The 144,179-nt window shown below is 37.7% G+C and overlaps 2 protein-coding genes, 1 non-coding gene and 2 pseudogenes across 3 annotated transcripts; 1 reads left to right on the top strand and 4 right to left on the bottom strand.

Annotated features, from left to right (window-relative positions):
- Nucleotides 1-37,674: 37,674 nt before the first annotated feature.
- Nucleotides 37,675-38,244, top strand: LOC121240828. The gene has a single exon (XM_041138355.1). It carries the CDS (start codon nt 37,675-37,677, stop codon nt 38,242-38,244), a length of 570 nt encoding a protein of 189 aa, XP_040994289.1.
- Nucleotides 38,245-39,210: 966 nt separating this feature from the next.
- Nucleotides 39,211-62,257, bottom strand: LOC121240829 (annotated as a pseudogene).
- Nucleotides 62,258-64,076: 1,819 nt separating this feature from the next.
- LOC121241753 lies at nt 64,077-64,183 on the bottom strand. The gene has a single exon (XR_005935781.1). It is a non-coding gene; the product is annotated as a small nucleolar RNA R71 (small nucleolar RNA).
- A 19,987-nt stretch (nt 64,184-84,170) lies between these two features.
- LOC121241149 (secoisolariciresinol dehydrogenase-like) lies at nt 84,171-85,487 on the bottom strand. Its single transcript, XM_041138793.1, has 3 exons — nt 85,397-85,487; nt 85,220-85,361; nt 84,171-85,106 (listed from the first exon to the last, which is right to left on the bottom strand). The coding sequence occupies exons 2-3, from the start codon at nt 85,261-85,263 to the stop codon at nt 84,308-84,310; spliced, it is 843 nt and encodes a 280-aa protein (XP_040994727.1). The 5' UTR covers nt 85,264-85,361; nt 85,397-85,487; the 3' UTR covers nt 84,171-84,307.
- Nucleotides 85,488-96,819: 11,332 nt separating this feature from the next.
- On the bottom strand, nt 96,820-108,155 carry LOC121240830 (annotated as a pseudogene).
- Between the last annotated feature and the right edge of the window lie 36,024 nt (nt 108,156-144,179).

Consider the following 144,179-nt stretch of genomic DNA (forward strand, 5'->3'; position numbering starts at 1 on the left):
AACGGTGTTTGGAACTTCCACACAAGTTAATGATGCATACATGGTAGTAAATGCATGAATGCATAATCAAAGTCATAAGCAAGCATAAAATAACTTGATATGCAACATGGCATAAACTGACATGGCTTGAATCTTGACCTGAATAACATGAACGTGAGCTTGAAGCATGACTGAGCATGAACTTGAACATAGCATGAACGTGAACTTGAAATATGGCATGAACGTGAACTTGAAACGTAGCATGAACGTGTACTTGAACATAGCATGAACGTGAACTTAAAACATAGCATGAACAGGAACTTGAAAGATATCATGAATGTGAACTTGAAATATATTATGAACGTAAACTTGAACATAGAATAAACGTAAACTTGAACATAACATGAATGTGAACTTGAAATATATCATGAACATGAACTTGAAACATATCGTGAATGTGAACTTGAAATGCATTATTGTCTCATGGATTTACCACGATGCTATTGTCTCTTGGGATTATCATAATGATATTCTTGTCTTATAGAGTTACCATAATAATATTCTTATCTCATGGGGTTACCATAATAACATTCTTGTCTCATGGGATTACCAAAATAGAGTAATCTTGTATATCAAATGTAATAATTAAAAGTGACCATATGGGTGCTACATGCATCCCCTTGAGCCAGTGTTCATGCCAATTACAGCATCACAACACAAGTATCTGCACCAACTATTGAGTGCGTTAATATATGTGCCACAATTGCTGTGGACACACATGTACACACCACAATTGTTGTGGTCACACATATTGTATATGACATAGTTGTTGTAGACACACATATTGTATATGCCAAATTGATGTGGCCACATGTATTGTACGTATCCCATATCAAGTATTTGTACTTACACGAGTACGTATAAGGTGGAATGAAATATGGCTCCCTCAGTGTCAGTGTCTGGTGCGCTTTGGTGACCAGTTACTTAGGCCCCATTTGCAACCTGTTGACTGTACTTTTTCATTTTTAGGAAATTTCACACTAATTTAGACACTCCAACGTGAACAAAAGAGTTCTACTAGGATGTTACCTCATCCTAGCACTTAGCGTCACGTTAAACGTAAACAGACTTGACATAACTTAAAAGGTTGATCCCAAGATACACAAATTTTTGTACTCAAGATGAAACGTAATCTGAAACAAAAAGACAGAAGCCTTGATGTAACGTAACATGACATAAATGTGAGACAAAAGACATGCATACAATGAGCTAGAAAACATTTTGTAGCATGTAATAGACAGCATTTCATAACATAGCATTATATGTAACAAACAACATTTCGTAATATGGCTTAACATGTAACGTACAATATTTTGCAATATGGCATAACATGTAATATACAATATTTTGTAACATGACGTACATGTAACAGATAGTATTATGTAACATGATATACTTATAACAGATAGAAATACGTGACATAATAAATTGTATAACAAATAATCATGAAGTGAAATGGCATAATATGGCATATATGTTAACATACATATGCAGACTGTAGTTCCATTATGCATCACACATACGAAGTAATCTGATAACAAGTTAAGAGCTAACTTACAGTGATCGTCATGTTTTACAAGGTAATGCACTAAATATAAAAAATTATAAGTAGGAGTATTAAATGTTCCAAATTTAATCACTAATAAATAAAAACATAAAAAAATGCTAACTTATAGTAAAATTACTATTTTACCCTCTACATATGGAAAAATGACTATTTTTTACCCCTAATTTAAGAATTTCACATTTTAACTCCAAAAGTCACCAAGGAATGTAAATTTTGTCATAAACTCAAATATCAACTTAGTAAAATTTAAAAGCAAACAAAACTACGAGAAACACCATAGGGCCAAAACTATAAAATGTCATTTCTCTTTGATTTTTATTGCAATTTTATTCAACTCCAAAACTCATGATTAAACCAAAATATTGAAGCAAAGATCCTCTTTAGTAAAAGTATCCAAACTTTTTAGCTAAAATACAACTCTTGAATCTCAAGGTTTGACCTATTTCAAGGCATTTCCAAAAAATCTAAAAATTGAAAACTTTCTTCTAACTTGTTCATAACAAAAATCTAAGAACTAACATGCTTTAAATCAACACATAAAAGTCACCAAAATTACAAAATAGCACATGAAGCACTCGGCTTCTACCCTAAGCCAAAAACAGAATTTCTTTCCCAACTAGCTTTGATCAAATACTTGATCTAAGGCATTCTATGTGAGGTCTTCAAAAAAAATATCAAATAGTTTAAAAAAGTGTCCTGAAGTATATCTAAGCATTAAACTTAAAATCACATGGATAAAAATAACTCAAAATCTAGATCTAACTAAAAAATCAAACTTTTGACCCAACCGCATAATCTCTTGCATAAAAATTCACATATTTGAAATCAGCATCAAAAAGCTTCAAACTAACATCCTAACATGTATATAAATGGCCTAGAATCATCAAATAAAAATGTCAAAACCATTGGATTATGATTAAACTACAAAAAGCTCATACTTTTTGAAAACAAAAACTATTTTTCCTTTTCTAGTTTCTATGTTTTTATATCTGAGAAATTATTTCTCCAAAATCTTTAATCATGCAACTAATATCAACAAAAAATTCATATATACATGTTAACAACACTCCATAAAAATTTTGGACCAATAATCGTCCATTAGCTTGGTCAAAAATTCCAAAACTCAACACACCATCCAGATTGTCATCTAGATTGATATTTCCATGGTTAAAATAATTTTTGACTAATCAAACGACCATAAAATCAAACAGACAAGATACCCATGGAAATTAGACTTAAGTAAAAACAATGTTCATGAAGGAATCATTGTGAGATGAGACATACAAGGGTTCCATAAATTGCACGCAAAAAGCCATTGAAGTTTGCCTGAGAGATCTCCTAAGGATTTCTTTGCAAGAATGTGAGTGAAAAGTGATGAAGTGAATGAAGTAAAGACTTGCACACCTCTTACACATTCTGAAGAGTGAAAGTAGGTCTTGAGTGACATTTAATGACTATGAGTTTTGTAACACCTGAGCCTAGCGCAAAGCCTATTTTTGAGTTAAGTATATGAAAAGCCCAGTTGAAAATTTTCAAATATCATTTTATGGGCCCAAATTGGATTTTAACTGTTATCAATTTTTTTCTAATGGACTTGTCATTGTAGTTAAATTTTTGAAATGGACTCTACCTGATCACCATATGGCCCATGCCCCTTTTTATTAAACTGGAGACCCAATCGCAGTTTGTTTTTAAAAAACTCCCCACCTTTATACGTCTATTTCCATTAGTCATAAGCTTACACGTCTCTAATTATGTATTTATCCACTCCATGCACACGAACATCTCCCTCATTTCTCAAGAGTTTTTCCATCACCTATAAATATATACATACGTACTTGCAGGTGATAGTTTACCAAGCCTATAGCTACCGCAAACCTCCCACAGCAGTATCCACCGACGCACAGAAGCAGCACCATCCTCAAACCATCGTTTACCACAAGCTGCCACCAACCACAACCTCTATTTAGTCACCGTTGCTGTCTCTGCACCTCCACACCCATGGCGTTACACCTTGCCTGTAGCCGAGTTGCACGACCTCGCCATCACAAAAACTCAAGCCCGTGTGCTCTTAGCCAAACGAAATTTGCCCAGCCTTCATCTCCCTAAGCCACCAGACCCACGAAATTGAACTCTCTCGGCCTACTTGCAGCCCACAACTTTCATTTTGTCCAGTAGCCTGGCCACCCCGAAGCAAAACAAATGCAAATCTCCACGGAAGCAACATGACCCGCAAACAAACCACCGAAAGAAGCCAAAACTACTCTGTTTCTGCACCAAGAAATAGAGTACTTCCATAGCTAGACCCTCTTTCCCAAGCACTCGTTTAGCCATCATTCTCGACGAAAAAAGCCACAACCTAGTCTTACTACACCCTGCACCACCTTGCTACACTTCTGCCGCCTCAAGCCACCATGTTAGGGACCCCGGTCTTGTCCCTAAATACTAAGTCCACGAACTCGCCTTGGTGAGGATGATGATCAAGTGACCTTGCCCTCTTGCTTGGTCTTTGAACAATAATGGCAATGAAGGGATCCTAGGTTGAAGAAGATTTAGTGTTTGAGTGATGGAATGATGATGATAATGATGGAATGAGTGTTCTAAATGATAATTATGAGTGTTTGATGCAATGTGGATGGCTTGAAAGTTGCACTTGATGTTGGGGCCTCTTGGATGATAATTAGGATTTGAATGGAGTAGTGTAGCTAAGGTTTTGTGTGGTGGCTAAGGAGGATTTTGAGATTGGAAGAGATGGACTAGGGTTGGAGTCTAGGAGGAGTTGCTAGGGTTTGAGGATGATGTGGATGAATGGGACTAGGGTTGGCCGACTTTGGGTTTGGTTCATCCTTAATGTTAGGGTGGTTTGGTTTTGGAAGATGATATTGGTTGACTAGATGGATTGGAAGAAGTTGAGAGATTTAAGGGATTGGATTATGGAGATAAGATAGAGTTTGAATAAGTCTAGGATTGTTCCTTAAGTTTAGGAATTTGAATTTGGTAAGAGTGGTTCCTTGAGTTTAGGGATTTGAATTGGAATTTGAATTTGAATGTGAGAAAGTCAAGACTCCTAAAATGAATGAGTTTCTTTACAGGCCTTGAGGTGGGCGGCTAGGGTTTGATGGAGGGAAAGCTTATGATGGCCGAATATGATAAGTAAAGGAATGAAAAGATGAGGGCAATTAAGGTTCCTAAATTATAGGACCACTAATATGAGAAGTGAAGTGGGTGGCTAGGGCAATTCCAATAAGGCAAATGATTGCCGAATTTGAATGTGACTAATAAGGAAAGTGGGTTATGGCTAGGGCAAAGTGTATGGTGTAAATGATTTATGGAAAATGGACAAACACTTGGGTTGGTCAAAAATTAGGTTCGGATGGATTGGAAGAGCAACAATGAAAAGAACACCAAGAACTCAATGAAGAACACCCAAGAACAAAAGTAATAATACTTAAGAACTTGAATGAACCAAATGATAATAATTCAACAATTCCTCCACAGATTTCACAAGAGTTGAATAAACCTCATATATTGAATAAAAATAAAATCACACCTATCTACGGATTTCAAGGTGATGATGAAACAATAATCAAAAGATAAATAGATAGAACAACACATATTCAAAGAATTGCAAGGTGAGGATCATCTCATTGGGGTTTACGAATGTCACCCAAGTAGCCCAAGTGCAAAAGTACCGAAGTGTTCACAAGAACAAGCCTAACCGTCCACAATGCGAAAAAGTGTCAAATGATCAAAAGTTCTTAACTCAATGTCTAAGAGTCATATTTATAGAGATTACACAGGGGAAACCCCCAATAAGTCCCTTGGAATATTATTAAATAAAATAAATAATAAATAAATAAAAATGATAAAATGATAAAGCCTTGCATGGCCAATGTGGCCTGTGACATGTTTTGGCCCTTGATGGCCTAGGCTCGCCCATGGCATGTGCTATGGGCATGGTTGGCACGACTGGCAAGTATGTGGCTGACATGGCTAGTAGCTTGGCCATGGGCCACAAAACATGGGATCCTACCACACCACCCTCCCTCTTGGTAACATATCTCTACCTCACGCTGTGGCCCTCTCGATCTCTTTCTCTCTATCTCTCGCTCGTCTCTTTTTCTCTTAGTATGACGCCACCGGGACAGCATACTTCTTCCTTGCACCGCACGCAGCTTCTCCCTTCTCGGTGAGTATCCAACGCCCCTGCCTCATCAACTGTTACACTACATAACACATAAAACGTTTTTCTTATAACTAGGTGTTATAGAGTCTACGTAAATTTAGTTTTACTTATTATTTTGATATGAAATTACAATTTTGCCCTTATTATTGGATGGTTTTAGTTTGGAATTATGTTTATATTAAATCTACTTTTACTTGGTCTTTGTGGGAAGTATAAGAAATTGTACAAAAAAATAAAAAGGATTTTTAAATTGTACTATTGGTAGCAAATTATTTTTATAGTAAGTGTGTAATTTTGTTTTCAACATTTTAAATATGATTAAAGCTATTTTTTTATTTAACACAAATTTTACTAGTAGTTATCTTAAGTGTTGATTGATATCAAGGAAATTTAGAGAATGAGGATATTTTAGAATTAAGAGATATTTTAAGGTTATGGGAATTTTAAGGTATTGAAGAATTAAAATAGATATTTTAGAAGTCTAGGCTTAAATGGTTTAAATTTGTGATTGATTAAAAATTTACAGAATTACATAATTATTTTATAGGTGATGATTTATAGTTGACTCGACATTTTTGAAGAAAATTCTGAAAAGCTAAGAAGTCCAGATAAACAGAGTTCTTATACTAGACTTTGCATAAAATAAAATGACCTGAGATCAATTTTAAAAATATGCATGTTTTGTTATGAAAATAAATTTGAAAAGACCTCAATTATTTGTTCTACATTACTCATGAAATTCTGTATAAGAATAATATTTTTTTCTGGCATGACTGGTATAGACATGAGCTTATCTTTGGCATTTTATTATTGAAATGATAAAAATGAGCGAATAGGAAAATTTGATAAATTCGCATGTGAAGTGAAGATGTTCTGAATCTATTTTGGAAAATGTGAAATGATCTGAATTTTAGTACTCTGTTTTGATATGATGTGGCATCTGAAAAACCTTTGGTATGACTTTCTGATTATGTTCTGACTCTGATTTTGATTCTGTTCTAACTCTGATTTTGATATGGTGATTCTGATTTTGTTTTGCTCTGATATGTGACCCTGTCACGAGATATAATAATGACCTCTAACCCTGCCATGGGATATAATAGTGACATTTAGCCTTGTCGAGATAATAATGACCTCTAGCCGTGTCACGGGATATAGTGATCTATGACCTTATCACGGATTATAATAGTGACCTCTTGTAACGCTCGTCCTTATGGTGGGACTTTTTATAAAATGATTTTAGAAAGGACGACAAGAATTACCGTTCATTTTAAAACTTTTTGCTTCCATACCCAAGGTGCAAGACTATACGTTATAAAATAAAATGTGCTTTTAGAATAAAAGAGGTTTACGGCAGAAAACATTAATCTTAAGATAAAAATACCTTACATACTGTTAAAAACTCTCATGCCTAGACTTCTATTCTCTTCCCTTTTGGCTATGTCCATCCTGACGCGTACTACTCATTCAGTTCCTAGGGGGAGGGGCAAACATAAAAACTAAAATAAGTCGATGACTCATAAATATTACTTCATACAGTTAAAATGTATAACACAAGCCCAGCAACGAGCCGTTTTCTAAAATTTTTGGTTTTTAGATTTATACATAGAAAGAGCCCAATTAATTTTCGAGTATTATTTTTTTGAGTCGGGTGAAAAACCTTTTTAAAGGCTGAAGAATTTATGGAACAAGTATATTTATAATTTTAAGATGAGTCACCATCATAAGTATATTTTTTTTTTCTTTTTTTTTCACTACGAAACATGGCCAAATATTTGAAATGGCCCGGTGTTTTTATCATACCCAAGCCCTTGATAACCAAGAATAGGCCCCACGTCAAGCACGGCTCCATGCCAATTGCCATGCACGTCTCCTCCTCTAGGGTTTTCTTTTTATGTTCAATCACCAATATATATATACATACCTCCTGAAAAACATCAAGCCGCATCATTATAGCTCAATTTCTTCACATCGTCTGAAAATCAGCCCAACACCTCCACCCATGCACGTACGTTTGCGACTGCTTACACTGCACTAGACTGACTCACTCAAAAATGAGTAGCACAAAGGCTATCCCAAGTGCAGGAGGATGTCACGTAATAATTAGTAATAAATTCCTAGATCATCTCCTCAGGGAAAGTTATTTAAAAATAAGCTCATTTAAAATGGTGAAAATATTCACAAAGTGAAAATAAAAATGATGGTATGTGCAATGGATGGAAGAGTGCAACAAGAATGAAAAGGGCACTAGTCATGGACTAGATTCATATTTTTTGATTTTTGAGTGTCGAAATAAAATGTAAAAAAAAACTAACAAATTAAAATGAACAATAAAGAAAATCAACTAAACTAAAAAATCTTAATTAATCTGAAAATTAAACAATAAAAAAAAAATTATTTAAGTCCTAATTAAGCTCTAATCTAAGAATTAAACTAAATTAGAAAGTAATTGACAAAATATGAATTGAAAATTGAAAAGCCCCAAAATCAAGATTATAAGGTTCATCATTGTATTCAAATCACAAATTCTCAAAATTAATCCTTAGCAATTATGATTACTGTTAAATGAAATCTTAAAAAAGTGAGAAAAATAAATAACATGAAGTAAATAAAATGCCTAAAAGTCTAAGCCAAATATCTCAAAAATATTTCATAAAATTAAAACTGAAATTAAATAAAAAGTAGGGAATGAAAAGATCAAGCCAAATAAATGGAGATGGAGGTGATAGGCAATAGAGGAGACGGTTGAAGCGGCAATTGGACCTTGGAAGAGTTCTTCGACTGTGCAGCCTGTTCTCCAAAAGTCCCCAATTTTGTGCTAATGATATGCTTAAATAGGGTAGGAAAGAAACCCTAATGTTTTTATATTCCCGCACACAAAATCGCTTTAATTTTACTACTCAACTTCGCAGCCACATACGTGCATCATAATTTCGAATTTGGAAATTCTTATTAGCAACAACTTTGTAACCCTTTAAGATATCTTTCTAACGCATCAAGAATCGTATCAATCCAATATTTGAGTAGAAAGTTATGATTAAAATACTAAAGTGTGTTCATTCTGTCTCCTAAGGCATTTTGGACTCTGATCCGAATTACTCTCAAACCCCATCATTATCCTTATTTGAAGAGTCCTACACTCGGTGAAAGTTCTTAGGTTGTTCCAACGTCTTGCCCACTTGAAAGTCTTTTGAATTTGAAAGTAGAAATAAAATAAAGTAAGAATAATAGAATATCAAAAAATATGTTGTGCATGTGAATGAACATTGTCCAATTAAATCACAAGTTATAAAATTAAGCATAAATCATGCTATTAACCAATTTAAATTACAACTCGGATCTATTCATGTTAACCATTTTTTCATCTAAAACCAATAATATGTAATGAAATAAATAAAATATATTGGTTCTAAATGTATAAAATATGCAACAATTCAGCTCAATCACACCCCCCAACTAGCGTTTTGCTAATCCTTAAGCAAAATAATGAAAATTAATTGAGATGAATATTGCATAAAGATAAAAAAATCAAACAGAAATAATCAAACACAATTTTAAATTCTCACAAAAGTGACACGTTACTACTTAACCCCCAAGAGTTATACCCACCATGACTCTCAACAATCTTTCACATAAAATTGAGGCAAATGTCCCAGAACTCAAATGTGTGTGTGGAGCTAAATTGGTTGTGTTCCTCATTACCAGCCATGATTTGCCGAAGGATTTTTCAACCTTAAGATTAATCATTGCTGATTCTAACTACCTCAAAGCCCAAGGGACAAACAGTTTTCACGCCAGCTCTGTTTTTAAAGATTGAACATTCAACCCCCAAAGTCTTGGATAACTGTTTCTAGCCTTTTACTTAGGAAAGCTCACTAAGTCGCATTTATCCTTTTTTGTTTTATTCTTTATTTTTTATTCTTTTCAAATCTATGTTTTTTTCTTTTTTGGAAAGCATGGCTCGGTAGTCCTGCAACTTACTTCTCTTGTGTTAAATCAGTGAACAGTAAATAAGGAATACTACAAGTATGTGCAAAATATCCTTCAAAATTTTTCCTTCGTTCTACAAAAATCTTATCAAGTCTCATCTCAATAAGTATAGCATCTCGGTGTTTCAAGCTACACATCAACAAAATATGATGTATCAAAATCATGCTCTATGCTTAAGCTTGAAAATAAATCTTCACAAAATGATTCCGCTCAACTACTCCACCAAGATGCTCAGATTTCACAAAATACTAGAAATAGTGTCAATCATATGTGTATCAATGCATATCACATTAATACAATTTTTTTATTTAAATATATCTGTGCACACACCCTACCCCCAACTAGTGAGAGACATGGTCCTCAATGAATCAAACGAAAGAAAACAAAGTGCACAAAAATAAACAAGCAAAACAAAAAAAATCGACATGAAATATAAAATCAAAGCAAAACAAATAAAAATAAACAAAATGCAAGTAAAGAAAGCTGTAAAGGGGGAAAAATCAAAACACTTCCCTGGAACCTTGCACAAGCAAGATCTCTTCGTGTGGATCAATGACCTTCAAAAATGGCTTTAGACGTTGTCCGTTGACAATGAAGCTATTTTCATTGTTCGGATTGACAATGTCTACTGTCCCGTGAGGATGAACCTTCTTTACAATATACGGCCCCTTCCATTGAGATTTCGACTTCCTGCAAAAAAGATGCAGTCCTAAATTGTAGAGGAGCACTTTTTGACCAGGAACAAGATGTTTGTCATGCAAGGCCTTCATTCACTCCTTTTCCAATAGGGAATTGTCGTAGGCCTCTCTCTTTATTTCATCAAGTTCTGAAATCACATCAACAGCATGCACCTTTGACTTGTCGCAATCACCAAGCATCTTGCAAGTATTGAACACATTAATTTCCAATGTCATATTCCCGAATATGAGTTTCAGCACTCCACTTCGACAATTTATCAGTGCATTGGAGGTAGCAAAGAATGGGCGCCCAAAGATGACAGGTGCCTAGTAAGTAGTAGGAGCTAGCTACTGCATATCAAGAACTACAAAATCCACTAGATAGTAAAATTTGTCCACCTGGACCAATGCATTTTCAACAATACCCCTCGGCACCTTGACTGATCTGTCAGCTAACTGTAGCTTGATGGAGGTATTTTTTAGCTCACCTAATCCCAACTGCTCATACACTGAAACGGTAGCAAGTTCACACTACTCCCCAAATCAAGTAGAGCTCTCCTAATGCGTGACTCACCAATCATAATGGAAATATGGGGAGAGCCTGGATCTCCAAACTTCTGAGGAGTCTCGCTCAATATCAATGCACTGACTTGCTCTATTAGGAATGCTTTCTTCTTTACATTCAGCTTCTTTTTCACTGTGCACAAGTCCTTTAGAAATTTTGCATCTAAATGAACTTATTGTATGGCATTCATGAGTGGAATATTAATCTTTACTTGCTTGAAAATCTCCTGAATCTCAGTGTGGTATTTGTTCTTTTGGCCAACTGCCAATCTCTGAGGATAGGGAACCACAGGTTGGTACCCCCTACTAGTTTCAGCATTTGCACTCACAGGCTTCTTCAGCTCTAGTCTCACTACCTCTGGTTCTTTTTTAGCTTCACCAGTCTCTATTGCATCTTCAAGTGTAGGAGCAACTACCTGTCTGTCCATAGTCATCTCTGGTTGGGGAACTTCCTTTTCACTTCTCAAAGTAAGAACGGCCTTTAAAAACCTCCCCTGAGATATTATGCATGTCACAACCCCACCCCGTGAAGTGGGGGATTGGGACATACGTGCCCGTCCTTTTTCATTTTCTTTTTCGAATAACATGCGATCGGCATGGACATGAAACACGTGCACTCTAAATTTTTTATTTAATAAAAAGGAACACTTAATGGACATTTTATTCGAACATTCATCCATAAGAGACTCTCAAAATCCATCTCAATATAAAACGTCTATACATATCATAACCCATCATCCATAACATAGCTGTCCTCGTTAGGGAAGGTCCTAAGTGTCTGCCTCTCCCTCTACAGTAATGTCTTGCTCCCTAACCTTTTCATCATTACTTGGACATTTAAAACATTTAAAACAAAATGAGTCAAATACTCAGTAAGTAATACACCATGCAGTGAACATACTAGGTATCTATTCTTTTCTTTTGAAAACATGCATACGTAAACATTTTTGCTAATTCTTGACAATGCTTTCATGCATAACAGTTTAAGGAATAAGCCATACTTTCATGCATAAACATTGCTTAGCTTTCATGCATAGACATTGCTTAGCTTTCATACATAAACATTTCTTAGAAATAACTTTACTTTATGTTTCACTTTCTTTGGCCGGTACACACTATTACGCCTCGTGTGTTGGGGTTAGCGATCTTCCTTTAGACTTGGATTCCTCCCGTGGCCACAGGTTGGGAATCCCTTTTTAGTCAGGGGCAGCACTGGGTGCACTACCAATACTACTTACTCGGCATTGCAATCTGCCCATTCATTCGTACCCTTTTCATTCATTATATGGCCGTTACGTATTTTCATATATTAAGTATTCATTCATTCAAGTCAGTCCTTTCAGTCCATTACATTTACAGTTCATTCATGGAAAACGTCATTTAAAAGCATGAACTTAACATCATCTTTTGATTTAACTGTGCGTTCATGAAAAAACATCATTTTAAAAGCATGAACTTAAACATCATTTTTCATGGCAACCATAAAGCGTCAGCTCATAGGAATAATTTAACATCAATTCATAGGGACATCATAAAACGTTTCTTTTGCATCATTTAAAGCATCAGTTCTTAGGGATATTTTAAAACACTTTCTTCACGTCCTTTAAAGTATCAGTTCATAGGGCATTTTAAAACACTTTCTTCGCATCATTTAAAAGCATAAGTTCATAGGAGCATTTTAAAACGCATTTAAAGCATCACTTGAAGCATAAGGCATGAGACAATCGTTTCATTTCCTTTACAACCAAAATATTTTCATCATCTTTCTTACTTCGATGCACATGCATTTTTATGAAAAATATACATTTTCATGCTATACTACATATAGGAATAATCAATAATTTTATTGTGAGAGCAAGTATGGAAACCGCATGACTTAAAACTTACGTGCATGCATTACCTTATACACATACACACAATTATAATCAATAGGGTGCTTAACAGGGGCTAGCAAGAAAGGACTTGTATATACTATATTCATTTACTCTTTTCTTTAGAAGAACATTTGCAATAAGAGAGAGAGACATTCTTTCATAAAGAGAACTTGGTGTAAGAAGCATGGTCATAGCTACTTACCTCGATGCTTTACTAGAAGATTCATTGAATCTTGAAAATAAACTCCTACTCAATAAAATGGGGTAAACATATTAATATTCATTCCACTTTAAGCTTACTATCCGACACCCTACGCGTTCACTTAAACTTCCAAGTTAGAAATAAAGCATTTCCCTTAACTCATTTAGCTACATACATGGCACTAGGTCAACTCTTAGTATCCTCCTTCCAATATTTAAAGAACCCATGAAAGCATGAAGCTTACTTCTTGTCCCTCTTTAAAGGCTATTATTTCCTATACAAGGGATAGGTAGGGATCATAAGTTAAAATGTATAGGATGGTAGGGATTTATTTAGGAAAAAGGTAGGCAACCAAGAGGTGATATAATCTGGAATTTTCATAAAGAAGGGCATTTTGACAGTTTTGTATCATCATGTAGAAGGTAAATCCAACAAGAGGCAATGCTCATAAAGGAGTTGACTTTTGTCACTTATTCTTCAATGGTTTCTCATACTAAAGTTTATCTTTGATTAAACAAAATGGGTGAAGTTGAGCAAGAGTAAAGTGGACTGGTTTAGGCTCCCAATCAAAACATATTTTCAGAATTTCTGTAGTACATGGAAAGCTACCAATCTCAGTACATTCATGGTCTTAAACATCCCTCTCTTAACCAAATCTCAGTCATAAAATTAAATAACACAAGTGTGATAGAAAACTTAATGAAAAGCCTCATATATTCTCTGAAATCATAGCATAGATAAAAAGATACAACTCTTGACAAATTAAAATTTCTATGTAAGCTTACTAGTTAAATTCTAGAAATTCTTAGTGGCTTACTTAAGCCATAAACACGAGGAAGAAGTGTTTAAAAATTATAAACCTTGACTTCTTTAATTTAACACATAAAAGCATAACTAAAAACATGGCTTAACTCAAGGTAACACAAGAAAATGATTACAAGATTTGCCTTGCAAACACATGGCTGGGACAACCAAAACAGAACATACACACGGTTTCTTCATATACATATATATACAACAGATTAAATAGTCATCACTTGTGACATACAAACATAAACCAGAAAATATGCCATCTTAATGATCAGAGACACAAGGTAAAATCATCTCAAGACATTCGGTCTGCCCAGAAATAGGGCATTTCGGTAACTACTCCACTAGAACAACCACTACAGAAAGCAACAAGAAACTGGTCTAGAACTCTCACAATTAGTCGGCTAACACATAAATCGAACCCTCAAGTACAAGGCACAACATGCTTAGAAAAACCCAAATTACAAGAAAATCTCGTGGAAGGAAGATTACCTAGTTGGGTCCCCTTTCAAGCCACAGAAATACACAGTAGATGAGAAAAAGAAGGAAATCCGAAAGATCCAAGGCTGGAACACAACAGAAAATCCTTAAAAACAAACCCTAGGTTAACCCATAAATCTAAGATTTCAACTAGAGATTAGAGCCATAGAACTCACTTACAAGGTCGATTTTCCTTAGAGATTTTCGGTTAGAAATCTTAAGTTTAGGAAGTGGAAGAATCGGCTTGAGGAGAAGAAGAGGTCGCGCAGCTGGGAAGAAACCAAAGGGTTCTTCGTGTGAATGAAGACTTGAGAAGTTTTCTCTTCTTCGTGTGCCTTGGGACCGACGGGTGAAGAGGAATGAGGAAGGAGTCTACTTGTCTTGCCTTGGATGCCATCGGTGGGTGTAAGGGAGAAAGGAGAGGATTCTGTTTTCTTATCCCTTGGAGCCGATGTGCAGGAGAAGGAAGAAGATTCCAAATAGCTTGTTGAGGAAGCCGACGAGTGAGAGAAAAGGGATTTAATTTCCTTCTTGAGGAAGCTTCGGGTAGAGGGAGAAAAGTCAGTAAATTTAAATCCACTTGTCCCATGAGCCAAGAAATGAATGAATAAAATTAAAAAGTTTGAAAGAAATATTACAAGGTCATAAAAATCACACGCTTGAATTATTTTAATAAATTATATTATAAAATAAAACATACTCATCTTAAAATAAAATAATTGGAAGTAATAAAAATATCTTTATCTCAAAATATTTAACTTAAAGAATTAATAAAAAATGACGCAAGGACCTTCGTAGTAGGACTTCGGTATTACAACGCACTTGTTGTTGTTGTTGTTGTTGTCTGTATATTTGAGGATTAGGCTGAAGCTGTGCTAGGAATTTCCCTTTCTCTAGATTGCTCAATGCCATGCTTATCTTATTGATGGTGCCCCACAAGTCATTATAGCCTGAGTGTTCTGATTGTTCGTAGTGGCCTGAATTTGCATGAATTGCTGAAGTGTATTGGCCATTTGTGTCATACTGTCATCTAAAGACTTTTTCGCAGATGATTGAGGCTGAGAACTCTGTTCAGTTACATGAGGCTGAAATCCTAGAGGTGCTATAAAAGGATAGCTCCAAGAACTCCGGTATGGCTGATACTGGTGCTGAGGAGCAGCCTGATGAAATGGCTGCTGAGGAGGTGGTGGAGATCGGCTAGGTTGATCATTCCTCCATGAGAAATTTGGATGATTCCTCCACCCCGGATTATATGTTTTGGAGAAAGGCTGATTTTGTGCTTTATTTACCCAGTTCTCTGATTGCATCTGCTCAGAGCCACTCTCCTGAAATACTGGCATAATCGGGCAATCTTGGGTCTTGTGGTTTGAATCAGCACATATAGAGCGTGTCTGTACTGTTTTCACATCCTTCACATTTTCCATCTCCATGACCTCTAATCTTCTAGTCAATGCATCTATTCGGGCTTGAATGTTACTATCCTCCTTAAGCTCATATCTGCCCCCACCAGAAATATCCTTCAGTGGCTGTGTTGTCAATGAAACTCGATCAGTCTGAGTGTTCCATTGTTGTGCGCTCTCAGTAAGATATAGTCAAAAAATGGCAATGCTTGATCTGGTTCCTTGCTAAAGAATTCTCCATTGCACATAGTCTGAACAAACTGCTTACGTTATGGAGTGAGACCGGTGTAAAAGTAATTCACTAGCCTCCAGGATTTAAAACCATGAAGTGGACAGATGTTCAACAAATCCTTAAACCTTTCCTAGCTGGCCTGGAAAGTCTCATCTGATTTCTGATTAAACTGGCTGGTCTGCTCTTATAAATACTGAGTTCCCTGAAAAGGAAATTTTTTTTGCAAGAACTCACGTTGCATATTAGACCAACTAGAGATAGAATTAGGCCTAAAAGAATTAAACCAAATCTTCGCTTTATCCTTTAAAGAGAAAGGAAATAAATGACGTCTAATAAATTCATCAATAGTGGCTTTATTGATAAAAGTATTGCAAGCCAATTCAAAATCCATCACATGGAACTGAGGTATCACTAACATCATGCCATGCTTAATAGAAAAATTAGGTGCATCATTAGGTAAAATAATGCATGATGGTGTAGTAGTGCGAGTGGGCTGCAAATAATCCCTAAGAGTGCGTGGTGCAGGTGCAGCCATGGTTTGTTCAATTTCAATGTCCTCGTCTGTAGAAAAAACAAAAGAGCTATCTATCTCTAGGCTGTGTATACTACTCTCAGTGCTCGATGTAACTCTAACCAACCTATTTGAATTGTCCCTCATCCATAACATGAAACATCAGTCCAAATAGCATAAGTAAGGTTCAAGTGACTGAGTAGTAGATGACCAGTGAAATGTGTAATCAAAGATAATATATTGAAAGAAACATTAGAGATAAAAATAAAAATAAAGATAACGAGTTTAAATTTACGTCAAGCAACTATTACCCGGCAACGGTGCCAAAAACTTGACTCACTCAAAAATGAGTAGCACAAAGGCTATCCCAAGTGCAGAAGGATGTCGCGTAATAATTAGGAATAAATTCCTAGATCGTCTCCTCAGGGAAAGTTACTTAAAATCAAACTCGTTTAAAATGGTGAAAATATTCACAAAGAGAAAATAAAAATGATGGTATGTGCAATGGATGGAAGAGTGCAACAAGAATGGAAAGGGCTTAGTCATGGACTAGATTCATATTTTTGAATTTTTGAGTGTCGAAATGAAATGTAAAAAAAAAAAAAAAAACTAACAAATATAGAAAATCAACTAAACTAAACAATCTTAATTAATCTAAAAATTAAACAATAAAACATAAATTATTTAAGTCCTAATTAAGCTTTAATCGATCTAATATGCAACGAAACTAAGAGATTAATAAAAATAATCTAAGAATTAAACTAGATTAGAAAGTAATTGACAAAATACGAACTGAAAATTGAAAAGTCCCAAAATCAAGATTCTAGGGTTCATCCTTGTATTCAAATCACAAATTCTCAAAATTAATCCTTAGCAATTGTAATTACTGTTAAATGAAATCTAAAAGAAGCGAGAAAAATAAATAACACGAAGTAAATAAATAGCAAATAAAACGCCCAAAAGTCTAAGCCAAATATCTCAAAAAGATTCTATAAACTTTAAACTGAAATTAAATAAAAAGTAGGGAATGAAAAGAGCAAGCCAAATAAATAGTTATGGAGGTGGTAGGCAATGGAGAAGGCAGCTGGAGTGGCAATTGGACCCTGGAAGAGTTCTTCAAATGTGCGGCCTGCTCTCCAAAAGTCTCCAATTTCGTGCTAATGATATGCTGAAATAAGGTAGGAAAGAAATCCTAATATCTTTATATTCCCGCACACAAAATCGCTTAAATTTTAGGACTCAACTTGACAGCCACATACGCACTTGAGAATTTGGAATTTGGAATTCCTTATTCGAGACAACTTTGTAGCCCTTTAAGATAGCTTTCCAACACATCAAGAATCATATCAATCTGATATTTGAGCGGAAAGTTATGATTAAAATAATAAAGTGAGTACATTCTGTCTCCTAACGCATTTTGGACTCTGATCTGAATTACTCTCAAACCTCATCATTATCCTTATTTGAAGAGTCCTACACTCTTTGAAAGTTCTTAAATTGTTCCAACGTCTTGCCCACTTGAAAGTCCTTTGAATTTGAAATCAGAAATAAATTAATAGAATTAGAAATAAAATAAAATAAGAACAATAGAATATGAAAATATGTTGTGCATGTGAATGAACATTGTCCAATTAAATCACAAGTTATAAAATTTAGCATAAATTATGTTATTAACCAATTTAAATCACAATTCGGATTTATTCATCTTAACTATTTTTTCATCTAAAACCAATAATAATGTAATGAAATAAATAAAATATATTGGTTCTAAATGTATAAAATATGTAATAATTCAGCTCAATCACAGACCACCACTTTTGAAACACTGCGGCTCAGCCTCCGTCAAACCCTCCACCAAGTTGCAGCCGCTACTACCCTCTTCAACCACCACTGCACTGCCGCAAACGAGCCAGCCCAAGAAACAATTTGGCATCACTTTTCGTGGCGTTGTTGCATCAGATAAGCCAACTCCCGTGCATCCTCTCCATACGGAACCACCCTACCCAACCCGAGTACAACCATGCTATAGCCCAAGTGCACATCCAGGAAGCAACCACCGCGAGCCATTATGGCATGTCAACAAACACCCCTGTTTTAGCTCCCCGAAACAGAGCAAGTTCTTGCTCATGCCATCCATCGAGCTCCCCTCCGTTGGCCTCTCACTGGGTGTTGCACCTCACTGTCACCTCTGAGCTCCACTGTCGAGACCTCCCAGAAACTGTCGCCAAGGACTTTCCGGCACCCCCAGTCCGTAGCAGCCACTCACGGTGAGCCATCGCCAAAGCTTAAACTGCCTTTCCATTCCTATATCTCGTTGTGCGCATCTCTCTCTCTCTTTGTTTCTCTCACTTATCTCTCTCTCTCTTAGTGCCCCACCGCCGTGACCACTATCATCCACTGCCCAGCCCATTGCTCTGCCGCATGTTTCACTTCTCTTCACGGTGAACCTCCATCGCGTACATAGCCTCTGTTTTCATTCAAAGAATGTGGTTTTTACGTGAGTGTAATTGCATGCTTCTAAGCCATATTTTACACTAATATCATTAATTACTTTTCTTTTTATCCCTTTGAACTGCAAGTTGCGTTAATTTGTGTTAAAATTTTTAATATGTGTTAATAAACTTATTTTTAATTATGATTACAGAAATCATTTAAGTAATTTATCATGTTATTAAGTAAAGTTTTGTTTTAAAAATAAGCGATAATGGTGTAATGTTATTTTTACACTTTAGATATGATTTAGTCTATTAAAAAAATATATAGTTATGGTTTATTTTTAAAATATTTTGGGATAATTATATTATCTAGTATTAAAATTTATAGTTTGTTTTCAATAGTAAATAAGTTAGGTTTTAATATTTTAGTCGGAAAAATTAAGTGAATATTGATGAATTTGGGAGGTGATGGTATTTTTTAAGATTAAGAGGACTTTTAGGAAAAACAAGTTATTTTAGTATTTTACGCTTAAGAATCAAAATACTTACTCGATTGAAATTTATGGGAGTTACATGACAATTTTATAGGTGACGATTGATTTTCACCTATAACTGCTGTGGAGAATTTCTGATAAGCTAAGAAGTTCAGGTAAGTGGGGTTCCTATACTATATTTTGCAAAAAAAATAAAATAGGCTGAGGTTGATTTTTGAGAAGTATGCATATTTTTTTATGAAAGGAAATTTGAACTACCTCAGTTATTTGTTCTGCATTAGTCATGAGATTCTGTTTAAGAATAAAGTATTTTTCTTGCATGACTGGTGTAGATATGAACTTATTTTTGACATTCTATTTCTGAACTGTGCAAAAGAGAGCGAATATGTAATTTTGTGCATAAATTATGATTTTGTGATCTGATTATGTCTTGTCTGAAGATGTTTTGTACTCTAATATGATATAATATGATTTCTGAAAACCTCTGGCATAACATTTTGTTTCTATTTTTATTCCATTCTGACCTTATCATGGGTGTAAAGTTGTGGCCTCTGTTTGGGTTGGTACCAACTTTTCTGTTTTTGGTGCACCCACTTTGGAAGCAAAGTGGTTTTCTACATGGTCTTTCTTGTGTGCATACTCGAGGCTTCGAGGTACCAACTTTTCTGTTTTTGGTGCACCCACTTTGGAAGCAAAGTGGTTTTCTACATGGTCTTTCTTGTGTGCATACTCGAGGCTTCGAGAATAATATGGGGATGATTCACATTCTGTTTATACTCGGTTGGCTGTTGGGATTTGCACAACCCTACCACAGGAATTAAACATAGTATCTGTTTTGATATAATAAGATAAGATATAATGTTTCAGTTTATGCTATGTTAATGGGATTTTGATTATGAATATTTTTGAACTTTCGCTCTGATATTTTGATAACATAATCTGACTCTGCATTCTGAAAATGAAAAGGTGTTTTATTCTGCATTTCAAACTTTGTAAATGCTTATTGTTTACACACTAATATATGTTCTCTGCTTACGGAGTTGTTGATAACTCACCCCTTAGCTTCAAATATTTTTCAGATTATTTTGATGGTTCAATTGGAGAACAAGAGCAGGAAGTTTTAACAAGGCGTGATGATCATATAAGAATAAATGCCCAATGGTACAAGTATTTATTTGAGAGTTATAGTTAGTAAATTGGTTATGTTCAGATATTTTGATGTGTTTGGTTAAGGATATTTTCGAGTGTTTGGGGAGTTACTAATTTATTTTATTGAGAATTTCTTTTTTGTTTTGGTGAAGGAATATGGATGTTTAGGATGAGGAAATGAATTAATATTTTATTGAGTTTTCTAGGTTTTATAGTTGTGGTATTGGAATTGATATTAAGTATTAAGAGCTAACTCTCCGGACCTCCTAGATCGGGGCATTACATAAAATATAATAACATAAGTTTTCATTTATGCATTCATCATTCCATACATACTATACGTACATGCATACTTGCATTAGCTTGAAAACATTACTGGACAGGGTTTTTCTTTAAAATTGGACTTTCTCTTAGTAAAACGTTTCTCCCATCAGTGCTTTCATTTATTAAAGAATGCGATACATTCATAGATTCTTTTTTATCACTTTCATTGGCCGGTACACATTGTTACGCCCTGTGTGTTGAGATTAGCGGTCTTCCTTTAGACCTGGACTCCACTCGTGGCCACGGGTTGAGAATCCCTTTTCAATCAGGGGCAGCACTGGGTGCACTACCAATACTGCTTACCCGACATTGCAATTTGCCCATTCATTCGGTACCATTTTCATTCATTCATATGGTCGTTACATATTTTCATGCATTAAACATTCATTTCAGTCTTTTCTTTCAGTTCTTTTCAGCTCTATCTTTTCAGTTCATTCATGAAAAAACGTCATTTAAGAGCATGGGTTTAAACATCAACTTTCATGGCATCATTTAAAACATCAGTCCATGGCATCCTTAAAACATCAGTTCAAAAGGACGTTTAAAACATTTTCTTCGCGTCGTTTAATGCATAATTAAAGCTCAAGACACAAGCCTCAACATTGGTTTTCTTAGAAAATACACACAATAGATACAACGTATAGTCATCCATTCAAATGGTACAATTAAATACTTTTGGGTGCATAAAAAGGGGCTGCCAAAGAGGGTCGTACATACGTATACCTTTGAACACTTGGCATGCTTTCGTAAAGCATCTTTCGTGTCGTTTCGTAAACAATCTTAAAGAAAAAGCATTTTGTTTTTATTTTGTATATTTTAGAAAACTCTAGAAGAGTATGAATGTAATACTGACCTGGACTCCATACTACTTTTATATCTGTAGTCCATTCATGTGCGTGTCAGATGGCAACCTACATGCATATACATAACCTTGACGTCATTCTTTATCTAATGCATAAGCAACTAAATTTAGAAGACATAAACTACAACTCACCTAGAACACTCTCCTTCTATTTTGTGCTCTTACGTGCCTTTTATTATGTTAAAACCTTCGAGGATCCACTTACAGTCACTACCTCTTCCAAACTCAAAGTCTTACCTCGAGTGTCCATCTACTAAAGTGAACCCATGATTCACCTTAGGATTAAGACACTAAGACTTTCATCTTACTCTTCCTATTGACCGTATTCCCAAACATGATTCCTACCAACGGAGTCACGCATCCCAATCCTAGAAAATACACCCGTCACTACCTTCATGCACCTTAGCTCACACTAATCCTCATTCCCATCTATACACGCCCCATGGCTCTAAGCTAACTCTAAGGCTTTAGTATCGTGTGCCTGTGCTTAGGACAGATTACTCATTACATATCGTGAATCTGTCCAGCACATGTGTCTCACTAGATTACACATGTACCTTACCCCTTCATCACCTAAGACCAACATATAACACATTGATCACATGCTCGTAGGGATGAGCGTCATACTCCGATACCAACCTTCTCTTAACCCGGCTAGCATGACTTTTCATCCTACCCGTCTCTTTTGACAATTCATCCCGAACACTTAACACGACAAGACTCCATTCACAACTACGCCTTCGTCACGTCATATAGCTTGAGACTACTCCCAAGCTACACCGTGACCTTGTCACGTCATCTGAAATCCTACTATGTCATTTCTACGCTACTCTGAACTCATCACGAGTACGGTCCCTCATGTACTCCTGTCACATCGTGACATCTCGTCACGTTCCTGCCACACCATTCCTACACTAACTCCTCACCCATCACAAGCATGATTACGAGTAACCATGTCACTTCGTCACATTCTCCAATCATGCTTCTACTGCATACTCTTATACTTGTTCTATCATTTCACACATGCTCCCAGCCATAATTCAATTATGGTGACACTTGTCACCTCCAACTACAAGCCACCTCACAGCTACTTCGGGAAACTGTTCCACAGTTCTCGACATTACTCATCGCTTTACGCCCATCAACCATACACCCATCCTTATCTCTACGACACGCCACACGGTGTGTCACTTCATCTCATGGAGTACGCTCCACGTGTACTCCCTCCGAACACACTACGACCCATCACCACTACAGCATACCCGCCATATGGTGCATCACTCCACCACATGGAGTACACACCACCTGTACTCCCTTCACACACGCTATACCTCACAGAGTACCCTCCACTTGTACCCTTCTCTATCCACACAATGCCACGTCACCATTATAGCACATACTCCACAACCACACTTCACAGCACGGTCCACAACACTACACAGCATACTTCCTAACTACATCCAACACTTCACGTACACAACACATCACATCACCACACTACACAACAAACTCCACAAATACTAATAGCATAGTCCACAATCTAACCGACCAACAAATAACATTAATAACAAGGGATAGAGAGTTATGCCATCGACGGGATTACCTATGCGTTGTTCGCTGACTGTCATGTTAATGTCATCGGAAGGGTCGTATGTGGCCGCTAAGGTCGTGCACAGTGGCAGTTAGCCACGTACAGTGGTTGTTTTGGCCATTGGAGGTGGCTAGAGGTGCGGGTCTAAGCGTAGGACGGTCGGGTAGTGGTCCTGGAGTGGTGGTCTCGGGGTGGTGCCGATGTGGCACACATCAGAGACACGATAGCTCGTGGAGGAGTTTAGGTCATGGGTCTCAAGGCTTGGAAAATAGAGGGGGAGCTTGGCTGGTCGTGACTAGCCATGAAGGAGCTCAAGAGGTTCCTAGTGGAGTTATGGTGGCGAGGTGGAGGCAGTACGGCTGCGGATCTAAGCCGTGAGGTGGAGGGAGAGTCTGTGAGAGAGTGAGAGAGAGTGGGGGAGCTAGGTGGCTCGGTTGGACATGGGGGTGGCTAGGGGAGGTTGTTGGTGGGAGGGGAAGCCTTTGGTGGTGGTGTATTGGCTGTGGGGAGACGGAGCTCAGCTGTGAGTATGGAGAACCCGTGCATTGGAGGAGCTTCGTGCAGCTGAGGAAGAGGCTACCGACGTCAGGTCAAAGGGAGGAGGAAGGGGGAGCTTCTGGTGGTGCTCGGTGGTCGTGGGTGGCCCCGTATGGAGGTGTCAGGCGCTGTGCACAGTGAGGCCGTGCGTGGGTTTCTACGGGCATGCTTGGGGGAGGACGACTGCAAGGTAGAAGCTGGCTTCGGTGGTGGAAGCTCACTGGCGTGGGAGGATGCCGATGGTGCTGGTGCTGGCGGTGAGGCCAGGCGGCATCCGGTTGGGCTGAGGAGAGAATTGGTGAGAAGGAGAGAGGCGTGCGGCATATGCAGGTGGAGAGGGAGAGGGAGGAGAGAGAGAGGGAAGGGAAAAGTGAGGGAGAAAGAGAGAGGGGTCTAGGTTTTAATCCTAATCCTTTTATCTTGGGGACCTCAAAAGAATCTAACGGTGGGCTTTAAATACTGATTTGAAAATGTGTAAACATTAACATAATTAAAAGCACTGAAATGAATTAAGGTAGAATATTATTTAAACTAAACATTAGTTTATAAAATAATATTCCTTCATCATTAATAAAATGATGAAGTCTTATTTAATATCTTTCAAAAAATAAAACCATTTAATTAATTAGAGTTTTCAACATAATTTAAATCTCATAATATTTTATATAACTGAAATCATTTTAATAAATGATATTAAAATGATTTCTTACAATTATAATATTTTTGGAGCTCTTAAAAAATATTATAATTGTTTTATTTAAAATCAAGTTTAATTCGATAACACATTAAATACCTCATATAAATATTTTCAGTGCATTTAAAGCACTAGGCGTACTTTAGAAATCACATATTATCTTTAGAAATACGCCATCGAGGTTTAGCACACATAACTTGGCTCGCAGTCGCTAGAGAGAGAAGGGCAGAGTATTACGTAATTTCCATCCTCAGAAGGAAGGAGTAGGGTGTTACACCTCTAGTCCTTCTATGGGATATAATAGTAGTCTCTGCTTTGAGTGCAATCTCTTTGATAACGTGGTGATTTATGTTCTGCTTAGCTTTCCGCAGAATGCACAACTCTACCACGGGGGTTAAACTTGACATATGTTCTGATATGATGCTCTGATATGATATGATAAGATGAAGATGTTCAGTCATGTTGTGCCAAATGAGTCTTTGAATATGAAAAATTTGTTTCTGAATATGAACTGTTTGAAATGTCGCTCTGCTTTTCTGATAATATGTGTTTTTGAGATTTGCATTGTAACGCCCAGATCCCAAATGCCCAGAGAGATAGCTTTTAATACTTAATATCAACTTCAATAACATAACTATAAAATCCAGAAAACTCCATAAAATGTTAATTCATTTAATTAATCCAAATATCTAAGTTCCTCTATGGGGACAACAAAGAAATTCTCAATAACATAAATTAGAAATTCTCCAAAAACTTGAAAATATCCTTAACTCAACAAATCAAAATATCCGAAAAATAAATCAGTTTACGAACTACGACTCTCAAATAAGCACTTGTACCCTCAGACATTTATTCCGTTACAATCATCACATCTTGCTAAAACTTCATACTCTTGTTCTCCAGGTAAACTATCAAATTTATCTGAAAAATATATGGAGATAAGGCGTGAGTTATCAACAGCTCAATAAGCAGATGATATATACCAATGTGTAAATATGAGCATTTACAGAGTTTAGAATGCAGAACAAAATATTTTTTTTCAGAATGCAGCGTCAGAACATGTTATCAAAAATATCAGAGCGAAAATTTGAAAATATTCATAACCAAAATCCCTTTGGTATAGCATAAACTAGAACATCACATCTTATCTTATCATATCAGAAAAAATACCATGTTTAACCCCTGTGGTTGGGTTGTGCAAACCCCAGTAGCTAATCGAGCAGAAACAGAATGTGAATCTTCCCCTTATTCATTCTCGGAGTCCCAAGTGCGCACATAGGAAAAACAATGCAAAAAATCATTTTGCTTCTAAAGTGGGTGTACCAGAAATAGAAAAGTTGGTACCAACCCGAACAGAGGCCACAATTTTACACCCATAGTGAGGTCAAAACGGAACATCAACTGAAACAGAAACAGAATGTCATGCCAAAGGTTTTTAGAAATCACATCATATGATATCAGAGTACAGAAAATCTTCAGAACAGAACAAAATCATATCATAAAACATAATTTATGCACAAAATTTTATATTCGCTCTCTTTTCAAAGCTCAAAAACAGAATGTAAAAAATTAGCTCATGTCTACACCAGCCATGACAGAAAATACTTTATTCTTAAACAAAATCTCATAAGTAATGCAGAACAAATAACTGAGGTAGTTCAAATTTATTTTCATAAACAAATATATATATTTTCCAAAAATCAACCTCAACTCATTTTATTTTAATAAAAATTCTAGCATAAGAACCCCACTTACCAAGACTTCTTAGTTTTCTCGAAATTTTCCTAAAAAATGTCGAACAATAATTAAGCGTCATCTATAAATAATCACGTAATTCTCATAAATTTTCAATTAATCACATATTTCGATATTTGATCCTAAGCTTCTAAAATAACCTATTTAATTCCTCAAAACCTAAAATTTCATAACCTCAAATTATGAATCATCACTTTCTAAAATCATCAATATTGATTTAATAACTTTGACCAAAACATTTAAAAATCTGACCTATTTATTATTGAAAACAAATTATAAAGTTTAATACGATATAATATAATTATCCCAAAATACTTTAGAATAAACCATAACTATTTTTTTAATAGACTAAATCATATCTAAAGTGTAAAAATAATATTACACCAATATTGTTTACTTTTAAAATAAATCGTTACTTAATAACATGTTAAAATAATTTTTTGTAATCATAATTAAATAAGAGTTTACTTATACATAATAAAATTTTTAAAACACCTTAGCATAACTTGCAGTTCAAAGGGTAGAAAAATAATTAATAATATTAGTGTAAAATATAGATTAGAACCATGTAATACACTTAGGTAAAGTTGTAAACCAAATTCTTTGAATAACGCAGTAGCTACGTACGCGATGGAGGTTCACCGTGAAGAGTGGAGCTGTGACGGTGCTGGGTGGATGCGCTTGTGGTTGGGTGGCTGAGTATAGAGGGGTAGAGCAATGAGAAAGAGACCCTTTGATGAGAGGTAGAGAAACAGGTTGCGAGTGAGAGAGAGATGGAGAGAGAGATAACGGGAACTCATCGTGAATATAGGAGTTGCGTGCGGTGTGGAGATGAAGGTAGCTATCCCGACGGTGGAGCACTGAGAGAAAAAGTGACGAGTGAGAGAGAGAGAGATATGAGAGCACCGAGAAGGAGACGGAGGGATTTTTACCAAGAGAGTTACGCGCGACGATGACCTGGGTGGCTATCGACGATGGCATGGCTAGGCGTGGCTGAGATGCTGGACAATGGGTTCCCTTTTTGCACTACGGAGGAGACATCCGAAAGGGTTGGTCAAAGCGCAAAAATTGACGTGCTTGGAGGAGCAACCAATTGCTCTGTTTGAGATGCGAAAACAGGGGTGTTTCGATGATGCGTGTGACAAAGCTTCTACGTTGGGCGGCTAAGTGTGGGGTACATTGGTGCAGGGCAGAGCAGTGGAGGTTCAAAGAGTGGCTTGGTGGCTTTCAACATGCATGGGAGAGCCCGGCATGCTTGTCAACGTCGCTAGATGCTGTGCATGGAGCTAGACAGTTTCAAATGGTGGCTAAACAGGGGTGTTGCATTGGTCATGCATGAAGGAGTTCTCTGTAGTGGCTATCTTTCGATGTTGGTGATTTGCAGTGGAGGGGGTCTGGCTAAGGAGGGCAGCAACTGAGTTCGGTAGTCTCTTTGTGCATGAGATGATAAGTGCATATATATATCAAAGGGCAGTATGAAAACCCTAGAGAAATGAGGGAGACGTGCGTGCAGATGGAAATAGAGTCGTGTGTGTGCATGGTGTGGATCAAAATACACTAGAGACATGTAAAGGTGGGGAGAGTTTTTTTTTTTTTAAACTGCGATTGGATCTCTAGTTTAATAAAAACAAGCGCAGGCCATACGATGATCGGGTAGAGTTCATTTAAAAAAAGAATTAATTATAGAGACAAGTCCATTGAAAAAAAAAATTAATAACCGATAAAACCAAAATGGGCCAATAAAATAGTATTTGAAGAAAAAAAATTCAACTGGGCTTTTCATACAATTAACTCAAAAAAATATAAAAACAAGCTTGGCGCTTCGCTTGGGTGTTACATGCATATTGAAACTGAAATGTTTTGTTTCTGCATTCTGAACTCTATGAAAATGCTCATGTTTACATACTAACATATGTTCTCTACTTACTAAATTGTTGATAACTCACCCCCTATCTTCATAACATTTTTCAGATATTTTATGGTTCATCTTGAGAACAAGAGTAGAAAGTATTGGAAAAGTCTAATGATCATATATGAATGAGTGCTAAGGTTACAAGTATTTTGGAGGATCATATTTAGTGGTTTTATCTCTAGTGGTTATTTTGGTACATCAAGTTATGAATAATTTGAGTCATTGTGGAGATGTTATTTTATTTTATTGAGGTTTTTGTTTAGTATTTCTATGGAAGAAAGCAGATTTTTGGATCGAAGAAATAAGTTAAGTATTTTGTGGAATTTCTATTTATTTATTATTAATTAATGGATATGTTTTTGAGTAATAGGAGCTAACTCTCCGGAACATTGGCAACGAGGTGTTACAAGTTTGAACAAAACAATGGGCAAAATAGTGGGCAATACTGAGTGGTTTTCAGCCAAAGAAATATCCAAGAGAAGGGTGGTGGTGAGGTGGCCTTTGGCCTCACATCATACACGACTTTGAGAAATGCTTTGGATAGAGGTTGGTCTGCCTTGGGTGGGGGAAAATGTATTTAAGAAGATTTGCCAAGTCGCCAAAATTCGTTGGCTTTAATGAGCCTTAAACGAACGAGTTTCATTTGGAGTTTAGAGAGAGTTTGGTTAGGGTTTGAGATGCTATCAAGCTCAAATCTTTTTTTTTTTTTTTTTGTTCAATCAAGTTTCCAAGGTTTAAATGGGTGGATAATAATGTCATAACATGAATTTAAGGAATTAATAGCATGTGGAAGTAATTTATTCAAATGATTAAACACAATGCTAGAAATCAGATTAATTAGGGTTTGATTTAGGTGACTTGATCTCACATCTTGATTCCTTCATAATCCATCTCATTGCTCCTCTTGATGACAAGTGTTCAATATTATGCATCAAGTGTGATTAAGATCTTTCCAAGTGTCTAAATAAAACTTCTCTAATTTAATTTGGATATTCCACACTGTGATTTTGAAAACGTTGGGATAGGTGCTACTATTGAGATTACTATTCATTCCGGGAAAGTGTAGGATAAACTTTGCATTGCAAAATCCTAAATATACATACTAAGCTAAAGGTGAAATTCTTTTATCGAAATTCACTCCGAAATGCTTCAAAATAATCAAAACGCGTTTTCGAACAAGTATTTCATTCAAAAATTAAAATATGATTGTTGGGCCATAAAAACCTAAATAATCAACTGAGTCTAATGTCATAGACCATATCACATTCTGACACTTCTAACTATCTCAAATAAACAAAAGCGCGATTCTGACACCATTATGAATGACAACACTGACTTTGTTGACATATTAAAATCTACGGAATTAGTCAATTCATGAAAACTTATAGAATTCTTAAGAAGTTCTTAAAGCTTAAAGAAATTCTACTATTAAATCTTTAACGGAATATTACATCTCTTCTTTTCTGACATATTTTCTCTCTTCTGTTTTTCATCTCATCCGTATTTTTCTCTATCTTCACTTTTGATGAGAGCCTCCACCTTAAAATGGGCTCGAAAACCGATTATGAGTTTGGAATGTCGGTTTTTTTTATTGTGAAGACTCAAACGAAGATTATAATTAATGCGTGTTTCAGATGAATTTAAGAGACGGGGACTTTCTCGTAAAAAAAACAGAGAGAGAGATGTGGTCTTTGAATTAGAGAATCCTTTACCAAATGAAAATGAAGACTTAGAAGAAAATATTACATTTGCTAGAGTCAGCAGTGGAATGCTTTTCGAGATGCTTTGTCTTTGAAGATGTTCGAGCAGTATTATAGTTCCTAACGTGGTCATACGATTTTTGTTTTGAAAAATTTACACATCATTTTCATAACCATATATTATATATAATTTTTTACTTTTTTTGTCTTACTAAATATGTTATGTGTGGATAATGAATAAAATAACTCAATTAATTTAAGAAGAATAAAATAAAAAAAAATTCTAAAAAAATAAATAAAAATAAGTATAGTGTGTAGTGTATGAAGATGATAAATAACAAAACTCGTTTGTTCTTACTTTTCAAGAACAAATGAAGGCATTTTGGTCAAGTCATGCACTCCAAGGTTTCTACTATCTGGAACTCTATCCAACGTTTCTCACCTTCATTAACATTTTCAAACTATTTGTCTTGGTCGTAAGCCTGCAAATCAAACATTTATCGATCTGACCAACCTTGATTTTTCCAAGATTTTTCTTCAAAAATATTCATCATTTCCTAGGTGTAGCAAACTCTTTATAATTACCAGCAGGTGGACGGTAGTACTATTCTTCACAATAATACATGGTAATTAATGAACTTCAATTATTTACCCATAATTAATAAACACTAAAATATGAATTGAAATTCCAAACAGGGCAGAATCCATGCATACCTTCCTTTAATTCTTGTCTAAAGCTCTTAAAGACAGACAACATTTTCCATATATGCTCGAGAAAAATTCACCATGCATATACATTAGAGAAAAGAAAGACAATGTGATCATTTGTTTTGGAGCATTTAATAAGAGAACACTATTTCCACAGCCTCTATGTTCTCTTTCGAGAAAAGTAGGCATATAGTTGAATAGCTAGACGGAAAAATTCAATACTTGACGGCAACGATTGAAAACCGGCAACCATACCGACTCGTGGAACTTAGGCACCTGTGTGAATGGAGTGAGGTAGAACGCATCTTGAAGCTCTAAGGTCAAGGAATCCGTCAGTGCCACCCGTGTAGTCAAAAGAGTCATAGAATAGCAAGAATACGTGCCACCCGTGTAGTCAAAAGAGTCCTAGAATAGCAAGAGTAAGTGCCACCCGGCAATTATTGTTTCTCGTCTTGCGACTCCTGCCTCTTAGGTTTTTACATAATGACAAGAATTCATAGCTCAGCTAATTTTTTGGAATTGGTAAGTGAGATGTAGAGATCAAATCCTAACCTTCCACTGATCAAATCCTAATCTTCACTCAAATCGACTTTAACAAAATCCTAAGTTATTATATCAAGCTTAACAAATGAAAAATTACGCTTGAATTCGCACCAGAAATTTGTTCGCTTGATCTTTGCTCAACATTGGCTATAGCAAATTCAACTTCGGCGATGTTGGCTCGAGCAAACATAATTTCTATCTTTTTTTTTTTTGAGAAATAGACTTCAATTTATTCCATAAAAGAAGTTACATCTGTGACTCAAGTTACAAGCCAAACTAACATAAGCCAAACTAACATATGTTGTAAGCTTCCCCGTATACAAAACTTTGTGACGGGCATTGTTTAAACTTCAAGAAACTCTCAAAAAAGAGAGTAACATTCTCAGTATAAAACAGAGGAAATAACAACCTACATATGGAGGAAAAGTGAATAACACACCCATCCTCCTAAATGGAGGAGGGATGAATCAACCACAGCTATGGACAAACGTCCAATAGCCTATTTCAATTATTCTTTAATACAAACACAAACTGAAATATAGACAAGAAAATTCACAACAAAAAACTAAAAAACATATGAAAATAGTAATTGTGGTGGCACGTGGGGGACACGCGCCACCCTGGGAAAAAGTCGATTGGTCGATCTTGAAGGAGTTGGAGTCGCTAGACCCTGAGCTACTACATGTGGCATCAACGGAAGAAAATACGCAGTGGCACGTGGGTGCCATGCGTTCCCTTTGACCCGCGCTTGGGTGCAACGCTCAGCTCCGATTGGCGCCCAATCCTGTCGCCTGCTAGATCGGCGGGTGGGGAGTTCTCTGGTGGGGCGCATGTAAGAAGATGGTCACCGAAGAAGCTCAGATCTGACTTCTCCCCCTTATTCAATTGAAAAACAAAAAACAAGCAAAAAACTAAGAGAAATGAAGAAGAAATAGAAAAGAAAGATGAGGGAATGGAGGGAGGAGGAGCCGAAGCTCCCCCCTGCGGCTAGAAACTGGTTTGGGAAGGTTTTTGTTTTTAGAGAGAGGTGAGAGTCTCTCTCTCTAGAATCGGTCCGGTGCCTCCAACCAAGAGAAACCAAGAGTGTCTCTATCCCTAATAATAAAAGAAAATGAAAGTTTGTGCAAACTCCACTTGACCCACGATTGGCCTAGGAACTTGCTCAAAACCAACTTCACATTATTCCTCACCCATTGTGCTCAAGCCACCCCACAATGCACTCCGCTCAATCTTCGGCCATAAGAATTCTCTCTATCCTTGGTGTTATACATGGTGATCTCGATTCTTGAGAGTATCACCAGACCTTTGCTAGAGAGAAACTGCTGATCTCTCTCTCTCACTCTCTCAAAGTGAGAGAGAGAAGGGTGTCTTCCCCATGATAGTTAATATATTGAAGAACACGGCTGACATGGCAGGGTGATTTTGTTTTCTCTTCTAGGGTTTCATTGGTTTCTTGTGACTGCTTATGTTTTTGCCCTACATGGGCAGCCCTCCGGTGACTATGGTTGCTGGTGCAATACAGAGGGCTTCTCTATCAGGGTCCCTGTTGAGGGGGTTGGATTCTTCAAATGATGGTACATTGGTTATGCAAGATTTGAATGGGTTTGGTGCAGGTGATCGCCGATCGTTTGTGCAAGCTCTGCAAAGGCCTTTGCCTCAAGTTAAATTTAGGTTACCTTTACGAAAGCCGAAGTTTATAAATGGAGAATTGGGGTTCGTGCTTTTCGACTTTGAGATGGACCTAGCGGCTGAGGATCTGAAATTTGATCTTTTCTAAAATTTATGTCGAGATGTCCGTCTATTGATGTGTTGAGGATGAATGTTATTAAGACATGGGGCTTCAGTGAGGTTCCTATGATTATTTTTATGGACGAATATCACGTTTGGCTGCATCTAGCCAATGAAAAGGATTATTTACATGCATGGTTGAGGGAGGGAAGGGTTGTGGCTAGTTGTCAGTTTCGATTATTTAACTAATCAGTGGATTTTGATATGAAAAAAGAACCGTCCTTTGCTGCCCAATGGATATTTCTTCCAGGTTTACCGTTGATGTTGTATAGGTTGGACTGTCTTCAGATTCTTGCTACAAGGTTTGGAAGGTTTCTTGGTACTGATAATGCTACGCTTTATCGAACTTGTGCTACGGGGGCAAGGGCTTGTGTGGAAGTGGATCTGAAGGTGGAGCCAATACAGGGTTTCCCATTGGTGGTTGGTCAGAAGAATCATGTTTGGCAGGAAGTGGTTTATGAGAAACAAGGTTTTTATTGTAACAAGTGCTTCCGCCAGGGACATACGGAGGTTGTTTGTAGGGTGAGAAATGGAGTCAAGGCGAAGCCAGGTCCTAATCATGTGTTTCGGTTGGAAGGAAAGAAAAAAGTTGTTAAAGCGTGGAAAGAGGTGGGACGGACGGGAAAAAAAATAAATTTAGATGATGGTGCTAGTGGAAAGGTGCATGTAGATCTCGTTATCGTGTCAACAACTGAGGATAGTGACCTACAAATAATATTGGTTGAGGACAAAGGAAAACAGATTATCAAGGAAGAGAGCCTCAAGGAGGAGAGCCCTCAGCCGTTCCTTATGGTTGAGGGTGCGATGGGGGAGGGACCTGGTAACGGTGTTCAATTAGTTAAGGTAGAAGAGATGGGGTAGTGTGAGGTTCGTAGTGAGGAAAATAAGCTGGTGGGGGAGGCTGGGAATAAGGGTGGTAATACTAGTTCATCGGTGGTTGAATGTGGTGCACTTGAGTCTAGTGAAAGAAGGAAGGATGGGGAGTTTTGGAATGATTTTGGGGTGCTAGGAATGAATAAAGAGATAAAGGAAGGAGAGCTTTGTGAAATTGCTTGTGAGGTTCAGTGTTCAGTGATACCACGTTAGGAGGAGGCTATTTGGTGGAATGATGAGGCATTGATCCGTCCCCATGATAATACAATTCATCAATTCAGTCTGGTGTCTAAAATGTTGGAACAGGAAAACTAGGTTATGGTTGAGAAGAAGGGGATGGACTTGGAATAATTTCAGCTGGCGTTTGAACAAGAGAGCAAGTGGCATGGGTTGGCATCAAATAAAGGATATGACTCAAAAGGTACTCAAACTAAAACCCAAGTTTTGGAAGAGCCTAGTATTGGCGTGCGTCAATCTCAACGGGTTATTACCCGTCGTGCTAAACTAAATTTATGAAGGAAAACATGATGGTGTGGAATGTGCACGGCATAGGCACGTCAAAGAAGTGACTGAGGAGGTTGGTCAGGAAATATTCAATATCTTTGATGGCCATTTCGGAACCATTCATGAAAGAGGATTCGATGTTGCGTTTTGCACAATTTTTGGATTTCTCTAATTTTTGCTCAAATGAAGCAATGGAAGGTAAAATATGGGTAATGTGGAATGGGCAAGATGATTTTGAGGTAGAGAGTATGTCGGACCAAATGATTGTGGGTTGGGTGGTGTTAATTGGTCCAAGTTGCTTGTCACATTTGTATATGCGAAATGCTCCTTTTCTGAACGTAGGGGGCTATGGAATGATTTGGAAGCTTTACAAGTAGGTGAAAATCCTTGGATAATTGTGGGGGATTTAAATATTATAAGAGAGGATGGGGGACGGATTGGGGGGTAGTCTAGACCTTTGGTGGCCATGGAGGAGTTCAATAACTGTCTGAATAATTGTGGGGTGGTGGAGTTGAAGTCACGGGGTGGCTGTATGTCCTGGTTCAATGGGCATGTGGGTCCGACTAGGCGTTGGGTGAAACTCAATCGCGCCTTAGTGAATGTGAAGTTCGTCAATATTTTTCAATCAGCCAGTGTGGAGTATTTGGAGACGAAGACGTTGGATCATAAACCGATGCTGCTTCAGTTCTCTAAATCCTATATCTAGATATGGGCCTTCGCCGTTCAGGTATCAAAATATGTGGAGTTCTCATGACAAGTTCTTTGAATTTACGAAACAAGTTTGGATGGAACCAATGCATGGATTGGGGATGTGCAAGTTGGCGGCTAAACTAAAAAAGGCAAGGATTGCTCTTAAGAGATGGAATGTAAAGGTATTTGGTTGGGTGGATAGTACCATTATGGAGTTGGAGAAACGGTGGAGACTGAGTACTTAGTTACAAAATGTGAGATGGATTTTTGGGTGGAAAGGGAGGAGATGCGGGTTTCATAGATAGCAAAGAAAAGATGGTTAATGGAGGGTGATTGTAACTCAAAGTTTTTTTATGCGATTATTAATCAGTGATGGAATGCTTCGATGTTTGATTCAATGGTTCTGGAGGATGGGAAGATTCTGGCAACTCCTGAGGAAGTGCACAAGGGTGAGGTGCTTCACTTCTAGAGCTTTCTGTCTAAACAAAGGTATACGGTTTTGCTTGACTTGAGTCTGTTGGTAGCAACGTTGATAACGGATGAAGATAATGAGAATGTTGTACAAGAGCCCTTGGAATTAGAACTGAAATTGGCGCTGAAGTCTATCCCAAAAGATAGTAGTCCTGGACCCGACGGTTTTGGTTCGGGATTTTACGACGCATGTTGGGATTTTGTCAAAGAAGATTTAGTGTAAGCAACCAAAGATTTTTTCAGTGGGGTGCCGCTCCCCAGATTTTTTACTTCTTCATATTTTGTGTTTATTCCTAAAGTACAGAATCCAAGAAGTTTTGACAGGTTTAGGCATATTAGTTTATGTTCGGTTGCCTACAATAATTTTTCAAAAATTATTATAGGGCGATTGACGAGATGTCTCAATAAAATTATTTCACCAGAGCATGGGGCTTTCCTCCCTGGTAGAAGTATCTTTGAAAATATTACTTCGGCTCAGGAGATGGTTCATTCTATTAACAGGAAGAGTAAAGGGGGAAATGTAGTTTTAAAAGTGGATATGGCGAAGACTTATGATCAAGTTGATTGGAGATTCTTGTTGTGGGTATTGGAGGGTTTTTGATTTTCTAGCCGTGTTTGCAAATTATTAGCGGAATGTGTTTCCACGTCATGGTTTTCGATATGATGAATGGGACTTATAGGGGCTTTTTTAAGTCGCAACGAGGCCTTCGGCAAGGAGACCCATTATTTCCCTATTTATTTATATTGATGGAAGAAATTATCTCTCGGCTTTTAAGGAAAAAAATTTAAGGAGGGGAGGAATGGGAATTTCTATCATCCGAGGCAAGCGCCGTTAATCTCTCATTTATTATACGCAGATGATTTGCTGGTTTTCGCTAATGGAGAAAGATGATCTTTGAAGATGCTGATGAAAACGTTAGAAGTGTATGAGAGTTGGTCTAGTTAGTTAATAAATAAAGAAAAATATGCATTATTTTTGTCTAACAAAATAAGCAGAACCACAGGTAGGGGTCTTTTACGTCTAATAGGTTTTGCGGAGGGGAAATATCCTACAACGTATCTTGGAGCGCCTTTGAGTCCGGGATGTTTAACAGCTAGAATGCTTGAACCATTGGTCTCAAAAATTCAAGGTAAGGTAGCAAGCTGGAAGGGAAGGCTGCTGTCACAAGGAGGTCATCTCATTCTTATTCGGCATGTCTTATCTTGCATGGTGACCTATACGCTAGCAGTGATGGCAGTTCCAAAGGTTGTGATTAGGAAGATCAATGGCATGCTTTCGTCGTTCCTATGGGGGGAGAATAATGGCAAAGAAAAAATGAAATGGTGTGCTTGGTCTAAGGTTTGTAAACCAGTGAAGGAAGGGGGTGTTGGGGTAAGGGATCTAGCTGAAGTTCAAAGTTCATTTCACATGAAGTTTGCATGGAGGCTAATGACTGTAGATAATCTTTGGACCTGTTTCTTTAAGGCAAAGTATGTTAGACATGGGCATTTGGCGTTAGCTACTCCCTCTCAAACGGATTCTTAGTTTTGGAAGTCGGTATTGAAGGTCTTTCCAGAGTTATATGAGCATGTTTATGTCAGGATAAGAGGAGGAAAAGCTTCTTTCCGGTTCGATAGGTGGTTGAGCAGTGGTCCTCTGGTTGAGAGTGTTAACTCGATACAATAGTCAGAGTTAAAGGTATAAGATTGTTGGGATTCGGGGACCTGGGATGATACCAATCTAGAAGAGTTGGTAGGGACAGAAAAAATGAGTCAAACTCTGATGTCGAGCTTAATGCAGAAGGTGGGCCATGATGTGTTTGTTTGTAAGCCATCCATTCATGGATGTTTTTCAACTGCTTCGGCTTGGGAAGTTATCAGAATTAAAGGGGTGCAGAGGCTGTGGATGGAATGCGTTTGGCATAATCTTCTTCCTATTAGAGTGTCGCTATGTATGTGGAAAGCTTTATTTTGTTGCCTGCCGTTAGACGAGAGAGTTCGCATGTTGGGCATCCCGATTATTTCAGGCTGTGATTGTTGTGTGGATAAAACAGAGGAGACTCTCAATCGTGTGCTAAGCACGGGTTCCATTGCCGGGTTGGATGGAAGAGAGCGGCGTCAGTGTTTGGAATAATGAATGTTGATGTAGAGCCTTGGAGGGTGAAGATAAGTAGGTGGTTCCGAGTTGCAAAAACATCTACACGAAAAGGGACTGTAATTGGCTTGCTACTTGTGATTATTACTTGGAGACTCTGGCTTCAGCGTTGTAAAGCTCGCATGGAAAGAGATAAAGAATCAGTAGAGGTAGTGTGGTTATCTATGAGAAGTTGGCTTGTAATAGTTGCAAATGGCGTGAAGAGGGCTTTGTCCTATACGGATCAGAAATTACTCGAAGAGTTACAGGTGAGAACAAGACAACTAGAGAGTAGAACTCCTCACAAGGTGGTCTGGGAGAAACCTCCGGTAGGTTGGTTGAAGCTAAATGTTGATGGTTCATGTAGAGGGAATCCAGGTTCATGTGGGGGTGGGGGTATTATCCGAGATTCATATCGTAACATGAAGGCAGCCTTTTCTAAAAAATTAGAACTGGGTACAAATAATGGAGTGGAGTTGAGGGCAATTACTAGTGGTGTTCGGCATTCCAAAGAGATGGGATATCAAAATATTTGTATTGAAAGTGATTTGGAATTGGTGGTGAGTTAGCTAACTTTGGGAGTTTGTACTTCATGATATTTAAGGGATTTTTGGGAATTACTAGAGGAGGAGTTAGTCGGCCTTTGTGTCTCATTTAAACACCAGTTTAGAGAAGGGAATCAAGTGGCAGATTTTTTGGCTTGTCTAGGAGAGGGAGGCAACACGAGGAGGTATTTTGTAAGTGATAAATTGCTGAGTTAATTGGGAGGTCTAGTTTGGATGGACAAGCTTAGCTTTCCTAGTCTTTGGCTGTAATTTTGGTTGAGGATCGTGGCTTGGTGTCTGGTGGATTGTGAGTTTTGGTAGTGTGGTCCTTTCGTTATTTTATTTGATTTGTATGTATAGAAGGTTATTTATTTGTTTTGGGTGATATTTGTCATGGTATTCTACCGCCACAAATGTAGGCTTTTAATAAAAGTGGGAGGAGGTCACTCATGAACATGTGACATTTTCTCTTTATAAAAAAATAAAAAAATAAAACAAGAAAAAAAGTTGTCTTCCCATTGCCTCCACTTATCAAATTCCCAACACTAACAATCTGTCAAATGATTTTGGAAATGGGCTTTAAAACGATTAGCATCTGCTGCTCCAATTTCTTGACATGTAATCTCGTCCTCATCCCTCTATGCCTGTTCACCGATTTCCACATGCTTTCACTCTAACTTTGAAAGTAGAGTTCTATCTCTCTTGAAAGTTGGACTTGTAACATACATAGATGGTGGCAAATCTGCTACCATCCAGCCTCATTTAGAATCATGGAAAAAAGGTGGTTGTCAACTCATGTAGAACATAACACAACTTTACAAAATCCCATTACTACTTGGGGCTCCAAAAGAGAGAGAAAACTAGTTATATTGAACTAGATTTCGTTGCCTTGATTTAGTTGGAGTTAAGATTTTTATTTCTTTTAGCCAATGAAACACCTTTTTCCTTTCTTTTCTTGATAGCCAAACAAAAAGGGAAAATCTAGTGCTGGAGAAAGACCCTGAAAATATAACTTCTCTATATCAAATAGATTGTTTAGTGCATATACCGTTTTCATGAATAGAATACTGGTACAAGATGGTTCATATTGGCACTAGGACTACCATTAATAAACAATATAAACATGATTAAGTGAAAGGACGATGATAATACCTATTTTTGACTAGGTTGTTATAATTAACCAGAGTAGCCAAAAGCCTTCATGGCCTATGCTGCTCTTTGGCCTTCTTCAAATTCATTTAGATGCAGTGATCCTTGGAATTAGGCCTGCACACCATCCAAGCCGTCCCAACCCGACCCGTGTCCAGCCCAACAAGAAAAGAATCGACCCAACTTTAGTCGAGTCAACCCGTTTGCCAGTTTAGAACTTAAAAGTCGAAACCGATCTCCCCATTTCTTTTCCAAGCCCTAAACATTCATTCCTCCCATCTCATCCCCCATTTTTTCTGCATTGCAAAAACAATCACCTTTCCCTTTAGATGTTGTTGTTGCACTTTGAATGGTCGAGCGAATTTATGGGGCTTACTGTGGAGGACTTCTTGAACGAGTGCTAGAAGTCCGCAGACGCTCGCATCTTCCTCTCCCTTCTCCAGAATCGCTTCACCTCCTCCCCTTCCAAACTCACTACCGATCAGTTCTTCCACTGTTTCCATTTTCATATTGACGACATTCTCCTTGATGGGGATGAGTTAGGTCGCATGATGTTTTTCTCTGGGCTTCCAAAATGTTTTAAGATGAGCTTTGTCGATTAATCAGCCAACTTGTGATGAATTTATGGTTGCTTGGTGGGCGAGGGTTACGTTATTGTGTCATGGGGAAGTGAAGTGAAGTGAATTTCTGGTTGCTTGTTGGACGAGGTACTCCTTTATTTTCCTTATTTTCTCTCTGTTTGAGGTTGTGCTTGTTGCTTGTTGGAGTTGATGGGGAAGATAAATGGAGTCGACAATGAGGACGTACAGAGTTGACGATGATGACAGAGAGAAATTGGGAGGGATGGCAGCTAGGGTTTGAGATTTGGGGAGGGATGGCAGACAGTTTGAGATTTGGAGAGTTTTGGTCGGATCGAAACCAACAGTTAGCGGGTTTGACACGCAAGTTAGTTCAATTCACTTTTATTGGTGGGGTCGATTGGTACGGACAGTGTTGGTTGATGACTTTTTTGCATAGCCCTACCTGGCACTAACTGTAATACTACCCAGGTTTTACTAATAATAATATCCTATATTGGATCCATCTGGGTCTAAGGTTCAATTAGATAAACTAGCCTTTCTCTTCAGATGCTCCTTCAAGTCCATGATATCGCCTTCCACCGCGTAACAGCTTGATTCTCACAAACCCATATCTCATGTGCTTACCTGGTTTATGCGCCTGAAATCATGGCTAACAAGAACCATACCCCCATCCCATTCTTTCAATGCTTTTGCCAATGAATCAATTGTCTCAATATCCAAGTGATTAGTAGGCTTATCAAGTAGCAGCAAGTGGGGCTGCCTGTATGCCAACAATGCAAAGATCACCCGGCTCCTTTGCCTGTCCAATAAATTCTTCTTTGGCATCACCTGAGCTTTTCCGGACAATCCAAATTTCCCAATTGCTGCCCTCATCCTCTCTTCCTCATTCTTTAGTCATATATTGAAATGCGCGCAAACATTTCCATGTCATTTTTCTTAGCCAAATGCTAATGGAACAGTGCAATTTTCAAGTGATTATGCCTCTGGACCATGCCATCAATAGGAACCAGGTCACCTATCATCAGCTTTAGCAATCGACTCTTCCCAACTCCATTGGGTCCAACCAAAGCAATCCTCGAGTCCAAGTCTACCCCAAAATCGATGTTAAAGTATATGAGATTCTCAGGTGTATAACCAAATGTTATTTCCATAAATGAAGCACTGGCGATGGAAGCTTCCCCACATCAACAAAGTGGAAGACCAATACCCTGTGTAACACCTAGGCTTAATGCCAAGTCTTTTTTTTATATTTTTGGGTTAAGTATATGAAAAGCTCAGTTGAAATTTTTTTCAGTACTATTTTTGTAATACTCAGAGTCTAAGCCCAAACCAGAAGGGTGGCCAAGCCCACGATGATGTCGTTTTGGTACTAATTCCCAGACTACAGTTTTCTTGCCAGACATTTTTTTTTCTTCCTTGTTTTCCCTCCAGTTTCTTCACTTTCAAAAATCCCTCCACCTCAAATCCATTTTTTCCCCATGTCTCTGTGGTTTGCGTTTATTTTCCTTTTCTTTTCCATCGCATGCTCAGGCTCTCACTCACCCACAATGCCACTCTTTCGATTCACTATTAATGATCAAGTCATCCTCCAAACTTTCCCTCTCGCTCCTCTTTTTCTCCGTAAGTTCTCACCATCCCACGATCTAGTCACTGCTCAAGCCTTCTCAATTGGTCTCACTCCCATGAAACATATAAGTGTTTTCTGTCCCAAGCAAACCGTGTAACGAAGCCCATCCTGCCCAGAAAGCATTGTAAACTGCACCCTCACAAGCTCCCCTCAACCCACGGTCTCAAGCCATGCATGGCAGCACCCCATTAGCCACCGTGTGAAAGCTGCCCAGCCTCCATCTGCACGTAAAGCCGACGCCACCACCCCTCACTTGACCACCACCCAGTTCACCTCTGCAGTCCACTTGTGCTTCACGCTCTCAACCCACAGCAACCCTTGTTTTTAGCAACAATGACAGAGCACTTCGAGCCACAATCCAACCACCCACAGCACCAACTCTCTCCACGTCGTCATTACCTGCCCAGAAAAATACGGCCATTGCCACCCAGGGTCCGTCTTTTGTTGACCTTTTCAATAAGTCCACGGCCTCGTTTCCTCTCATGGCACCCTCTGTCCGTTGCATCTCACAATGAGTTTTATCTCTCCCACTTACGTTTTGCTCTCTCACTTCGCATTTCTCTCTCTCATTAGTTGGTCTCTCTCTCTAACCAGTGTTCTACCGCTGCCTGACACCACTATAAACAACCACCCAGCTCGCTACCTTCGTGCCCACCATCTCTCGATGAGGATGGCTCCTCTACCATACGAAGTTATACTGTTATGAATATGTATTTATAAATCTCCGTTATTCCAAAAGAGCCCCTATATGTTTTGTTTAATTCCTAAAATACCCTTATCAACAGACTAATTATAGGTTGATCATGTTTTGGTCTATATATATTAAACTCACTTTGTGTAGGTTTTGTTTTAAATACAAGATTTTATAAAAAAAATAAATAAAGATTTGAGATATATTATTAGTGATAATATATTTTTAGAAGTACATAGTAGTGCAAGATTTTTTTTTGAACTCTTTAAAGAAAAAAATAATTAGTCTATTTTTATTAAATGAAATATTTGCTCTTCTACTTTAATCAGTTTTGTTTTAATGAGTCTTTAAACCATAAATGTATTTTTAAGGCATAATTGTATTTATTATTAATATTATTATGCAATTTTTAGAAATACTCTGAGTTTAATAGTTATGTGGATATTGAGGAATTTAGAAAGTGATGTTATTTTAGAATTAAGAGAAATTTTAGGCTTTTGAGGAAATAAAATAGGTATTTTAGGTGTAATATGAGATTACCTGTTCATTGGAGATTTATTTAAGTTACATGAATTTTTATAGGTGACAATTGACAATTGCTCAGTACTGTTTGGAGAATTTCTAAAAAGCTAAAAAGCCTAGGTAAGCAGGGTTCACATACTAGTTTTGTAATAAAGAAATAAAATGAGGTTGACTCTAAAAATAAGAATGTTTGTTTTTTAAAAGAAATCTAAAAACGACCCCAGATGTTTATTCTGCATATGCATAAATTCTTTATAAGAGAAAGTATTTTCTGTCATGACTGGTGTAGACATGAACTAATTTTATGCATTCTGATTTTGAACTATGCAAAAAGAGCGAATATGAAAATCTAAAAGTTTTTGCTATGAATAAATGAAAATGTTTTGATATTGTTTATTTCAAACATGTGAAATGATCTGAAGCTATTCAGTATTTTGTTTTGATATGATGTGTTATCTGAAAACCTTGGCATAAAGTTCTGATTTTGTATCTGAATGTGATCTGGTTCCGATGATGTTCCGTTCTATTTCTGTTAAGGCCCTGGCACAAGTATAATACCCGTGCGGGACCAGGGCTATAATACCCGAATCCTACTACGTAGATCCTTTCGTCATCTATTAATTCTTAAGTTAAATATTTTGAGATAAAGACTTTTCTTATTTTACTATTTTACTATTTTTATTTTGAGATGAGTGTCCTTTTATTGTATTTTTATATATATGTGGGTTATTAAATAATTCAAGGGTACAATATTTTTATGACTTTATAACATTTTCTTTCAAGCCCTTTAATTCTATTTACTCAAGAAATGACCCAAACTCTTTTTACCAATAGATGGGTAGGTAAAGGAAATATCTCCCCACATTTAATCTCCACCATTCATTTCCTAGCTTATGGGATAAGCTTGATCAAATTCATTGACTTCCTCCCTTGAAACCATAGCTTCCCAAGCAAGCCATTTGATTTCCTTCCATTCTCCTACAAGTCGGCTTCCTAAGCAAGCAACTAAGTCCCTTTCCCTTGTATCCCTCGACTTCCTAAGCAAGCGAGTGATTTCCCTTCTCTTCTCCCTACACCCGTCGGCCCTAAGGCAAACAAAAAGAGAAAACTTCTCAATTGTTCCTCCTTCCCACGAGAAACCTCACGGTAACAACTAGCCGCGCGATACCTCTCTTCTCTTCAAGTCAATTCCTTCCACTTCCTAAGCTTAAGATTCCCACCAAAATTCTTCAAGGAAATGACTTTGTAAGTGAGTTCTATGATTCTAGCTTCTAGTTTGGGATCTTGGATCTATGGGTTTAACCTAGGTTTCTTGTTTTAGAAATTTTCTACTTGTGTTCCAGCTTTGGGTCTTCTGATTTTCTCTTCCTCTTCTTGTCTGCTGGTTGTTCTGGTAGCTTGAAAAGGGAGCCAAGTCAGGTGATACTCTTTCCTTAAGATTTCTTGCAATTGAGATTATGCTAAGCAAGTTTGTGCCATGTATTTGGGGGTTTTCGAATTTTCTGTGTTTGCCGATCATTATGTGGTAGTCACTAGACAAATTCCTCATTTGTTTCCTCTAATAGTTGTTCTAGTTGGGTGGTAATCGAAAGCTCTGTTCTTTTGGCAAAATCGAGCATATTGAAACTATTGTGCCTTGTACTTTTCTACCCTTCGAAAGTGGTATTCCTATTTAACTTGGTTAGTCACAAGTGGTGATCATTTGATCTGTTGATATATATGTATATGGATGAAGAAGCCGTGGCTCATGCTCTATTTTAGTGTTCCAGCCGTGTGTTTGCAAGGTAGATTTTGTAGTCCTTTCTTGTGTTTTATTGAGTCAGCCATTATTTATTTATTTTTTTTCATAGGAAAAAAATAACTTCATTCATCAAGAAATAAACTTATACAAGGGAATCAATCCAAATGATATTAGAAATTACATCAGGGAATGAACCACACCATAAACTAATATCCTTACTTAAACCAAACTTGGCAAGTGAGTGTGCTGCTGCATTGCAGCTTCTGTTGGCATATTGAACTACACAAGAATTAAAACGACTCATCGGCTCCTTAGCTTCCTTAATAATATTTCCAATTGCTACCTTTGAAGATCCTTGTCTAGTAAATTCATTAACTACTAACAAGGAATCACTTTCAATCACTAGATTATGAATACCAAGGTGGATACTAAGCTAAAGGCCTCGCAGGATAGCCAACCCCTCAATGTCCACTGCATTCAACACAGCTTGTTCCTTCTTTGCTGCAAACATCATAACATCCCCCTTTGAATCCCTTAGAATTGCTCCAACTCCAGCAATCGAGCCATTTGAAGATAAGGCTCCATCTACATTAAGTTTAAAAGAACCAGGAGGTGGGAATTCCCATCTGCAGTAATTCTTTACAGCAAGCATAGGTTTACATTTCAGTTCTTTGAAGGACTGTTGCATGGCCAATGCATTTCCCACAGCTGCCACTGCACTTACACACTTCTCCTTAAAAAACTTCATATTTGTTCTGTACCAACAACTCCAGCAAATTAGAAAAAATAGCTCAAGCATATCTTTAGATCTGTCTTGAAGAAAACTTAGCACAACATCAATAAACAGCTCATTTCTACTAGTCTGCAGCATGGTGGGAAAATGATTAGACCAAACTTCTTTGACAAATGGACAATAACAAAGAGCATGTAGGACATTTTCTCTTTCAACACCACAGAAAGCACATCCTCCCTCAACCATCACATGTTTCTTCATAAGGTTATATTTAGTAGGTAGAATCCCTTTGACAACTTTCCAAGCAAAGATTTTCACCTTAGATGGAAGTTGCATAGACCAAATTTCTTTCCATAGCCTCTTCAAACTTGCAGCCCTCGAAGATTCACCACATTGCTTGCTCTGGTTCAAGGATTGAAATAGCCTAAAGGCACTTTTAATAGAATAATCACCATGTGCTTCCGGAAACCAACAAAGCAAATCAGGCCTTCCATGACTCAAAACAATATTCAAAATATTTGAGGGCACCTTAGGAGAAAACATAGCAGTAATTTTTCCCACATCCTATCCCTAATGAACATCATCCATTAGCATACTCACAGTAGCATCTTCTTCAAAAGCTGCAGCTCCACTTTCACTCTCTAGATTGGCACCCCAAGTACCCAATAATCTCTCCTCTCTCAGTAGAGGTTCCTCTCCTGTCTTAGTACAGGCTCTTCCATCATATTTTTTCTTCGTTTGCTGCCTCGATGGCAGATGACCTAAAATTTCTATGCCAACATTTGTCTTTATCTAAGAAGGAGAAGGGTGAGATTCATGTGGAATCTTCACTCTTAGAATCTAATATAACATGTGGGGAACGTTGTTTGGTGATGTCCTTGGTAACTTATCGTTATTATGATCGAGAGCCTCTCAAGAACACGATGCGAGAAGTGTGGCAACCTACATGCAAGATGTGCTTTAAGGATCTGGGCTCAAATTTATTTATGGTGGGCACCCAAAAACTGAGAAAAGAGGTGAGACTTGGCAATTGTTGCTAACTTTGAAAGAAGATGGCGCTATTCCATGGCTTGTTTGTGGTGATTTCAATGAAGTGCTATGTCAACAAGAGAAAATGGGTGGAAGGCCTAGATTAGACAGATTAATGCAAGAGTTCAGGGATGTGCTTGATGATTGTAATCTTATAGATTTGGGCTTTAAGGGTCCTATATTTACTTGGTGTAATAAAAGAGATGAGCAACAGGTGATTAGTGAAAGACTTGATAGATTTGTTGCTAATATCAAGTGGAGGGACTGTTTTCCTCTCTCTTGAGTCATTCATGGTGTTGCTGCTCATTCAGATCATGTCCCAATCATGTTATTGCCTACTTCTGAACTTAAAAGGCCTAGACATAAACTTTTCAGGTTTGAGGCTATGTGGGTTGAGGATGAGGAATGTGGTGATGTTATTTCAAGGTCTTGGCAAGTGGGTTTTGAAGGGAGGTCTATGGTAGCAATAATTGACAGATTGAGTAGTTGCAGTAGGGGGCTAGAAGCATGGAACAAGTTGAAATTTAGGCATGTACAGATGAACATTAGAAGGGCTCGAGCTAATATTCAGAGATTGCAATTAGAAGAAGCTAGTAGGGTTTCAAAAGAGGAATTTATGCAAGCTGGAAATAACCTGTCGGCTTGGTTGGAGAGGGAGGAATTTTTGTGGAAGCAAAGAGCAAAAGCTTTATGGTTGAAGGGAGGGGACAAAAATTCAAAATTTTTTCATCACAAAGCTTCTCAGAGGAAGAGTAAGAATTGGATTAAAGGGTTGAAAAGCGAAGATGAGACATGGAAATATGAAGAGGAAAGAGACCAGATTATTTTAAATTATTTTCAGTCTTTGTTTCATTCTGAACAACAGAGTTGTAACTTGGATTTTCTGGATGGTTTGAGTGGGAAAGTCACTGTTGCAATGAATGTTGATTTGTTAAAGGAGTTTTCCCATGATGAAATCAAGACAGCTTTGGATCAAATGCATCCTGCCAAGTCACCTGGTCCAGATGGTATGGCTCCAATTTTCTTCCAACAATTTTGGCAGATTGTGGGGGATGATGTCACTAATGTAGTCTTACAAGTCCTCAGAACTGGTACTCTGCCCTCCTCCCTGAATCATACTTTTATCACTTTGATCCCTAAGAAAAGCAAGCCTGAATTGATTTATGAATTTAGGCCTATTAGTTTATGCAATGTGTTGTATAAATTAATCTCCAAAGTACTAACAAATAGGCTTAAAAATGTGCTTGAAGAGATCATCTCTAGTTCTCGGTGTGCTTTTGTCCCTGGTCTACTTATAACAGATAATATCCTTGTGGCTTATGAATTGATACATTCTTTGAGAAATAAGAGGAATGGCAAGGATGGCTTTATGTCCATTAAGTTGGATATGAGTAAAGCTTATAATCGTGTGGAATGGTCCTATCTAGAATCTGTAATGGACAAAATGGGTTTTAATACTCAATGGATTGCTTTAGTAATGATGTGTGTCAAGACTGTCTCTTTTTCGATTTTGATTAATGGAGAGCCTAAAGGTCCTATTATCCCTTTGAGAGGCATTAGACAAGGGGATCCACTATCCCCTTATTTGTTCTTAATTTGTACTAAGGGATTAATTTCATTGCTCAAAAAAGCTAAGGGCAGAGGTGATATCATAGCTGTTAAAGTGTGTAGAGGGGCTCCTTGAATATCCCATTTACTTTTTGCTAATGATAGCCTTTTCTTTTGTAAGGCTATTGTGGAAGAAAATCAGAAGATCCAAGATCTTTTGAACTGTTATGAGGTTGCTTCTGGTCAGAAGACTAACAAAGAAAAAACAGGTTCCTGTTTTTAGTAGTAATGTACATACTGCTAAAGAGGAGGAGATGCTGAAGCTTTGGGGGGTACAGCATAGCCAGCAATTTGAGAAGTATCTTGGACTTCCACCTTTGGTTGGGAGGTCCAAATATAAGGCTTTTTCTGATATAAAGCATATAGTTTGGAAAAAATTACAGGGATGGAAAGAAAAGATGCTCTCAGTTGGTGGAAAAGAAATCTTGATTAAAGCTGTTGCACAGTCCATTCCTACTTACTCTATAAGCTGCTTCGAATTACCTTTACTTTATGTAATGATGTGGAGCAGTTGATGGCAGCATTCTGGTGGGGACAGAAGAAGGATGAACATAAATATCATTGGATGAGTTGGTCCAAGATGTGTGAGGCTAAGCAGGATGGGGGTATGGGTTCTAAGCCATGTTTTGATTATGCTTTTATGTGTTAAATTATTGGAGTTGAGGTTTATAATTTTACATATACTTTCTTCAAGTTTATGGCCTAAGTAAGCCACTAAGAATTTTAAATTTTACTAGTAAGCTTATTTCGGAAAATTTAAGTTGCCAAGAGTGGTACACCTTTTGTTTTGATATGTTTTCAGAAAATATATGAGGCTTTTCTTAAGTTTTCTACAACTCTAATATTGCTTAATTGTATGGTTGGGATTTTGGTTAAGAGAGGGATGTTTAAGACCATCAATGTACTAAGACTTGCTAGTTGCCCATGTACTGTAAAATTTCTTAAAGATGTTCTGTTTTGAAGCCTAAACCAGCCCATTTCATCCCTTATTCAATTCACCCTTTTGTTTAACCAAGGATAAATTTTAGTATGAAAACCCTATTGAAGAACAAGTAACAAAAATCAACCCTCTTGTGGGCATTGGCCTTTTATTGGACTTATCTTCCAAATGATGCTACAAAACTATCAAATGCCCTCTTTAAATAAAAATTTCTAGACTTGTAGCACTTGTTGTTCCCTCCCATTATTAAATAAATCTCTACCATCTATACATTCCTAACATATGATTTCTACCCATCCTTCATATAGAAAAAAATGGCCTTTAAAAGGGATAGGAAGCAAATTATGTACATTCATGGGTTTCTTAAATATCGGAATGAGGATAATAGTGGTTGCCTTAGTGCCATGTATGTAACTAAATGGGTTAAGGAAAGCACTCTAATTCCAATTGGGAATTTAAGTGGATGCATAGGGGTGTCGGATAGTACAGCTTAATGTGAAATGAATATTAATATGTTTATCCCATTTCATTGAATAGGAGTTTATTTTCAAGATTCAAAGAACATACTTGTAAAGCATCGAGGCAAGTAGCTATGACCTTGCTCCTTACACAAAGCTCTCTTATGAAAGAATATCTCTCTCTTTTCAAATGTTCTTCTAAAGAAAGAATAAATGTATGTATATATATATATATATATTATGTACATGCCTTTCTTAGTAGTCGCTATTAAGCACCCTATTAATTATAATTGTGTGTATGTGTATAAAGTAATGCATCATGAAATTCTATACATGCTCCCTTAAATAACTACTCCTTATTTATATGTAGCATGACATGAAACACTTTTTCAAAGAAATGCATATTCATTTGGACTAATGAAAAGATAATGACAACGTTTGGCTGCAAAGAAAGAAAAGAAAAGGAATGAAAGCCTGAAAGAATGTAATGGCCATATGAATGAAAAGGTACCAAAGGAATGGGCAGATTGCAATGTCGGGTAAGTAGTACTGGTAGTGCACCCGATATTTCCCCCATAAAAGGGATTCCCAACCTATGGCCGGGAGAGGAATCCGGGTCCAAAAGACCACTAACCCAAACACACGGGGCATAATTGTGTGTATCGGCCAAAGAAAGTGAAACGTAAAGTAAAGTTATTTCTTAAAGATTTTTATGCATGAAAGTATAGTTGCGCTTTAAACTGTTTATGCATGAAAGCATTGTCAAGAACTAGCAAATATTTATGTATGCATGTTTTCAAAAAGAAAAATTATGTGATTAATAAGTTAATAGCATGGTGTACTGCTTACTGAGTATTTGACTCACTTTGTTTTTTGTTTTAAACGTCCAAGTATGGATGAAGAGGCTGCGGAGCTAGGCACTGCTGAGAAAGGAGGGGCCAATGCTTAGAGTTCCCTATCGGTTCGACTTTGATGATGATGGCTTATGTTTTATGTTTTTATAACGATCCCCGTGTTGGGACGTTTTGTTGGATTAACTTTAGACAAAATGTCTTTAGGTATGTTGTAAATACTATGGTGGGGTGATGGTAACCCCACATATGATGGTTTAATGGCTTTTTGTATATGTTGTAGGGACTGAGTCCCTCTTATTCAGGACTAGTTATGTTTGGTGAATGAATGATAAACTCTGAGAGTCCTTTAGTTAGAATATTGAGCAAATCGTCTATAAGGAGTTTCTTTTAAACTAGAAGTATGGAGCACATGTATGACATGATCACGCATGTCCTTTGTTACCCTCATAGAAGAAAAAAAAGGAACAAATAAATATAGTACTAATAATAATAGAGAAAGAACAGGTCATGGGTCACACAGCCTTATCCTAGGTTAGGGCGGGGTGGTGACAGGGGCGTTACAATTTTATGGGCCAAAATTGGTTTTCAATGGTTATCAAATTTTTTTAATGGACTTGTCATTTTAGTTAATTTTTTGAAATGGACTCTACCGATCGCTGCATGACCCATGCCCCTTTTTTTATTAAATTGGGACACCAATAGAAGCTTGTTTTTTTTTTTAAAAAAAAAAAAAAACAGAAAAACTCCCCACCTTTACACATCTCCTTCCACTTGTTAAGCATGCACGTTTTCCCCTTTCCTTCTACAGGGTTTTCTTACCACCCTTACATATATATATATATATATATATATATATATATACACCTATCATCTCATGCATAGAGAAACTGTCGAAACATTGTTGCTGCCCTCTTCAGCCTTCTTCCCATCGCTGCCTCCCAACACCTGCTAGCTCAACCAAACACGGTTACTTCACGGAGTCATCTCTACACCCTCGCATGACCGTCCACCACCCCATGCACCACGGAAGGGTAGCCACTACGCGGGCCACGCAAACATAAACCCTTGCACCAAGAACAGTCGTAGCCTCCATCCTCGTACGTTTTCAGCAAGCTCCTTTGCACCACCACCTCCACCTCATGGAAACCGCCTACCGAAGGCCTAGCAAACTACTTCATAGCCCTCCCCCCATCGTGTGCCACCACGCTCTTCTCGAACTTAGCCCGTTGTCCCACTCCTGAAACTAAGCTCCCTTCCACCGGCCTCTCACTCTCCCCGTGCCCCTCAGTTTTCAACCACATTACATGACGGAAGCCACCACATGTAGCTCCTAACCAGTCGCATGCCTCCTCGCTGTCCCACAGTGAGCTATCCCTCCATTTCGCATGCCGTACTCTCTCCATCTCTCACTCATACTTTCACTGTGTTCTCTCATCTCTCTCTCTCTCTCTCTCAATGCTCCGCTAAGATCACCACCGTCCGCCTAGGCCCTCGCTACACCGCACTCCTTCTTCCGTCTCGGTATGTTTTTGCCGCATGACCCTACATGTTTTTCATAGTTTTCAAACGAATACATTTCTGTTGCCTTTCCATATGGTTTATAGGAGGTTTTATGGAAATTACAACCTGGCCATCTTAGTTGTAAAAACAAGATTTTTAAAAATGGGTTGTTTTATTTTGGGGCACAGGGACTTGTTTTCTACTGGGAGTTTTAAATTTTTGAGTGTGTTAGGTTAAGTTATTTTGAAGTTATTTTTGGGTTTGCCTCAAGTTCTAAATTATTTCTGGTCGGGTAATTTTTTATTACACTTTTCATTATGTTATGTGAATTAGGTTCATTTTCTTAAATGGATTGGGGTTTGTGTTGAAATTAAAGTATATTAAGCGGATATTGATGGATTTGGAAAATGATGGTATTTTAGGATTAAGGGAATTTTAGACATTTATGGAAAGTAAGTTTCTTTAGTATTTCAGGTTTAAGAATCGAATTAAAATTTGTGGGAGTTACTTGATAATTTTTATGTAACGATTAATTTTCGTTCAGTACTGCTGTGGAGAAATTCTAGAAGGTTAAGAAGTCCAGGTAAATAGGGTTCCTATGCTAGACTTTGCATAAAAGAAAATGAGTTGGGGTTGATTTATGAAAATGTGCACGATATATTTGTTTTTTAAAAGAAAATTGAAAATAACCTCAGTTATTTGCTCTGCATTGCTCATGAGATCTGTAAGAAAGAGGAGTATTTTTGTCATGATTGGCGTAGACATGAGCTAGCTTTGTAAATTATGTTTCTGATTTGAAAAAGAGCGAATATGAGTCTTCTTTTTTTTAAGTTTTGTTTTAATGAAATAAAGATGTTATGATGCATGAGATCTAAATTTTTTGCTGTGAATAAATGAAGATATTTTGATTCTATTTATTTCGAACATGTGAAATTATCTGAAATTATTCAATTTTTGGCTTTTGATATGAAGTGGCATTTGAAAACGTTGGCATGAGATTCTGATTCTGTATTCTGATTAAGTCTGACTATGATGTTCTGTTCAATTTTCTATTACAACCTAGCCACGAGTGATAATAGTGGCATACGACCCAACCACGAGTTATAACAGAGGATACGGCTCAACTACATGTGATAATAGTAGATACGGCCCAACCATGGGTTATAATAGTAGATACTATAACGCTCTGGTCCCGCATAGGTCGAAGAGTTACTTCCTATCACTTAAACTCACATTTCAACAATATAAATATAGACTCCAAATTCCTAATATCATATAGAATTTTCGATTCAAACTAATTTCCTCAATGTAACCAATTTTCCAAAATGCCAAGTCATCATAACACAATAAAATTTTTTAATAAAAATCACCAATACTCATAAAAGTTTTCTATGCTTAATCCACTATACTTAAATCATCTCACCCAATGCCTCATAATCTTGATCCTTAGCTGAACTATCAAAATAACTGAAAAATATTGTGGAGATAAGGTATCAGTTATAACAATTCAGTAAACAGATAACACATACTAGTATGCAAACATGAGCATTTTCAGAATTCAGAATGCAAAACAAAACATATTACCTTCAGAATGCAAATATCAAAATATATTACGAAAATACAGAGTGAAACTTTCAGAAAAACATTCTTATTCAAAAATCCTTTGGCATATCAAAATCTGAGTCCTCATCTTCATCAATCAAAGCATCATATCAGGACAGATACCATGTTTAACCCCCGTGGTAGGGTTATAAATCACTATTATAACCCATGGAAGGGTTGTATCCACTATGATAACTCGTGGTTGGGCCGTATACCATGTTTAACCCCCATGGTAAGGTTATAAACCATCATTATAACCCGTGGAAGGGCCGCATCTACTATTATCACCCGTGGTTGAGCCGTATACCATATTTAACCCCCGTGATAGGGTTATAAACCACCATTATAACTCGTAGAAGGGGCTGTATCTACTATTATAACCTGTGGTTGGGCCGTATCTACTATTATAACCCATGGTTGGGTTGTATCCACTATTATCACCATGGTTGGGCTATATCCACTATTAGAACTAATGGTTGCGCCGTATGCCACTATTATCACCCGTGCCTAGGCTGTAACGGAAAACCAGACAGAACATCATAATCAGACTTAATCAGAATACAGAATCAGAATCTCATGCCAATGTTTTCAGATGCCACTTCATATCAAAAGCAAAAAAACTGAACAATTTTAGATAATTTCACATTTTTGAAATAAACAAAATCACAACATCTTTATTTATTCACAGCAAAACTTTTTAGATCTCATGCATCAAAACATTTTTATTTTATCAAAACAAAACTTTAGAGAAGAAAAAGACTCATATTTGCTCTTTTCCAGATCAGAAACAAAATGCACAAAAACTAGCTCATGTCTACACCAGTCATGACAAAAATACACTTCTCTTTCTTACGGATCACATGAGTAATGCAAAGTAAATAACTGAGGTTTTTTTCACATTTCTTTTAAAAAATATGCACATTTTCATAAATCAATCCCAGTTCATTTTTTTTTTTATGCAAAGTCTAGCATAGGAACCCCACTTACCTCAACTTCTTAACTTTTCAAAATTTCTCCATAACAGTACTGAACAATTGTCAATCATCACCTATAAAAATTCATGTAATTTAAATAAATCTCCAATAAATAGATATCTCATATTTACACCTGAAGTACCTATTTTAATACCCTAAGAACCTAAATTTTCTCTTATTTCTAAAATATCTTCACTTCCTAAATTTCTCAATATCCACATGACTATTAAACTCAAAATATATCTAAAACAGCATAATAATTTTAGTAATAAATATAGCTATACCACAAAATACCTTTATGGTTTAAATATTCATCATAACCAAAACTGATTAAAGTAGGAGAGCAAAGATCTCAATGGGTCTAGGTTCTCCATCCATTAACTTGATTTTGACTTTCTTGGAGAGTTTTCAAATTAATTGTAGGTTCAAAAGACTCCATTCTCACAGGTTCGTATAATTTGGTATTCGGAGCAAGGTTTCCAATCAAGTCTGATTCTATCTTTTAATTCTTGCAACTTTAAATTTAATCTAGGGCTTCATTGTTCTAAGGTTGCAAAAAAAAAACAAAAAACAAAAAGTAGGCTGCCAAAATTCTTATGGTTTTTGGTTTGGCTAAAATTTGCATCACCTAGGGTTTCAAAATTCTAGGGTTTATTGCATCTCTAAGTTTGTCAATTGCTTGGAGTGTCGTTTAATTGTCTCTCTTCTACGTCATTGTCAATTCGTGTGTGCTTGAATTCAATCGTTTGATTTTCACAACTGAATATTGTTGTTTATGATTGAATTAGAGAAAATAAAAGAAAAGAAAAGAAAATCTAAAAAAAAAGTAGAAGAAAAAGAAAAGGTAACATATTCAAAGGTTGCTACATAGTTACAACAAAGAGAAATAAAGAAATTTGTTAATTGAGCTTTCTCATGAAAAGGGCTAAATATATCTTTCTAGTTGGTATCTTGTTTTATAATTACTATTTCTCTCATATAAATTCCTTGAGTCTCATGTTATTTTATTCATTCCTTGTTTCTTGTTCTTGTTCTTGTTTCTTGAACCTATTGCTAGTTAGAATAATACAAGGTTGTATTGTCTTAATTTAGTTCAACTAGTTCTTAAGGAACTTGAGCGGAAAAACTTTGAGGTAAAAGACAAGAGAGTGTGAGACTATTATCGGGAAAAAGCCAATTAAGAGTCAAATAAGAGTGGAGTGCCATTATTCAAGTGTAAACACGTAAGGGAGTGTGTGAGATTTTTTACTAACATTCTTTTGTGCAGCACACTATGATGTCTCATAGGAGTGACTCATCTCCAAAGGGGATGGTAGATAACTCATCATTTGTGTTGCAAGCCATGCAACAATAGTTTGAGCGGTTGAACTTGGTTTTGGGTCAAGTGAAAGATAAGATGGATCATCAAGAAGCGCTAATTAGAAATATAAAAGACAAGCGAGATAGGAGGCGACGTGAGTCTTGTGTTAAAAATGGACATGAGAATGAAGAGTATGGTGATTCTTTTGTTGCCGGGCGTACACTCAATACACAAATTAAGCTAGATAATACAGAGCAGCAGAGTGAGAACATTTTTCACACTAGATGCCACATCAACAGCAAGGTATGTAGTATGATCATTGATTTAAGGAGTTGTATTAATTCGGCTAGTACTACTTTAATTGAGAAATTGAATTTACAAAGCTCAAAACACCCTAGACCATACAAGTTGCAGTGGTTGAGTGATTGTCGGGAGGTTATGGTACATAAAGAAGTGCTAGTTTCTTTTTCAATTGGGAAATACTAGGATATGGTGCTTTGTGATGTATTACGAATGCATGCTGACCATATTTTGTAGGGGAAGCCGTGACAGTAAGATAGGAATGTGATCCATGATGGGTTAAGGAACATCTATAATTTAGAAAAGGATAAAAAAAGAATCAAACTTGCTTCATTAATTCCAACACAGGTCCATGGGGACCAACTGAAACTGAAAAGTGAGGTTGCTCAAAAAGGAAAGAGTGAAAATGAGAGTGATCAAAAAAGAAAGAGTAAAAAGGGGATTGAGCTAAAAAGCAAGAGTGAAAGTGAGATTGAGCTAAAAAGTAAGAGGGAATGTGAGATTGAGAAAAAAATAAATAGTGAGGGCGTAAAGGAGAGAGAGAAAAATAAGAGGGAACAAAGATAAGGTTGAGGGTGAAAGCTCAAGAGAAAGAGAGAATGCGTTGAAAAATAATTGTGGAGCCGAGAGTTCAATAAAAGAGGAGAGTGAAAGAAAAAAAATGAGTGAAAAGGAAAAAAAGAGAATGAGGCCGAAACACCAAGAGAAAGAGAGAGTCAAGAAAAACATAGAGAAGTAGCTGAGAGTCAAGAAAAAAGTGTAGAGCTACGAGAGGAAAAAGAAAGAGAGATTGCAAAGAAAAACATAAACACAAAAGTGAATTTTTATGCTAAGACAAACTTTTATACTAACGAATTTAACGACTCTTTGCCTAGTGTTGTTGTTTCATTCTTGCGGAGATATGAGGTCATGATTCCTAGCGGTGTGTTTAGTGAATTACTACCTATTAGAGAGATAGAGCATTACATTGATTTTGTGCCAGATGCGACAATTCCTACCCAACCTTTCTTTGAAGACCATGAGTCCTTGACACACTTGGAGGAACAAGATACGTTGTTGACTATAATGCATGCTAAGTGGGAGGACTGTATTGAGACTTTTCCTCATGTAATCAAATAAGCACAAGGTGAGGAAAATTTTTTGGTTGATGCTTTAGCAAGATGGTTTGTCATTGTTTTCATTTTAAATGCAAAATTATTATGATTTGAATATGATAAGGAATTGCATGCTAATGATGATGACCTTGCTAGTGTGTATGGAGCGTGTGAGAAGGCATCGTTTGGTAAGTGTTATAGACTAGATTGGTATTTATTTAGAGAGAATAAACTTTGTGAGCCTATTAGTCTTATGCATGAGATGCTAGTGCATAGATGTAGTTTGTTGGGTCATTATGGTGGAAAAAAGATTTTAGACGTGTTGCATGAACGTTTGTGGGAGTATCATATGCCATTCATTGACTTGTTGTATGAACGTTTACGGGAGTATCCTTTGACTTTCATTGAGTTTGCATATAATTGGAGTGGTTATTTTGGTGTAAAAAACATTTTAGACGTGTTACATTAACATTTGTAGGAGTATCATTTGTCGTTCATTGACTTATTGTATGAACATTGTAGGAGTATCATTTGCCATTCATTAACGCATTGCATGAACGTTTATGGAAATATTACTTGCCATTCATTGAGTTTGTATATAATTGGAGTGGTCATTTGGTATAAGGAAAACTTTAGATGTGTTTCATGAACGTTTATAGAAGTATCATTTGCCATTCATTGAATTCTTATATGCACGTTTGCGGAGTATCATTTGCCCTTATTAGAATGTACATATAATAAAACCTGCATACTACTATTTCTTATTCTCTGTATGAAGTTGTTTATGGTTTAAATCCACTTGCTCCTTTAGCTTTGATACTTTTGCTTGTTGATGATAGGAGTAGCTTGGATGGACCATTTCAAATTCTTGAGAAAATTAATGAAAATGTATATAAAGTGAACCTTCCAAGTAAGTATCATGTTTATGTTATTTTCAATGCTACTAAATTTTTTCTCTTTAATGCAAGTGGAGATTCGAGGTCGAATCCTTTTGAGGAGAGGGGGAATGATGGAAACCAAGGTAGGCCTAGTCTTAAAGATCATTTACAAGTTCCAGATAGACCAATTACAAGATCAAGAGCTAATAAAATTAAGGAAGTAATGCAGGGATTGGTGCAATCTACTTGAGACGAGTCTAGCAAGAGCCGAATATTCAAGATGGGCTTAAGACATCTAGTGATCATCCACGTAATACAAGCTATGGAAGAGTGCAACATAAAGTAGGGCTTATTATTATGATTATATGATTGAAAGCCTTGGACTTGTTTATTTCAATAAAAGTGGCTTATTTTATTAGTTATAGGAATTAGTCTAGAATAATTGGGTTTGAGGATGCTTGGCCCACATATGTCTTATTTCTTAGGAACTAGGGTTTTTGGGAAAGCCTTGTATTTTAACCATAGGCTTATTTGAAAAGTTACTTTTTAGAAACTAGGGTTTAAAGAAGTACTGTAACCAAGTTACTAAAGTCGCGACACTATTCATCTAGGGGTATTTTTGGAAGAAATGACTTTATTTTGGTTAGGATTTTAATTTGATTTTGGTTTAATTACTCTTTATAGTCTCATGTTAAGGAGTTTATGAAATTTGATAAATTTATTTATTGTGAGTTGAGTTTATCTCTTATAGTCTTTATTGAACTTTTGAACTTATCAAAGGTAAATCACAACCTTTGTGGCGTTCCTCCTTGTAATTTGGGTTCTTGATATAGGTTCTTCAATGGGTCTAAATTTTAATATAATCTAGATTCTTGAAACGAGTTATCAACTGGTCTAAGTTCTCCATCCATTGACTTGATTTTGGTTTTCTTGGAGAGTTTTCAAATTAATTGTAGGTTCAAAAGATTCTATTCCCATGAGTTCATATTAACTATATACTTCTAAAAAAATATATATTAATACTAATAATATATTTCAAATCTTTATTTAAAACAAAGCTCATACAAAGTGAATTTAATATATAAAATCAAAACATGATCAACTTATAATTATTTTGTTAAAAATATCAGTATACTGACTTAATTTTTCCTGAGAAAAACAAACCTGCAGCCAACGTAAAAACTCCTCCAAAAATACATATCAACATATGTTTTCAAAAAGGGAAAAAGGGCCAATACCCCTCTTCTACTAGGTTAACCTATAAATATATAAACTACACATTAAAGCCATTAAAAGAGAACAAAGTAACAGGGGAGGCCAAGATGTGGCGGTAGGGGCTTACTGAGTAGAACCGAGATGCATAAGGAAGAGGCAGCGTGCGACGGGGCTGGATTGGATAGTCAGTGGTGGCACGGCTGAAGAGCAAGGGAGGGTGTGTGGCAGAGATGCTGACTCTGAGCAGCTAGGCACAAGAGAAGAGGGAGATGAAAGACAATGAGGACAAAAGTATACGGGAGGATGGCTGTGGGGTACGTCGTGAACTTACCGAGAGCGAGCGGTGGCTAGGGTGGCTAAGATGTTCGGTTGGCACTATCTGTGCAAGAGGTGACGTCAGGGTAGGGCTGGTGCCGAGGAGTGGCTCCCCTGAGATGAGTTGGTGGCTGAAGTAGCTACTCTGTTTTCGGTGAAGCAAAATAGGGTGCGTTGCTGCTGCTTTCGGTGGTCGTCACAGAGGAGGTTGGGCAAGTGGTAGTGTGATGTTGTGGTGGCGTGGGTCTACGGTGAAATGTTGAACATGGCTTAGCTTCCTTTTTTTTTCTGTCCGTCCAAGTGCAATGGCAGAGTCGTCTTGGGCTATCTTCCATACACTGTGATGAGGATCTCCACTTGTATATATCTATATGACTAGGAACCCTAGAGAAAAAAAAGGGAGAACAGCTGCATAACGTGAAAGTATATCTCCTAATGCAAGCTATTGTCGTGAATGTCGTGCGGGGATAGGAACGTGCATGTTGAGGAACTGACGTCAGGAGTGAACCTAGTTGAGGAGGTTCTATGTGCATGAGATGATGACTAAAAATCTGGTTGAGACACTAAGAAAAAGAAATAGAAACGAAATGTGCGTGGCATGGGGCTTAACAAAACTTGGTTTTGACAAGCTAAAGCAACCCAAAGCATCTTCGTAGTAGCTTATTTGTATTTCCATCGCTTGAAAATATTCTAAATACTACTGGCCTCGACTCATTTTTCAATTAGCCTAACTCATTAGAAAACTTGTCGAGCCGAAAACCAACTAAAATAAATCATGCTTGGTTTATAAAATATTAGCTAAATTTAACCTAATTAACAATCTCAGTAAAAACACATAAATCGCCAAAATAAATTTTTGGGGCCTGTAACCTATTCTCAAAACTACTCATTAAAATCCAAGTGGACTTTTCATCCATATATAAAAAAATTTTGACATGAGTTTCTTGCTAGGCCTGGGTCTTATAGATACGACCCTTCCATGGGTTATAATGGTGGTTTATAACCCTACCACGGTGGTTAAACATGGCCCCAACCACGGGTGATAATAGTCGATACGACCCTTCCACAAGTTATAATGGTGGTTTATAACCCTACCACGGGGGTTAAACACGATATGCGGCCCAATCACAGGTTATAACAGTGGATACGGTTCTTCCACATGTTATAATTGTGGTTTATAACCCTTCCACGTGGATTAAACATGAAATATGTCCCACTATGATGCTCCTATATGATAAAGATGAGGTCTCATATTTTGATATGCCAAATGATTTTTTAAATAAGAATGTTTTTCTAAAAATTTCGCTCTGATATTTTTATAACATGTTTTGATATTTGCATTCTGAAAGTAAATGTTTCTGTTTCTGCATTCTAAAGGTAAATATTTTGTTTTGCATTATGAATTCTGAAAATGCTCATATTTATATACTGGTATATGTTATTTACTTACTGAGTTGTTGATTACTCACCCCTTATCTCCAAAATATTTTTCAGATAATTTTAGTGCCTCAGCTAGAAGTCAAGAGTCAGAAGTGTTAGCAAAGTTTGTTGATCATAGAGGAATAAGTGTCAGAGGATACAAGTTTTATTGGAGAGTCCTTATTTTAATGGGTTTATGATTTTATGTTATTTGGTATTTGGAGTCATGGATATTTCTGAATTTTTTATGAAGTTTTTAAATTATTTCATTGAAGTATTTATTTGGTGTCTTGGTGGATGAACATATATATTTGACTTGAATAAATGATTTTGTATTTTGATGGAGAATTTGGAGTATATAAACATGCTATGAGAGATGGTTTTAGGTTACAAGAGTTAACTCCCCAGATTTTCAGGAACTGGGCGTTGCACCTTGTCTCTCACCACCTTCTTAGTAAGTCCACCTCTCTCCATTTTTGCCAATGTTTTCTCTTTGCTCCGAGCCTGGCGGGCTACCACGAGCCTGAACTGCATATTGATCAAAGTTACCGGTGTAGAGCTTCAATTTGTGCAGATACCATTAAGGAAGTCCTGGGAGTGTGATACCACAACCAGGATGCGGTCAAACTTCTTCAAAGTCTCCTCCAACCAGGCACAAGCTTCTAGATCTGTCCTCCAAACACAAATGGTAAATCAACACCATCATATCTATCCATTTTTTTAAACCACATAATAAAACAAACATAGGAACATCATTTTTATAAGTAACATGGGAACATTTAAAACAACTTGAAGAAAGAAATGCGAATCAATCAAAGGCATTCAGCTATCAGATTTGGAAAAAAACTATTTTTGATTGTCACAGAGACTAGGTCAATCCTGTCTCCATATATAATTTTTGTAAGAAAGGAACACGACTATGGGATTGGAGAAAAATACCTCCCTTTTTAAGTTAAAGGGAGTAACTCTTCAATCCTTGCGGGACCGGGGCGTTACATGAAGCGAATGAGTGGTTGACCTTTACATGGGAACTACTGCTGCTCGAACTTAACAAGCTTGTACCCATCACTTGGGATCATTTCAAACAGGTGTTTTTGGATCGATATTTTTCCCCAGCACTCTGTGAGGCAAAAGCTAGGCAATTTCTCGACGTAGTACAGGGAACCATGATGGTGGAACGCTATACCGCAACGTTTGTGGCCTTATCGCAGTTTGCAAGTTATGTAGTTCCAGATGAGGAAAAGAAATGCGAAAAGTTTGAATGGGGCTTGCATCAGAGATTTCAAAGTCACCTAATACCCCTGAGGATCCGTAACTTCACCGACTTGGTCACATGAGCCACTTTGGTAGAATAAGAAATGAGGGTGAATGCAGAACTACTCAATCAAAGGAAATGCCAACAACCATTACCTGAGCCCAATAGAAACAAGAAGTCTGCAGCTACTGGCCACAATTACCTCAGAGTATTCCAACGAATCCAATTTGCCAGAATTGCAAGAAGAGGCATGAAGGAAACTGCTTAATGGGCCAGAATGCTTGCTTCAGATGCAAGCAACCAAACCATATGGCTCGAGACTGCCTAAGGAAAGCACTGCCTCCAGCTAAAAAGAGTGGTCAGAGGACTACCACACCAGCCAGAGTTTTTGCCCTTATCCCAAGAGACGCTGAGACATCTAATGATGTGGTTACAATTACCCTTCTATTATTTTCTTGTTATGCCACTGTTTTATTTTATTCGGGTGCCACACATTCTTTTATAGCACGTGCCTATGCCTGTTTGAATGAAAGAGTACCAGAGAGTCTTGATTGTTCACTATTTGTTGCAACACCTACTAGTGAACATATAATTTGCGATACCATACGTAGGAATTACCCTATAGAAATTTGTGGAAGACACCTTCCAGCAGATCTGGTGATATTTGAGATGTTAGGATTTGATATAATCTTAGGAATGGACTGGTTGTCTCGAAACCACTCATGTGTTGACTGTTTTAAAAAGGAAGTGGTTTTCAAACCCCCAGGCAAGGAGGAATTCATTTTTTGCGCAGAGAGAGGAAATGCTCCACCTCAATTGATCTCAGCCTTGCAAGCGACGAGATTACTAGGGTAGGGATGTTCGGGATTCCTAGCTATTCTAGTAGCACCACCTGCAGAGGGACCGAAACTTGAAGATATCCCCATTACCAGGAAATTTCCGGATGTGTTTCCAAAGGATATTCCAGGGTTGCCTCCAGATCGAGAGGTTGACTTTTCAATCGACATCCTACCAGAAACGACACCTATATCAAAGGCACCATACCGTATGGCTTCAGTAGAGCTAAATGATCTTAAGGAGCAATTGCAGGAGTTGTTGAAAAATGGTTATATTTGCCCTAGTGTGTTACCATGGGGCGCACCAGTCCTTTTTGTGAAAAAGGACTGTTCTATGCAAGTTTGTATTGATTATTGAGAACTGAACTAGGTGACAGTTAAAAAGCAGTACCCACTACCCAGTATTGATGATTTATTTGACTAGTTATATGGGGCCCAAGTTTTCTTCAAGATTGATCTATGATCAGGTTACCACCAACTTAAGATCAAATCGGAAGATACTTCGAAGACAGCATTTAGAACACGCTACGAACACTATGAATTTTTAGTCATGCCATTCGGTTTGACAAACGCTCTAGCAGCTTTCATGGACATGATGAACAGAGTGTTTAGGGAGTATGTTGATCAGTTTGTTGTTGTTTTTATCGACGATATTCTCATCTACTCCAAAAGCCAAGCAGATCATGAGGGACACTTAAGAGTTATGTTGCAGATATTAAGAAAGCAGCAGTTGTTCGCAAAATTCAAGAAGTGTGATTTTTGGTTGCAAGAGATTACTTTTTTGGGACATGTCGTGTCAAAAGAAGGAATTTTAGTAGACTCGATGAAAATTGAAGCGGTCGTGAAATGGGCCAAGCCAACCAATGTGAATGAAGTCAGAAGCTTTTTAGGTCTTGCAGGATATTATAGGAGGTATGTTGAGGGATTCTCCAATATCACAGCCTTGATGACTAAGATGACAAGGAAAAATGAGAAGTTTTTGTGGATAGAAGACTGCGAAAGAAGCTTTCAAGAGCTGAAGAATAGACTAGTGACAACACCTGTACTCATTATTCCCTCGGGCAATACAAGATTTGTTATTTACAGTGATTCTTCTCTTAAGGGATTGGGTTGTGTCTTGATGTAGCATGGGTTATTTACAGTGATGTTTCTTTTTGCCGCCCGGCATCTTCACCACCCGTGAGGAGTAGGCCCAAAAATTCTAAACAAAATATTTCCCTCCGACCAAGAGAGCAAAGTTAAGGAATGATATCATTACCTTCACCCAATTTGAGGGTGAATCATTATATGAGGCATGAGAGAGATACAAGGATTTATTGTGCAAGTGTCCACATCACGACCTCCCAACCTTGCTTCAAGTATAGACATTTTACAATGATTTGGGACCCACAAATAGATCTATGGTTCATGCAGCTACAAGAGGAGCATTAATGAGTAAGACCCATGAAGCTGCATATGAACTTCTGGAAAAATTGGCATCCAACAACTATCAATGGTCTAAGGAGAGAGCAGTGCCAAGAAAGACGGCTGGAGTTTTTGAACTTGATTCTATTACCACATTGGCGGCACAGATAACAAATCTATCACAACAACTAGCTAAGATGAACGTTAATGCTATTGAAACTAATGTTGTTTGGGATCATTGCGCGGGAAATCATTCAAGTGTAGATTTCCAAGTGGAGAATCTGTTTGCCCAACTGAGTTATGAACAAGCCCATTATGTGTCCAATTTTCAACTTCAAAAATAATCCTTATTCAAACACGTTCAATCCCGAATGGAGAAATCACGATGGAAGGATGGAGAGAGAGTGATCATGGCATGTGGAAGAAGATGTTACCGAGGATAAGAGAGAGCAGTGGCTTGATGGGGCGGCTGAGCAGTACAGTGGCGATGTGGAGGTGGGAGTTGGTGGCATGGGATGGTTGGTTTGTGACACTCGGTGGAAGCAATAATTTCCTCTATTTTGTGGAGTAAAAATAGAAGCCACTTGGACGTGCAATGGTAGTTTGGGCGGCGGTGGTGGAAGGCGGCAGTAGTATAGCAAGGTGGTGCAGGGTGTAGCAAGACCGAGTTGTGGCCATTTCCGTCGAGAATGATGGTTGAACGCGTGCTTGAGAAGGAAGGTTTGGCTATGGAGTGCTCTGTTTCTTGGTGCAAAGACAGAGCAGTTTCGGCTTCTTTCAGTGGTGGTCTTGTTGCTTCCAGTGGAGGCATGCAGTGGTTGGTTTTTGCTTCAAGGGGCGAGGTTACTGGACAGCTTGGGTTGTTCACACTGGTCTTATTCTGGAAGTGAGGCGTGGAGAATACTATTGAACATAAACTGGATAGTGAGGCTAGTGCTTCTGCTGGCAGCTACGTAAAAAACCATTTTCACCAAAAAATCCAAGCAATGGTAACCCTAGTTTAGAAGATGCGGTCTAACGTGTACGTGTTCTATGTATATAGGGATAGTTGTCGTGAACGTAGAGGGATAGAGATGTGCATGAGGTGGGAAGTTAGCTGTTGTGCTTGTTTCCTAGACACGTGGGGATGTGGGACTCAGTGTTGTGTTGGCCTCGTCGTGCTTGATAGAAATTTACGTAGAAGGTGTGGCTTGATTTACATCCATGGGTCTAAATATAGAAGCAGTGGTTTAAGAAATTTTATCACAAAGAGGACTCTAAAATTGTAACTTTAGTGTGCTTAAAATTGGACACATTAATAGGCTAGGACTCAATAAATAATTTAGGCCATAAATGACCAAAATAAATCTCTCATCTAAACAATATCTTTGACGTTTAGAAAACTTTTATTAGGCCAAGTTCTAAATATTCTGGCCCGACCTTGGTCCATGATTTATTATTTGGACCTTCGTCCAATCATTGAGCCCAATAAAAAATTCATACTTTGCTAAAATAAATTTTTTGACCCCGTAAGTTACTCTAAAATTACTCATTAAAACTCAAATGGACTTTTCATATATAAGTCCAAAATTATTTAACAGACTCGGGCTGGGCCCGGGTGGTACACTTTTCCCCTATTCCAAGTAAACGCCTCTGTAACGCCCCGGTCCCGCAGGATTCGAAGAGTTACTCCCTGTAACTTAAAACTCACAATTCATCAATACATTTACAGACTCCAAAATATAAAGTCATCAGAATACTACAAAAATCTCTTAATTCAATCCGCCAATTCTCAGAAATCTTCTATGAGTAATCCACTATGCTTAAATAATCATCTCACTGACACTCCATAATCCTAATCCTTAGTTGAACTATTCAAAATTATTTCAAAAAAATTATGGAGATAAGGGGTGAGTTATCAACAACTCAGTAAGCAGAAGATATATACTAGTGTGTAAACATGAGCATTTTCACAGAGTTCAGAATGCAGAAACAAAATATTTCAGTATCAATATGTAAATCTCAAAAAATACATATTGTCAAAAATCAGGGTAACTTTTCAAACATTTTATATTCAGAAACCAACTTTTCATATTCAAAGACTCATTTGGCACAACATGACTGAATATCTTCATCTTATTATATCATATTAGAGCATCATATCAGAACAGAGACCATGTTTAACCCCTGTGATAGGGTTGTGCATCCTGCGGAAAGCCAATCAGAACATAAATCACCATGTTATCAAAGCGATTGCACTCAAAACAGAAAACCACTATTATATCCCGTGGCGGGCCAGAGGTCACTATTATCTCCCGTGACAGGGTCAGAGGTCACTATTGTATCCCATGACAGAGTTAGAGGTCACTATTGTATCCCGTAACAAGGCCAAAGGTTACTATTGTATCCCGTGACAAGGCCACATATCAGAACAAAACAGAATCAGAATCACCATATCAGAATCAGAATTAGAGTCAAAACAGAATCAGAAAGTCATGCCAAAGGTTTTTTAGATGCCACATCATATCAAAATAGAGTACTGATATTCAGATCATTTCACATTTTCCAAAGCAGATTCAGAACATCTTCACGTCACATGCAAAATTTATCAAATTTTCAAATTCACTCATTTTTCTCAGTTCAATAACAGAATGCAAAAAATAAGCTCATATCTACACCAGTCATGCCAGAAAAATACCTTATTCTTATACAGAATTTTCATGCATAAGCAGAACAAATATTTAAGGTTGTTTTCAAATTGCTTTTCAAAACAAACATGTATATTTTCAAAATCAAGCTCGTTTCATTTTATTTTTATGCAAAGTCTAGTATAGGAACCCTGCTTACATTCTTCTTAGCTTATCAGAAATCCTCCACAGCAGTATTGAACGAAAATCAATCGTCACCTATAAAATAATCGCATAACTTCCATAAATTTTCACTCCACGTATTTCAATATCTAAACCTGAAATACCTGTTTTAATACCTCAAAACCTACAATTTCTATTAATTCTAAAATACCATCACTTTCTAAATTTATCATTTTTCCCACTTAAAAACTCCGACTAAAACATTAATATTAACTAATAGACTTTTGTACTATAACGTGAGACAAAACCCATATAGAATACTAAAATATTTATTGAAAACAACGTAGCCCATGGAAAAACATGTCCTACCGAAAGCACTTTGTTCAAGAAACATTTGGCTAAAAGGGTAAAACTGTAATTATCACTCAAACTATTTCCTAAAACTACAGAAGTTTACGGGAACAACTAAAATCATACTAGAAACAAGGTAGCCTCGTTGCAGTTGGAGAGTAACAAAGGACTTACCGAGAGAAGTTTCGAGTGGCGAAAAGTGGCTCGGCACGACGGCTGGGGTGGATACGCTGGCGAGCTGGCCAAGGTGAGAGAGAGAGAGAGAGTGTGATGAGCGAGAAAGAGAGAATGGAGAGTGAGAGACGCACGAGAGAGAAACAGAGAGGGAGATTACCGTGAGGCAGACCTAGGGTGACAGAAGTCTTCGCCGGCGATTTCTGTGGGGCCGCAACGTGAAGGAGCTATCGGTGGGGAGTGGTTGCAGTGGCTCAAGGTAGGAGGAAACACATCCTCTGTTTTGCGAGTGAGGAACAGAGGTTTGCAGGATGGCTATCGGTGGCTACACTGGTGGGTTCACAACTGGGTCACGGTGGTAGCGTATGGCAGCGTTGAGGAGGAGCATGCGACGACTTGACCTCCTTGGGAAGCTGCATTTTCCATGAGATGGTTGGGTAAAACCGTGAAGGTGCAGGCTAGCTTTTTGTCGTGCATGGCTGAGTCTCTTGCTGTGCGATCCGTGTGCTCGGCATCTCACGTGGTGCTACCCGTGGTGATGATCTGCCTCTACTGGCCATGGGTGGTGCACTACAGAAGTGCACGGTAGGGGGCGGAGGACGGAGATGTGAGGGCTAGGGGTAATGTGCTGAGTATGCTGACGGAAGGAGAAACATGGTGGTAGAAGTTGTGGGGGGCTGCACGATGGTGGTTTTTGTGATCAATGTAGTGGTATGTCTAGCGGCTGCTGAAAACCCTAGTGGGAAGATCACGTACATGCATGAGATATGGAAGTGAAAACTGCTTTCTCGTTGCAACGACTTGGGCTTACTGGTCCATTCCATGTATTTGGGCTCATGGGTATGATACGATAAATGGGCTGGGACCCAAAAGAAACTAAAAGACACTTAAAAATGCCAGTCCGAAAAATAGAAAAGTCCAACAAAAGAAAAAGGCACAATAAAAATAAATAAGAGCCAATTAAAAAAAACACTGCGATACAATATTAATAAAATAAAATAATTAAAGTCCAACAATAAAATTACTCATAAAAGCAAAGAGCAAATTTAAATGCAAACACTAATTAATATCAAGAAAGCACATCAAAGTAAATTTCACAACTTAAAAATAATTATAAAATAAATCCAACGAGAAATCCAATAAATTTAAGACAGGAGAACCAATATTTAAATTAAATAAAAAAACAATATTTCACTAAAAAAAGATAAATACACTAACATACGGGATTTCACAGCCTCCCATACCAAAACCCTAGTTAGGGTTTTTCCTATGCATAATGCCCTTGGTGGCCAATTTTCACTAGCTCGTGTTGGACCCCTTAGTGAGCTTTGGCACCTCTTTCTAAGATGGGCAAGGCCCTTGTTGCTTTCTAGGTTTTCTACGTGCCATAACTTAAAAGGATAACTAGGTGGGCTAAGACTAAACATAATGAAAATAATAGACGAGAACTTGACTAAGTCCGGGTTATCACACATGAAAATGCCTAATACTAGGCCTTTTGTCAGTCCATAACTCGTATGAAGTTTTAGCTACTACTTTAGTAGGTACTCAATTAAGAATGAAAACTACGATCTTTATGGCACCTCCCCGCAGTAACTCTAGTAAAAAAGAATCAGTTATCATATTCCTAACTATGTCCTTTAGGATTCAATTTCGTCTCTCAACTACACCAATTTGGTGTGGAGTCCCTAGTATGGTGTGTTGAGGAATTATGTCACATTCTTTTAAATGCCTCACAAATGACTAGGACGTTGTTTACCTAATCCATCGTACCTACCATAGTATTCACAACAACGGTCTGATCTAATGGCCTTAATTTTCTTATCAAGTTAATTTTCAACTTCATCTTTGTAAGCCCTAAATACTTCACGTACTTGTGATTTTTCATGTATACCCATGATAACAAAAGTCATCTATAAAAGTGATAAAAAATTGTTGACCATTCCAAGATGTCATAGCGAATGGACCAGAATGTCAATATGTATCACTTCTAAGATGCCTGAACTCCTATTGACACCTATTTTCCATATATTTTTTTGTTTGCATATATGCATTAAACACAGATTCTAAAATCTGAAAAATCAAGAGGACCAAGAATTTCAATTAACACTAGCATTTAAATTCTCTCTTCGAGATATATCTCAAATACTAATGCCCCGGTATAGAAAAATTATCATTCATTAATCTTTGACTTGTAGCATATTATTTACATGCAAGGTTTCAATTATGTTCAAGTGAGAGGCATGCAAGTCTAGCAAATAAAGATTATCAAAGAGAGATAGTACCAATAACACTTGAAACTCATAACAGACTAAATTTCTAGTTTCAAAAGAACAAGAATAACCAATTTTGTTAAACAAGAAACATAATTAAATTCTGTCTAAATGATGGTACGAAAAAACTCTAATCCAAATCCAAATAAAAACAAGACTCTAATTTTAAACTATAGACTTCAATTGCCTCCGCTCTAACATTATTGTCATCTCCCAAGTAAATGAACTTTTTTTAGCTCACTGGGTGTTCAACACTTAGGTACCCTACATGGTAACACTTTTGTGAATAGTAACTCATAAATCTATCCGCCAAGTTTAGGTGGCACAAATTTAGTAAAATCAACAATTGAAAAATCATATTTCTTTGCAAGACTCTTTTGATACTGGAGACAATTATTCTTCACATAACTGGTCTTGTTGCAAAAGTAACAAGTAGAAATCTTATCCTATCTCTATTGCACAATTGTATGCAAAGTCTCAGAATCCACAGTTACTTTAACTTTATTATTCCACTTTATTTTCTTACTGCCTGGATTTTCATGAGGAAAAGTTGCCAAGTGAGCACCTTCTGTTTTCTCATAAGCTACCCTCTGATTAGTAAACTTTGGAGGGCTCATCAACCCAAAGCACATAGTCCAAATCCATTTACCCAAGAACAATACTGACATGTTTTTTCCATTTTGTAAAATTGGATCTATTAAGAGCTAGAATGTAATTCAAACTGGAAGATGCATTCACTAAAAGCAAAAACAAAACTCTGAATCTTTTGGCACAACAAGGTGAAGCAGGTTTGACATGTAGATATGAGGAGAGTGGGTTACTTCCCCGTCATGTTAGGGGTATCCTTCGTATGGATAAACTGGGTCTCCCCAACATTAGAGGTTAAGATTCCCTGGGTCGCTTCTTCTTTTGGTTTGGTTTGATGTGTTTGTTGTATTTGAATATAGTTTGGGTTGGCTGGTCTTGTAACCACGGTTTTCCTCCGCCATAAGTGAGGGTTTTATTTGAATAAAATTGAAAAATAGTCACTCGTGGACAGGTGGCCCTGACTCTTGTTTAAAAATAAAAAATAAAAAACAAAACTCACAATAAACAAATATCCCATAAATGTTAATGCATTGATAATGAGAAACAAATCATAATTATCATCATGCAAGTTTTAGTCTAATGGAACAACAAAATCAATCAGACAATAAGATAAAATTAAATGAGAATTCTATCGTTTCATAAAAATAGGTTGCTATGAGATACCTATTGCATAATTGCAAGTCTTTGGACAGTAATTACAACATGCAAGTGAAGATCTCCCAATAAGGTTAGTTAGCATAAATAGTATAAAATCGGGGCCCGGCCAAATAATAGTCTTCCTTTTAGCCAAGTATTAAATAGATAGGTTGATCACAAAATTATACGACTTACATTTAACTACCTTATACTATCCTTGACCTGGTCAAGTAACAACCTTGCTTTGGACATATTGTTATTCGCATGGATATAGATGTATCTAGATGCAATCCATTGAATTTTTTTTTTCTTTTTTTAACTTATTTAGGCCAATAAGAAAATTTCCATGATAGACGTCACTTAGGCCACATATCACTATAATCTTTCTAAGCCTTAGGTATGGTTTGCCAATGAATGTCTCAAACAAAATAATTATGTGAATAAATAAAATAATATTAAATAAAATGTCTATAATAGAGATATTTAGAGAAAGGAAGAAGTTTTTTTTTTTTAAATATTATAATTTTAATCGATCGGACCAGATCAAGATCAAAGTCAAACTGGGCGACACGGTCAACTAGGCGATCAAACCCAGTTAACTAACTACTCATAATATAACTATTCATAATACCAAATGGATTGGTCAAAATGGGTTAGGGTCAACCCATGTATTCGGGTATGGGTGCGAGGCTTGATCCAGCCCAATGAACATAAATGAATTAAAGGTTGGACTCAAAATTGGATCAGACCATTGGGTCAAGCTTGCACAGCCCAAATCAAAGACTCGCAACTTGGAATTTGTTAACTACGACCCAATTTCTGCAAAACATAATAAGATGAACATTTTGAGTTATACATATTCCTTTCATGACGGGCGACTAGTTGTATTCAATCTGTTGCCCTTTAGGTGATGAACCATAATTAAATAAGATTTTTTTAACAAATATATATATATATATATATATATATATTGGTTTTATAAAATAATATTAAATATATTGCCGCAGGTCTTCAACTAGTTTTTATATAAAATTGATAATATTTATCGATCCACTCTCAATATTTATAAAAAGGATGAAGTAGGTTGTAGAGGCCACATCTAGGGACGGAGTCAGATTCTCCATCTCCGGTCTCCGACTCCAATGATAGCGGATAGGTTTATATAAAATAGCTGGATCCACTATAAAGTAGCGTATTTCTTGTCATAATATTCTTGTCGGAGCCCTTACCAACAAATAACTATATATCTAAGACCTATCATGCAAGTTGGGACAAAAGACAAGGCACTGCAGTCGTTAGCATATATATTATTTGATCTTCCCACCATTGCTTTTTTAAAGTATTCTTTATTTTAATCAACTTTTGACAGTGTTACATCTAGTTTGGTTTAGTTAAAATTAAAAATTGAATATAATATTATAAAATTATATTTTTTTAAAATTATTTTTATTTTAAAATTGAAAAAAATTAAATTTTTTATTTTATTTTATATAAAAATTTAAAATAATTATAATAATTAAATAAAATCAGATAAAATAAATTGAAAAGTTTTGACAAAACGCGTTAATTACTAAGTATGGGTAGACACAACAATTTGCCGAAAGGGACCTCTAAGCTGAAAGCTGGAAATGACGCAGTACTCACACTCAACGTACAAGAGTTCATCTTTATTATTGATTAAGAGTAATGTTATATATAGTCGTAGAGTGTATAAGTATCGTATAATATTATTTTAAAAAAGAATAAAATTTATTATTAAAAAATTAATTTTTTTTATATAAATATTATATTTATTTATTTTTTTAAGAATAATTATATGACGTTTAGGTACTCATAACTGTAAATAAAGCATGAGTACTGCAGTTTATTCTCGAACTTTTATTATTAAATAGTTACTTGTTACGAGACTCATTAATTACCCAGACGCAAATAACCAATATTAGACTACAGTTTTTGGAACAGATGATTATTTTAATTTATATCATTTCGGAGAAATTGATAGAGAAAGTGGAGATACTAATTAAAAAATAGGTGTCAAACTCCGTGGCTTCAATGCACGACAAGCCCACCTTTGTAATTAGCATATATTATGAAAATGTATTTACATTAACCCATAACCGTAGCATATTAAAAAAAGTATATATATTATAAGATGTGCTATAGTTATAGGCTGATGTATAAAAATGCTCTATTTTTATATATTTCCAGCTTTTGAATTACGCAAGTTCTTCTGCATTATTTTAACCGATTAGGAAGAGAAATACTGTAGAGAACTAAAACGCAAATGCACAAGTACGTAAGCTACCAACTGGCACAGATTCAACGCAGGATTAGGTGTGGGTGGATATCTTACCTGCATTGGCATGACGTATGCATCTTCATGTTTATCTTTATATTTTACATAATATCTCTTTAAATTAATCTATATTAAATTATACATCTTCAAAATTTTGTATAGTTATAAATGGTAGAAATACTATTCACTCTCTAAATATTATTTTATTATTTTTTATCTCTTTTATCCATTAAAATCAACTTTATGAAATTTTTATTAAAATAATTTTGATATATAAAATTTATATTAAGTAGATGATACAAAGTGTTTTTTAGTACATATTAATATTTATTGATAAACTGATCATTTTGATATATGAAATTGGTAATATTTAGATATATAAAATTGGTATTTTTGAGTACATGGTGCTAATTGTAAAATATATAAAAAAATAATAATTTTAAGAAAAAAAATAATAATATTTTATTATTATTTAGTTTAAAGATACATAATCTAATGTAAGAGTTTTTCTTGATATGCAAAATCAATATTAAAAAAATGTGATTTTGAATATATATATGGAGAAACTAATATTAATGCTCTAATAAGATATGGATCTCCAGATATTGAACTTCACCTTCAACCCCCACCATGTCGTAACTTTCTCGCCAGCTTAGCTTTCTTGTTCACCACTCCATGATTGGTTTTGGGGGAAAATTTGAATTCAATTACTGTTTCTTTTCTTTTTCTTTTTTATGAAATAAACCTCAATACTTCATTAATCAAACTTTAAGCATTACATAGTTTGTCTTTTTCCAAACAGTTTACAATAAAATCTGGAATTTCTTCAATCTATATCTTAGCTTCTACTAACTTCAAAGCTTCCTTAGCCTGTGTATGAGTTAGTGTATTTTTTTCTCTATATGCAAAATGTAAAGACCAATTTGGTCTACTTTTGAAAACTGAACGTATATCTTCAACTAAAGATCAAACACTGGACAAATCCTCCTCTTCACTGTTGACTACTGTAACAATTGCCTTGGCATCTCCTTCAAACACAGTCTTTTGAATGTTTAAATCATCACACAACTCCAAAGCCTTCCAGAGTGCATGGCATTCTGCCACTATTGGGTTCTGTACATACTTCCTCTGATCACAAACAGCCACCATTGCCTCTCCCTTATCATCTCTAATTATAATTCCCACTCACATTCTCTTTCTCTTCAAGTCTAATGATGCATCCCAATTGACCTTAATGAAATCAGCCTCTGGTTTTTGCCACTATGTCTGTTACTTACTTCATTTGATAGATGGTCACCCTTCCTCTGTACCCTTTGTAAATTCTTATACTCTTCAAGACCTTCTTTTGCTGATATAAGTATTCTTCTAGGACAAGAGAGTCTCTCCTCAAAAACACTTCCATTCCTCCTTAACCACACTCTCCTGAAAAGAACTGTCATCTCTTCAAGCTGGGACATATTCAATTTTGCCATCAACTTCTCCCACAGCTGCATAAAATCTACCTCCTTACAACTCCATTTCTGAACTCTACTCCACTCATCAGCCCAAACATTGTTTGCTGCAGTGCACTCCCAAAGAGCATGCATGACTGACTCTTCTTCTGCATAACAAATGGGGCATCTTGGATCTGGCACAACTTTCCTTCTGAATAGGTTCTTCTTGGTGGGTAGCAAATTATTACTTGCTTTCCATAAGAAGAACTTGACCACTCCTGGTACTTCAAGATCCCAAATATTCCTCCATCTCTTATCTTCCATTTCTTCCTTTGAACATGCACCTCTTCTGTTCCTCAGTCTTTCAAGTTGCAAGTAATAGGCACTACTGACAGTGAAAACACCTTTCTTTGATGGACCCGATATTATCTTGTCTTGTACATTGCCTCTGCTCAAGGGGATATTAAGAATTTGCTCAGCCTCTTCACTTGGAAAAATAGCTCTAATTCTTCCATCATCCCATTCCCTATTCTGTTTTACAATCAACTCTTCCACTTTTGAATTTTCCCTCAGTATAGAAACTGATGACTAAACTGTAAAGGATGATGGGGTTGGCAGCCATTTTGAACCCTAAATCTAATCCCATCCCCATTCTCCACCTTAAGCCCTCTTGTAGCAGATCTCTTACAGACCAAATACTCCTCCATATTAATGAAGGTTGAGAGCCAAGCTTTACCTCCATTAAATTTGAGTGCCTAAAATACTTTTCCTTAAACACCATAGATGCTAAAGATTCAGGATACTTTAGAAACCTCGATCCTTGCTTAGCTAAGAGAGCTAAATTAAAGCTCTCCAAGTCCCTATACCCCAAGCCTCCCTTCCCTTTTTACATTCCCAAGTGTTCCCATTATCTCCATTGAATACCCCCTTCCTTATGCTACTTCTGTAACGCCCCAAACCTGGGTGGCTTGGAGAATTACTACCCGTCACTTATAAACATATTTCCAAACACGACTAAAAAAAATCCCTAATAAAAGTAAACTTTATTAGCAAAACTCAAACTCACATCTTCTAAATAAACACCTCGAAAACTCCATAAAGTCATATCGTAATAGAACAAAAATAAGCTAAGGAGTCCACAATCTCCCAGTAGTCATAACAAACCAAACTGATAACTTCACAAGTCTTACTAGACCCAAGATAAAATTTAAATCTAAGAGACATTAAATCTAAAGGACATTAGAATTCATTCTTCTAACATCCTCTCATCAACTTAATCATGCTCACCAATCTAATCCCGATCCTCAGTTGGACTCTCCACATCATCTGATAATATTATGAAGATAGGAGGTGAGTTATCAACAACTTAATAAGCAGGAGACATATGCTAGCATGCAAACATGAGCATTTACAAAGTACAATATGTAGAACAAAATATTTTACAGAGTTATCATGCAGATCCAAACATGTTTTCCAAAAGTGACAGAGCGATAGTTTTAAGACAAGTGAAACTCGTAATACTTTAGCATAATATAAACTATTCTTCTCAGAGCCCCGAGTGTGCATACAGGAATGACCACAATAAAACCACTTTGTTTCTAAAATGGGTGCACTCAGAGACAGAGAAGTTGGTACCAACCCAAACAGAGAATAGCATAACAGAGCAAAGCAGAGACAGAGTCAGAGACAAAAATCAGTACACCATTCCAAAGGTTTTCAGATGTTATATCAAAATAATACAGAGTACCAAAACAGAATCAGATAGTTTACATACTGAAAACAAAAGCCAGACATATTTCTAATATAAATGCTCAATTTTTCAGATTCTCAATATCGTTTTTTTTTCAGATTTCAGAGACCACATGACAGAAATTAGCTCATGTCTATACAATGCATATTAGAAAATATTTTTTTCTTTTTCACACAGATTTTATGAATAATGCAAATAACTGACTGAGGTTGATCTTTGTTTTCCCAAGTTCCCATTACATCACAATATATGCAAGTTTTCATAAAGTCAACCTCAGTCTTATTAACTTGTATAAAATCTAGCATAAGAACCCCGCTTACCTAACTCCTGCAGTGTATTATCTATGTCTTGAATTCGACCTCTAAAAATCTCGTCACCTATTGATAGAAAATAAATATACATTGAGTGTTAAATGACAATTGACACAACTTCTATCTAAATAATTAAAACCCATAATCCCAAACCATATTATAGCAAAAACAACTCACTAAAACAACCATATGATAATCTGGACAGCCCGCGCTTCAACCCAAAATACCATATACTAATTTTGATATTGTCCTATACGCCCACCAAAACCAATGTCAACTCAAATAATCAATAAATCACACTAATTTCAGCAGCTCATAACCCCAAGCAACCACCAACAAAACACGATCAAATTACAAAGCCCCCAATTCTGATTATAACAGAAGAAATTCTCCAATGATCATAACATTAAAAGCCACTAATTTACACCATGAAAAAGTAATGTAAAACAGCACTCGGTTTCCTTACCCGTTTGATAGAGCTCGGCGTCAACACTATGGCAAGGAAATTAACCACTTCGCAGACAGGAGAGAACAAGAGAGAAGCAAGAGTGGGTGAGCATCTAAAAGCCAAACCACCAGTAGGAAGAAAATGCAGCAACACCACCTGGAAAAAACCTAATGCAGGAAACGCATTGAAACAGAGGATAAAATGAAGAAAAAATAAAATAAAAAGGAAAGGCGTTGACTTGAGAGGAAAGGGAGATACCTAAAGATGAAGGCACTGCGCAAGAGGGAGAGAAGAGACGAGTTTGAAGAGAGAAACACTAATCTGCCGTGATGGAGGAACGCGAGAGAGAGAGACGTCGACTTTGAGAGAAAAATCGAAAGTGAGGGTAGAGAAAATGGAGAAAAGTTAGGGCATGGAATTCGAACTCACGAAACAACCCAACGAAGGGAAAAGATGAAATCGGGAAGTGAATATGGGTTACGTGTGAGAGGGAAAAGAGGGAGACAGAATCGGGGGAAAAAGAGGTTGAGGAAGAAGAGAACTTACACCCAAAATGGCGCCGTTTCGCACTCCTCCAAGGAAAGGGTCTGGGCCCTCGTGCATGATTTGGGCCTCACAAAACACTGGGCCTTACAACTTCCCCCCACCAGAATCTCAAGAATAAACCATTCATATCCTTGCACAGCTTCTTGGGAAGCTTAAAAACACTCATAGTATATGTAGGGATTGAAGTACAACCTTTATAAAAACTTCTTTTCCAGCTTGTGAAAGAAAACTGTTTTTCCAGCTGGAAATCCTCTGCCAGACTCTTTCTTTTACAGCTCTAAATGTATTGTACTTAGATCTTCCTACAATAGTGGGAAGACCTAAATATTTCTCAAAACTTCCACAAGCAACAAAAGCCCCAGTCTCCATGATCCTTCTCTTATCCTCCTCCTTGGTGTTGCTACAGAAAAAAAACTGATGTCTTCCCTTTGTTAAGGAACTATCCTGGAAGCTTTTTCATATCTATTCAACAGCTCTTGAATCTTGTTCCATTCTTCCAATTTAACTCTTTCAAATAAAATATAATCATCTGCAAAGAGGAGATGATTGATACTTGTTTCCCCTCGAGTCACTTGCACACCTCTTGTAATTTTTTCTTTCTCATGAAAGTTTAACATCGAGCTGAGCCCCTCAACACAGGTGATGAAAAGGTAGGGTGACAAAGGGTCACCCTGCCTTAACCCCCTTGAGGGCTTAAAAATATGACCTACCTTTCCATTAATCAGCACTGAATAAATCATAGAACAGACACATTTCATGATGAGCTTCACCCACTTCTCACAGAAACCAAGCCTTAACATCACTACCCCAAGAACTTCCATTCCACTCGATCATAGGTCTTAGATATATCCAGCTTTATGCACATACTCCCCACCCTTCCCCTTTTCCTTGTTTTCATTGAATGTATAAACATTTCATTGCATCCCATCATGCACCCTGTGTCAAGGAAGAATCAAGTGCCATCAATTGGCCAACTCATAGCTAACGGTTGACTTGATATATGCCAGGATTTGTACAAGCTTGAATTACGGATCTGTTTTTACAAAATCTTTACTTTTACGTTGTATAGTTTTCATACATAGCATACTCTGTTTTTGTATATAAACTGTTTTTGTAAATGAATGAAATGGACATCTCATTCGCACTTTTTCTTTGCCTATTAATAAAAATGGGCATTCATCTCTGTGTCTCGTGTTTTGAAAATAAAGCACATCACCAAATGTTCCATCCTCACGGTTTAAAAAGCACGGTACCATTGGAATTAATCTATACAGATGTTTGGGGTCCCTCTCATGATATTGGTATCGATGGTTCAAAATACTACGTTATTTTTGTTGACCATTATACCAAATATATATGGGTTTATCCTATGTCACATAAATCTAGTGTTCAAACTATATTTCCTCAATTTCAAAATCTTGTGGAAAATAGATTCAATGCCAAAATCAAAAGTCTATATTCCGATAATGGCGGTGAATATATTGCTCTCAAAAATTATTTATCTGTTCACGGCATCAGTCACTATACCACTGCTCCCCACACCCCACAACAAAATGGCATTTCTGAAAGACGACATCGTCATCTTGTTGAAACCAGTCTTACACTTCTCAATGATGCCCATATGCCTCTTTCCTATTGGCCATATGCTTTTCAAGCTGATACTTATTTAATCAACCGAATGCCAACATCCACGTTGAACAATAATCAACCGAATGCCAACATCCACGTTGAACAATAAAACCCCATTTGAGATGTTGTTTCATCAGATTCCCAATTACATGAAATTGAAGCAGTTCGGGTGCCTCTGTTATCCTTTAACACAGCCCTATAATATGCATAAGCTCCAGCCCAAATTAGTGTCGTGTGTTTTCGTGGGCTACTCCCTTACCCAAAATGCATATCTTTGCCTTAAGCCCACTACCCATCAGCTTTATCACTCCCAACATGTGCTTTTTGATGAAAAAAACTTTCCCTTGGCTCCACCGAAATCAACATCCACCAGAAACTCACTCACAACACACAAGTGCAGAACGTGTCTCTGAGCCACCCACCAATATAGACTCTCCTTCACACAATATGGTCACTAGATCAATGAAGAATATTTATAAACCAAAAACATTGTTTTTGGTCACCAAACATCCCACACCCCCATCCTTGGAACCAAACACTGTGAATCAAGCCCTTTCTAACCCAAAATGGCGCGATGCTATGTCATCTAAGCTCACGGCTCTTATGCGCCATGATACTTGGCAACTTGTCCGTCCTCCTCCACGAAAATGCAATATTATGGGATGTAAATGGGTTTTTCAAGTCAAACAACTTGCTGATGGGTCAATTGATAGATTCAAAGCCAGACTAGTGGCAAAGGGCTTTAATCAAAGACCTGGGTTGGACTATACTCAGACGTTTAGTCCTGTAGTGAAACCAGTGACAATCCAAACAATGTTATCCATTGTTGTGATGCAAGGTTGGTCACTAAGACAGCTATACGTCAATAATGCTTTTCTACATGGTCATCTTATAGAATAAGTGTACATGACACAACCTCCAGGTTTTTGGGATCCATCAAAACCTGCTTATGTTTGCTATCTTAGAAAAGCAATCTATGGCCTTAAACAGGTGCCACGTGCTTGGTATCTTGCTCTCAAACAAGCTCTACTGGAATTTGGTTTTGTTAACACCAAGTCTGATTCATCATTGTTTGTGTATACTGCTGGGTCAATGATTGCTTATTTTCTAGTGTATGTTGATGACCTGATCATTACAGGCAATGACTCTGTCTTTGTTGCAAGTATCATAAAAAAACATGGGGAAAAATTCTCTCTCAAAGATTTGGAACCCTTACATTTTTTCCTTGGCATTGAGGTAATTCATATACGCAATGGTCTGTTTCTAACCTAGCATAAATACATAAGAGATCTACTGGCAAGAACAAGCATGGATGTTGCCAAGGATGTCACCACTCCACTATCAACTTCGGTTTCCTTGAAGTTGGATGATGGCTTAGTGGCTGTTGACTCTACTAAGTATTGTCGTGTCCTTGGTGCTTTACAATATCTCTCGCTTACTCAGCCTGACATCAATTTTGCAGTGAACAAAATTTCACAATTCATGCACTGTCCAACTTCAAATCAATGGACTGCCACAAAAAGGTTGCTGCGTTATCTCAAGAATACAATCTTTTACGGCATCACCATCAATAAAACCATTACTCCATCTCTTACATGTTATTCCAATGCGGATTGGGCAGGAAACTTGGATAATAGATGTAACACCCCGTATTTTAGTGTATTTTCACTGAAGGATTATTTTTATTAATTCAAAAATTTATTCTCTTGTTTTAAAATTATCAGATATTTTAAATGGGTTATTTTATGATCTTTAAATTGTGAAAATTAAATTTGATATGTTTTCTTAATATTATTTATTGTTGTACATTAAAATCGTTTTTCTTTTAAATTAATTGATTATGAGATTTAATTATTTTATTTTCATTGTATCAATACGTTTAATTTATTTTAATTGATTTGCTGTTTTAAAATCATTTTCGTTGGATCATTTTTGTGATCTAGGAGGTGAGGATTGGACCTCATTTCTTTTCCCCACTTTTATTTTTTTCTCTTTTTCTTTCATCTCTCTCTCCTTTCTCCCCCAGCTCTCCCCCGCGCGGCACCCTTCTCTCCTCTCACCCCGTGTCTGCGTCTCCCTCACCCAACCCACCGCCGTCGCGCCGCCGTGAGCGACACCGCCCAGCCCAACCTCTTCCCCACCGGTCGGCGACCCTTCTCCGTAAATCCCAGCCCCTATCACGTCGCCGTTAGCCCCCACGCACCACACCAAGCCGCGACGTTCCTTGAGCTCGCGCGCCGCTGTCGCGCCACCTCCGGTCACCATCTCTTCACCGCTTCATCATCGACCTCCTAGCAACCCAATGGACCCAACTCCAGCTCCGATTCATCACCGGTGAAGCACATCCAACCCCATTTCTGATTTGGATATTTTTGGCCTAAAACCACCCTTTGCGCCGCCACCCACGGCAAACCACCACTACCATTGGCTTCACCGACCTCTCTAGGCCCTACCCTATCAATTTCGGGTCTTAGTTTGTCCCCATTCAAAAGTAGGTATTTGAGACTCACGGCCACAGTGTATTTTACACTGTTTCGTTGCTGAGCCACCACCTTTTGCACTACCGTGATCTTTCAGAAATTATTATATAGCACTGTAAGTATTTTTCCAAATAACTATCATGATTTAAATATATTTTTGCACTAACTCATATTATTGTGATCTGGTTGGACATGCCGGACTAAGTCCAAGGAGTTCGTGGGTCGGATGGATTGTGGACGGAGTTGTTGTGTGTTTTGATTTGGATTGTTGGTTGTTGGTATGGTATTGTTCATGTATATGGCATATTACACGCATGATCATGTTTGTAAATGAAACTGGGTTTCCATGTACATACATTCATGTTCATGTATTTATTGAAAACTGGGTTTTCAGGTATTTATTTGAAAATTAGATTTTCATGTGAAATGATTTTAAGTGTGTTTGAAACGACTGGATTGACTGGTTTGAGAAAAGGGAAAAGAGACTGTAGGGATGGTGGTAAGTAGGGATGGTGGTAGAGTCCCGCCTGTGATTCCCGCCTACAGTACACGCGGTAGGGATGGTGGTTGTGTCCCGACTGTGATTCCCGCCTACAGTGCTCTAATAAGTATTCATTATGTGGAAAGGACTGTAGGGATGGCGGTAAGCAGGAATGGTGGTAGAGTCCCGTCTGTGATTCTCGCCTACGGTACACACGGTAGGGATGGTGGTAATCAGGGATGGTGGTTGTGTCCCGCCTGTGATTTCTGCCTACGGTGCACGCGGTAAGAATGGTGGTAAGCAGGGACGGTGGTAGAGTCCCGCCTGCGATTCCAGCCTACAGTGTCCGATAAATGGTTTGTTTTGTGTGAATCATTTTCTGGAAAAATGACAGACTGTTTTTGGGCCAAAATGGGATTTTGGCGTGGGTTGGAAATAATTATTTTTCTGGGAAAAATGGTATTTTATGGCTAAGTGTATTTTGTCATATGAATGCATGTTGGTTGCATTAATTTGTTTTTATCCCGAGAGTTGTTTGGTTTATACTTACATGCGGTACCATTTTGTGGTAACGCAGATTTCGATGCAGATGAGGTTGAGGGTGAGCCTGAGGATTTGGCTCTGCCCAAGGAGTGATCTGGGATCACTCGTTTTGGTTTGAGACTTGTAAAATATTTATTTTTGGATGACTGTATAATTTTTAAACCTTTTTACTGATTCTTTAAATTATATTAACAATTCTGATACTTAGTTGTATTAATTATCCGCTGCGTTATTTTTATACACTGTTGCATGTACACACACTTGGCACTATCATTGGGATGTGTGACCCTGTTGTCATCATCCCGGTATCTCAATTCTCGTATCTCCTTACATGGAAGTCGTGGGCGCCACAATAGAAGCTCTACATCAACGTATTTAATAATGCTTGGTTCAAATCCTATCTCTTGGAGTTCCAAAAAGCTACGTGCCATTGCAAGGTCATCCATGGAAGCTGAGTACTGAGCTCTAGCAACAGCAACCTCTAAATCCATGTGGATCCTCTCCCTTTTCAGTGAAATGAAGTTCTCACTTTCCAAACCACCAATGCTCTTGTGCGAGAATCTTGCTGCAACTCATCTTAGCTTCAATCCTGTCCAGCATTCAAGAATGAAGTATATTCAAATTGATTTACACTTTGTTCGAGACTTGGTTCAAAAAAATGCACTCAATGTTCGTCATGTCCATACAAATAATCAGCTTGCAGATTTACTCACAAAATCACTTTCAAGACAACGAACAGATTACCTAAGGATCAAGATCGGTTTCACTGATGGTAGCCCGTTCTTGCGGGGGCGTATCAAGGAAGAATCAAGTGCCATCAATTTGCCAACTAATAGCTAACGGCAGACTTGATATATGCCAGGATTTGTGCAAGCTTGAATTACGGATCTGTTTTTACAAAATCTTTACTTTTACATTGTATAGTTTCCATACTTAGCATACTCTGTTTTTGTATATAAACTGTTTTTGTAAATGAATGAAATGTATGAAATTCAATCAAACGCTGTGTGTCTTCTCTTTACCCTGTTCGTATCCCCTACATTAGGTTATAATGAAAAAGCCTCTTTATTAAGGGTAGAATACTCAATCCAAGGTTCAAGGTTCAGGAAGCTTCAAAGTTTTTAATTCCTTTGTTATTTGATCAAGCCGTATTTTACCATATAACATGAAGAGTCCGAGACTTCAACACCTTTTGGCTGAAAGTCAAACATTTTGTGTAATTTCATGGGACATTAATGTTTAGATTTCACCGTACAACATTACAGCTGCGACACATACGCCGAAAACAAGCTGCGTATTTGCTTGGAGAGAACATTACAATAATGCTTTGGGTCTTAGGTACTGAAGAACTTTTGTATCCTCTCTGTAAAAGCTATATTAGTGGTGCTATACCCACCATCCACGACTAGGTTGAGCCCACTAATGTACTTGGACTCCTCACTCGCCAAGAATAATGCTGCCTCTGCTACATCTCCAGCTTCCAAAACCACCCCTTTCAAATTTGCAGCTTCGCATACAATTTCTTCTAGTTTTTTCTTGTCTATTCCTGGCCTTTTGAGCACCATAGGGGTGGCCACACCAAACGGTGATATGCAATTGACTCTGATTCCGTACTGTCCCAATTCAACGCACAAATTCTTGGTTAGTCCCACTAAGGCATGCTTGGACGCCGTGTATAGGTGTGAAGTTGGCCCGTGTGTCACTGATGCAGAGCTTGAAGTGAACAAAATGGTTCCCTTTTTCTCAGGGATCATTACTTTGGCGGCATGTTTTGCCCCCAAAAGTGACCCCAAGACATTCACGCCAAAGACTTTCTTGTACTCTTCCTGATTAAGGGCAGAGATATCTGACATTGCTGGGTCAGAATAGCCTGCGTTGTTGAACATTATGTCGAGTTTCCCATGCCTCGAGACTGCAATGTCGACAGCATTCTTGACATCAGACTCGTTAGTGACATCGCAATGAACATAGGAAATGGCACCATCGGTGCTTTTATCGACGCAGACAGAGAGACCAAGCTCGTCTTGGACGTCAGCAATGATAACCTTAGCACCATGTTGAGCGAATAGCCTTGCACTGCTCTCACCAATTCCACTCGCACCTCCGGTTATCAACGCAACCTTGCCTGCTAATCTGTACAATTCAAGTGAAATATAAAGATCGATAGAGAAACGAAGAACAAATTAAAGAACGTATCAAAGTGTTTATTGTCTAAAAAAACTTCAAGGGTAGTTTCTATTGCTTACCTCTTAGCAATGGATGCTAGCAAGCTGGAAGCTGTGCTGTTCATAGTCGACTTCTTATTGTTTTTGTAATGTTGACGAATGTGACGATCAGCTACCGTATGGGAACATTATATAAGGAAACTTTGAATGCAAGTGATGCAATGTCACCTAACCTTCCATATGCTGTGTGAATCCAATATGTATAGTAAATAGATATTTGTTGCCATCACTTTGAACGTTGAATGCTTAAGTAAAGATTAATATTGCTACTCTTCATGCTTTGCTTAATATATTAATTAAAGTATGCAATATATATAAGTGGCCAACCATTTCTGCTGCCTTGGTTGGGTTACGCTATAAGATAAGTTTATTAAGCCAGCCAACAGTTTTTGACTATACCCTCAATTAGTCTTATTATTAAAGGTAATCATAGTCTTTACACTTGTCCAGAGAGTTAAAATGATTTTTTGGTGCTTATTTGGAAATAATTCATATCCTCTCAAAACTCAAAATATATATTTAGTCTTTAAATTTCCCATTATTGAACATGCTTTAAACTCATAATCACCGTCTAATTGTAGTTAAAAGGGTGGCATTGGGGTCAGCAAAACCAAATCCTTTCTTTTAACACAAATTCTGATTGCAAGTCAGCATGGAGGATTTGGGGTTTGTTTAAAATTGAAAGTCAGACTGAAAGTATTTAAAATTCCAAATTTTATACTTTTGTTTTTTTTACAAGTTAGATCAAACTATGTGAGCGGTGTGAAGGATTTGGGGTTTGCCCCTCACACCAACTTAATAACTAGTATAAAGACTTCTCTTATTTTAATCTTGATGGCTGTCAATCCCGGAAATAAGGAGGTGGCTGGATCTGAGAGATCCGAAGCCACTAATCTCAGTGGTGCTGCGCGTGACGGCAGCAGGCTCTCTCTAGCGCTATCGCGCGCGAACCACACGCACCACCACAGATAGTGAAGGTCCTATGCCGGTGTATTAACGCATCCTCTAGTTGCTACATTCCTATGTTTATGTTTTCCTTAACAAATGATCAAGATATAGTGGTCATGGAAGACTCCTACAACCAGTCCAGACAATCAAGTTGCGCACACACCATTTCACCGCGACTTTTAGTCGCAGTCTAATAGTTTGTTTATCAGACTATACAAAAACAGTTTCAAGTGGCTTCCCCTTAGTGGGAAATGGATGGGAGCCAATTTAGCCAAGTTTTGGCTCCAGATCCCTTTCTTTTTCTTATTCTAGTGGTGTTGCATTTGTTTGTTTTGGAATGATTGTTGGGAACTCCCACTCCATTGAATCTTGTATCATGTAACCACATAGTTTATCTATGAATTTGCTTCCTTAGAGAAGGATAAAAAAAAAAAAAAAAAAAAAAAAAAAAAAAAAAAAAAAAAAATCTTCCCAACATACCCGTCCAAATGGATTCCCATGTCACCGGTGATATAACCAAGGTATGGCCAACTTTGCTTTACTTACCCCCAAAACAAATCAAAAGTAAAAAGACAAGAATAAAATATTTTACCAACCAAAGCATATGTTAGATTTTGAACATGACAATGGGGGATTTTGTGAAAGGTGTAGGCCATGCATGTTTGGTTTTCCCATTTTAAGAAAATTTAGATAATTTGTGAGGAGTTTTGAGATATAGTGTTTATTGGGATATGTGAATGGAGAAAGAAAATTTTCAATAATATATTTTAAAATTATCTATTTGTACATTAGCCTTCCACATTAGCTATACTAAAATATTATTGGTGTTTAATTTTATTTTATTTTTAAATTATAGTTGACCTCATAACAAGTAGTGTATTAACATGCCGACTTGAGTGTAACAAAACTTAACCTTTTAAATATATTTTATATTGGAATTTGTGAAAGTGGATGTTAGAGTTGAAATTTTTGTTTTAATATAATTTTTAAGAGGATTTTATGTTTTCACTTTTAAAAGTTTTTTTAATTTTTGTGTTTGTGTAATGATTCGATGAAAAGTTAAGAAGTTGGAATATTGTTTTTGGTAGCGTATAACTCATTTAGCCGCTCAAGTAGAAGATAGATAGACACATGAAGTAAGTCATACAACATTTATTGCTTATTTAATGTTGTTTAAAATATTTATATGGACATAAGTACATGTTATAAGACTCTTTTTATATGTCTATCCCTTTTTCATTTGAAAACCAAATTTATTAGTAAAAAGAGGACTTTGGTCCGGAGCATATTTTTCATGGGGCATGTATCATTTGTTGTGTCTTGCCGTCCATAGATCATGTTTGTAAAATGTTTGAATTGCTTAATCTTGTTCGTTTGCTATAAATCATGTTCAACCTCTTCATCTATGTCACGTGGTTGATGGGGCTGGATATATGAGTCATATAATCTTCGACACTTATTTGCAAGAGATATATACAATTGAACAAGCTTTTGGGCTATTGAATAAGGGTGGGCGATTCTATGTGTTATCGCCTAAAAATGGAACAACAGGCCGGAAGGGGAGAAAGAGTCATTCCTGGTCCACTATGACAATTCGGGCCTTGATTGGTGCGGTGTGGAGCCCTAGTGGTGGTTCGGTGCGGCTCCACGGTCTTGGCACATACCTCAATGGCGATGAATGGAAAATATATGCAGGAAAATAAAAGAGAGGGAGACACTCAAATTTACGTGGTTCGGCATTATGCCTACGTCCACGGGGTGTTTGGAGAGGGGAAGTCCATTGTAATATGCTTGCTTTACTGTCTCTCATAGTCTCTCATCCTCACTGTACAATGGAGATCAGAGATCTATCTTCTGGGATAGATGCTGTCACTGGAGCCCTTGTCATGAGGTTGAAGAAGCTAAAGCTGTAGTCTGGCCAAAATGTCATATGAAAAAATCCCCCTGAAATGGTCTGGTCTCTTCCCTTTATCCTCTACCCATTGCCTTCTTTACATCACATCTCCTTTCCTTTATGTCACATCTCCTCTTTTCCCTCCTGACACATTTTCTTTTCTCAGCCTTTTGTCCCCTTCTTCCTTCTCTCTCTCTTCCCTCCTGATGAGACCCCCCACCTTGGGCTAGGCTTGGAGACCTATTATGGGCTTGTAGTAACCCACGTAAAGTGGTCAGGAAGCCCATCAACCCCTTGGGCCCACTTTAGGTAGTTGTCGAGCCTGTCGACTTGTTCCTAAAGGTAACCCGCGTGAGGCGGTTGTGGAGTTTGTTTGTTGTAACCCAAGCAAAGTGGCCCGGCACGTTAACTCCGAAGGCTCATTCCTGAAGTAACCTACTGATAGCGGTTATGGCACTAGTGTAGACACCCGGCTTTTGCTAGTGGAGATGTCATCCTAGGAGTAACGTTAGGCAATGCATAAAACTGAACCTACGCCCTATCGTGAGAAAGGTCAAGCAGCCTGTAGACTAGACTCGCCTCTTTAGGCTCACGGGGGAAGTAAGTAGTCGAGCAGTTCATAAGACTCGACTCGCCTTTTTAACCCTCGTAAACGTGGGGGAGATCGAGCAGTTCATAAGACTAAACTCGCCTTGTTGTCGCAACAGAGGTCGAGTAGTTCATAAGGCTGGTCTGGCCTCGTTGACCCTCGTAGACGTGAAGGAGGTCGAGCATTTCATAAAACTAAACTTGCATGTTGCTGTGATGCAGGTCGAGCATGTAAGACAAGACTCGCTTCGTTGACCTTTGTAGATGTGAGGGAAGTTGAGCAGAGGTCAAGCAGTTCGTATGACTAAACCTGCCTCATTGCCAATCCTCTTTGAGCCTTGCGGGGAAGGTAATGGAGGTGGCACTTGACCATGCTACAAAAGCCAAACCGATTAGCATAGATAATCCCTTATCACAAGTGTGAGATTTGTGAACCTAAATCATCTTGTTGGAGTGCGGCGAAGGTCTGAGGTGCGCCGGCGAGGCCTGTGGGCAGTCATGTTTCGGTGATGACAAAGGTCCATGGTGCCTGTGATTTTGAGTGGGCCTGTGTATCCGATGTTCCATGCCACGTTGGTGAGCTCTGGCAAAGTACGTTCCTGAGGTGTGCTGACATCGGGATTCCTGCATAACCTCGACGAGTATTGGTGGAGAGTCTTACGACATTGTGGTATGATTTTTGCTTGACTGAATTTTTTCATTGCTGATATTTCGATTTTTCTTCTTTTCCTTTTTTTTTTTTTTAGTTGAGGTTGTCTACTGCTGGTGGAGTTGCTCGCGTTCATGTGGATGCCAAGCAGTTCATTCTGATGAAGACATAATCAAACATTTGAGTGGGGCCTAAGTGGGGCGTGTTTCTCGCCACAGGAACCAATTTTGTTAGTAAAAATGGAACTCACAACATAAATGTAGAGAGAGAAAAATTGGGGTGTTTTAGGTGTCGTAGCCAATTTGTGCTTGGCTGAAATTGTCTGCTGCTGGTTGTTGTTTATTCACTTCCCCATTCTTCTTTGCTCCTTCTTTTTCTTCTATACTTTTATTTTTATTTTTTTTGTAGCTTGTTCCGCATACACTGAGTAGCTTTGACTACCTGGGTTGATCGTTGCATGGGACATGTGACCATCGCAGCATCCCTATTGGCCTTGTAACTTCATGGGTGGGTAGTTCTGACAGTGATGCTGAGGGTCTCCTTGCTTGTGCTCCTTTGTTATGGGGTTGTATGGTCGAAGAATTGCTAAGACCAAGGAAGTTGTGTCCACGCAGAGGTTGAGGAGTTGCACACATTTAGTTCTAAAGAAGAGCTGGTGGATCGGATTGAGTATGAGGTCCTCGGGCATGGCTGTGTAGGTAGTGGTGCCAAGATGCTCATGGCCAAGCAGTTGCTCAGGCCTGTTTGTTTGGAGGGTTGTTTGGTGGTCAAGCTGGTGTTGGCCAAGATACATGGGGGGATGTGGGGCCGTGATGCTCCTTGTCCGAGGTTGAGGTGGTTGAAATGCTAGTGGTCTGAGATGGATGTGGCGAGATGTTATGGCCGGGATGGTGGTGTTCGTTGGGTGCATGGCAGTGCACCTCTGTTGCCCACAGTGAGGTCTCCCCAAATGCGGACACTCCATCGGGGACAAACAAAGTCGCGGTCCACATATTGGCCGCTGGCACCCCTTGAATGCCATGGTTGGGCTGGGCCGAGTGGTTTCGGCCATGTCCAACCATGGTGCATGCGGCGTGCATGGCGGGTGCCTTCGTTAAGGGTGGTTGGAGACTGTCTCTGAGATGGCAAAAGATGTTGGTGGTCCAAGTGGTGACCGTCGCCGACAGTGTTTCATGAGCTTTGTGGTGCACATTGCGTGCATGGGATGCATGGGCGTGGCCACCGCGTGTCCGCTATAGTGGTCAGGGATGAACTCTGAGCTAGCAGAGGATGCTAGTGGTCCATATGGTGATCGTCAACAGGGACAGGTGGCTCACTGCAGTTTGCCGTGGGCTTTGGGGTCCAAGTCGTATGCACAGGATGCGTGGTTGGGTTCGCCATAGTGGTTAAGGACCACCTCTGAGCCAGTAGAGGACGCCGACAGTCCATGTAGTGACCACGGTGGGAGTGGTTCACCGTGAGCTTTGGGTGCATATTGCTTGCACGGGATGTGTGGTCGTGGCCACTTCATGTGCATCATAATGGTCGGGGACCACCTCTAAGCCAGTAGAGAATGCCGACAATCCATGTGGTGACTGCCGGCTAAGATAGAGGGCTCAAGGCAGTTCGCTGTGAGTTTTGGGTGCACGTTGTGTGCACGGGATGTGTTGTCGTGGCCACTGCATGTCTGCCACAGTGGTCGGGGACCACCTCTGAGCCAATAGAGGACGTCGGCAATCCATGTGGTGACAGTCAGTTGGGACAGTGGGCTCACAGAAATTACTGTGAGCTTTGGGGTGCACGTTGCATGCACACGATGCGTGGTCGTGGCCACTGCATGTCTGCCGTAGTGGTCGGGGACCACCTCTGAGCCGATAGAGGACGTCGGTGGTCCATGTGGTGACTGCCGACGGGGACAAGCGGCTCATGGCAGTTGGCCATGAGCTTAATGTGCACTGTGCATGGCACTAGGTGGCATTGTGTACTTAAGTGCACAGTGCTTGCCCACTGTATCTATGCATGCGTCTAGTGTATCTACATGCACAATATTTATATTGTGTATTTAAGTGCACAATGTACTTAAAGTACACAAAGCAGTGTGCACTTACAGCTCAAGTAGTTGGGGAGTTTGGGTTCCGAGCCCTACACGTTGCATGCATGGAAAGCACTTAAATGCGGTTCACATAACCCCCTGGGTGAGGAAATTTTTATTCTCCTATTTTCTTTAGCAGTCTTTTTCATAAAAATAAAATCTGAAAGGTTGGGAACAGTTATTCGGGAGAATTTCATCTGCTCATTTGGTGACTATTTAGAGCGTTGCTAAAGTTTCCTTCTCCCGTTTCCGGTGTAGAAAGTAAATAGGATCCCACATACAGTGCCAACTATTAATGCCTAAAAATGGCGCAACAGGCCAAAAGGGAGAAAGAGTCATTCCGGCCTGCTATGATGATTCAGCCTCAATTGGTGTGGTGTGAAGCCCCCACGGTTGTCCAGTGTGGCTTTACGGTGTCAGTGCGTACATCCATGGCATTGAATGAAAAATATATGCAAAGAAAATAAAAGAGAGAGAAACAATTAGATTTACGTGATTTGGCATAATGCCTACATCCCAGACTCCCACGAGGCATTTGGAGAGGGGAAATCCATTGTAATATGCTTATTTTACAGTCTCTCATAGTTTCTCATCCTCACAATACAATGGAGATCGAAGATCTATGTTTTGAGGGAGATGTTGTTGCTAGAGGCCTTGTCATGAGGTTGAAGAAGTTGAAGTCGTAGTCTAGCCAAAAAGTCATCTATAAAAAACCCCCTAAAGTGGTCTGGTCTCTTTCCTTTGTCCTCTGCCCCTTACCTTATTTACGCCACATCTCCTCTCATTTATGTCATATATCCTGTGATGCCCCCAGATTTCGGTTGGGATCGGACTGACATTTGAAGCAACGAGACATGCAACACAAGGTTACCTGCCCCCGTTCGTTATAGATAAAGATACAATGTTCCTAATCGTAGCGGATAACTTTTTTCTTTAAACAACACTATGCACCGAACTAATATTATTCTAATTACTTAAAACATGATTCATACATACGGAAAGGATAAACATCCCTGATTATAGTACAAGGTCTCAGAAGACTGTAATCTCAAAATATGCGAGACCGAGCTTCATAATTATATCATCAAAATAATAACTACTGGGCTAGTTCATCGAGTAACTCACATAACTCGTCCAACAATGCCATAATACTGTCCAAAAATCTAACCAAGGAGGCCACAAGCTCCGCGTCTCATTGGCGCTGTCTAATCAACCTCTTCCAATTGGTCAGGCTCTCTTCCCTCTCCTCGACCTAACATATCTCCTACCATTAACTTGATGTGTAACATGGCATAAACTAACATGGCTTGCATCTTGACTTGAATAACATGAATGCGAACTTGAAATATAGCATGAATGTCAATGTGAACTTGAACATAGCATGAATATGAACTTAAATTATATCGTGAACGTGAACTTGAAACATATTATGAACATGAACTTGAACCTAGCATGAATGTGAACTTGAAACATATCATGAACGTGAACTTCAAACATATCATGAACGTGAACTTGAAATGCATTAACGTGAACTTGAAATGCATTTACGTGAACTTGAAATGCATTATTGTCTCATGGAGTAACCACGATGCTCTTGTCTCATTAGATTACCTTAATGATATTCTTGTCTCATGGAATTACCACGATGCTCTTGTCTCATTAGATTACCTTAATGATATGCTTGTCTTATGGAGTTACCATAATGATATTCTTATCTCATAGGGTTACCATAATGACATTCATGTCTCATGAGGTTACCATAATAGAGTAATCTTGTATATCAAATGTGATAATTAAAAGTAACTATCTGGGTGCTACATAGATTCCCTTGAGCCATGTGTCTCTGCCGATTACCGCATCACAATACAAGTATCTGTACCAACTATGAGTATGTTAACATATGTGCCACAATTTTTGTGGACACACGTTTTGTACATGCCACAATTGTTGTGATCACACGTATTGTATGTGCCATAATAGTTGTGGACACACGTATTGTATATGCCACAATTGTTGTGGATAAATGTATTGTACGTATCCCGTATCAAGTATCTATACTCGCACGAGTACGTATAAGGTGGAATGAAATATGGCTCCATCGGTGTCTGTGTCTAGTGCACTCCAGTGACCAATTGCTTAGATCCCTTTTGCAACTGTTGACTGTACTTTTTTAATTTTAGGGAATTTCACACTAATTTAGACACTCCAGCGCGAACAAAAGAGTTCCACTAAGATATTACTTCATCCAAACACTTAAGGTCATGATAGATGTAAACATTCTTGACATAACTTGAAAGGTTGTTCCCAAGATACATAAATTGTACTCGAGACGAAACATGATTTGAAATGAAAGGACAGAAGCCCTGATGTAATGTAACATAACATAAATGTGAGGCGAAAGACATGACATACAATGAGCCAGAAAACATTTCGTAGCATGTAATAGACAACATTTCGTAACATAGCATAACATGTAACAGATAATATTTTGTAACATGACTTAACATGTAACGTACAATATTTCACAACATGGCTTAACATGTAACGTACAATATTTTGTAACATGACATGCGTATAACAGATAGCATTACGTAACATGATATACTTATAACAGATAGAAATACATGACATAATAAGTTGTATAACGGATAATCATGAAGTGATATGGCATAGTATGACATATATGATAACATACATACATAGACTGTAGTTCAATTATCCGTCACATACACGCAGTAATCTGATAGTAAGTTAAGAGCGAACTTACAGTGATTGTCACATTTTACGAGGTAATGCACGAAATACAAAAAATTGAAAGTAGGAGTTCTAAATGTTGTGAACTTAATCACTAACAAATAGAAACATGAAGAAATGCTAACTTATAGTAAAATTATCATTTTACCCTCTACACGTAGAAAAATGATCATTTTTTACCCCTAATTTAAGGATTTCACATCCTAACTCCAAAAGTCACCAAAGAATGTAAATTTTGTCCTAAACTGAAATATCAATTTAGAAAAATTTAAAACCAAACAAAACTATGAGAAACACCATAGGGCCGAAACAATCAAATGTCATTTCTCTTTGATTTTTGTTGCAATTTTATCCAACTTCAAAACTCATGATTAAATCAAAATATTGAGACAAAGATCCTCATATCCTAAGTTTAAAAATATGCTGAAAATATCCAACAAGATTATAATTCACATAATCACAAAACTCTTTAGTAAAAATATCCAAACCTTTTAACTAAAATACAACTCTTGAATCTCAGGGTTTGACCTATTTCAAAGCATTTTCAAAAACTCTAAAAATTCAAAAGTTTCCTCTAACATGTTTATAAAAAATCCTAAGAGCTAACATGCTTTGAATCAACATATAAAAGTCACCAAAAATCACAAAATAGTACATGAAGCACTCGGCTTCTACCCTAAGCCGAAAACAGAATTGTTTTCCAACTAGTTTTGATCAAACACTTGATCTAAGGCATTTTATGGTGAGGTCTTCAAAACAAAACATAAAATGGTTTAAAAATGTGTCCTAAAGTATATCTAAGCATTAAACTTAAAATCACATGGATAAAAATAACTCAAAATATGGATCTAACTAAAAACATCAAACTTTTGACCCAACAGTATAATCTCTTGCATAAAAATTCACATATTTGAAATCAATGTCAAAAAGCTTCAAACTAACATCCTAACATGTAGATAAATGACTTAAAATCATCAAATAAAAATATGAAAGCCATTGGATTAAGATTAAACTACAAAAAACTCAAACTTTCTAAAAACATAAATTGTTTTTCCTCTTCCAGTTTCTATATTTCTATATTTTAGAAAATATTTCTTCAAATTCTTTAATCATGCAACTAATCTCAACAAAACATTCATATATACATGTTAACAACACTCCATAAAAATTTCGGACCAAGAATCGTCCATTAACTTGGTCAAAAACTCCAAAACTCAACACAACATCCAGATTGTCATCTAGATTGACCTTTCCATAGTTAAAATAACTTTTGACCAATCAAATGACTATGAAATCAAACAAATAAGATACCCACGGAAATTAGACTCAAAGAAGAACAATTTTTATGAAGGAATCATTATGAGACGAAACTTACAAGGGTTCCAGAAATTGCACGTAAAAAGCTACTGAAATTTACCCGAGAGAGCTCCTAAGGGTTTCTTTGCAAGAATGTGAGTGAAAAGTGGTAAAGTAAAGGAAGTAAAGACCCGAATGCCTCTTACACATTCTGAAGAGTGAAAGGAGGGCATGAGTGACATTTTAGTCATGATGGGTTTGGCCAAAACAGTGGGCAATAGTGAGTGGTTTTCAGCTAAAGAAAAATCCAAGAGAAGGGTGATGGTGAGGTGGCCTTTGGCCTCACATCATGCATGACTTTGGGATAAGCTTTGGGTAGAGGTTGGTCTGCCTTGAGTGGGGGAAAACTTACTCAAAAAGCTTTGCCAAGTGACCAAAATTCATTAGCCTTAATGAGCCTTAAACGAATGGGTTTCATTTAGAGTTTACATAGAGTTTGGTTAGGGCTTGTGAAGCTATCAAATCTAAATTCAATTTTTTTTTTGTACAATCAAATTCCCAAAGTTTAAATTGGTGGATAATATGTCATAATATGAATTTAAGGAATTAATAGCATTATGGAGTTTTCATGAGGTTTTAGACTATTCTTCACAATAATACATGGTAATTAATGAACTTCAATTATTTACCCATAATTATTGTTTCTCGTCTTGCGACTCCAGCCTCTTAGGTTTTGACATAATGGCAATAATTCATAGCTCAGCTAATTTGTTGCAATTGGTAAATGAGATGTAGAGATCAAATCCTAACCTTACACTGATCAAATCCTAATCTTCACTCAAATCGACTTTAACAAAATCCAAAAATGATGATATTTAAGTTATTATATCAAGCTTAAGAAATGAAAAATTACGCTTGAATTCGCACCAGAAATTTATTCGCTTGATCTTTGCTCAACATTGGCTATAGCAAATTCAACGTCGGCGATGTTGGCTCGAGCAAACATTATTTCTTTCCCTAATAATAAAACGAAAGGAAAGTTTGTGCAAACTCCGCTTGACCCGCGATTGGCCTGGGAACTTGCTCAAAACCAACTTCACATTATTCCTCACCCATTGTGCTCAAGCCGCCCCACAATGCACTCCGCTCAATCTTTGGCCATAAGAATTCTCTCTATCCTTGGTGTCATGCATGGTGATCTCGATTCTCGAGAGTATCACTGGACCTTTGCTAGAACATAACACAACTTTACAAAATCCAATCACGACTTGGGGCTCCAAGAGAGAGAGAAAACTAGTTATGTTGAACCAGATTTCGTTGCCTTGATTTAGTTGGAGTTGTGATTTTTATTTCTTTTAGCCAACGAAACACCTTTTTCCTTTCTTTTCTTGATAGCCAAACAAAGAGGGAAAAACCAGTGCTGGAGAAAGATCCTGAAAATATAACTTCTCTATATCAAATAGACTGTACAGTGCACATACCGTTTTCATGAATAGAATACTGGTACAAGATGGTTCATATTGGCACTGGAACTATCATTAATAAAAAATATAAACACGATTAAGCGAAAGGACGATGATAATAGCTATTTCCGACTAGGTTGTTATAATTAACCAGAGTAGCCAAAAGCCTTCATGGCCTATGCCTGCTCTTTGGCCTTCTTCAAATTCATTTAGATGCAGTGAACGCTGGCATTAACTGTAATACTACCCAGGTTTTACTACTAATAATATCCTATATTGGATCCATCAGGGTCTACGGTTCAATCAGATAAACCAGCCTTTCTCTTGAGATGCTCCTTCAAGTCCATAATATCGCCTTCCCACCGCATAACAGCTTGATTCTCACAAACCCATATCTCATGTGTTTACCTGGTTTATGAGCCTGAAATCATGGCTAACAAAGAACCATACCCCCATCCCACTCTTTCAATGCCTCTGCCAATGAATCAATTGTCTCAATATCCAAGTGATTATTTGGCTCATCAAGCAGCAGCAAGTGGAGCTGCCTGTATGCCAACAATGCAAAGATCGCCCGGCTCCTTTGCCCGTCCAATAAATTCTTCATTGGCATCACCTGAGCTTTACCGGACAGTCCAAATTTCCCAATTGCTGCCCTCATCCTCTCTTCCTCATTCCCTGGGTATTCTTTAATCATATATTGAAATGTAGACATTTCCATGTCATTTTTCTCAGCCAAATGCTGATAGAACTGTGCAATTTTCAAGTGATTATGCCTCCGGACCATGCCATCAATAGGAACCAGGTCACCTGTCATCACCTTCAGCAATATACCCTTCCCAGCCCCATTGGGTCCAACCAAAGCAATCCTCGAGTCCAAGTCTACCCCAAAATCGATGTTAAAGTATATGAGATTCTCAGGTGTATAACCAAATGTTATTTCCACAAATTGAAGCACTGGCGGTGGAAGCTTCCCCACATCAACAAAGCGGAAGACCAATACCTTGTCTCTCACCACCTTCTCAGTAAGTCCACCTCTCCATTTTTGCCAATGTTTTCTCTTTGCTCTGAGTCTGAGAGCTAGCTTTGCTGAACCATGCCCAAATCGTGCTATATGTTCCTTCATCGAAGTAATCTGTTCCTGCTCCCCACTTTTACTGTTTCATCCGGTTCTCTTCCAGTTCAGCACGAGTCTGAACTGCATATTGATCAAAGTTACCAGTGTAGAGCTTCAATTTGTGCAGACACCATTAAGGAAGTCCTGGGAGTGTGATACCACAACCAGGATGCAGTCAAACTTCTTGATGCAGTCAAACTTCTTGAAAGTCTCCTCCAACCAGGCACAAGCTTCTAGATCTGTCCTCCAGACACAAATGGTAAATCACCACCATCATATCTGTCCATTTTTTTAAACCACATAATAAAACAAACATAGGAACATCATTTTTATAAGTAACATGGGAAAATTTAAAACAACTTGAAGAAAGAAATGCGAATCAATCAAAGGCATTCAGCTATCAGATTTGGAAACAACTATTTTTGGTTGTGTCAGAGACTAGGTCAATCCTGTCTCCATATATAGTTTTCGTGAGAAAGGAACAGGGCTATGGGATGGGAGAAAAAATACCTCCCTTTATGTCCAAGGGGCCTAATGGGTATCCAATAGAGCAAATGAAGAGTGGGGTGAAGGACAAGGCTATAGAACAGCCACAGATGTACAACCAACAAATATTATTACCACATGTTAACGCCTAAACTATCTAATTCCTACCTCAAACAAAAAAATATCACAATTTCACCAAAAGACCAAACACATTCCTCAAACAAATGTCCATTAACCTGTGAAACTTCAAAAAGGTATATACGAGTAACAAGATGCCCAATGTGGAAGCACCTAACTTTGATATATTGCGAGTTAGTCAATATTAAATTACTCAAGAAGAAAACTATTAGCTTTGTTACAACATAGTCAGACAAAGAAACAATAAGAATTGGTCTTCCTTCGCAGGCTCCACTAATTTCAGATTTCAATAAAATTAGAAAGTTCCAACGAAAAACCATGTAACAGAGGACACGCTATTTGATCAAATGACTCACCAAGATGATTGGTAGGTTCATCAAGCAAAAGGATGGTTGGATTCATAAAAAGAGCCCATGCTAAAGCAATCCTCATTCTCCAGCCACCCGAAAAATCATGAGTTTTCTTCACCTGCATCTGTTAATTGAATCCAAGACCATACAAAATTTCAGCAGCACGCTTCTCAGCAGTTGCTGCATCTAAGGCTTCCAGACGCTCATAAACTCGTTCAAGAGTTTCCCCACCTCCATCATCCTAGAGCCAACACATATATGGAAGTCACAAGAGACAAAGTTAATTTAAAAAGTTAAAAAAAAAAAAAAACAACAACAAAACTCAAAGTATATTTAACACACCTGGGCAACCAAAAGTTCAACTTCTTTCTCCAATCTCAACGTCTGAACAGGTCCAATTCAGAACAGGTCCAGATTAATTGAAGTAATTATATGGATCCAAATATAGACTCCTCACACGACTAGACAAACAGAGAAAGAAGGTAAGACTCACGAACCTGCCATAGTTAAGCTCCAATTCAGAATCGACTATGAGATCATGCCCATGAAACGTAACAGACAAAGATTCTATCTGTAATGAAACAAAAGTCAGTTCATCATCAATATCTTTTCAGTCCAGAGGCTCTACAACATGTATTCAGAAAATTTCTTACTTCACAATATTACCTCCTCCAAGGATTCCAAGAGGGATGCATAATGAGTTTTAGTCAGAAGGGAATTTTCAAGTAACTGGTCCTGGCAAATTAAAGGCCCTGGTGACAGGCCCAGCTGCTCAACTAAGCGTTTGTCTAGGTGCACCAAGATAGCAACAATAAGGTAAAAGTGAGGCACACTAAGATGACGACATCATTTATATTTTACATTCTGTAGGGTCATCTGAGGACTCAATAACCTATAACACTTACCTAAGAAATTATTTTGATGATGTTATTACTTTAATTTACCATATGTTAAGAAGATTAATATGGGTACAACCCAAACTAATTACACTCTTGGATAAAATCATTAACTGGAATTATATGCTGCAATTCCAAAACGTGAACAGAAGTTATCATTTTCATTAGACAATATCCCAATTTGATCATCCATTAAATAGTTACCATAACCCTGTCCAACATGCCTAGTCGAAAGTACAAGCCCAAGTGTCAAATATCAGATTAGGTACTTCAGGCCGTAAGCACTTTTAACAGCTCTAATGATGTCCCTTCAAACATGGTAGAGGCCACTGGTTGCCTGATGAGAATCAATGAAAGTTCAGCATTCCTCCATCCAATTAGGGACGGTCACAACTACTTCTCTTTTATGATTTCTGACCAATGCATTGAGGGGAACATGGCACCAGAATAGTGTAACACCCCAGACTGTGTATAAGAAGGGTGGCAAATAGAAGCCCACATTGCCTAGGAAGAAATTCTTACAGTTTATAATAATTTCTAAGCTTAATTGTAACCTTGATTAATCGCTTTTTAATATAAGCCATTGTGTCACTTGTCCATAAAAGGGGGTATAAGCCCATATATGACTTCAGTTTTCCCCTTGTTGGTTCAAGCAAGCTCAAGAGCAAATCACAATGCGCCAAGGCGGAAGCACTTTGCTACCAAAGACAATCGCACATTCGGCATGGCAGATTTTTAGTGAACTTAAAGCACAAAAAGTGTGGTTGTATAGTTTGTCAATTTTAACCATATGCTATTTGTTTGGATCATTAATTTAAATGATGTAGATGATGATGAGGATTATAAATTTTTTGATAGCAATGATGATGGTCCTATGCTCAATGATGAGGGTGGTTATATACTTTAGATCTGCAAATTATTTCATATATTAGCATGGAATTCAATATTTTGTAAAGCGCAAGAGAATTATATTAAATACAGTGTTTAAATTTTATGTAATCAGTTATAAGATTGTCATGTTGCATAATACTTTACTTCAAACAAAAGGGTACTTGCCCTTTGTACTTTGCATCTAGGCTCTAGGTGGTGTGTATGCTGAAGTGCATTCGCTACTTTCACTAACATCTCTTTTCTTAAATCGTTACAAATAATAACAGAGTCAATTTCCAGTCAAAAGTGTTAATAGTTAATTAATATAATGTTAAAAGAATGACTGATTTAATCAAAGTGAAAACACAGAAAATAAGATTTTCAAAATTAGAATATAGGTAGTAACCTGGCCAAAAGGCAAACTATAGGAGCTATTTTAGTATGTAGCTCAAGCAGCAGTACTTTCAGAGTCAATGTTAATAGTTATTTTAGCTCAATTAATTTTAAGGGTTACATACTAAAATGATGTTAATAGTTAAGAGTTTAATGTTAATAGTTAATTTTAATGTTAATAGTTTTTTTAAAGTGATTGCGCGACGCTTGTACATTCACAACTACAACTATCATTTCTCATGCAATAAACAACTAATCATACCATAGTTCAATGTGTTGTCTAGTATTCCTGAAGAGTTCCATTTATTTTCTAGATATGTGATAAATCATTTGCACCTTGAGTTCATATATGATTTAATGCATGACCAACCTATAAAAATCAGATCCTTACAATGCCATGATCAATCCAGCTAAAAAATTCCAATCAAACCGAATATAAACCATGAACCCAAGAAAAACACCCACGTATGCTGTAATTTGAGATCAGAGAAAAGGCAACCTCTTCATTGTATTTTTCTCACTAAGACCCAATATTTCATAATTTCCAAAGAATACAACTATGGGGAAAGATTAATGTAAATTTTCTATAATTTGCACCAAATCAATTTATTTTATCTTATAATTTGTACTGCTTTCTTACCTTATTATGTTTCCAAAATATTTTTATAATTTTTAATTTTTTTATAAGCCCAGAAGATTCAAAGTGCTCTGTTTGTTTCAACAAAACTTTCTTTTGAAGCGAAAAGCTTTTCTCCATGTTAACTTCCCTCACTCCACCTGATTTCTCCAAAATTAATTGGAGATGAACAACTCTGTCAGAATACAAAGCCGAAGAACCTATCATAAGCAAAATTCACCTACCTGAATCGGGTTTTCTTAAAAACTTTAGGGTCAACATCATACAAAGTTTTGGACTCATACATACACGCAGAGCATAAGCAATGTATTAGGCATTAACACAAGAAATTTAAAAAGAAAGCAAAAACAGAGCATTAATCAAACTCGTATATATCCCTCTATCCACCCTTATACTGTCAATAGGTTTCTAATAGCGATGACTACTTCGAGGGAGTCAAGCCTCCATAAAGATGATTAAACAAAAGAGAAAGGGAGAGTAAAAGTAAGAGAGAGAGAGAGAGAGTTAACACTTGAATACCAGAATTGGCCTCAATCCCAACTCATGGCTACCTCTTTATACTGCAACTATGAAAATACAACGCATGGAGAAGATTAAACACGACTGTGTTTAATCTGCTGAAATGAATACAAACGGCACCGTATGGTAACTAACATAACTACTAACACAATGCAAAACAATACCGTATCCCATCAGCCATTAAAAGGAACGGCATCGTTTGTGAACTAATTACCACTGCCAATACAAGTGGGAGAACGACACCGTATTTAACCAACTCATTAAAAGAAAACGACATAGTATTACAACTAACATAACTGTCGATCCTTCAGCACTTCACCATCGATACAGCACCCTTCCATTGTATTCCTTCCATCCTTCAAGCACATAACATACCCTCCCTCTTTAGAGAACCTTGCCCACAAGGTGAGGGAATTTTTCACGCAACTTCCACTAAGCTTCCCATGTAGCTTCCTCAATTGCAGCTCCTTTCTATTGAACAAGAACCTCAACCAATGGCCTGTTATTTACTTTCCTGGTTCTCCTCTACAGAATACACTCGGGTTCTGGGGCTAACTCTCCATGAAAATTAACGGGTGGCAAAATGGACAGAGGTGAGATCAACTGACCTAACTTCCTTTTCAAACAAGAAACATGAAACACTGGATGCAAACTCGAAGCCTGAGGCAAATTCAACTTGTATGCTACCTACCCAACCCTTTCCAGTATCTGGAATGGCCCATAATACTTAGGAGATAATTTGAGATTCCTCCTAGCCACCAAGGATTGTTGTCTATAAGGTTGTAATCGGAGAAACACCCACTCTCCCACCTGAAATTCTCTTTCAGTTCTTGATTTATCAGCCTGGTACTTCATCCTTTCTTGGGCAGCTTTTAAATTCAGCTTTAAAGTAGCCAATAGCTCCTCTTTGGTTCTAAGCACCTCTTCCACTGCATGGTTAGCAGATAACCCTGGAATATAAGATTGTAATTTGGTTGGAGCTCTGCCATAGACTACTTCATAAGGGGTTAACTTGGTAGATGTATGAAACGTGGTGTTATACCACCATTCAGCTAAAGTCAGCCAATCAAACCATGAGCTGGCTTGTCAGCTGCAAAGCATCTCAAGAAATGTTCAAGACATTTATTCACTGCCTCAGTTTGGCCATCACTCTGAGGGTGATTTGCATATGAATATGAAAGGGTGACACCTTATAGTCTGAACAATTCTTTCCAAAAAGAACTAGTGAAAGTAGCCCCTCTATCTGAAACAATATTCTGGGGCATACCATGTAATTTGAAAACATAGTCAAAAAATAAGGAAGCCACTTTCTCTTCTGTAAAAGGGTGCTTAAGGGCTATAAAGTGGGAGTATTTTGACAATCTATCCACAACCACCATCACCACCGAGTATCCTTTAGAACTTGGTAAACCTTCCACAAAGTCCATTGATAAATCAGTCCAAATACTCTGTGGCACTGATAAGGGCTGTAACAACCCAGTTGGATGGATGTTTTCTACCTTATTTCTTTGACAAGTCTCACATTCTTGAATGAAGGTCTTCACATCTTTTTTTAAACCAGGCCAATAAAAGTCATACCTTGCCCTTTGTAAGGATTTATGAAATCCTAAATGGCCAGCAGAGGGACTGGAATGAACAAAATGCAGTAATTTCAGCTTTAACTGTTGACAATTAGGAACATAAATCTTGCCTTTTCTGAATAACAATCCATGTTTCACAGTAAAAGAATTGTTTGAAGTAACCCCATCTGTTAATAATGACAGCTGCGGTTGAGTTACAGGATCTGAGGTATAAGCTTGTTTAAGCTCTTACAACCAAACTGGTGTAGGATATGAAATGGCACACACTGCAACTGCATCTTCTTGGCAATCTTTTCGAGACAAGGCATCAACCACCTTGTTCTCTACCCCTTTTTTGTATTCAATGGAAAACTCAGCCCAACAGCTTTGAGATCCATTTTTGTTGAGCTATTGTACCTACTTTTTGCTCCAACAAATACTTCAAGCTCAAATAATCAGTTCTTATTGTAAAAACAGATCCCAACAAATAAGGTCTCCATTTTTTTTATGGCTAAAACCAATGCTAATAGTTATTTCTCATAGGTAGAGAGTGTTAAATTCTTGCCCTTAAGGCTTAACTTAAGAAGGCAATTGGTTTATGATTCTGCATGAGCACAACACCCACCCCAACGCCACATGCATCACATTCAATGACAAACCTTTGAGTGAAATCTGGCAAGGCTAACACAGGCGGATTTACAACAGCTTCCTTTAACTTCTTAAAGGCCATAGAAGTTTCTTCATTCCACAAAAAAGTATCCTTTTTTAACAAAGAAGTCAGAGGGCTGGCAATCTTTCCATAGTGTTGAATAAACTTTCTGTAATAACCAGTTAAACCCAAAAAACCTCTCAAAGCTTTAAGAGTTTTTGGAACTGGCCAGTTAACCATTGCCTCTAATTTCCTTGGGTCAGCCTTCACACCCTCCTTGGAAATCAGATGGCCCTCAATCTCTTGGCATGCAAAATGACACTTAGACTTTTTAGCATACAACTGATTTTGCTTCAAAAGTCCCAAAACAGTAGCTAAATGTGTCAAATGAGCTGCTAGATCTTTCTTGTATACGAGTATATCATCAAAGAACACAATTACAAATTTTCTCAAGAATGGTTTAAAAACATCATTCATGAGAGCTTGAAAAGTGGAGGTAGCATTAGTGAGTCCAAAGGGCATAACAAGGAACTCATAATGGCCCTCATGTATTCTAAAGGCAGTTTTGTGTATGTCTTGAGGCCTCATTCTTATCTGGTGGTAACCAGACCTGAGATCAAGCTTTGAAAAAATGGTTGAGCCAAATAATTCATCCAAGAGTTCATCAACTACTGGAATTGGATACTTATCTTTAATGGTGGCCTCATTAAGCATTCGATAGTCGATGCACATCCTCCAAGACCCATCTGCCTTCCTGACTAGTAACACAGGTGATGAGAATGGGGATTGACTTGATCTAATAACTCCAGTTTTAAGTAAACCAGCTACTATGTTCTCAATTTCTGCCTTCTGAAAGTGTGGGTATCTGTAGGGTCTCAAGGATACAGGAATAGATTCATTCTTTAAGATAATTTGATGGTCTCGAGATCTATGGGGGGGGGGGGGGAGGCCTTTAGGCTCCTCAAAAACCACTTGATAATTCTGCAACAACTCCTCAATTTGGGTAGGTATAGTGGACTGCTTCTGAATAGGTCCCACAGCCAGTAATTGGAGCCAAAATCCTTTTGATCCCACTTTAGAAATAGTAGCTAACTCCTTGTTATCAACCAACTCAGTATTTGTTGATGTCAGCTCCTTAAGAACCACAGTTCTTGTGCCATAAGAGAATTACATTTGCAGCTCAACAAAATTCCAAAGTATGGGACCAAGTGATAGCAGACATTTCACTCCCATAACCACATCACAACCTCCCAAATTAAGAGTAAAGAAATCAGCAACAAAACTTGTACCGTGCATTTGAACTGTTACAGTAGGAATTTTACCCAAACTGTCAACAACATCACCATTTGCCACACGAATCTGAATGGATTGAGTTGTATCAACAGCCAAATCACACTTCGCAGCCACTGTTGTATCCACAAAGTTATGAGTACTACCAGTATCTATCAAAATAACCACCCTTTTTTTTATTAATTTGCCCCACAATCCTCATTGTTTTAGGAGTTGGAGTTCCTCCAATTGCTTGTAAAGAAATGGAAGCAATATCACCCTGCTGCATGTCTTCTTCAACAATCTCCACTTTAGCTTGATCTTCAACAGTTTCATCCTTGAAAATATCCATTCCTTCTAACACATAGATCTTTGGCTTAATGCACTTGTGGCCTGGATGCCACTTATCTTCACAAAAATAGCAAAGACCTTTCTTTCTTCTTTCTTACATCTGTGCTTCAGAAACTTTCTGATAAGGCAGCTTATTAGTAGGTAACACCTTAGGTGTTCCTAATATTGATCCACCTGTAGAATTCCCACCAAGATCCATACTAGAGCCCTTCCACGATCTTCTTGTTGCCCACACATATTGTTCTTGTATCTTGGCTAAACCAAAGGCATCATTTAAAGTAGTTAGGTTAAGCATCCTCACTGGGAGCCTTACTTCATCCTTCAGGCCACTTAAAAAACAACTAAGCTTGTTTTTTTTCAGAAACCCCTTTAATTCTATTTGAAAGTAACTCAAATTCTGCCTTGTAAGTAGTGACAGAATTAATTTGTTTTAGATGTGTTAATGCCTCCATTGGATCATCATAAGCTGATGACCCAAACCTCACTTGAACAGCTTTTGTAAATTATTCCCAGGAATGAAAAGTGCCAGCTTCACTAGCATCTTGAAACCAGACAAGGGCTTCTTCCTCCATGTGAAATGGAGCCAAGAAAACTCTTTGTCCAGGAGGAATTTGATGATACAAAAAATACTGATTTGCCCTATATATCCATGCTGCAGGATTCTTGCCAAAGAATCTTGGAAAGTCAAGCTTAATCCTTTTAGCAATAGATCTGTCGCCCATGTCATGAGTGTGTACTTCTTCATCATCACCTTCTCTGCCTCCAGGGTGACTGTCTTGATTATTCCTTGCATTCTGTCCCTTCTCTTCAGAAGTGGTGCAAGAAAGTCTTGAAAGCTGCTGCAGAAGATCCGAGAATCTTTTCTCTTGAGTTTCCCTTTCCAATCTTGCTGCTTCTTGCTTTTGAAATAAAATGGCAATAGTATCTTCTAACTGCTTTTGTTGTCTTTCCTGCTGCTGTCGAACTTAATTAACTATGTCCACAATCCGAGCATACGATCTTGTACCTTCTGCCATTAGTTCTGGCTCTTGATACCAACTGTGATGGACCCTTATACTGTCAATGGGTTTCTAATAGCGATGACTACTTCGAGGGAGTCAGGCTTCCAGAAAGATGATTAAACGAGAGAGAAAGGGAGAGTAAAAGTAAGAGAGGGAGAGAGATAGAGAGAGAGAGAGAGAGAGAGAGAGAGTTAACACTTGAATACCAGAGTTGGCCTCAATCCCAACTCATGGCTACCTCTTTATACTGCAACTATGAAAATACAACGCATGGAGAAGATTAAACACGACTGTGTTTAATCTGCTGAAATGAATACAAACGGCACCGTATGGTAACTAACATAACTGCTAACACAATGCAAAACGATACCGTATCCCATCAGCCATTAAAAGTAACGTCACCATTTGTGAACTAATTACCACTGTCAATACAAGTGGGAGAACGACACCGTATTTAACCAACTCATTAAAAGAAAATGACATAGTATTACAACTAACATAATTTTCGATCCTTCAGCACTTCAGCATCGATACAGCACCCTTCCATTGTATTCCTTCCATCCTTCAAGCACATAACACCCTCCTCCCCCTTCTTTTTCCACTCATCCAAACCAGAAAACGATAAAATAATTTCATTGAACCGTGAAAGAAGTTTTAGATAAACGATGGATGAGGAACTTACGTGGATATCTCGTGAGAGCGGATGCGAGCAGAGCACGCCAGTACATGTCTGTTCCGATACACTAAGCGCTCCAACTCCGTGGCTGATTTTCTTGCTGAGTCTGGGGTTTAAATTAGATGAATACTTTATCTAATCAGTTAAAGTATTTGATTGCATGGATCAAATTGATTTTTTTTATTTAAGGTTATCAAGGAATTTGATTTTTGCTTCTGTCTCTTTGTTAATTTTTTATATGTGTGATTTCCTGCAGGTTGGTTCCTTATGATTGTTTTTTCTATTTGGTTTGTAATTATTTGGCTTTCTTAGTTTCTGGTTGGGTCTTTTAGTTTTTTATACGGTGTAGATTTTGGTCTTTATGCTTATGAACCTATAACCTGCATAATGCATGGATTGTAGTATGTTGTGTATGAGGGAGAGAGATTTAGAGAGAGACCGGGTTTTATAATGGAGAAATTCGAAACGGTTTATAGAGCGGTTTATTTGACAAAGCAATATAAATGTTAAAATAGTACCTTTGGGTGGAGACTGTAATCGGTTTATATCTTTATATGTAAGAAAAAAATAAAACTTAAAAGTTACAACAATTCATAGTGAAACATTGATTTTAAAAGGATTACCGCTTTATAAACATAACACTTCAAGTTTAATGGGTAGAATGTCACATCAGGAGTCTAAAATACAAAACAATATAAATGTTGATGATCATGAATTAGTGCTTTTGGGTAGAGTCTTGAATTGGTTTATATCTTTATATATAAGAAAAGAAATGAAACTTAAAAGTTACAATGGTTCATAATGAAACATTGTTTTTAAAAGGTTTACTGCTTCATAAACATAACACTTCAAATTTAATGCTTTTATGGGTATAATGTCACGTCGGAATTATATGACTCTGCTTTTATATATAGTAATAGATTTGTAACCTCTAGGTATATGGTTGTAATCACGGTTTTCCTCCTTCAAAAGTGAAGGCTATCAATAAAACTCGGGTATCGTCCTCTTCTTAAAAAAAAAGAAAACGCGCTTCAACTCCGTTCACCAAATTCTCCACCCCTTTATGCGAATTGGACGAAGTTGTTGCCGCCAATTAATCTGGGTTACTACGTTGAGGTAAGTTGAGTTGAATTGTAAGGATTTATTTAGTTCTTTGATCGCATTCTACTCAACTGAGTTCGGTTTAAATTTAAACTTTTTTTATTATCCAAAAACTCAACTCTTAAATCATTAAATTCATCTCAACTCAAAACCTCTTTATACGTGAGATCCACAACCTTTTTCAACTCAACACCTCTTTATACATGAGACCCATAACTTTTTTTAACTTTATATAAATATATCTAAATTTTTCTTAACATCCAAATACATCTAAACTCATCTTAGGTAGGCCTCACAAAACTAACTTAACCATATTAATTCACTACTATTCATAGATAATCCAACTCAGCTCAACGTTCGCAGCCTAAATAATAATATTTTGTAAATTTTATTAAAATATGTTCAATTTTTTAAATTAAAACATATGAAGTAGATTGAGATAAGTTTAACTTTTTTACGAAAAAATAAAAAAATAATGCATCTCATCAATAATTAATTTGAGATGATTTGAGTTTGGTTCAACAACCAAATATAACCTAAGAGTTAGGCCTTGTTTGTTTTTGCAACTGAGTTAAGATTAAAATTAAAAAATTGTTAGAATATATTTTTTTAATATTATTTTTGTTTTGGGAATTGAAAAAGTTGAATTTTTTATTTTATTTTGTATAAAAATTTGATAAATTTGTAATGATTAGATTAGATGAGATGTGATAAGTTGAAAAGTTTCCTAAAATGAATATTTTGTTGGGAGCTGTGAATGGGGGTAGAAATACTCGAAATGGGAATGGCAAGAATGGAGATGGGATTCAATCTGAGAACTCGACTATGACTTCAAGCATGCAGTTTCGAAGTATTAAGTTGGATTTCCTAAGATTTGATAGCGACAACCCAACTGGTTGTTTTTATAAAGAAAATCATTATTTTGCCTTACATCCCATGCGGAATGGACAGAAGATATTGATGGCCTCATTCTATATGGATGGAAATGCATTAGTTTGGTTTCAAGATGATGAGGAAGCTGGTTCTTTCACTACTTGGAATTCTTTTGTTGAAGTAGTTTAGTTAAGGTTTGGGAGCTATTCTTACGAATATCCTGTGGAGGCACTTACAAGGTTGAGGCAGACTTCTACAGTTGGTGCATACAAGACTCAGTTTGAACCCCTTTCAAACAGATTGAAAGGGTTGTCTAAAAATCATAAACCCTCTTGTTTCTTGAGTGGCCTTACAGATTGTTTCTTGAATGGCCTTAGAGGTGAGATAAGATTGCATGTGAGAATGTTGCACCCTCAGACTTTAAATATTGCCTTTGGATTAATCAAGATCCAAGAGGAGTATATTATTAATACTCAAGGCAATAGCAGATTCCAATCTTCTTTTGTTCCAGGGGACAGCAACACTTCAGCTCTTGGAAATTCTGTGAGGAAAGAGGGTTTCTTTGGACCAAGGACTAATGGCTCCAAGCATTCACTTCCATTTTAGAGATTGACACCAGCAGAGATCAAAGCAAGAAGAGATAGAGGGGTGCGTTACTTCTATGAGGATAAATGGCTGCTTGGTCACAAGTGCAATAACGCCAAGCTATTTGAAATGGAAGATTTGGAATGGTTGCAAGAAGTTGAAAGGAAAGGGGGTGATCAACAAGATTTTCATGGACATGATGAAGTTGCTGGGGTAGAAAGTGAGGTGCCAGAAATTTCACTCCATGCAATTGCAGGTTCTTTAAGCCCAAGAACTATGAGAGTTGATGGCAAGGTTAATGACTACTCAGTGATAGTTCTTGTGGACACTGGCAGTACACATAATAGTTCAGGGTATCGATCCACAGGGAATCGGAAGAAACACAACAAGACACAAGCTTAAAAGGAAAAATCAAATTACAATATGACAAGAATCTGAAAATTCTACCTAAAGCACGTAATTAAAATTTTAAGGCAAGTAAAGTTTTGGGCTTCCATCAACCGGATCCAATACCCTTTCTTTTTCAATCCAAACCATATACACAATTAAGAATTATAGTATCAAATTCCTAATTGGAAGATATGACATTATATTCATTTACTTTCTCAAATTTAATTCTAGAATCTATTCTCCCTTTACAAACCATGGTTTTCATATATAAAAATGAATATCAGATCTAAAGACGACACTATGTTCTCAAACAATAATGCAGCAAAAGATCACGTCAATGGCATGAAAAACCTGTTTAAGTCACAATCATATATTCATAATCCTATAACTCAACAAAATCAAACCATAGCTAGATTTAGTATAATTTTCTCAAACTTTTAATATCCAAAACAAATAGAGAATTGAATCCTAGAATCTTAAACAATAAAGCTCAATCTATGAATTGAAATAAAGTCAAAGTATTTTTACCGATCAATTTCCGCCCGAAGCTTTACCCAAGATTTAGTTCAACATAAAAGAACTAAAAAAAATGGCATTTTTGCTTCCCTAGATATGTGCCTCCTCCCCTCCAAAAACTCACAATTTCGTGCTAATGATATGTTTATATCGGGTAGAAAAAAAACCCTAATGTCCTCAGGATTCCGGCATAAAAAATTACCTAAATTTTAGGACTCATCTTGGCAGCCACGTACACACTTCAGGAGTTCAAATTTAGAAATCCTTATCAAAGATAAATTTGTAGCCCTTTAAAATATCTTTCCAACACATCAAGAATCACATCAAATTTAGAAATCCTTATCAAAGATAAATTTGTAGCCCTTTAAAATATCTTTCCAACACATCAAGAATCACATCAATCTGATATATGAGTGAAACGTTATGATCAAAATACTAAAATATGTCCAAGTTGTCTCCTAGCGCGTTTTGGACTCAGATCCGAATTACTCTCAAATCCCATCATTATCCTTATTTGAAGAGTCCTACACTTTTTGAAAGTTATTAGGTTATTCCAACATCTTGCCCACTTGAAAGTCCTCCTTTGAATTTGATTGAGCTTTGACTTGTTCTTTTATAAACCCTGAAATTATACATAAAAATATACTTAGGAGTATTCTAAAGTAAATAGAAACTCAATTCAAGAATACACATTAATTCTTGTGATTTCTATTTACATTTAGCTTTTTAGTACAATAATAGGGTATTTAGAGTGCACTTTCACGCACTCATCACACCCCCCAACTTACTCATTGCTCTCCCTAGCAACTTTCATGCCAAAACAACGAAAGAGTCCAAAGAAAATCACATACAAAGACCACCAAGTCACACTTTCCAGTTTCACATATCAAAGCAATCTTCGAAATTCAATAACTCTATCACAAGCAATCCACCTATAGCAATTCATAGAGTATGTGTGATCCAAACTATATCTATCTAACCAGAAGCCTTGACACATGCAACTTCAAGAACATATCAAGCGAAAGGTTTAACTCCACAACTCATGGGTATAAAAGTGTTTCGTGTGAGGATTCTCTCTATGAAGTTGACAATGGGTGCACACATACACTCATGGGAAATTAGACAATTATGTACAAGCAAACATTGATCTTATGACAGGAACACTAACAAATGAGACTTCCACCACTCTTTCCAAAATCTTACTTAGGATCAGAAAGGTCAACACAAAAAGTTGTAACGTGGCTTAGGTTCGGGCTATACGAAAAAAAAATGAAAAGGATTTAAAAATTTTCAAGTACATACAAAGAGAATCTTATTAAATATCTCAGTAGACCACACTTCGTACTTGATGTACTCTCCAACTTTCATATCATTGAATAATAATGATTTGCCTTCTTTTTCCTTTTTTTTTTTTAACAATTTGATGAACAAACACATGCCACTTTGGTATTCTTGCCATTTCTACTATTTTTTGTTTTTTGAGAAAACAAACACAAAAGAATGGAAATGCAAATTTCACACCTAGTATACACTTGGAAGTAAAAAGGGTAGAAAAATCAGTGTATAGGCTATACTCTAATGTGGAGAAGCATGGATGATGTGGGCATATGAAAAGAAAAAGCTACATGTGTTTATTGGCTCAAAATTGTCTACTAGGGGTCTATAATGGAAGGGGTTAGTTTGAAAGACTCAAACGTTGATTCTAAGTTGACCTTCATCATATCCCAGGTATATTCACCATCTTACCACAAACCATGTAATGATATTCCCAAAAGAAGTGCCCAATTCAACAAATCAATGAATGCTTATCACAATTTACTGCATTTGCAGGCTCTCTCAATCCTCTCCAAAACTCACATGAATACTTAAGCAAAAGAGTTCTCTAACTATATGTGTCAAACCACCATCTTACCACAAAACTTGGATGAGTGCCTTAGGAGTTTTGTGAATGCTTCAACAAAAAATGATTATGGTGGGTTTTGTGAATTCAAGAAGATGGTCATGAATGAAAATGAGTACACATGTGAAAAGGATGCACGTGTGATGCAAACTAAAAAAATTTGACACATGAAAATATGCCACAGAGTTCCAACAAGCATTTTAAATACTGAATTTGTACCACCACCCCCAACTTCAATGAAACATTATCCTCAATGTTTAAGAATCAAATTTGAATGGGGAGTAACTAAAAAAGGTAGAATACACCTGATGAGTAACGTGGGTAGCTCACTAAGCACCGAAGATGGTAACCTGAAATGACAAAATGAAATTAACATGCAAATAAAAACAAAGAAAACATTAGAAAGAGAAAAAGGAAAACAAAGAAAATATGGGTAAACAAAAATAAAACAAAACAAATAAAGAAAAACATACCTGCATGGTGTGGTCAAGGTTGATTGATCGGATCCACAAGTGGAATGTCTTCCACTTCTGGAACTTGTCTATCAATTAATACTTTAAGACGTTGACCATTTACTTTATAGATGCGAACATCCTTAGGATCATTTATTTGTACTGCCCCATTTACAAAAATATTCTTCACTACAAATGGGTTGGTCCACCTAGACCGAAGTTTTCCTGGGTGCTTATGGAGTCTAGAATCATATAAGAACACTCGATCATTAGGCTTAAACATTTTTCTCAAAATATTTTTATCATGAAATGCTTTCATTTTAGCCTTATAGATTCTAGAGTTCTCATAAGTTTCATTTCTCAATTCCTCTAACTTAGTCAACTGAAATTTTCTAAGCTTACCTGCTCCTCTCATGTCAAAATTGAAATGCTTGATGACCCAATAAGATCGATGCTTGAGCTCCATAGATAAGTGACAAGACTTTCCAAAAATAAGCCTATATGGTAACATGCCTAAGGGAGTTTTGAAAGTTGTACGGTAGGCTCAAAGCGCATCAACTAGTCTCAAAGACAAATCTTTGCAATCCGGGTTGACTGTTTTTTCTAAAATTTGTTTAATTTTTCTGTTTGCAAGTTATACCTGTCCACTTGTCTGGGGGTGGTAGGCAGCAGAGATCTTATGTACCACCCCATATTTTTTCATCAAAGCCTCAAAAGAACGGTTGCAAAAATGTGTACCCCGGTCTTTAATGATAGCACGTGGTATACCAAATCGAGATAACACATTCTCTTTCAGAAATTTAATTACTGTCCTATTCTCATTGCTCCTGCAAACTGCTGCCTCTACCCATTTTGACACTTAATCTACTGCTACAATAATATATTAATACACAAAAGAATGAAGAAATGGTCCCATAAAATCAATGCCCCAATAATAAAAAATTTCAATCACTAAAATTGGGTTTAAGGGCATCATATTTTGACGGGATATAACTCCTAACTTTTGTTACTTTTCACATGAGCGACAATAGATGTTTGCATCCGTAAACAAGGTGGACCAATAAAATCCACACTGAAGAATTGTTGCAGAGGTCTTCTTCATTGAAAAGTGGCCCCCACAAGTTTGGGAGTGACAAAATTTCAAGACGCTAGCAATCTCTTCATCAGGGATGCAATGCCTTAAAATTTGGTCAGGGCAGTATTTGAAAAGAAAATTGTCATCCCAGTAGAAATTACTTACGTTAGTCATGAACTTCCTCTTGTCCTGAGCGCTCCAATCCATTGTATCTCACCTGCAGCCAAATAATTCACAATATGAGCAAACCATGGTAGACAAGTAATAGAGAGTAAATGCTCATCAGGAAAAATCATCCCTGATTGGCAGGTGGTCAGAGGTGTCCTCAAATGTGTGCCTTGAGAGATGGTTAGCCATTACGTTCTCCACTCCTTTCTTGTCTTTGATGGTGATGTCAAATTCCTGCAAAACTAAAATCTGCCATATTATTCAAGCCTTAGCATCCTTCTTTGTAAGAATGTACTTAAGGACTGCATGATCTGTGAAAATAATAATAGGAGAACCAATCAAGTAAGTACGAAACTTAGCCAAAGCAAACACTACAACTAGCAACTCTTTTCCAGCGATGGAGTAATTCATCTGAGCACTATTTAGAGTTCTACTAGCATAGTAAATGACAAAAGGCTTCCCCTCCCTTCTCTGTCCAAGAACAACACATACATAAAAATCACTAGCATCACACATGATTTCAAAAGGTAAAGTCTAATGAGGTGGCTACATTATAAGTGCTGAGGTAAGCTTGCCAATTAGCATTTTAAAGGCCTCTTGACAAGCTAGTGTCCACTCAAATGGGGCATCTTTAGCTAGGAGGTCACATAGTAGTCTAGATATGGTGAAAAAATTCTGTATGAGCCTCCTATAAAAGCCCGCATGACCAAGAAAGGATCTCACATCCTTTACTATCCTAGGTGTAGGCAACTTAGAAATTAATTCAATCTTAGATTGATCAACGTCTATCCGCCTAGAAGAAATAATATGCCCTATGACAATACCTGAAGGTACCATAAAGTGGCATTTTTTTAAATTCAAAACCAATTCCTTCTCCTCACAACAAGTCAACACCCTCTCTAAATTCAATAAGCATGCATCAAAATAAGATAAAAATAAAAGTCAAGTCATCCATAAAAACTTCCTGCAATTTTCAACCATGTCACTAAAAATGTTCATCATGCAACGTTGAAAAGTAGCATGTGCATTACACAATTCAAATGGCATTCTACGAAAAGCATAAATACCAAAACGACAAATGAAAGCGTTTTTATTCTGGTCTTCTAATGCAATTTCAATTTGATAATAACCAGAATAATCATCCAAGAAACAATAGAAAGGACGACCAGCTACACGCTCAAGAACTTGATCAATAATAGGGAGAGGAAAATGGTCTTTCCAGGTGGTAGCATTCAATTTTCTGTAATCAATGCACATCTGCCACCTAGTCACAAGTTTTGTAGGGACTAACTCTCCCAGGTCATTCTTCACCATAGTAATACTTGACTTGTTAGGAACAACCTGTGTAAGACTTACCCATTTACTATCAGCAATAGGATATATGATTCCTGCATCTAATAGTTTCAACAATTCAGTCTTCACCACTTCTTTCATGTTGAGATTAAGCCTATGCTGGGGGTCTTTACAAGGGCTAGTTCCTTCCTCCAAATTAATTTTATGAGAACAGACCAGGCGACTAACACCTTTTATATCGACAATGCTCCAACCTAAGGTTGACTTATGCTCACTTAGGGTCTGAATTAATTTCTCAACTTGAGACTCAGACAATTCAAATGAGATAATAACAAGAAAAGTATCACCTAGACCAAGAAAAGCATGCTTTAAATCCATAGGCAGAGGCTTCAATTCAACTTTGGGTACTTTCACACTTGAACGAATTTGTTTTTCATTTTTCTTAGGCAACTCCTCAAACTTCGATTGTCATGCCTGAGTGCCATAATCTTGAGTTCTATAAAAAATAGCACAAATATCAACTACATCAGATGGATCACTGATAGAATCAAATTCATAATTAACAAGAAAATAATCAAGGGGGTCAAAATCATGAGTTGTAGAAACTCCCCTATCCTTGAGTGAGTCAATAATGCATGTCTGGTGGCTCTCGTCATCATCTTTTGGCTATTTTGCAATATGAAAGATATTCACCTCGAGAGTCATGTTTCCGAAAGAGAGCTTCATGTGCACATTCCTGCAATTAATAAGAGCATTAGCAGTGGTAAGGAAAGGCCTACCTAAAATCAAAGGAATTTTAAAAGTAGTATCGACAACAGAGCTAGTATCATGGATTAGGAAATCAACAGGAAAATAAAATTTATCAATTTGAATTAGAACATCCTCTACCACAACCCGGGGTACTTTGATTGAATGGTCAGCCAATTACAATATCACAGTGGTTGGTTTGATTTCTCCCAACCCCAATTGCAAATAAATAGAATATGACATTAGATTCACGCTAGCTCCTAAATCTAGCAAAGCTTGCCCGACCACGTAGAAAACCACTTTGTTTTCAAAGTGAGTGCACCAAAAACAGAAAAGTTGGTACCAACCCGAACAGAGGCCACAGTTTTACACCCATGGTAAAATCAGAACGGAACAGAAACAGAAATAAAATGTTATGCCAGAGGTTTTCAGAAATCACATCATATCATATCGGAGTACAGAACATCTTCATAATAGAACAAAATCATGTCACAAAAATATAATTTATGTACAAAATTTTATATTCGCTCTCTTTTGTACAGTTCAAAAATAAAATGCTAAAATAGCTCATGTCTACACCTGTCAGAAAATATTTTATTCTTAAACAAAATCACATGAGTAATGCAGAACAAATAATTGAGATAGTTCAAATTTCTTTTTATAACCATACATGCATATATTTCAAAAACAACTTCAACTCATTTTATTTTTATGCAAAGTCTAGCATAGGAACCCTGTTTATCTGGACTTTTTAGCCTTTCAGAATTTTCTCACAACAATGCTGAACGAATATTAACTGTCACCTATAAAATAATCATGTAACTTCCATAAAGTTGTATTTGAACACATGTTTCGATACTTAAACCTGAAATACTAAAATAACTCATTTTTCCTACAAATCTAATATTCACGTAACCCTCAGATATCCTCATTCCCGAAATTCGCTAATAACCACTTAATTTCTCTGAGTAAGATACACATTTTGAATTATTTGCTACTAAAATGTAACTCTAAAAATAAAAAATAAAAAATAAAAAAGGAACCTTAATACCAACCGGTATCATTTAAAAAAAAAAATGAATCGGAGAACATTTAAAAAAAATTAACAAAGAGTTTTATAACTATAATGGCAAAAATGTAAAAGCACTTAAAAATGGTTTGAGGTGTTTTACGGAAGAAAATCAATGACCAAAGGCTAGATGGCATCTTCGTAATTATAAGGGATGTCATGACCATATAATTTAAAACTATCTATACATTAATATTTTCAAAGAGTCCAAAGCTTCTACTTGTTTCTAAGGAAAACAGAAAACACAACAAACAGAAAGGAAACCAAAAGAGAAGGAGGTGTGCAACGGAGGCTCACTGCGATTGAAGGAGGTCGCAGCAAGGCAGGCGAGTGGGAGGTGGCTGAGACACGATGGCGGAACACTGAGAGAGAAAAAGAGATGAGTGAGAGAGAGAGAGAGAATCGAGAGAGAGAGAGACCATGGCGAGAGGGAGGACTTATGCACCAAGTACGATGGGGAGCTACATACTAGGGTCACCCAGGGCAGCATCCAATGGTGGAGGCTTGTCCTCCGACGTCTTCTACTGTCAGCGGCATCTTATGTGGCCGCGTGGGTAGTGGCTTAAGGGCAGTGGGTATTTGAGACAAAATACTCTGTTTTTGAGAGCCAAAACAGAGGTACTTACGGTTTCGTGTGGGCTGGGCATGGTGGTGATCTGAGGGAGGAGCAGTGACGTGGTTGGCTTGGCTTCGAGGGTGGCAGGACTGCTGGACGTAATGGAGGCTGTGGGCTGCAAGGAGGTCGTGAGGGTGCAACTACGTGGGAGACTACAGTGTAGTTTCGGTTTGTTCTTGACTCTTGGTGATGGTTAAGCAGCGTCTCCTTGGGTGGCCGAGATGTGGTGCATGGTGGCAGATGGGGAAGACGGCAGCAACAGGGTGGCTGAAGAGGGCAACAACCACAACTTAATCTAGGGTTGAAGATGAACGATAAAAGCATGAAGGATGTGCATGAGCTGTGAAGTTAACTTGTGAATATATAGGTGATTGGACATAAAAGAAAACCCTAGATGAATAGAGACGTGCATGAGCATGGAAATGGAGTCGTGCGGGGTAGGGAAAGAGAACAACCGTGTGATCTTGTGTTTGAAAGGCAAGAAAAGTGTTGATGGACATATAAATATATCTAGGAAATAGATAAAACTGTAGAGAAAGCAAGAATGAGAGACGTGCACGAAGTGGGGTCAGAAAGAAAAATCTCATGGATTTGGGCTTTTTGGTCCATTTCAAAAATTGGGCCCATGACTGGTAGTGAATAAAAAAATAAATGGACTCTTAAATTTCCTTGGCCCATAAAATAGTACTCGAAAAATTTCAACTGGGCTTTTCACATACTTAACCCAAAATATATATATAAAAAAAAAAAAAAAGGCTTGGCGCTAGACCCGGGTGTTTCAAAATGTGGTAGAATCGGACAGTCAAAATGGAGAAGAAGATACTCGAAATTGATTGAGGGGACTGATAGAAATGCAAAAGGCAACTTGCAAGAAAGAGAGAGGGATGAACTGAGCGAAAAAGGCCACAGACTATGAGAGAACCCACAAAATTTGGGGATAAAGAAGGTAAGAAGCATAACCTTATGAGAATAAATAAGAGGATGGCGAGTATGACTATGGAAGAGGTGACTAAACATGATGTCCTTCCTTACATACAAATGGGCCTTGAAGGTAACCTGACCCAAATTAAACTTCGTGAATAAAAGGAAGCGTGGCTCATACATGGGCACCTTGAAACTACAAGCAAACATGAAACTTGGAGGCTCATACGATCTTTAAAAGGATGTGTGGCTCAAGCATGCCTAGTGTTTGGAGATTTCATATTGAATGATTGTGATTTGCAAGATATGGGCTTCAAGGGAGTAAAATATACTTGGTGCAATAGAAGAGGAGCTCAAGATAGTATTAGCAAAAGACTTGATAGATTTTTGGCAAACTCAAAGTGACTTAATTTGTTCTCGTGATTAAAAGTAGTACATGGCACAACTGCACACTTGGATCATGTACCAATCATCTTAAATATGAGTGGTGACCATTATTAGAAAAAGGGCCAAAGACTGTTTCGCTTTGAAGCAATGTGGGTCAGGTTGGAAACAGAGGAGATAATGTAGAGACAGCATTCGAAAGCTCTGTGGCTTAGGGGAGGGGATTAGAACTCGAAATTCTTTCATTCCAAAGCTTCACACAAGAGGAGAAAAAAACGTGATTACTGGTGTGAAGGATGATCAAGGAGTATGGAGGATGGGGAGGATAGAGACAAGGTGGTTGTGGATTATTTTAAAGCCATATTCACGTCATTCGGTCAAGAAAGGGATATAGAAGTTTTGGATGGTACATCAGTGAAAATAATAATGGAAATATACAAAGAACTCACCAAAGAATGCACAAAAGATAAGGTAAAAGTGGCATTGTATCAAATGAAGTCGACAAAAGCTCCATGGCCAGATGGAATGGCACCATTATTTTTTCAAAATTACTGGCATATAGTGGGCAAGTCAATCTCCTCAGGAATATTACAAGCTCTCAATAGTGGCAATTTCCTAAGTTCTATTAACCATGCCTCCATTACCCCGATTACAAAAAAGAAAAATCTCGAGAAAGTGGTAGAATATAGGCTTATTAGTCTAATCTCATTTATAAGATGATTTCTAAGGTACTAGCAAACAGATTGAAAAAAATTCTCTAGACAATAATATTTGAATCCCAAAGTTCCTTTGTCCCAGGAAGACAGATTACTGATAATATATTTGTAGCTTATGAGATGATATGTTTCTTGAGATGAAAGCATACTGGAAAGGAAAGGTATATGTCTTTCAAACTTGATATGAGCAAAGCATATCATAATCATAGAAATGAGTGGGGGTTTCTTGAACAAGTGATGGAGAGAATGGGTTTTCAAGCAAGGTGGATTGATCTTATCATGTTGTGTGTGAAGTTTGTTACATTTTCAATCCTTATCAATGGAGAGCCAAAGGGTTCACTGAAACCAACTAGAGGATTAAGGCAGAGTGATCCACTGTCCTCGTATTTATTCCTTTTATGTACCGAAGGTTTGGTAGCTCTCCTAAAGAAAGTTCATATGGTGCCTCGTTCCTCAGTTGAGAGCCTAGCAATGATCCGTAGTGCCAGGGATGCCAGCCAGTCGGCAACACCATAGTGTTAATGTTTAATTTAGGCAAGTAATCATGGGTTGAATACGTAGTAAGTAAGTACGTCGCAGTGGAATAAGTAATGTTTAGTCAGAGACTAAATGCTAATAATACCATAGGCCTAAACTGGTAAAAGGTTCATCCATTAAGAATAATAATATCCATATGTCATTATTATTTTCCAAATAATATTATACAACACCAATTATTCATCACTTACATCTAGGTACAAAAAATCGAACATAGTTTCGCCTAACCCAAAAGTACATCTCAACAAAATACAAATAACTAATAGTGAAGATGAGCCTCTGTTTCTATCACTGCCGGGAGGGGGGGGTGTCGGTCCTCTTCCTCGGAAAACTTCCCTTGGGCTACATCTGCATCAAAATCTATGATTACGAAACTATACATTGAGACAATGGTGCTGAATATGCATGCACAATTTCATGTAACTTGATCGGTGAAGACATATATATATATATGCATGCGAGTAATCACCCTATTAGTAGAAACACATATGTTCATAATTATGGTGAGGAACCATCCTCTGAATAAAACGCAAGTATAAGAAGAATCACCCTTTAAGCAAATCTCATGTATGCATAGTTATTATCAAAGTGAGGAATCACCCTTTTATCAAAAGACATAAAATCCACCAAATCACATGATATATCACATCATGTAAGTACCAAGTAGGGAACCACTCTACCGTTCGACGTGGGGAATCACCCTAACCGGTCAACATGCAAGCTAATTCACCAATTTCAAACCATCAGACATGGAGAATCACTCAACCTGGTCAATCGACTTGAAGACACTACACATGATCAATCTGGAGAATCTCTCTACCTGTTTATCAAATGAGGCCTATACGGAAACGTTTCACCTTGATCATCACACAAAATCAGTCTACTTGTATGGAACTTGTGGCAACGTACCCTAGGAATGATGCGGGGACTCCTTAACCTATCCATGATGATTGACACACCGTAAGACTCTACACACACACACTCAAAAATCACGATTGCACCATTTCACATCATTCAAGCTCATTATCTCAAAATCATAGTGTAAAGATAATTTATAAATATAATAAATAAGATATATTATTTTCATGTAGAAAGGAGGGAGAGTTAAAGAATATGCAATGCCGAACCTTATAATATACTCACAAGCATTTACCTTGCATTCCTAGTATGGTCGTAGGAGCTAACCGACCTAAATAGTATTTTTACCACTACGATTGTGCTAGTGCCGCTTCCTTTGCCGAACAACTTGAAGCCTCTTGCTCTCTGAAAGACTCTAACTCCAACGCAGATCAAATACTTTTCGATCTTAAAAGTGAGATTTTCTCCATTATCCAATGTCTTTTATAGGGCAGGACAGTAAGGTGTTCTTCTGACGTTCTTCTAACTTATATTTGCTTGAATAAGAGATATTTGATCCTGACCGTCCATTTGCCCTCTGGACTAGAAGAATTGTAGAGGTCGAATGACTGGTGAGGCAAGGCACGCGCGTTCCTACGGCTTGCCTTGGGTACAATCGCGCAGTCCTTCCCCTAATAAGGGTCTCCCCGGACTCCACTACCTAATACACACTGGCAACCTCTACTCTTGCCATCTGCTGTAAAGGTACTTAGCCCTTGCAATTTTTCAAACATCGTGAGCTACACATGCCGGGGTGTGTGGCTATCCCTTCAAGACCATCCAATTGTTCCCTCCATCCCTCTTGTACATCTAAATATGATTTCTGAAGGTACTTTAATTAATGGGTAGTGTATACCCCCTCAATTTGCCAACTTGGTGTCCCTCTAGTGTAAATTGGATTTTTTTTCTTTTTATTTCAAACATTTTTTAAATATGTTTAACCATTTTTAAAAAATAAAAAATACCAATAAACTAATAGTAACTTCCTTAATCAGTAAGCAAATTTGTTTTTTAAAAAAATTAAATGCATGAGCAGTCAAAATGAGGGGGCATACTCTCTTTCGTTGGATTTTTTTAGCCCATTGTTGCTCTCTTGTGTCTAAGAGTAAGAGTTGCTTTTGTCCACCTACACTTATCTAAGAATGTGAAGGAAACAAACTTAGATATCGTTAGTGTTCATCCCTACATGGTTAGATTCAACATGTACTTACTTGTTACGATATCCACTTGCAATTACACTATCGACAATAATTGGCTTCAAAAGACAATGTTTGTACACATGTGATACAATCTATGAGACTTTGCATTAAGTTGAAACAAAGCTGGTTCAATCAATGGCAAGAGAGTGATGAATAGTTTATAATTGTTGACCGATTCGAGATTAAGCAAGCTATTCATAGCATTGTAAAGTCGAAAACCCCATAATTGTCAAGCACATAAACTTATTGGGTTTATACTTATCTTTATGGTCCTTTGTACTCTCAATCTTATTATTTTTGAATGTGGATTTACTATTTTATTAAAGGTGTGCATTCGGACGTAGATCCGGGTTTGCCTCGGTAAACCCGACCAAACTCTGGGCAGATATCTGGATTTGGCAGATTTATACCTGGATATAAGTTTTTATTTTATTTTTTTATGATTTCTTGGGCTTTTTCTTATTCTACCAGATATCCGTTTTTTTTAATATGGTTTTTAGGTTTTTTTTTTTGTATTTGTTTAACAATTTTTAGAAGGCTTTTTCTTACTGACCTTTATGCTTACTATTTTTATATAATGAATATTCTTTTAGGCTTTTTAACTTTTTATTGCCCATTCAGATTTTATAAAAAATTAAATAATCATAGACATCGACACACACACACAATACACTATATACTATTCTTCAAATATATATATATATACACACTACATACTACTTATTACATTGTTTATATCACAATGCAAAACATCAATTTTTCTTCTTGAAAACATGCCAGCGGTCACATAAGCCTCGTGTGTGGCCTTGTATAACCATGCTTGTAAGATCCTTGATACATATATGCTCAATCAAAGACATGATCCACAATACAAATAAAAACAAATAGACATCATTATAAAAAAAAATAATTGAAAAGAAAAGGGTCGGGATACCATCATCTGGCAACCTGCTAGTGATGGATGTTTTTCATCATCAACGGTGTGGGACATCATTCGGGTAAGAGGGGAAGAACAACCAGGGATGAAGTGGATATGTAACACCCTGCTCATTGCTTCTTACTTACGTTCATTCTTTCTGACGAAAGACTCATTCTTTCTAATGTAAGCAAATTCTGAAGACGGAAATTATGTGACTGCTTGCCCTTTCTCTCTAGTGATTGTGAGCCTCGTTATGCGTGCCGAACCTCGATGGCATGTTTCTAAAGATACTAGGTGATTTCTAAAATACACCAGTGTTTTAAATGTACTGAAAATATTTATATGGGGTATTTCCAGTGTTATTGAACAAATCTTGGTTTTAAATAAGACAATTATAATATTTCTGAAGAGTTTCAAAAATATTGTAATTGTCAAAAATTATTTTAATATCATTTATTAAAATGATTTCAGTTATTTAAAATATTATGAGATTTAAATTATGTTGAAAACTCTAATTAATTAGATGGTTTTATTCTTTTAAAGATATTAAATAAGACTTCATCATTTTATTAATGATGAAGGAATATTATTTTATAAACTAAAGTTAGTTTAAATAATATTCTACCTTAATTCATCTTAGTACTTTTAATTAAGTTAATGTTTATGCATTTTTAAATTAGTGTTTTAATCCTCCACCGTTAGATCATTTTGAAGAGCCCAAGATGAAGGGATCAGGATTAAAACCTAGACGCCCTCTCTTTCTCCCTCACTTTTCCCTCCCCTCTCTCTCTCCTCCCTCTCCCCAACATACACTATAAGTCTCCCCTCCCTCTCACCGATTCTCTTCTCCTCCAGCCCAGCGTCGCCGCATGCAGCCTTGCCTCACCACCACCACCACCAGCGTCCTCTCACGATGGCGAGCTCCTTCCCTCCACTGGTGAACCCCACGTGCAACTCTCCCTCTGTTTTCACTGTAAGTTAGCCGAAATGGGTAAAACCAATTTCTCTTTCATGCGCCGTTGTGCGCGGCCACGCATGGCCACCAAGCGCCTCTATGAGCTCCTCCTTCCCTCCCCCTTCCTCCTTCCCTTGGCCCGAGGCCCATAGCCTCCCTCAAACGCACGGGTTTCTCCCTGTCCACCAACGTACGCCGCCACCCATGGTGTCCAATACCATGATATTGCAAAACAATAACCATACAAATGATAGGTAATGAGTAGTGGTTGAGATGCACGTATGATAGGTAATGTGTAGTGGCCGAAGGGCCTTTGAGACGTTTTTACAAGCAGTTGGTATTCATCGAGTAGATGAGTTATCAATCCATATGCCAAGATAATTTCCATAGCCCAAATTGCAATCACTTCGAAATGTGATCTAACTCCAATACAAGTCCAAATGAAATTCTGTTAAGACCGAAAATTTTGAAAATCTTTGGAAAATTTCCAGTACAATACAAGTCCAAATTACCAGTTTTTTTAAAAATCTTCAGCGACGTCAGGGTTGCCGTCGAGAGGCAGTTGCACTGGTTCTTTGCTGTTGGAGATGAGTGGGATGGAGTGGGTGCCGTCGCATTTGGGTTGGGATGAAGTGGGTGGAGTCTGGTGGCAAGTTTTAATAGGAAGAGAAGGAAGAGGAAGAAAGGGGAATGGGGAACTGGAAGGGCTGTTCGGGTGTAGTAGGATGTATGGTAATGGTGTTAAGAAGCTGACGTGTCCCATTCTAATTGGGGGCTGATTTTTGAGATACTCAGATGGGCTGTTGCCCAGGTTTTCTCTATGGATAGACGTGAAACACATTCTTTTACATGGTCTCAATAACAAAATTACATTCTCAATATTACATTTCGAAACAAAATCCGGTACAAATCTTCTAGGAAAGTAATAAATAATTGGGGATAACACGTCACCGACATACTTATATGCTACAACTTAACAATCTACATAAAAATAAATACATACATTACACATGAGCACAATAAATTAGCAATATCAACTCTATCTATTGTAATTAAAAAATATTAATGAACTCAAACATCCAATCAAAATGGCATTCATGAAGGTTCAATGAATAGAGGACCCACATTCTCAACTAATGAGAAGGGTTTAATAGGCCATCAAATATTAGGACACATTTATTATAAATTTTTGAAGCATTTTACCCAAAAATAATTTACAAACAAAATATTTTTGGGACTCGGATTAAACCAAAAATTATAGGTATGAACTTCTTAGATACACCAGAGCTTACACTTGCCAAAGGTGTCGAGAAATGGCCATGTAAAAGGACTACATGCTTCTACACACGTCCATTGCGCATAGGGTGAGCACTGATCCAGTCGGAGTCAGAATCCCCTAAATCTAACTCTAATATCGACTTTGTAGGAGTTTGAATCCGAACTCCAACTCTGATTTTGACTTGTGTAGGCTTCAAGCAAATTCTGACTCCAACTTGTCAGAGCGGAGTCTGATTTGGACTTTTTATGAGTTTTTTTAGATTCATTTTCAGCCCATTTTTAAACTTACTTTTTTGTGGCTTCCAAATCTCAAGTTTAATAAAAATATAACCAAAACTCTTTTAACAAGATCAACAGGACACCCTTGTTAATGGTCATTCCGCATCAATATTTACAGTATATATTTAATTATAAAAAAGTATTAACAGTAAATATAATAGGAGCCTAGCGATAAAGTAAACAAATCACAAGTTTAAAATTCAGCTACTGTCTTGTATGCCATATTAGTTTCTAGTCTCTAACTTATTTGTAACTGATTTCTATACTAGACTTATTTCTAGTGTCTAATTACATATTATTATACTTTAGTAAATTGGTACTTTGTTTTATTAACTTTTTTTTTTTTTGAAACAGAAATTGCATCCTGAATGGTAAAGTAAGTGTTGGCCATCAGCCATTACAAGAGATGAAGGTGTTGACCATCCGAACTCCAAAAGTATAGCTTCTCTAGCAAGCTTATGATTAACTCCATTGGCCTTCTCTTAACATGCTGCATTTTTCAACAAGAATCAACAAGTAAAATTTGAAAATTTGATAAGAGATAGCTAAGCTTCCCAACATTGATTTGCTTTGATGAAATATCAAGGATAACTTGATTTGAATAACCTTCAAACAATAAAGAATTTAACCCAAGTTCCTTACAGAAGAAAGTAGCGGCAAGCAAACCCCTAGTTTCAATTGGTAATGGATCAACACTGAAGGGCATTGGTTTAATCAAACTTACAAGAACAGTACCAGTACAATCTCTAAGAGTCACACCAATTCCAATCTTGTTGTAATTAGCCTTAATAGCCACATCCTAGTTAACTTTAATCCAATTAGGAGGTGGGGCTACCCAATGCAAAGCAACAGGTTGTGCACTTGGTCTGGATACATTGGGTGCTGCATTACATCCATAAAATTCTCAAATGCTTGAACAACTTACCTATAAACACATGATGGAGGTATAAATTTGCCCTCATGAATTAAAGTGTTCCTTCTAAACCAAATGGATCGAGTGAAGGTTGCAAAAAACACCGAATCCTACTACATTAGTCTCTCACACATCTGTTCAAATACACTACCAAAATTAGTTGTTGTGGTTGTATATTTTTGGAGTACTGTTGAACCTAGAAGATAGACATCCCTTGCTAAAGGGCACGTCCTTAAAATGTGACCTGGGGTTTCTTCTTCAATCTAGCATATTGGGCATAAAGAATTATAAACTACATGTCTCTTATATAAATTCACTTTGATAGGTGATGCATTAGTACAAGCACGCCAAAGAAAAACCTTCACTACATTAGTAGTTTGCAATGACTAGAGCTTCTTCCAAAATCCCCCATGTTGAACTTGCTTAGAAGACTCTCCAGTTGTCCATGTTAATATTTGTCTCTGCAAATGATAAGCACTTTTAACTGAAAAACTACCATCAGCAGTTTCTCATCTAACACAGATACAGGAGATTGAACTTTGCAAGAACTGTCTCTAGGCAACCACTTATCCTTCCAAACATGAATTTGAGTTCCATCATCAACTCACCATAGAAGGCCTTCATTTAACAAGGATATCGATTGAAACTACTCTTCCAAATATAAGAAGGTCTAGGGCCCAATTTGACATTCAAGAGGTCTGTGTTGCGAAAATATTTTGCCTTAAATATCCTAGTTGGAACAGAATAAGGACATATAAGGAACCTCCAAACTTGCTTACATGGAAGAGCTAGATTAAAAAAAAGGTGTAGATCCCTAAATCCAAGACTGCCATATGATTTCCTAGAACTTAACAAATTTCATCTCCTTCAATGAATTTTAGATTGGTTATCCTAATGGCCCCCACCAAAATTTAGCAAAAAGAGAATTCAGTTTTTTACAAAGAGCCATGGGCAGCAAGAAGACACTCATGCTATAGGTGGGGATAGCTTGTAGGATAGCTTTAATAAGAATTTCTTTCCCAACTTGAGAAATAACTTTTTTCTTCCAATTGCCAGCCTTTTCGCAAACCATATCCACAATTCCTTTGAAAGTAGTCAATCTGGATCAACCAATAAGGGAGGGAAGGCGTAAGTATTTATCCAAGTTTTCAAAAGCTTTGAACTCTGCCACCTCCATAAGATACCTTTTAATTGTGGGTTTGATATTTTGGTAAAGAATAAGGAGGTCCTTTCTCTATTAAGTTGTTGTCTAGATAAAGCTTCATACACTCCAAGAATATGATTCATTATTGCCTATTCATGCATAGTTGCTTGACAAAATAAAAGACTATCATCAGCAAAAAATATATGATTCATTCTAATCACACCTTTGGCTAGTGGGACACCACAAATGAGCCCTTGATGCTCAACATCATGTAGTTGTTAACTCAAAGCCTCAGCATAGAGAATGAAGAGAAAAGGTGACAAAGGTCAACCTTGTCTCAGCCCCTATGTGGTTTAAACCTCTCATGAGGGACACCTATGACCAAAACAAAAAACGAAGAGGTGGTGATGCACCTTAAAACTATATCAGTCCAGCTAGAAGCAAAGCCCAATTTATCCATCACAGCTTGAATGAAGTCCCATTCCACCTCGTCTTAGGCTTTGCTCATTGCCAATTTCGAAGCCATAAACCCCTTGTTCCCACCTCTTCATAGTATGGAGGGTTTCATAGGTAGCCAAAATGTTATCTGTAATAAATAGACTAGGGAGAAATGTACACTAATTTGGTGAAATGAGTGAAGGCAAAATCAACTTCAATCTGTTAGTGAGCATTTTGGTAATAATCTTGTATAGAACATTACAAAGACTGATGAGTCTATATTCAGTAACCTTCTTTGGATTGTTGGTTTCTGGGGTCAAAACCAAATATGTGAAATTGATATCCTCTATATTAGCATTTAAATTTAAGAAAGAAAGTACAACATGAAAAACCTCATTTTCAACCACTGACCAGTGTTCTTGATAAAAGCAAGCACCATACCCATCTGGGCTAGGTGCGTTGTAAGGTCCCATTTGGAAAATTGCAGTTACGACTTCTTCCTCTATGAAAGCATTAAGTGAAACGTCATTCATTTTAGAAGAGAACTTTGGGGACAAAGCATGTAAGCTGGCTTCAAAACGTGAAGGGTGAGTAGAAGTAAACAAGGTTTGATGAAACTATGTAAAGGCTTTGCCTACCCTAGTAGTATCAATATAGGAAACCCCCTGCTCATCAGTAACTTACAAAATTTTGTTCCTCCTTCGTCTTTGGCTAGCACACTAGAGATAGAATTTGGTATTTCTATCTACCTGTTGAGGCCAATATATCTTTGCCCACTGCCTCCATTTTAGATAAAGTCTCTCTTGAATGCAACCAATTTTCCATTTAAGTTGCTTGGCATCCTCAATTGATCAAGTTGTCAAGTTATTTTGAATGGCCTTTAATCTCGCAATTTTAGTTGTAAGGTTGGATAAAAAAACAAGAGTTATTTGCCTACTCCACCTTTGCAAAGACCTCATAAAACAACCAACTTTTGTTGTAAGAGTGGAGAACTCATTTGATGAGGAACCTGGTTTCTATCAAAGTTTTTGAATAACTGCTTCACAATGTTCATAAGCAGACCAACTGGCTTCATATCTACTTAACCTATGAGAAAGAGGAGAGTGCAAGTGCCTTTGTCCCACAATTTGCAAGATTGGACAATGATAAGAGGTCACTGAAGTCAGCACCTAAACTTCCCCATCACCAAATTCACTGCACCAAGATGTAAAGGCCACTGCTCTATCAAGTCTCTCTTTGGTGAATATGCAATTTTGCCTATTATTAGACCATGTAAATTGATGCTTATAAAACCCCAAATCATTGAGTTGACAATCATGTAAGAAATCACTAAACATGAGAGTATGTACGTCACTCCTTCGAGTTCCACCATACTTTTCAAGTTGAAATAAAATTTCATTGAAATGACCAAGGCAAAGCCACATATAAGGATGCAAAGTGTTTAAATATCGCAATATATTATAGCCTTCAAATCTCTTTTCAATTTCAAGATACCAATAGAAACAAGTTAACATTCGTGGGAAAATAGATGTTGGAGTGGTAATCCAAGAATTTATTTGTCTTTGTGAAAAACTATGGATCTCAAGTAGAACTTCATGTTTCCACAGTAGAGCTAAGCCTCCACCTCAATCAATACCGTTGATTGTAAAAAGACATTTGAAGCCCAATAGATGTTTCAACTTATTCAACATAGTTTTATGTACCTTAGTTTCCATTAAGAACAAGATACTAGGCTTTGTAGCCTTAACCATAAGGTTAAGATCATGATCTGTCCGCAGATTGCCATGCTCACTGCAGTTCCAACTTAAAATCCTCATTTCTCTCGGTGGGATTGACTTCCAGCCTCTGCCAATATAGTCAAAGTGGAACAAAGGGATTTTTGTTTCCTGGTCAATCTCATTTTGTCAGGGTCAATAGGGGCACAAGAATTTATAGTCTCTTTTTACGAATGGCAGTCATGACAGAAGATGATAGAACATCAGTAGAAACAAAGCTCCTAACCTTACATTTCCATTTGTGAAGGGAAACAAGTGAAGTATCTGCCGAAGTCTTTGTTGTGGCACGTTAGATAACACTATTTAACTCAACATCTGGCTCAGAGTCAACATTTTTATTTGAAGGGATAGGGTTGTTATCCCAAGATGGAAGAGATGAATCAGAAGGGACAAAGATATCTTCAACAGTAGTATTCATAGCAGTATTAGTCGGAGCAGTTATGGTTTTTTTAGTTAGGGTAGTTACTTCTATCAGTGGACGGCCTACCCTACTAATCTGAGTAAGATTAGCATCATGCCACGTGTTATTGTCATTTCCAGGAGCCAATGAGGGTTTAGGAAGGACATAATTGTTATCACTACCCCCATAACTGTCATGACAGTTATATGAAGAATAGGAGATCACTACCTGTTCATTGGAAGGAAGATTGAAGGGTTGTTGCAATCGACCACCAATATATTTACCAACACCAAAACATGGAGAAGAAACAGAAGCTCTCAACAAGAGGATGATGAAGTAGTTTTATGAGTTTAACCAGAAGCACCATGCAGAATAACACCACAAGAGAAATTGAACTGTGGTAAGCGTTCATATTGGAAAGGCACAAATATATGTTGGCCTTGTAGAAACAATATTGTACCTCGCGCTAGTGGTTTTTGGAGATCAATCTCAGCCAAAACCCTTAGAAATTTAACCCAATCATTCTCATTTGCATCCACAGCAACATGTAAGACCTTACCAATCATAGCACCAATTCGAAAACCAATAGGTTCATGCAGCCAAAAGGCAAATTGTGTAATTGCATCCATAAGTAGTTGTGATAAAATGTATGAGGACTTGGAGGGGTAAAACCACCAAAAAATCTCATATAGATAAGATGTTGATCAAATAACCATGGTTGACCATCCCACAAACAATGAAGATCTTGATCAGAACAAAGTTCAAAGATGAACAAATTTTCACACACATAAAAGATGTTAACATCCATCACAAACTTCCAGACTTTTAGCATGGTATGTTTTAAAGCATCTCGATTGATCCCCTTTTCAACCACAACCTTGCCAACCAGAAAAAATTGACCCTTCAACATGGTGGGCTGATATCATCATCATCATCAACAACAACAACAACAACAACCCATCCTTCTCAATTTCAGATAAACAAAGTTTGTTCCACAACTTTGTAATATCTTCAGCCATTAAACCATCAAAGAATAGTGAATCATAGGAAAACAAACAGATAGAAACATACAATAGAACACAATGACAAACTTTCCTATGGCAAGAAAGACACCTTCCACTCAAGGATGAAGGAAAAAATTCCTCCTTAGAGAACCGTGAGAGGAAAAAAATTATGGGTTATTAATTTATTTCTATATTACAGTCTAAGTATTTATATACAATACTTATAATATAGTGTTTAATTACATGTTATTATACTAGTATTTAACTTATTTTTAACTTAATTATATACTAGACTTTCTAGTCTCTAATTACATATTATTATATTCTAGTAAACTAGTATTATGTGTTATTAACTTATTATAATATACTCATTTTAACACTAATCTCCAACTTATTTCCATACTTGATTATTTATGGTAGTATTGATTATTTATGGCATTAATAATATGATGTTTACATCTACTAAACTATTATTGGTATATTTATATTATAGTATAAGTATATTATGGAATTTAACTATATAAGTTTTAGTTATATAATTATATAAATATACTATTGTATGTGGCACCCCCAGCCTTCGCTTGGGATTGGACAGTGACTAAAACATCGGGACATGTAACACATGGCTACAGACTCCTTGTACATGACAAATAATATGCAGTGCACCTAAGTACACTAGCAGTATGTAATAAAATCGCAACGGAATAATAAAAGTCAGATAATCTAAGTAATGCGATAAGCAATTGTAAAACACATGGTAGTGTTACTAAACAAAATACCCAACATTGTCGTCTTTCCAAAACATGCATCATATATAGGTTTCCCAAAAGCATAGAGTATTCTTAATCTCCCAAAACACAGGGCCATCTCAAAATGAACCATGTCTCAAAACTCCAAAACAAGCATTTCCTCCTAAGGGAAATGGGGTCCCAACTTTTGCATTCTCTCTTTCCTTTTTTTTTTTTTTTTTTTTGTCCAACAAAAGGGCTCGGGCTTCACTCGCTTTTCTAAGGTCTGATACTTATCCCGTTCTTGAGCTGTTTGAATTCCTCAAGTATCTCGGTGATCACCTGATTGATAGTCTCAAGGCACTTCAAGATGGAGGGGTCGGGCAAGCTCCTTTCCATCTTAGGAACAATTCTCTTTGGAGGAGGTGTCGTCCTCTTCCGCTGGGTCATTAGGATCCTCGTCTAAGCTTGTAACAACTTCTGCTATTCCGGGAAGGAAATGGTAGCAGAAACTACCATAATGAGACTTCTCGAAATCTCTGCAAGTAAACACGCAACATACAATAGTTAACCCAAGCATACATGAAGTATATCATGAAATGCGTGCATCGACATGTACTTGACATCTGACTTGATCGAAACTAGACTTATGCACTTAACCATCTTCAAAGACTTGTAACAGAGATATTTACATTTTCAGAAAACATCTTTGACTTTGTTTTTCACATTAATCTTAATCAAAACTTGTCTTATCAGAACATATCACAAGATTTTCATCGAGTGATCCCTATCATATCACGAAATTTTCATCAAGTGATCCATAACATATGAGCTCTTGTTCTTATTCAGAGGGTGGATAAATCACAGTTCCCCTTTGCACAACATGTTCCTGCTAGTTACCGTACCATCAACGGTCCATGCACCGTGATAAATACGTCATAAACAGAGTCATTTCATATTTACTCGATAGTACTTCGTCGGGTTACATGCCATATGCACCCACTAGTGTTAGGCGCTTCCTCGCTCTGGAATTCTTTAAAAAATATCTATTCGAGGCTCGCTGACGGTTCTTTATCGATGCAAGGATTACAACTCTATTCTTAAGCACAGTAGATTGGACAGAGGAGTTCTACAGACACTTGGGGTCGTGATAAAACATTTGAACATTCCCCCGCCCTAACATTTGGGGTCGTGATAAATCATTTACAGACACTTTTCTTTGAAAAACATTTTTTCCAAATGTATGTGACATTGGACTTAAGACATATACAATTCTTACACTTGACATATGACACATGAGATGCCTTTCATGAAATAATCAAGCGTAACATGTTCAAATCATGGCATAATGACATAGAATACATGAGATATCAAAACACATTCATGGAACCATGGAAACTAGTCTTGGCCGAAACATCCAAGGACAAAATCATGAGAAAACATCACTTTAACATGTTCCAAACTTGAAGCATATTGCATAGAAATCATAGAATAATGAAACAAAGCATGAAATCATGGTGTTTGGCTAAGATCCGAAACTTCTAAAACATGCTATAGACGAATCATCAAGTTTCACAAATCATCAACATTATTCTTAGCAAAACTGAAACATATATAGGTTGTTCTTGTCATTTTCATCACAACCTGAAGCATATAATTCCTTTCGTAGACATATTTAAAATCACATTAGCATATTCAAACAAAGGAACAAGAAATAACAAGCAAAACAATGATAATATGAGATGGATCTACACAAACATATACAAGCATTAACAAAGAGTAAGTTGACTGCATACTAACAAAAATACACGAAATGAAACAAATAGTATGCGGTAAATTGAAATCTAACTCGTTAGAATAAGGGTTCCAAAACCCTAATCCGTGTTCTTGAGTGTGTGAGGGTTTCTAGGGTACTCACTAGGGCTTAATAAGTCCCAAACCAATCGGCTTCTAGGGTTTTGAATCAAGAAACCCATCAACTTCCTTGTATCTGATCCATATCTTGAAATAGAGTAAGAATGTAAGAGTTTGGCCAAATACATGGATGATTTGTGCCCTCAACCATTTGGCTTGGACCATTTCTAGGAAACGCTAATTCGTTTCCCATGAACAAGTGTGGAAATTAAGTGTTTCACCATATTCGAACTCCCATGAGGCTCCAGTCTCATCTTGAGTTGAAAATGTAATATGTGTGTGTAGAAACAAAAAGAAACTGAGTTCTTACCATGGTGCCTCCTTGTAAACACCGAAATCCCTCTCTTGAAACAAGCCTCCCTTGTTTGGTTTGAAGAAAAGTGTGAGAAAGTGGAGGAAATCTCTAAGTGGTCGTGTAAGAGAGTGTGGAGAGGATGAGAGTATGTAAAATCCAAGAATGAAAAAAGAGAAAAGCCCTTGGGCATGTGACTCCTCTCCCTTTATATAGAGTTCGGCAACAAAATCCCATTGGTTGCTAGTGACCCATTGCATGAAGGGCAAGTGTCCTTCTTTCTTTCCTCTTCCCTTGGCCGAAAATAACACTTGTTGTTTCCATCATTGGATTGCATTGGGAAGGTATATGGCATGTGGGTTGCATGTGGGGTTCTTCCCCTTTGGCCGAAACCTTCTATGCCCCTTCTACTTCCTTCTAGGTGCAATGTACCTGAGGGAAAAAAAGGTAAAACAAATACAAGATCTCTTCATCTTCCCCTTTTGTATCCTAAAGTGACAAGTGGCATGCGTGAGTGTGCTTGTGAGTGTAGTGGCCGAAATAGTGGGGGTAGGTTAGTCTTTTTGTGCAAAAGTCCCTTCCCCTTTCTTCTAAAAGCTTTTTGCATGGTGCACAAGTGCCAATTTCTAGAGTGTGCATGTGGCCTTAGCAAAAACCGAAATCCCTTCTTGTCCCTTGGGTTTCCCTATGCAAAGTATTCTCTGTCTTCCCTAGGTGCCACTACCCATGGATATCAATCTTAGAATTCAAACATGTGCCAAATGGAATGGTGTAGGCATGTTGGGTGAATTGGCCAAATGCCTCTTGGTGTTCTCTAGGTCATCTTGTCATTTTATTTCATCTTCTCTCTCTCCCCCCATTAGTCCACTATCTTAACTAGGTACATAGTGCTATGTATGTGTGACACATGACACTAGTGGCAAGGGCTTGGGTAATGGGCTTAGGTTTCCCTATAGGGGCCGAATTTTACAAGGCTCTTCTAAGTTTAGCTTCCTTGGGCTTAAGTTGCTCAATCCAAAAATCTAAGGCCCCTCTTTCAAACTAGAAATTCAAAGGCCCTTGAACAACAATGGCAACTAAATAATTTATGAAAATGTCTAGTCATGATTGGGTCCTCATAGTATATAGGATCAATATATAGATACATACATATTTGTTTAACATATGTACAATATCGGAATTGAAAGGCAAAGTCGAAGTTGGAGCATTAAGTCAGAATCCGTCCAGCGACACCTTTGACTTCGACTAAAAAACTAAAAAAAAATCCAACTTCGACTCCATTTTTTTGGAGTCGGATTCAGAGTCGGATTTTAGCTCAACCTTACTTACGCGTGTAGGCTTTTTTTCACTAATAAACAATATTGTTCCTTTTACACTTGCAGCACAGAGAATGTATATCACCTTCTCCATTTCTAGCATTTTAAGATGTCAAAACACAAAGTTTCTTCATCCTAAAGTGTATGTATGTCTATACCGTGGAAAAACACAGACTAGAAGTTCAAGGGTGGATTGCATTTAAAGAGTTTCCTGAATAGTAAAAACTGGTTGTACGTTCACTTTTTCCACACTCTTCAAACTAACGTACATAAAACTCATTTAAAGAGTTTCCTGATGGGAGTGTGTAAGCGGTTTGTCCTCCCTTTGTTAACGGGCCTAAGAGGAGCAACTACGGAAATAAGAAGAGAAGGCCCAGCCCAGTCTAGAACAATTAGATTCCTCGGCTTGGTAGATTCCCCTGGAACGCAACCCCCATGTCGGTCCTGTAGGCAGCACCCCGTGCACTACCTCTCAAACTCGATCGACTTCCTAGTGGTGAGAATCCCATCGTCCTACAACATCATCAGAAGGCCCACCCTCAACAACTTGCAGAAGGAGTGGGAGAAATCTGAGACGAACAAGTCATGCTAAGGGAATGCTATGTCCAAGAACCGAAGCAAAAGGACGATGGGGTCACCTCGAACGGCACCTCCAGGAGAGAGTAGAGCATGCACCGCTTGAAGAGCGCTGGTAGGCCTTAGTCTACGATTCGCCCTGCCCAGCTTGAGGGGGCCTGGGAAGGTGCATGGTCCCAAAGGTAGAGGTAGAACGGGCGAAAGCTCCCTAGCTGAATGCTCCATCTTCCCTTATTTTGTAATTTGTTATTTAAATACTGTAAGTTCTTGTTGTTTAATGAAAGACATAATTTTTCAGGACAGTGTAACACACCTACTTCAAACTTTCGCATTATTGACAAAAAACCAACAAGAAGATTTTCAATGACAAAATCATTGTCAAATCAATGCCTACCTTCCCTGCGATGTCAAGGGTGGGAGCGGGTTCAGTTTCAAACTGTCCGAACAGCGTACCTCTTGCAGGATCAAAGGGAGAGCTAGGCCGAAGGGCGCTCTACCCCTCACATGATGGAGAGCGGGTCCTGCCCCCTGGCGGCTTGAACAACTTACCCTGACCCCTAACGTAGCGAAGAGCGGACTAGCCACATCGTTGTTCAAAAAAGTGACCTCCCCTGCGGGGGTACCAAAGGGATGAGTATGCTAAACACAACTTCATCTTTCCCACAATGGAGTGCAGACCAACCCTCGGTGGCCCAAAGACAAAAACTTACCTTCCTTGTGAGAGTCAATAGGTGGAAGTGGGTCCAGTCCCAAATTGCCCAAACAACGTACCTCCCATGGGATCAAGGGAAGAGCTACTCCTCCCATGATGGAGAGCTGGTCCTGCCTCCCCTGCAGCCCGAATAAGTTACCCCGGCCTCTGCCGCAACGAAGAGTGGGCTCAGTGATAGCCTGACCCAACACTTACCTTCCTTTTGAAATGAACGGGCAGGAGCGGGTCCAATCTCAAACTTCCTGAACAACGTACCTCCGGCAAGACTGAAGGGGAGAACTAGGCCAAAGGTCGTTCTATCCCTTCCGAGATGGAGAGTGGGTCATGGCCCCTTGGCATCCCGACCTCTCCTTGATAGAGTGTGGGCCTAGTCTTTCAACTACCTGACGTGAATAAAGCCTCCAAAGGTGAAACGTTGAAGCAATGGATGCGCCACCTCGAAGGCCGAATAGCCTAGCTGAATAGTAGACTACACGATGTCAATGAGCGGGAGCGAGTTCAGTCCCAAACTACTCGAACAAATTACCTCCCCCCGACTTATATGGGGTGAGTCATGCTAAAGGCCACTCTGACCCTCCCACGGAGAAGAGCGGATCCGATCTTTCGATCGACTACTCCCATCACAATAAAGAACAAACCAGCCCCATGGCCGCCTAAAGAAATTACCTCCTTGGGAGTTAAAGGAGCAGGTTGGCATGAGGCATCCTCACCTCTCCCTGATGGTGAGCCGGCCAGGTCCTTTGATGGCCCGAATACTGCACCAAGGAACGCGGACATCAACAACCCAGTAAAAAGTGGCAAGCAAATCGCGTCATAGGCCAGAGGGCCCAAGTTTGCGAAGTCTAACTTCTACAAAGCTAAGGATAAAGTTATGATGACATGTCTATCTTTCAATCAGGAAATAAATATGCAATGCCAACAGGTAGGAACAAGTTTAGTCCCAAACTGCCCAGACAACATACCTCCCCGCGGACCAAGGAGATGGGTTGAGCCAGAGGTCGCCTTGTCTCCCCCAGCGAAGAGCAGGACCAGCCCCATAGCTACTCGAATAACCTACCTAGGCCCTCATTGCTGCAAAGAGCAGCCCAAATTAGTTATATTCAACTCCAAGACCACAGTGCTACTAGAAGGGGCATAGAGGCGGGTTAGCAAAACGCTTCCCATCCTCTCCCCAATGAGGCAAACAAAGTCTTTCTAATGCGGCTTAAGTCTTAAGGGGGGATTTCCATCCCCTCCAAGCCGACGACATTGAGCGAGGACCAATGTACGCTAATGGCACTTCTCTCTTCTTTCAGTTACATACCAAAATAAAGCAAATCAATGCAAAATGGAAGAACTGAAGGACTAGGCAGGGTAAAGTGTATCCAAGAGACAGACGGAAAAAAGGAGGAAATTGGCGTAAAGAAGAATCGGAGAGACATCGACCTCATCAAACAATATCACGAAAGGCCCTAAGAGGACAACTGCCTAACAAGGGTGAACGAAGATAGTATAAGCAAAAGAGCTATCGGCGAGCGAGGTCGTCAAGAATATGTTAGGCACTGGCTGGGATGGCAATCCCCCCGTATAATTCCAAGCCGATAATTTCCTCCGTCAAAACCCCCAGGCCAGCCATAAAAAGAAAAGAAGGAAGAAGAAGAAGGAAACATTGGAGAACAATATGTAAAGACAAATAGCCTGACACACCAAAGTATAAGGCAGTTTCATTAATGATCAGAAGTTACACACGAGCCGTATGGTGACAACACACATGTATATACATTTACAAAAAGAAAAAGAAAGAGAAAGAAGAGCAAAATGAAATAACAGCAACGACACAAAGAAGCTAGGGCATAGTAACATCAGGCACCATGCTTAAAGACATCGGCATTGGGAGCATCAACCTTAGGCACATCAGGCTCAAGATTGCCATGTTCAGGAGCCACAGGCTCAGATGGGACCAGGAAGGCAAAACCTGTAAAAGCATCGGGGTCACGTTCATCCCCAACTTGCAGCTGAACTCAAAGGCTTTTTTGTCAATGTAAACCTAGGTAAGGTCAAGGTCCCGCAAATATTCCTCGAAGGTCCGCAAAAATAGCTGTGAACTGTCCATAATGTGGTCCCGTATCAACCTAAGGCCCTCAGCACACCCATGTGCCCACGTGGTATCATGAATGCCCACGACCAACTTCAGCTAGCTGTCCAAGCTGGAGGCGACGTCCTACACTTGGGACAAGTCGCTCTGAAGATATAAGACAAGTTGCTCCAAGCCCCCATCTGTTAGGCGTCTTCCCTCGCCTTCTCCTTTAGCTTCTTCCAACGGCGGCTAAGCTTTTTAGTTTTCTTGCTACCCTCCTCTAGAGCAAGCCATACCCTCCTCAAATCCTGCTCTAATCATTCCCTCTCGTCCCTCTAGCCACGAGAGTATCGTAGGGTAGTCCGGGTCATCACGCGGAGGGCCTAGTTTCCTGCTCAACAGCCTCTTGGCCATCCACGTTGAAGGTTGCTAGATGAGAGGAACTCTGATAACTAGAGAAGCCAACAAGGAGCGATCAATAAAAGGAATCTAGAAAACAGTGAAAGAAAGAAAAAATACAGAAAAACAAGGTTGCAAAACCTCACGGAAGAAGCCAGATAAACACTTGACGACCTGGCTAATGGCTTCCATGCAGCACCCCCCATTTCTAGTTAAGCCAAAGGCCCCGATGACCTCCATTGAACCCACTGTACTGGGCACTTGTGCGGGCACCACGTTCAACGGTTCCCATCAGCAACCTCCCCAGTAGCAAGGGTCGGAAGCTGACCCTCGACACCTTCTACATAAGTCAGGACCACCTTCGGATAGATCCACCGAACCCTCATCGGCTACAAGATCCAGAAGGAGCCCACCTTTCACTTGGAGGCCAACTTTAGGGTTTGGGGAAACCGTTTAGGGTTTCGGTTTTAACCAAGTCTTTGGAGTTTCAATTGGATTCCAACCATTTAGGGTTTCACTAGGGTTGAAACCCTCTTTGGTTTGGTACAAAATGGTTGATCAGATGAAAAACAATAGGGTTTCGCTTAGGTGGCATGATCTCACACTTTGATTCCTTCATAATCCAACTCATGGTTCCTCTTTGTGCCAAGTGTCCAATACTATTTACCAAGTGTGGCTAAGATCCTACCAAGTGTCCAAATAAATCCTCTCAAACCTAACTTCGACATTTCACAATGTGATTTTGAAAATATTGTGCTAGATGCTACTGTAGATGCTACTATTCACTCTGAGAAAGTGAAACATAAACTTTGTACTGTAAAATCATAAATATTCACACAAACCTAATTTTGCAATTTGTTTATTTAAATTCAATCCTGAAGTGTCTAAAAATAAGCAAAACGCATTTTCGAACAAGCGTTCCGTCCAAAACCTAAAAAAGGGATTATTGCGCCATAAAATCCTAAATAATCAACTGAATCTAATGGCGTAGACTATAAGTCAATCTAACACTTCTAACTACATCAAATAAATAAAACCACATTTCTGGCATCATAGTGAGTGATAACTCTGGCTATGCTGATAGACTAAAACCTATGCAATTGGTCTAATTGCAAAAACTTATGGTGTTTCCACAAGGTTCTTAAAGCCTATAGAAATTCCACCAATGAATTTCTAGCGGACTGTTACAGCGGCGCCGCATAGCTGGGGCCCCTCAAGCAAGCCTCTGCCTCGCCTTCAAAAGAGCAATTGCCAGTAGCAAAACTAGCAGAAGAACTGGTGGAGACTGCCGGAGGACGTTGCCACTGATCAGCCTGCCAGGGGACCCTTACCACCATGGTTTACTGGAGTAGGGCAGTAAGGTCATCAGTTTTCGGAAGCACGCCACGGACACCAGTTGGTAGGGGCGGCACTGTAGGGACCTCAACCGAAGGGCCTCTCACCGATAGGTCCGAAGGCACCAAAGAAGAAGATTTCGCTGGCACCACCACGCCAACAGCACAACGGGACGATTCCACCAGAGTTGCCAGGACAACAGGATGATTGGCCTCAGGCGTAGCCTGCACCCACCAATCAGGAATTAAAACTCCGAAAAGGGGCCTGCTATCGACCCCAGCCCCTGCAAGAAAGGTTTGTTCCCCTTGCCCGCTAGAGAAGGATTCAAGGGATGCTTCCAAGTAGGGGTGACCTGAGGCCGGGCAAGTCTCACCTTACTGTCAAAATGAACATGGCTGAGGGGAGGCAAAGAAACCCTTAGGCTATCCTCTGAAAGAAGGGCTTCCATGAAGATGCTATTGGGGTTCTTCTTCTCCCACTCCCTAACAATGCCAATGAGCCTCAACTCGGCAAGGGTAGCCATCGGATGCACCACCTTGTCCTCAGGAACCCTCCCCCAATCAGTTCGAACTGGTAACTCGCGGCGATTCACCTAATCAAACAAGAGCTCCCTTCTGTGGCCGAACATGGAAAGGAAGTATGACTACCAGTCCTTCACCTTGCAATATTGCAACTCTAGATTAATGAGGGCGTGCGTTGCCCTAAAGCTGCATATGGTCCCCTTCTACCGCAATATTTTTAGTGACGGTTGGAGGTGTTCCGTTTCGTTAAACGTTTGAACGTTTCCTTTTTTTGTGATCGTTGAGAACTGTCACAGAAAGTAACGTTCAAATGTCCAATTGAACGTTCGAACGGCAACCTGATCGATTGATGTTCGAATGACAGAAGTTAACGTTGGTTGATTATAGTTCGAACGTATTATATTTACGTTCGAACGTTTATGCATCCGAACATTAATTAAAATAAACGTTCATATTTCTGTTTGAACGTTAACAGACCAATGTTCAAACGTAACAGGTTTAACATTAGGACGTTATTTTGAATGTAAACGACGGAGCGTTCGAATGCAAGTGGTACGTTCAGAGGTTTGTTCGAATGTTAATCATTTAATCATTCGAACGTTTTGTATTTTTTAGGGTCAGTACGTTCGAACGTAGAGGCCTACGTTCGAATGTTACTATACAATTTTATGTATTCATATTCGAATGTGAACCAACATTCAAACATTTTTAATTTATATACGAACGTATAAATCAGAAATACTAATTTCATAAAATTTAAAAACATACCAATTCTATCACATTACATACCATCAATTAACAACTAAATATTTTATAAAATTTTAAATTTTGATATTAAGACTAGCCACCACTACTGATAAAATTTATTTCTTCTTTTTTCTTTGCCCACCGCGATTCTGTTGCAATGAAATAACATGCTCCATTTGCACCATCATCTCCCGTTGCACTTGCTCTTGGACTTCACTGAGTATTCTTTCCTCCTGATCTCTCTATTGGTCCTGCAAACGCGTCTCTAAATGAGACTGTCGTTCTAAGAGAGACTCTAACTCTTGCTGTCTCGACCTCATATACTCATTCTCATGCCGTGCAGCTTCTAAATCTTTAGTAAGATTATTAATTTGAGAAGTCGATGAGGTTGAGGAGGATGAACATCCATGCTTGATAGATCGTCCCAAACCTCTTGCCATACTAGACTGCGGCCCGAGCACTTGCTTGAATATGTCTATGTCACTATGAGAGGATTCCCCAGAAGCCGATTGCATCTCCATCATTTTTTCCTGTAATTTGAAAGGTAATGATTGTTAATAAGTAACATATTAAAAGAAATAGAAATACAAAATAAATTATTCACATGTTGCAAAATTTATTTAACAAAATTAACACTGCTTACATAATTATCTGCAGCGACAGGATCCATCCATTCATTATGCTCATTAGTGTGAGCAGCAGCATAGATATGAAGGAGGAAAAAGTTTTCAGGATCATCACGTTTCTAACAAAGCGACATTAGCAATTTTTAAAAGTTAATGTTATTGCTTAAATAAAAGAATATCAGAAAAATAAATGAATTTTATAATTTTTTAATTACCAATTTTTTAGCAAGATGGTGCAATGACCTTGAACCGGCATAATGGTGGACAGTCAGAGCGGATCTATTCTGTGCATTTGTAGAATTCAAGGGCTACAAAATATATTAAGAATGTTAATTGTAATATGTATACATATAATATATAGAACGAATATGAATGTAAATAATTAAAAGATATAATGTAAAATACCTGATAATCTCGAGATGCGAAAAGATCACAGCATTTTCGCCAATCCTCTAACTTCATCTACTAGGAAGGAGACTGCGCAGTCTCTTCCAACGTCTCAAACTTCTTGAAGTTGTCATGAATAATCCTTGCTACGGCCAAAGTTGAGGTCGAATTCATCCTAACAAGTGAATTAGGTAAAAAATATGATATACTAATCTAGGTGAAAAAAATATACTAAGAATTAAACTCACTAGCACAAG

Source organism: Juglans microcarpa x Juglans regia, chromosome 7S (genome assembly GCF_004785595.1).
Source record: "Juglans microcarpa x Juglans regia isolate MS1-56 chromosome 7S, Jm3101_v1.0, whole genome shotgun sequence".
In the NCBI taxonomy this organism is placed as follows: Eukaryota; Viridiplantae; Streptophyta; class Magnoliopsida; order Fagales; family Juglandaceae; genus Juglans; species Juglans microcarpa x Juglans regia.

Excerpts from the sequence above, each read along its gene's own strand:
- LOC121240828 (XM_041138355.1), top strand. The coding sequence starts at position 37,675 with ATGAATGTTGATGTAGAGCCTTGGAGGGTGAAGATAAGTAGGTGGTTC.
- LOC121241149 (XM_041138793.1), bottom strand. The coding sequence starts at position 85,263 with ATGAACAGCACAGCTTCCAGCTTGCTAGCATCCATTGCTAAGAG. Across the intron at positions 85,107-85,219 it reads CTAGCATCCATTGCTAAGAG|ATTAGCAGGCAAGGTTGCGT; the intron begins GTAAGCAATAGA and ends TGAATTGTACAG.